The 144,179-nt window shown below is 39.8% G+C and overlaps 1 protein-coding gene across 3 annotated transcripts; it reads right to left on the reverse strand.

Moving 5' to 3' along the window:
• Window positions 1-5,379: 5,379 nt before the first annotated feature.
• Window positions 5,380-106,291, reverse strand: LOC127943852 (uncharacterized). 3 transcript variants are annotated; one of them, XM_052539952.1, is made up of 3 exons: window positions 106,046-106,291; window positions 105,767-105,983; window positions 104,537-105,688 (listed from the first exon to the last, which is right to left on the reverse strand). In XM_052539952.1, the coding sequence occupies exons 1-3, from the start codon at window positions 106,187-106,189 to the stop codon at window positions 105,627-105,629; spliced, it is 423 nt and encodes a 140-aa protein (XP_052395912.1). In that variant the 5' UTR covers window positions 106,190-106,291; the 3' UTR covers window positions 104,537-105,626. The 3 variants fall into 3 exon arrangements, with proteins under 3 accessions (XP_052395910.1, XP_052395912.1, XP_052395911.1); XM_052539950.1 differs by adding an exon at window positions 5,380-5,486 and having other exon boundaries at window positions 105,299-106,288; XM_052539951.1 differs by having other exon boundaries at window positions 105,767-106,287.
• Window positions 106,292-144,179: the final 37,888 nt, after the last annotated feature.

The following is a 144,179-nucleotide window of genomic DNA, read 5'->3' on the forward strand; positions in this document are numbered from 1 at the left end:
TGTAAAGGCTTGTTAGTGTTATGATCGGAGGACCCAGGGAAACACAGGAGACGAGAGATCCAAGCGCAGTGTGGTTTAATGGGTAATCCCAATCAGAATCCAACAAGCAGGGGTCAAAACCAGAAATCAATCCAAAACAAACAAACACTAGGGATAGGAACAGGAACAGGAACAGGAATGGAACTAGAAACAGGAACTCGGAGGACGAGGAAACTCGGAAGGCGAAGAAACTGGGTGACGGAAAGAAAGGACTCCATCCAGACAAACAGAAAATAACGGTTAATATAGGCAGGGTAATGACTAATAAGTGAAGGCACCTGGTGCAATTAACAGGAGTACAATTACTGTGATGAAGGGACAAGGCTTTGTGGGAATTGTATTGCCTACGGTGAGGTGCCTAAGGGGAAGTGAGACCACTAGTGGACACCCAGGGAAACAAAGACCAGACAGCGTGACAGTTAGACACTGGGTCACAAGTAACTTTAATGTGGCAGAGTATGCTGGAAGAGACTTTTCCTAGCTATAGATTGGGTGATACCCCTCTGTTGACCCTGAGAGCTGCATATGGTCTAGAAATCCCTTATGTGGGGTCCACATTATTGGACTTTGAAGTGGCAGGCATCCAACTTACCTATCATCCCCCATTTTTTGGCATGAAGACAGAAATGACATACCCAAAATAAAAATATTTCTGCTCATGATTCTTTCTTACTAGATACATAATCAACATTTGTTCACAAATATGACACTTCAAAGTTTACTGTTCAGGAATCAGAATCACTCAGACTGTTATGATAATAGAGATATAAAAGCTCAAACATAAAAACAAAAATAAAAATATTAAAAACATATTTTTAAAATGTTTTTAGAGAAGGCTAATCTGACTGATTTATGGCACTTTTCATCTCTGTAAGATCTCGCATGTAAACATTCCTGTGCTCTCTATATGTGTGTTAGCTTTAAAAACTCACCGATTCATGATTCTATTGTTCTCACCAAACGAGCCTTTCACACCTCCGCCAGGTATGACACATTATCCGCATTATTCTTTTGCTTTTATTCCACCTTTATTAGCATTTTGTTGTGGTATTTCAAGCTTTACAGTCCATTAAGCTGCTATCTCACTTCAGTCTCAGTATGCATTTAGCCCTTATTTATCAAAAGTCTTACTATAAAAATACAACAAAACATTTTCTTACGACCTTACTTGAATTATTGTGACAGAAATGCATTATGAAGAAGAAATGCACCTGCTATTAGTAGCATTAGAGCTAACGTTAGCATCAAGGCACATCAGATATTTTATGAAATTTATTAGTACACTTTTACTCAAAACTCACTTTACACCCCGATTGAGTGTTTGTAATAACATCCTTTTGCGATCACGGGTGGAATTTGGTCGTTTACTGTTAGAAAAATATGCTATTTATAGCCTTTTACATCGCTGCACAAGTTAGCATTTCAGATGTACATTTTTGATTTTTTTTTTTATATATAAAAATGCCCCAGATCTCAAGAAATTCTCATACCAAGCTTTAACATCATAATCGCGGGTTTATTATTCTGATATTTTGTGTGTACAGAGGTGTATCAGTGTTGTTATGGGCAGATAACAACCAGGAATTATACAGAAAGCATGTGACAGGATGTGGCGGTGTCCGGTTATGACACTCTTAAGATTGACAAGGTGAAGGACCAATCAGAGTCTGTCTGACACACAGCATGAGCACTGAGGAGCAAACACACAGAGACAGTGCTGGGAGAGGCTGTTTATCATCAGATAGTGTAAATCAGTGGAAAATTAGTAGCAAAAAGGGTTACTATTTGTGGTTCCTGCGGAAATGCAGCGAATTCATGGATATTTATAATTTGATTCCAACTTCAATTAATGAACTAGTACTTTTTGCAATGAAGCGTGGTATCTTGGTCCATTAGAACTAGGCATGGACACTTCCTTTGGTGTTCGGTGTTGCCGCCTCTCATAGTCTGCATGCCAAAATAATTTCTAGATCCACCACTGATGCCTTCTAGGAAAGCAGTTAGCTGTTGAAGTATTATTTATAGAAAGGGGAAGGTTAGATATTGTTTTGACATTATTTAGCATGCAGACTTGGTGCTGGTTTGGAGATGGTCTCTCTGTTTTTAAAATGTTTTAAAAAGAATGCGAGAGTTAGACGAATTGTTAATTTTGTTATGGTAGTATGTCATTTTAGCAGTGGAGACATTAGTTTATGTCATGATTATTTATTTAACGGTATAAACTCAATAAAATGTCAAATGTATGTTTTTAAATAATACCTTCTGCATTTCTCACAATGCAAATTTGTAAAACAATATAATAAAATTAATGTTTTTATTGATGATACACATTGTGGTGAGATTTCTTTGTTGCCATATGATTAAGCTCTGTCATTTTACAGCTAATCACTCCATTAACCAATAACCTGATTATAAGGAATTTTGTATACATTTTATTGAAATATAAATCCTTGCAAAAATGTGGTAGCTTTAAGTTTGTTTCACAGATTTAATTCCCAGAATTTTACTAAAAAGATATCACCATGTATTTCTAACAATGATTAAATAAAAGAGTTCACAGCTTACATTCTAAAGGTTCCCATTGCTTTTTATATTTCAGACCACATATATTTACTTTACATTTATTTATTTATTTAGCAGACGCTTTTATTCAAAGCGACTTACAAATGAGGACAGTGGAAGCAATCAAAAACAACAAAAGAGCAATGATATATAAGTGCTATAACAAGTCTCAGTTAGCTTAACACCGTACATGTAGCAAGGGATTTTAAGTAATATAATAAATAAAAAGAAAATAGAAAAGAAAAAGAATAGAGCAAGCTAGTATATATATTTATACACACACAATTGCATAACAAATGAAAAGAAAATAGAATACAAAAAGTTTAGAAAGGTAGTGTTTTTAAGAATAGAATTAGAATAGTGAGTGTTAAAGTTAGAGGGTCAAATAAAGATGGAAGAGATGTGTTTTAAGCCGATTCTTGAAGATGGCTAAGGACTCAGCTGCTCGGATTGAGTTTTATATATATACATATATAAAACAAAAGCCTTTAATTATTACCAGAGGTATGTTAACATTATTAAACTTTTTTTTTACATTGTTTTTGTAAACCAGTGGTTCTCTACCAGGGCACTAGTACCTACTAGGGGGCCTCAGCACACTTCCAAGAGTGCCTCATGATGGATGAAGAGGAACGTTAAGGTCGATGGCAATTGCCGTCTTCGTCAAGCCAAAGGCTTGCACCATACTTCTGTAATTTGATGGTACGATTGGCAGTCACGATAAAAGACCGGTCGCTGGGGATATGGAAATTTAGGCAGATGACCTCACTGCACATTTTATTATCATTTTCATCCTCCACAAGGACAGAGGCATAGATGGTGCCTTCACCGGCAAAGTTACATGTCTCGTTCTCTGGCAGGTGAATGTAACGGATCCGGGAGTCTGGTTTAAAAACCATCTTCACATCGGTGGAAATCTTCCCTGATATGGATTTTTCAGTTTTTGATGCTGTACCATCTATCCCTACTCCCACATTTATCACCATTTCTTCCAGCCTCATTTTATCCACTCCGTAGAAAATCCGAAGATGCTTCCCGGTTGCGTTGGCCACGTGGGTATTTGAGCGTGAAGTCTCACTTCCCATGTTTTTAAATTGAAGTTCGGAAGATCTGATTTTTTATAGAAAGAAACTATGTAATATTTACATATATGCAGAACACCAAAAGGTTGTTTTTATTCAAATCTTTTCAATCTTGGTACTTTTTTGTAATTCTGTGGCAGGACTAGAACTATCAATTATAGATATTTGTCTATATGAATTCTGGTCTGTGATTGGTTCAGAGGCAATCAATTGTTATATTGTCTTAACATCAGATCATCTTTTGGCAATATACATTTCTAAATACAGGCACCATTATAATTGACAAACCCAACCAACTAATCACCAAGTATAGAAGCAATTGTGTTATTTAAGTTAATCTTTGATGGTATTTTATAGGTGTAAAGATGTAAAAGTAAAGAGAAAATTTAAAGAAACTGTCCATTGTGCTGCTTTTACATACAGTATCAAATATCACTAGCTCTATAATTAAGAATATCAAATAAATGCTTACTGCAGAGATGAGAGACAATAGCTGTTGTATATTCAGTTCAGGAGCCAAATGTTTCCTATTAACCGTTGGTTCAACAGGTGACTGGCAGTCAGTGTGTGCAGTAATCCACAAAAAGCAGCTTCAAAACTTTATATAGCTAACGTAGGACTAAGAGTATCTGCTTGTAAATCATTACGCCCACAGCAAATGATGTATTTTTCACTGATCTGTTGTAACCTGACAAAGTGCACAAAGAAATAGCAAGAGCAGCATGATATAATTGCACAAAGAAATAGCACCAGCAGCATAATTCCAGTAAACAAAGAAATAGCAACAGCAGCATGATTTCATTGCACAATCATGTTACACAATAATGAAAAAGAAGAGTTCTTGACAAAGAGATTATTTGATGCTCAAACTAGAAAATTAAATTGCTAGTGAAACTCCAAGCATGGTCGAGTCAATGACCGCTTTCAGGCCAGGCACTCTCTGGTCCTTCCAGTGGCCGTTTGTTCAGATAAGAGGATGAAAAGGTTTTATCCTTTGCATAGTATCATGTCATTCATGGACATGTACATCTTACATCATTATTAAACTCTAATAGGCTACAACAACAGCAAAAAAAGACATTTCAAACAACGGTTTAGCAATTAAATAGTCTTTTATATTAATATGTTTATTTTCTGTATACAAAAAAAAAAGATTTGTACCAAAAGTGATTACAAATAAATATTTACTGCAGAGCTAAGAGAAAATAGCTGTTGCATATTCAGTTCAGGAGCCAAATGTTTCCTATTAACTGTTGGTTCAACAGGGGACTGGCAGTCAGTGTGTGCAGTAATCCGCTTCAAAACTTTATATAGCTAACATAGAACTAAGAGTACCTGCTGGAAAAGCCTTACGCCCACAGCAGATGACGTATTTTTTCTATGTGCACAGTTTGTGTTTTTACTTATTTCATGAGAGTGAAAATATGTGGCACACCCTTAAAAGTAAGACAACAACAGCATGATACCATTGCAAAAAGAAATAGCAATAGCAGCATGCAGTGTGCAGGGAGGCCCTATTCAAATTTTCTATTCAATTCAAGTTTATTTGTATAGCACTTGTTACGATACAAATCGTTACAAAGCAACTTTACAGAACATTGTAGTGCATATGAAAAATTTATACAAGACATAGTTAACCAGACGATGAACACTATTAACAGCAATTATAATGTGATTGCATAGTAAGTAGCAATAATTGTTAGTTCTGTTGTTGATTCAGGGTTAGCATCATCTGGGGTCCTCTGAGGGTCAGCATCATCTCTTCTCAGGTGTTCTGGATCCAGACTGGAGCTTGTGTAAATCCTAGTTACCACGGGATGAAGATCCAGCAGAAACAGAGAAACAAATAGAGACATCATTAATATAGCTGCTGATTCAACAAAGTAAAATTAATTAGTTTAACCCAAGCTAAAGAATAAGAATGCACATTTGATCAGATGCAACTGCAGTCGTAATTTAAGAGATACATTATTCGAATGATTGGAGAAATAGATGCGTTTTTAATCTAGATTTAAACAGAGAGAGTGTGTCTGAACCCCGAACATTATCAGGAAGGCTATTCCAGAGTTTGGGAGCCAAATGTGAAATAGATTCACCTCCTTTAATGGACTTTGCTATCCTAGGAACTACCAAAAGTCCAGCGTTTTGTGACCTTAGGGTGCGTGATGGATTGTAGCGTGGTATAAGTCTAGTTAGATACGCAGGAGCTAAACCATTTAGGGCCTTATAGGTAAGTAATGATAATTTGTAACTGATACAGAACTTAATAGGTAACCAGTGCAGAGACTGTAAAATTGGGGTAATATGATCATATTTTCTGCATTTTGGACTACCTGTAGCTTGTTTGTTGAAGAAGCAGGACAACCACCTAGAAGAGCATTACAATAGTCCAGTCTAGAGGTCATGAATGCACGAACTAGCTTTTCTGCATCAGAAACAGATAACATGTTTCGTAGCTTGGCTATGTTTCTAAGATGGAAGAATGCAGTTTTTGTAACATGGGAAATATGATTTTCAAAAGACAAGTTGCTGTCTAATATAACACCCAGATTTCTGACTGTAGAGGAAGTAACAGTACATCCGTCTAGTTACAAACTGTAGTCTACTATTCTGTGTAGTGTTTTTTGGTCAAATAATTAATATCGCTGTCTTATCTGAATTTAATAGAAGAAGATTATTGGTCATCCAATCTTTTACATTTTTAACATACTCTGTTATCTTAGATAATTTATAAGTTTCATCTGGTCTCGTTGAGATATATAGCTGAGTATCATCAGCATAACAGTGGAAGCTAATTCCATATTTTCTAATAATATTACCAAGGGGCAACATGTATATTGAAAATAGAAGGGGACCTAGGACGGATCCTTGTGGCACTCCATATTTTACTGGTGTTGGATTAGATGACTTCCCATTTAAATAAACACAATGGTAGCGATCGGACAGGTAGGATCTGAACCATCTTAGAGCCTGCCCTTGAATACCTGTATAGTTTTGTAATCGATCTATGAGTATGTCATGATCTATGGTGTCGTACGCAGCACTAAGATCAAGACTAAAAATGAGATGCAGCCTTGATCTGACGCAAGGAGCAGGTCATTTGTAATTTTAACAAGTGCAGTTTCTGTGCTATGGTGGGGCCTGAAACCTGACTAAAACTCTTCATACAGATCATTTTTGTGCAGGAAGGTGCTCAATTGAGCAGACGCAACTTTTTCTAAAATTTTAAACATAAATGGAAGATTTGAAATAGGCTTATAATTTGCCAGTTCACTAGGATCTAGTTTTGGTTTCTTAATAAGACACCTAATAACCGCCAGCTTAAATGATTTTGGGACATGACCTAAAAGATAACGAGTCAAGTCAAGTCACCTTTATTTTTTTATTGCGGTTTAAACAAAATACATTGCGCCAAAGCAACTGAACAACATTCATTAGCAAAACAGTGTATCAATAATGCAAAATGACAGTTAAAGGCAGTTAATCACTGAATTCAGTGATGTCATCTCTGTTCAGTTTAAATAGTGCCTGTGCATTTATTTGCAATCAAGTCAATGATATCGCTGTAGATGAAGTGACCCCAACTAAGCAAGCCAGAGGTGACAGCGGCAAGGAACCGAAACTCCATCGGTGACAGAATGGAGAAAAAAACCTTGGGAGAAACCAGGCTCAGTTGGGGTCAGTTCTCCTCTGACCAGACGAAACCAGTAGTTCAATTCCAGACTGCAGCAAAGTCAGATTGTGCAGAAGAATCATTTGTTTCCTGTGGTCTTGTCCTGGTGGTCCTCTGAGACAAGGTCTTTACAGGGGATCTGTATCTGGGGCTCTAGTTGTCCTGGTCTCCGCTGTCTTTCAGGGCAGTAGAGGTCCTTTCTAGGTGCTGATCCACCATCTGGTCTGGATAAGTACTGGATGCGGGTGACCGCAGTGACCCTCTGATCTGGACACAGACTGGATCTGGTGGCCACGGTGACCTCGGAACAAGAGAGGAACAGACAAATATTAGCGTAGATGCCATTCTTCTAATGATGTAGCAAGTACCTGCCTCTCCTCCAGGTCACAAATCTGCTTCTTCACGGCTTCGAGCTGCAATGCAATCAAAGGTAGACATTCATCGGTCATTAAAGCAAGTAACTGTGAGTAAAGTAATGGTAATGTGTGTGAATAGAGTATTAGCAATGCAAGCGCGGTTAGCAGCAACCATGCTGCTGATGCTAAAGGGCTATAAGCTAATAGTGGACCCGGGAGATCAAAATAAAACTAGTGATAACGAGGTGCTCTGATTGTTTCTTTTTTTTTTTTTAAATACAACAGAGGATATATTCACACGTTATATAAACAGAAATGATGGTGTATAACATGTATTTTTGACGTGACACCAAATACCTCACTGAGTGTTCAATTAAATAATTTTTGGTTTTACATTATTTTACTACAAATTATACACCATCAACAGACCTGAACATTAGTTGTATTTTGATAATAACATCAATGTTACTGACACATAAATTGACTAACAAATTCATTAATTATTTAGCATTATTCTGGTATGTGCCATTTTGAGGTTTTACTTTTGATATATTGGTTATGTTAATAATTTCACTTAACACTCAACCCAACACCCAACACTGATATGGTTCTCATAGTTGTCCAGTTGGCCAAGTCATGTCAACCATAACATGTGCGAATACATTAGCTAAGGAGATGAGATGCATCGTGTTGGTCAAGAGAAGGTTGTGTAAGTGTATGAACAATGCTGGTGCATTTTGAAACATTTTAAATTGGGCAGTCACTAACAATTATTTTGTTAAATGAGTAATCTACAGATTATATTTTATATGCAATAAAGGTAGACTTAAATGAACATTGCTTAAACTGTAATTCTTTAAAAATAGACTTAAAATATCTATAATGATGAGGAAATAATAATTGGTTTAAATAAAACATAAAAAGTGAGCAATCATATGGTTTAATTGAACATTAATGTTAAAATAAATAAAGGAATGTACATCTAAACAATTTATGTACATTATGTGTTATTAAAATGCCTACAGACGGCGCAAGCAGCCCAGAGATTGCCACAGGTTGCATATTTAGATCTGTATGGATGCAATATTCTTTGTTGGTGTTACAATATTTTTTATAAATGTTTTCAATATTGCACTTTTCATCCACAGATGAACTTTATAATTAACCCAGACTCTTAGCATATGCAGAGATGAGTTTGTTGACTGATGCAAGATAAGTACTCCACATAACAGTGAAGCACAGTGCACATTATTGGAAACAGATAATGGTACCACTCAGAATAAAATAAGGCAAGCTTTGTAAAATGTTTATGCACAAACTATGCTGATATCGTGAGACACTTTCACTTAGACAAGAAATATCCACACATTGTAATATTGAGAAGCACAAGATCTCATCTGAGGATTCCCTGAATTGACTTTTTTTGTGAACTGAAAATGAACAGTACCAATGTGTTAAAGGAGTAGGGATCTTTATGTTGTTCAAATTTGATTTATTTTATTAATTTTTTAACATAATGTATGGAGAATCTTTTCCATGTCCCTTAAAAATATTACTTTTGGCCTGTAGGATAAACACAAAAGTATTCACAAAAAGTTTGGAATCTTCTGAAACCATTAACATTTAGAATACAACTCATATTTTTCTATTTCATGGTGTCTCTTTTCCAGTCCATCTATTTATGTTTCGTCTTGTTGTCTATTTTTGTAATTGTCATTATTTCAAGCGACTGTTTGTACTGCTTGCTCATTTTCAGAAATAAAATTACCAAGAGTAATGATGTATCGGCATTGCTTTTTGTTGTTGCAAAGAGTTGTTTATAATGTCTTAAATTCATTACATCTCTTGATACTGTTGCACCACTTAATACTAAAAAGTTAACTACAAAAAAGAAAATTCCTTGGAAGACAAATCAGACTATGAAACTTAAAAGAGACTGTAGAAGTGCTGAACGAAGATGGCGTAAAACTAAATTAGAAGTTCACTTAAATAAATTCATTGAAAATCTTAAGACTTATAATAAAGAAATTCATATAACGCGCCAAGCTTATTTTGCAAACCTTATAAATGCAAACATTAATAACCCTGATTATTATTTAACACAATAGACTCACTAATAAATCATAAAATTGATAGCTCTGAGTTACTAAACGGGAAATGTGAAGAGTTCGCTGGCTACTTCAGAGATAAAAATATAAATATTAGATCAGAAATCTGTTCAATACATAATAATAAGTCAGTTATGTTCCCTTCATTATGAAGTGTAGAGAATATTATCAAAATGGAAAGTTTTACTTTGGTTGATGTTGAGACACTAAGAAAGGTTGTAACTGACTTGAGACCATCTACTTGCTCCTTTGATCCTATTCCTACCTTTCTTTTTAAAAGTATATTTGATTCTATATCTATTGATATCCTTGAGATAGTCAATCACTCCCTGCAGCTTGGCATTTTCCCTTCTGACCTTAAATCTGCCCTAGTAAAACCTGTGCACAAAAAAGGGAGTTTAGATATTTTAACTCCTAGTAGTTATAGACCCATTTCAAATCTTACATTTTTAAGTAAAATACTAGAGAAAATTGTTTTTAATCAGTTGAGTACATTTTTAAATGTTTAGAAAATATCATAGTACAGAGACCGCACTTATTAAAGTAGTAAATGATATAAACATAAACCTTGACAGAAATTGGCCTTCAGTTCTGGTGCTTCTTGACTTGAGTGCAGCATTTGACACAATAGATCACCAGATTCTTTTAAATAGATTAAGTGACTTTGTTGGTCTATCTGGAACAGTTTTAAATTGGTTTTTATCATATCTTAGTGAAAGAACATTTGTAGTATCCATTAACAATACCTTGTCTGAACATTATAAAGTACCATGTGGGGTTCCTCAGGGATCAGTTTTAGGACCACTACCTTTTAATCTATATATGTTACCTCTTGGTCAACTCATCAGGAGGCATGGTATCTCTTTTCTTAGTTATGCAGATGACACACAGTTGTATGTAGCTGTGTCTCCAGATAACCCTGTACAAATTGATTCCCTAGTAAATTGCATTACAGACATGATTGGATGTCACAAAACTTCTTACAACTTAACCAAGATAAAACAGAAGTTTTGCTTATAAAAACGCAGAGAGAGAAATTGATCCCTAAACTAAATGTACTCGAATTAAACCCAAGCCAAGTGGCAAAAAACTTAGGAGTTGTCTTTGATTCTGATTTTAATTTTAAAGCTCATGTACGCAATATTACTAAAACAGCATTTTATCATCTCAAGAACATTACTAAAGTAAGATCATTTCTCTCTCAGAGCAATACATTGACTATTGTAATGCCCTTTTTACAGGTCTACCAAAGAATACAATTAACCAATTACAATTAATCCAAAACACAGCTGCTCGAACATTGACAAAAGTAAAAAAAAAAAAAAAAATCATATTACACCAGTATTAAAGTCATTACACTGGTTACCTATTAGATTTCGAATTGATTTTAAAAATCTTTTATTAGTTTATAAGGCATTGCACGGACTTGCTCCCGACTATCTTTCAAATATTACAGTATATGAACCGAGAAGGACTCTAAGATCTTCAGATTCTTTTCTTTTAAATGTATCTTATAGTAGAACTAAAAAATTTGGTAATGCTGCTTTTAGCTGTTATGCTCACCTCTGGAACAACCTTCCAGAGAACATAAGATGTGCTGAAAACATTAATAGCGTTAAATCTAAATTAAAAACATATCTTTTTAGTCAGGCCTTCCTATAAAATCTTATGAAACCTTTTTATATTGTGCTTTGCTTTGTTGTAATGATGTATTTTTATTTATTTTTATTCATATTTTGATTTTTATAAATTCAATTTTTATCATGTATCTTAATGGGTCTATTTTACTTTTTAATTGTTCTTTTAATTTTATTAATTGCTGTTTCTATTGTTTCCTTGTCAAGCACTTTGAATTGCATTAACTTGTTTAGAAAAGTGCTATATAAATAAAATTTGCTTGCTTGCTGATTACTAAGCAACTCATTTGAAGTTTTAGGTTGTCACAATACTGGCTACATTTTTATCCAACATTTAATTTGAAGACTTAAAAAAAAGGCATGAGTCTGCTGAAGCTGTCAAACAAGGCATATATTGGGAGCCTTAGAATCAGTGCACATGTTTGCCTCCGGATAAATCCTCTTCTCTCCGTTTACTTGGTAATGTAGAAATGCCAGTGTAGGCACTGAATCAAACCCAAGTGGAGGAATTATATCTGTGTCTGTGACAAACATCAACAGATCATCAAATGTCACTTTTGACTTCTCCTTCTAGAGTCAGCACCGCATCTCCACCTAAAATTAAAGAAAAATAAAAAAGTGAGGGGGCTGAGGTGGTTGGGTAATTAAGAAACTGCTTGAAATAAAGCAGGACTGGCCATTTCTCCCCTATTGGAAAGTATGTCTGAGTGAGATGGTTGCTGCATCCCAGTTCTCCTTCTTAAACTACACCTTAACACTAACAGTATGTGCTTTTAGGTGAAGAATTTTAAAATCTGTAGCAAAACCAAATACAAGCTTTAGGACATGCTGCAACAGCAATCGTCTTGAGGACATTCTGTTTAGTCACATGCACCCTGTAACCATAAATCTTGTAACAGTTAACATACTTCACATTTAATTCAGTATAATCTAATATATAGTTTAATATAATTGAACAGCTTGCAGACAACACACAATCCCTTCAGTTTGAACTTGAATAGTCAGTGCACAATACCTGTCTGGGCGAGTATACACACGCAAACTTGAGGAAAAATCTCTGATGTGTTAACATTATATTCGATCCATGCATATGGTGATGATATGCTGCCTCCAGTCATTAATGTTAAACAAACAATAAAAGATAAAAGTTAATCACTGCTTTTGAGTGACCAATTTGTTGCTTAAATTGGTTAATTTGTAATAAATAAACTAAATATTAAGGAGTGATTTTTACATTTCATGGTTCCATTAGTTTTTAATTTACAGAACTGAACAGGCATTATTTTCTTATAATTGTTCTACTATTTGTAGAACAACTTTGTTTTAATAAACTGAAATGAACAAAAGCTACATTACACACCCTCCTTTGTAACTGTGACTATGTCAGACAAACAATTCTGCTCTTACACTACACCATTTTCTCCCACAGTTAAAAATACATTGTCAGCGTGTTGCTAGTTTCCTCTTTGTTCCACAGACAAGACAGAGCAGGGCCCTGTTTTAGAAACAAGTTTACTAAATAAGCCAGGCTTATCTGACTTATTGCCAGTTGATTTGGTTCAAAATAAGCCAGACTAAAATAAGCCTGGCTTATTTGGTAAACTTGTTTCATGAAAGGTTACTACTGGAATGAAACAAGGTCTCAGGGTTGTTGTTTTTTTTTTTTTTTTAAACAAATACAGTTTTGTGTCTCTTTAATGTGTTGTGACAGATCACTGTATTGTCTTACTCAATGACATGAACCGATCGTCTTAAAGCACAGAAAAAACGTTAGAATCTATTTTATTTCAACCACGGACAGATGTGTACACAGTGTTTCAGGTTTAAGCATGCGGATGGTCGACGACTGACCAAGGTGGAGCCAGAGGGATGAGGGAGCCCGGTGGAGCAGGTGGGATGCCAGGCCACAGTGGAGACGAGGGAGCTAAGAACCGAAGCGGAGCCGCTGGGTCAAAGGACTGAGGAGGAGTCCATGGCTCAGAGGCTGGAGGCGGAGACAGGGAATTCACACGCCAAGGCGGGTGAGCTGCGGGACTGACTGGCACCAGCAGAGATGAGGTCGAGGAACTGGCTGGTCTAGGAGGAGATGAGAGAGGAAGGATGGGAGGAAACACAGGTGGATCAGGGCTTGACAGAGCCAGCAGAGAGAAAGGAGATATGGAGCTGGATTGAGCCAGCGGAAGTGGAGCAGGGGAACTGGCAGCACGTATGCATAATCTTTTCCTGACTGGGATTTATAAAGGGATTTTTGTGCAGGTTCTGGTGTAAAACTTTTGTGCGTATGGACACTTTTACGTACGCACTACGCAAGGACCCAGAGATTCCTTGACACGTCTGTGTGTGGTGCTCTTGATGTCTTGACCCCAGCCTCAGTGCAATCCTTGTGAAGTTCACTCAGATTCTTGAATCAAGTTTGCCTGACAATCCTCATAATGCTGCGGTTAGGGTGAGTGCTTTACTGTCAGGAGCTGGTGCCACCTTCTGTAGAATTTAATGACACTACTACAGTGGTTCTCGAAGTCAGAAAAGTCATAACCGTTATGCTCACATATTAAGCTCCTTCGTGATCTGAGACACCACACCAATGTTGACATGGACCTACAAATTCTTACAAAGCTGTGTGTGATGGCAGCTCAAATCATTCAAGTTTCAAGAAGTCCCCTGAAGGAGGAGTTCAGGTGCATTATTGATGACCATGAAGATGGCAGAATGATAAAAGACAATTAAATCACCGCTGCTGAGATGACACACTAGCTATCTGCCTGAGATCATAGCTGTCTTACACGGTCCAAGACGTGTCCCTGTTGAGAGAGCAGAAACGGGACCTGAACTATAAATTCCCCCGGATCTCGCTGGAGGGCGCTCTCTCTCTCTCTCTTTCTGCTCTCACTCTCTCTCTTCTGCTCTCTCTCTCTCTTCTGCTCTCTCTCTCTCTCTCTCTTTCTCTGCTCTCTCTCTCTCTTCCTCTTTCTCTCTTTCTGCTCTCACTCTCTCTCTTCTGCTCTCTCTCTCTCTCTCTCTTTCTCTGCTCTCTCTCTCTCTTCCTCTTTCTCTCTTTCTGCTCTCTCTCTCTCTTCTGCTCTCTCTCTCTCTCTCTCTTTCTCTGCTCTCTCTCTCTCTTCCTCTTTCTCTCTTTCTGCTCTCACTCTCTCTCTTCTGCTCTCTCTCTCTCTCTCTCTGTTCTCTCTGCTCTCTCTCTCTCTCTCTCTCTCTCTCTCTTTCTGCATTAAGTACACCAAAATTATAATTATAGTTAAATAAAATAAAATAAAACATAATAATATAAGATTAATAAATAAAGTAAAAAAAATGATTATAATGCCGAAATCATGTACATAAAACACACAAAAACTAAAATAAACTAACACTGAACTTGGAATTTAACATTATATACATGTGTGTAGGTCTGATGGGGTGTTAGGCTGTGAGTGTGTGTGTGTGTGTGTGTGATTGGGTGTGTTAGGCTGTGAGTGTGTGTGTGTGTGTGTGTGATTGGGTGTGTTGGGCTGTGAGTGTGTGTGTGTGTGTGTGATTGGGTGTGTTGGGCTGTGAGTGTGTGTGTGTGTGTGTGACTGGGTGTGTTAGGCTGTGAGTGTGTGTGTGTGTGTGTGTGATTGGGTGTGTTAGGCTGTGAGTGTGTGTGTGTGTGTGTGTGTGATTGGGTGTGTCAGGCTGTGAGTGTGTGTGTGTTCATTGGGTGTTTGCTGCTCTGCTCGTCCCTCAGGATGTGGAGAGATGCTACAAATCTTGCTGCTAAATTGGAGCATTTGGCTTCTTCGCCAAGGATGAATCTTAGTTTTTGGGTTGGATTACAGGTGTTAAATTGGGGAAATATCTTATTCATTTTGGGGTAATATTGGTCTCTGATGTGTTGGTATTTGGGGCATTCTGTGAGGAAGTGCAGCTCGGTCTCCGGCACTCCCAGAATGCAGTGCGAGCAGAGTCTGTCCTCCCGGGAGAGCCAGGTCTGTCTCGATGGCCAGGCTGTGCTCGCTGAGTCTGTACATCGTCAGGGTTTTCCTGAGCTTCACATCATTCACTGTGCTCAGGTAGCTTGCAACAGTGTCCTCTCGATTTAGTGCCGTATAACATTCCAGTTTGTGTTGGTTTTGAGTGGTGTTTGTCCAATGGGTGATGTACTTGTCTTGTTCTGTGTTGATAATGTGTGTGAGTGTGTGTGTGTGTGCTGAGGCGAGCTGATCTCTGCAGGAGAGAGCTCAGTCAGTCTCAGCACCAGCTGGCACAGGGGACTCCTCGTTACGCTCAGCTCTTGCTGTTTGAGGGCTTTATAATGGTACGTGTTGGGGTCGCTTGTTTTCAGGTGTTTCCAGAATTTGATGGCTCGTTTTTGGATGTTTAGGAGGAGAGGGTATTGGCCTAATTCTGCCCTGCATCCGTTGTTTGGTGTTTTTCTTTGGACTTTGAGTATTCTTTTACAGAAATCTAATTGTAGAGTTTCAATCGGATGTTTTTCCCAATTTAAAAAATCTAATTTTATAGAAGGACCCCACACTTCACTGCCATATAAAACAATTGGTTCAATTATTGATTTGAAAAGTTTGAGCCAAATTTGGATTGGGATGTCAATTTTGATTGATCGTTTTATGGCATAGAAAGCCCTCTGAGCTTTCTCTTTGAGTTCATTCACAGCCAAAGTAAAGTTACCAGTTGGAGTTATTTTCAGGCCGAGGTAGGTGTATGCTTTTGTGCTCTCAATGGTTCTGTGTGAGAGTGTGAATGTGTGTGTTGGTCCCTGAGATCTGGAGCGTTTCTGGAACATCATGACTCTAGTCTTCTGGAGGTTGACAGTCAGGGCCCAGGACTGACAGTAATCCTCCAGCAGGTCCAGGCCGTCCTGAAGCCCCTCTTTAGTGGGCGACAGGAGGACCAGGTCGTCTGCGTAGAGTAGACACTTGATCTCCGTGTCGTGGAGAGTGAGACCTTGAAAGGGAGCATGTTCTAACATATTGGCCAATTGGTTGATGTAAATGTTGAAGAGGGTGGGGCTTAAACTGCATCCCTGTCTCACTCCGCGCCCCTGGGGGAAAAATTTGGTTCTTTGGTTTCCAATTTTGACAGCGCATTGGCTGGCTGTGTACATCGATTTGATCAAATCATAGAATTTCCCCCCTACTCCACTGTCGATAAGCTTTAGGTATAATCCTTCATGCCAAATTGAATCAAATGCTTTCTTGAAATCAACGAAACAAGCAAAAATGTGTTCTTTGTTTTGATGTACATATTTGTCAATTAGTGTTTGTAATGTAAAAATGTGATCGGAAGTGCGACATTTTGGAAGAAATCCAATTTGGGATTTACTCAAGGCATTGTGCTTCATAAGGAAGTGTAAAAGTCTGGTGTTTAAGATGCTGCAGAGAACCTTCCCCAGGTTACTGTTCACACAGATGCCTCGGTAGTTGTTGGGGTCTAGTTTGTCTCCGCTCTTGTGGATGGGGCTGATGAGGCCCTTGTTCCAGATCTCAGGGAAGAACCCTACACACAGAACATCATTGAACAGTTTGAGCATGGCCAGTCTGAAGCTTTGGTCTGTGTGTTTCAGCATCTCGTTCAGGATGCTGTCTACACCACAGGCTTTCTTGGACTCAAGGACTCCTAATTTTTCTTCCAATTCTTTCATTGTTATGGGGAAATCTAAAGGGTTTTGGTTTGTTTTAATTGATCTTTCCAAATTGTCTAGTTTATTAATTATTTCATTTTGATTAGAATTTTGAATTTCAGTTGGGGTGTATAATTCCTGGAAGTGGTTTTTCCACTTCTCCCCATCTTGGATTGCCAGAACTTCTTGATTTGGTTTGTATAGCAATTTCCATTTATCCCAAAATTTTAAAAGAGTTTATAGATTTTTCAATTTCTTCAAACTGGCTTTGCAAAAACTGTGCTTTTTTCCGCCGGAGTGTGGCTTTATACTGTTTTAATGCCTCACAGTAAAGAAGTCGGAGGTCCGGATTATCTGGTTGTCTGTGTTTTTGATTTGATAAGTTTCTGAGGTTTTTTCTCAGAGCCTTACAGTCCAAATCAAACCATTTGTCAGTATCTAAATATTTTTTCTTTGGTTTAACGATTGCCAAATGACTTTTTTGTGCTGTTTTGTAGAATATATTGTTTAGGTCTTGTACTTCCTGATTGATGCCGAATTGGATTTTAGGGTATTCCTGTATTTGGAATGAATGTATGAGGGATTGTATTTCTGAAGATTCGACGGCAGTGCTGTAATTACTGGCACTGGTTTCTGTCCATTTGAAGGACATTATTTTGCTCATTTGATATGGGGTCCTAATTGGTTGGGGTGATGTTTCAGATTGCTTTATATAGAGGATGATTTGGCTGTGGTCTGAGAAAGGTTTCAGGGGTTTGACTGTGAATGCCCTCAGAGAGGAAAGGTCTAGATCTGTGATGGTGTAGTCTACAGTGCTGTTCCCCAGAGCTGAGCTGTAGGTGTATCGGCCAAGCGAGTCCCCTCGCAGTCTCCCGTTGACGATGTACAGAGCCAGTCCTCCGCAGAGCTGCAGCAGCTGCCGTCCGTGAGCGTTCACCGTTTCATCACAGTTTTGTCTGCTGGGGTGAGAAAGGTATAAGTGGTTATTGCCTGTGATGAATCTGCTACCGTGCGATTCGATGAAATCTAATTCTGCTCCTGTTCTGGCGTTTAGATCGCCCATAAGCAGCACATTTCCCTGGGCCTGGAAATGGCTGATTTCTCTCTCTATGTTCTGGAAAGTTTCCTCTTGGAAATACGGAGACTCGAGGGGTGGAATGTAAACTGCACAAAGGAAAACAGGCTTAGATGCTGATATCATTCCTTTTTGTATTTTTAGCCACAAGTGATGTTGTTCTTTTTTTATTAGTTCTATGGGCAGTTCAGATTTAATCCATATTATCATCCCTCCCGAGTCTCTCCCTTGTGTGACTGATGAGAGTTTGACGGATGGTAATATTATCTCTCTGTATCCTGAGGGACAGCTAGTGAACGCATCTCCTCTACACCAGGTTTCCTGTAAGATGATGACATCTAGGTCTTGTAGTTCTTTCATAAAATCAGAATGTCTACTTTTTAGGCCAAAGACTGAGGAGTTTAGACCTTGAATATTCCAAGTGATTTCATCGTAAACTTTTAAATTAATGTGTATGGTTTGTTTGTTATTTTGAGGAAAGAGAAATTATGCAACATTACTACAGATTAAAATTAGAAGAATGAAAGATGGGATACAGGGTTTTGGTAGGAACTCAAAACATCAACAATTCCATATTAAATGTACATTAATACCACAGAATATATAATTGTTTTTTTTTTTTTTTTACCACTGTCCACTGTGTGTTAGTAGGTGCGAGCAGATGATACTCAGCATGTGTTGGATGTTGTGGAGTTCAGCGTTAGGGTGGTGTGCTCCTCCGCTGACAGCTTGGGCGTAGCTCAGTCTGCCTGGCTGGGTCGGGCTCTGCTGTGGACGGGCTTCAGCTGCTGGAGCTGTGGGGCTGTTGTTGAGCGGTCTCTGTCTGTAGGGGTCCTGACTGTGTGCTGGAGCTCCGGGCGGTGGACCTCTGGGTGGTGGAGCTCTGGGTGGTGCTCCGGTGGGGGCTCTAGATGAGCTGTGGACTGGGATGTAGTTTGCTGGAGTGTGTCTTGTTGGATTGGCTGGGTTTGGGCTGGTTCTGCTCCACCTGGGGCTGGTCTGGTTGGTCCTGTATAGAGTGACATCTTTGAGTCTCTTTGCGAGGATATGTACCAGGTTCTTATATAGGTGGACATGGTCATATAGACATTCAGTGTCCAGGTCTGGATGGTGGGCCAAGTATATGTATCTCTCTCTCTCTCTCTCTTTCTGCTCTCTCTCTCACTCTCTCTCTCTCTGGTTTCCGTTTCCGGTTTCCGTTCTGAGAGTGTGAGACGGAGCTGAGCGCGCCGCGTTTTGCGGAGAGCATTGTTTGTTTCCCCCTTTTGCTTTTTCTTTACTTTACCCACCTAATTATTTTTGTCTTTCCCCTTGGTAATAATTTCTGGATAAGGACGAGTGTTTTGTCACGTACGCGCGGCTCAACGCCGCCAGTATGGCGAGCACTAATGTACCAACACCTGCTACCCTCTCACTCCGTAATGGGTGCAGGTGTGTACCGGACCCCGCGGTGTCTGTAGAAGACATGCTGCTAGTCTTTGGTGAAAAGATTGGTTTTGAGAACATCGTTTCGGCCTCAAGGATGAATAAAGCCGTAGTCGTATTTTTAAAATCAGAGGCACTGGTCAATGTTTTGACTGTGAGTGGCGTGTGGGTGAAAGAAACTTATGTTCCGGTAACCCCGCTTTCCGCACCAGCAACTAAAGTCACTATCTCGAATATCCCACCGTTTATATGCAATGATGCCATTCTAAAAGAATTACAGAGGTTCGGCAAGATCGCAAGTCCTGTTAAAGCGGTTCCTCTGCGATGTAAAAATGCCGCGCTAAAGCACGTCCTTTCCTTTAGGCGGCAGGTCTTTATGTTTCTAAACTCCCCTGAGCGGACTTTAGATGTCTCTTTCCGCGTCCCTTATGAAGCGAGTTCGTTTATGGTTTATGCCAGTACTTAAAAAATTGGAGGCCCATCGCAATTTTATGTTTTGAATACAAAGTTCTGTCAAAATGTTTGGCGAACAGACTAAACAATGTAATGCACGCAATCATTCACAAAGACCAGTCTTACTGTGTAAAAGAGAGATGTATTTTAGATAATCTACATTTAGTACGGGACATTTTTGATTTTGCTTTTAATAACAACATTAACCTTGTTTTTTTTATCATTAGATCAAGAAAAGGCCTTTGATCGTGTTGATCATGTTTTTCTTTTTGAAACCTTTAGGGCTTTTGGTTTTGGAGACAAGTTTATTTCTATGATTAGACTGCTGTACAATGACGCTACATGCATGATAAAAATTGCTGGTGGCCTCAGTGTCCCTGTTAAAGTTAACAGAGGTATTAGACAGGGTTGCCCCCTGTCTGGTCAACTTTACAGCATAGTCATAGAGCCTCTGCTGTGCAAGTTTAGAAGGAAGCTAACAGGTTTAAGAGTTAATGAACTAGAGGTTCAAAAACCTATTAAGCTTTCAGCATATGCTGATGATGTAACCGTTTTAATCAGAAATCAAAATGATGTCCTTCTCCTAGAAGAGGCTTTGCTGTGTTATGGCAAAGCCTCCTCAGCCAAGGTAAATTGGGGGAAAAGCAGTGCTCTATGGTGTGGTCAGCTTGGTCAAGGTCCTTTACTTCCAGGTGGTTTGCAGTGGGGTAAAACGGGTTTTAAATACCTAGGGGTGTTTTTAGGCACAGGAGACTATAGGAGACAGAACTGGGTGGGGCTAGTGGAGAAAGTGTGTGCGAGGTTGTCTCACTGGAAGTGGTTGCTACCCCAGCTGTCCTACAGGGGGAGAGTTCTAATCTGCAATAATCTGGTGGCCTCATCTCTCTGGCACAAAATGATGATCGTAGAGCCTCCTGAAGATCTGGTGAGGGAAATTCAACAGAAGCTGGTAGACTTTTTCTGGTCGGGACAGCACTGGCTGAAGGCACCTGTACTCTACCTGCCTATTCGGGAAGGAGGACAAGGACTTGTTGACATTAATTCTAGAATTAAAGCCTTCAGACTTCAGACTGTTCAGAGACTTTTATACGGGGAGGATGTATCCTGGGCTGAAGTAGCCTGTGCCCTTCTGAGGAGAGCTGGTAACATGGGATTAGACCGTCACCTATTTCTCATGGACACCAACAAGTTGAATCTGACTGGAATAACACCTTTCTACAGGACATGCTTAAGAGCCTGGTCGCCCTTCAAGATTTCAAGAGATTTTAATAGCACACAGAGACTTTGGCTAAAGGGAAGAACCACTGCTTTTTAACTCTACTATGGACCTAGATATCCTTAGGTCAGAATCCCTCATCAAAGTCTTGTGGTCTGCTAAGATCACTAAAGTTGGACATTTGATCACTGAGAGAGGATGGATATCTGCGGAAACCTTAGCACTAAAACTGGGCATGAGGTCAGTTAGAGTGGCAGGAAAACTGTTAACTCAAATCCGTGAGTCTTTACCATTGGATTTTAGACTCTCCTTGGAAACACCTGATGTGGACAGTCCTCCTTTCCCAGAGATGACTCTCTCGTTTGATACTGGAGAATGGCAGGAAACGGAGGGCAAATTGCTGTCTTTTAAACCCCCTGAACTGAGCTGTTTTGGTGACGCAGGAAAGAAGGCTCTTTATGGGTTGTGTGTCAAGGTGACACATTTTCACACTCTTGAAAACGTGAAGGAGTCTAAGTGGCAAGAGTTTTTTGGATTGGGCGTCTCCCCTAAAGGCTGCTGGAGGACCCTGTACAAACCCCCTATTGAGAAAAGGTCTGGAGACCTTCAATGGAGGATAGTGCATGGTATAATAGCTACAAACAGACACAGAGCACACCTAGATCCACTAGTAGGGGAAGAGTGTTCTTTTTGTGGGCTGCAAGAAACAATTTTTCACTTGTTTCTTAATTGTTCGAGACTCCAACCGCTGTTTTATCTATTAGAAGATTACTGTCAGTCTTTGGGGGAAGTTTTTACGCCTGTATGTTTTATCTATTGTCCCAAGTACAAAAGGAGCAACAAGCCAGTTCACGTTTTAACAAATTTTTTGTTTGGCCAGGCAAAAATGGCAATTTGGGTATCGCGCAAAAGGAAACTACTTGGCACAGGATCAACTGATGTTATCTCTATTTTTAGGGGATTATTGAAATCTCGTATCAATATTGAGTATGCCTATTACAAGCTTGTTGATGATATGGAAACTTTCAGTCTCAAATGGTGCATAAATCAGTGTGTCTGTGAAATTGACCCTGATGGCTGTTTACAAACTAATGTTTAAAGTGATGGGTGGTTTTATTTTTTTAAACCTTTTCTTAATAGATGTGTATATTTTTAAAATTCTTTTGTTTTTGTTTTCCTTTTTTTTTTCTTTTTTTTCTATTCTTACCCTCTTTTTTAACTGCTGGTTTCTGATTAAGTTTTGATGTTTTGTCTAATACTGTTGATAAATAAAGAGATTATAAAGTCGAAAAGTCTCTCTGCTCTCTCTCTCTCTTTCTGAATTAAGTACACCAAAATTATAATAATAGTTAAATAAAATAAAATAAAACATAATAATATAAGATTAATAAATAAAGTAAAAAAAGGATTATAATGCCGAAATCATGTACATAAAACACACAAAAACTAAAATAAACTAACACTGAACTTGGAATTTAACATTATATACATGTGTGTGTGTGTGTGTGTGTGTGTGTGATTGGGTGTGTCAGGCTGTGAGTGTGTGTGTGTGTGTGTGTGTGTGTGTTAGGCTGTGAGTGTGTGTGTGTGATTGGGTGTGTTAGGCTGTGAGTGTGTGTGTGTGTGATTGGGTGTGTTAGGCTGTGTGTGTGTGTGTGTGTGTGTGTGTGTGATTGGGTGTGTTAGGCTGTGTGTGTGTGTGTGTGTGTGATTGGGTGTGTTAGGCTGTGAGTGTGTGTGTGTGTGTGTGTCAGGCTGTGAGTGTGTGTGTGTGTGTGATTGGGTGTGTCAGGCTGTGAGTGTGTGTGTGTGTGTGTGTGTGATTGGGTGTGATTGGGTGTGTCAGGCTGTGAGTGTGTGTGTGTGTGTGTGTGTGTGTGTGTGTTAGGCTGTGAGTGTGTGTGTGTGATTGGGTGTGTTAGGCTGTGAGTGTGTGTGTGTGTGTGTGTGTGTGTGTGTGATTGGGTGTGTTAGGCTGTGAGTGTGTGTGTGTCTGTGTGTGTGTGTGTGTGTGTGTGATTGGGTGTGTCAGGCTGTGAGTGTGTGTGTGTGTGTGTGTGTTAGGCTGTGAGTGTGTGTGTGTGTGTGTGTGTGTGTTAGGCTGTGAGTGTGTGTGTGTGTGTGTGTGTGTGTGTGATTGGGTGTGTCAGGCTGTGAGTGTGTGTGTGTGATTGGGTGTGTGTTAGGCTGTGAGTGTGTGTGTGTGTGTGTGTGTGTGATTGGGTGTGTTAGGCTGTGAGTATCTGTCTGTGTGTGTGTGTGTGTGTGTGTGTGTGTGTGTGTGTGTGTGTGTGTGTGTGTGTGTGTGTGATTGGGTGTGTCAGGCTGTGAGTGTGTGTGTGTGTGTGTGTGTGTGTGATTGGGTGTGTGTTAGGCTGTGTGTGTGTGTGTGTGATTGGGTGTGTTAGGCTGTGAGTGTGTGTGTGTCTGTGTGTGTGTGATTGGGTGTGTCAGGCTGTGAGTGTGTGTGTGTGATTGGGTGTGTGTTAGGCTGTGAGTGTGTGTGTGTGTGTGTGTGATTGGGTGTGTTAGGCTGTGAGTGTGTGTGTGTCTGTGTGTGTGTGTGTGTGTGTGTGTGATTGGGTGTGTCAGGCTGTGAGTGTGTGTGTGTGTTAGGCTGTGAGTGTGTGTGTGTGTGTGTGTGTGTGTGTGTTAGGCTGTGAGTGTGTGTGTGTGTGTGTGTGATTGGGTGTGTTAGGCTGTGAGTGTGTGTGTGTGATTGGGCGTGTGTTAGGCTGTGAGTGTGTGTGTGTGTGTGTGTGTGTGTGTGTGATTGGGTGTGTTAGGCTGTGAGTGTGTGTGTGTGATTGGGTGTGTCAGGCTGTGAGTGTGTGTGTGTGTGTGTGTGTGTGTTAGGCTGTGAGTGTGTGTGTGTGTGTGTGTGTGATTGGGTGTGTTAGGCTGTGAGTGTGTGTGTGTGTGTGTGTGTGTGTGTGTGTGTTAGGCTGTGAGTGTGTGTGTGTGTGTGTGTGTGTGTGATTGGGTGTGTTAGGCTGTGAGTGTGTGTGTGTGTGTGTGTGTGATTGGGTGTGTCAGGCTGTGAGTGTGTGTGTGTGTGTGTGTGTGTGTGTGTGTGTGTGTGTGTGTGTGTGTTAGGCTGTGAGTGTGTGTGTGTGATTGGGTGTGTTAGGCTGTGAGTGTGTGTGTGTGATTGGGTGTGTTAGGCTGTGAGTGTGTGTGTGTGTGTGTGTGTGTGTGTGTGTGTGTGATTGGGTGTGTCAGGCTGTGTGTGTGTGTGTGTGTGTGTGTGTTAGGCTGTGAGTGTGTGTGTGATTGGGTGTGTTAGGCTGTGAGTGTGTGTGTGTGTGTGTGTGTGTGTGTGTGTGTGTGTGTGATTGGGTGTGTCAGGCTGTGTGTGTGTGTGTGTGTGTGTGTGTGTTAGGCTGTGAGTGTGTGTGTGTTCATTGGGTGTTTGCTGCTCTGCTCGTCCCTCAGGATGTGGAGAGATGCTACAAATCTTGCTGCTAAATTGGAGCATTTGGCTTCTTCGCCAAGGATGAATCTTAGTTTTTGGGTTGGATTACAGGTGTTAAATTGGGGAAATATCTTATTCATTTTGGGGTAATATTGGTCTCTGATGTGTTGGTATTTGGGGCATTCTGTGAGGAAGTGCAGCTCGGTCTCCGGCACTCCCAGAATGCAGTGCGAGCAGAGTCTGTCCTCCCGGGAGAGCCAGGTCTGTCTCGATGGCCAGGCTGTGCTCGCTGAGTCTGTACATCGTCAGGGTTTTCCTGAGCTTCACATCATTCACTGTGCTCAGGTAGCTTGCAACAGTGTATTCTCGATTTAGTGCCGTATAACATTCCAGTTTGTGTTGGTTTTGAGTGGTGTTTGTCCAATGGGTGATGTACTTGTCTTGTTCTGTGTTGATAATGTGTGTGAGTGTGTGTGTGTGCTGAGGCGAGCTGATCTCTGCAGGAGAGAGCTCAGTCAGTCTCAGCACCAGCTGGCACAGGGGACTCCTCGTTACACTCAGCTCTTGCTGTTTGAGGGCTTTATAATGGTACGTGTTGGGGTCGCTTGTTTTCAGGTGTTTCCAGAATTTGATGGCTCGTTTTTGGATGTTTAGCTCTCTCACTCTCTCTCTCTCTGCTCTCACTCTTTTTGATGCTAGCTGTGATCACTGTGCTGTGTCTCTCTTTGATGGGTCATGCTGGCTCCTGTGTGTTGAGCTGTAGTGAAACGGCTGTTAGATCTGGAGTCTTTAACACAGTGCTGTTAGCCACATGTGTCTGGAGAGCATTGTGTCTTGAACATCAGTGTTTCAGTGTTTGTTTGTAGGGCACTCACCGTAAGGGATATAAGTGTCTTATTTGTTTTTGTAGGCCATTCTACCATTATCCTCTTCTCCTGTTTTGGGGTAGATATGGAATGATTATATATTGTTCTATTTTGGTTTCTTTATTTTGATGCACAGGGAAGTTATTCCCGAAATGGGAAGTTAGAGTTGTTTGTCCATTTGCTCACCCCTGATAACTGGTTTTAGTTTCTTTTAATTCCTTTATTTCTTATGTGATATTGTTTGTACTCTAGCAAACTGGCACCGCACTAAAAGATTGATCAAAATCAGCTAAGAGAATAAAAGTGTTGGGTGTGGAGCGGGTCAGACGGTGACAGGCGTGGGTGTGTGCTAAAAGACACTTTCACACAGGACTAGGGATCTTCTTTTCAGTTAGTTCTAGTTAGTTCAGTTATGTCTGTTATTAACATATAGGTTGTTTATTAGTCCTTATAAAGCACTTATTCTTTATGACTATATTCTCTATAAAATCTGTTAAGTGTTATCGCTGTACAATCGTGATTTTATGCAAACATGTTTTACGTGGATATTGGAACAGGATTTGATTTTGTGTCGAATGAGAGACCCAACGTTGCTTTCAGTTCAGTTTGAGCCTAAATGAATTCATTTTGGTTATGGTTTATATTGCTATAAGTTCTGAAAGGCATATTTTTCATACTTTGTTCTTTTCTAAATACTGTTAATTGAAAGGATTAGTTGTGGAGTGAGGGGAACTAAAATAGCATAGCTACGTTTAGAGTTTATTAAGATGTCTGTAAACATTGTGTGTCAAAATGTGACTTATTATGTGCAACTTGTTTTTTTTTTCTCTAAAAAACATTTTTTTTTATATAAGTAGCATATTTTAACCATGCAGCAAACCTTTTTAAATATTTTAATAAATTACTGAAAATAAATAAATTACATTTTAAACTGTTTAACTGATTGTATTAATCAGTCAAAATTAGTTTAATATAGACAAATTATTATTAGGCTGAGCTACATTACTCAAGTATTTTCCAAGCAATTAACAGCATGTTTTTATCATGTGTGAAATTACTGATTAACACGGTGGATAAAAGGAGCTTGTTCTGTCCATTTTACACCAACAATATTCAAAAAAATCATGCAAAATGCAGAACCACCAAAGAGGGAGAGAGAGTGAGAGAGAGATGACAGGATGAGACAAAACAATTTAGCACACACACACACACACACACACCTGCTCCAACCCCGTCTACAGAAGTCATGCGGTTTACCATGCTTACTGCCTGCAATGCATTGTAATGTAACATTATTGAAAAACTGGGTTTCTTTCTGTACAAAAAATACTAAACTTTGACAAAAAATATTTTATATTTGTTATAATTGTGATTTTATAATATTTAGATATGAATCCAACTGAATCCAACTTGTGAAAAGATATCTTTCAGGTAGTCAAATAGCATATAGTGGAACTTCTATAGCCATCTAGTGGTTAAAGTGATTTTATTTTTAAACTGCATTTTCCAAAAAAATGGGTATAAATGTTACATTAAATCATTTAAAATTATCCATGTTATCCCCATGAATGAAAGTTAGAAATCTGGGTCTTTTATAAAGGGAATTTTACATCAAATGCTGTTTTTTTGTAAAAAGCCTATTTAAATAAATATTTATTTATTTATTTATAGAAATTTAAAAGATATCATAAATCCTCCAAAAACTGCACAAATGTTGAGTAAAAACATTAACAAACAGAGTAAAAATTGTTACAAAATTAAATGTTATTGTCTGGGGTCTCTGGAGACCCCAAAAAAACACAATTGTGGACAGGAAACGAAGACCATCAGAGGGTTAATCGCAATATTATCAATCTCATAATCACATTAAGAGGGTGCATGTAAACACATTCATAAAGACAGTCACTTGTTTGATTCCTGAATAAATGAGCTGTTCCATGACATGATTGAATTAATAATTCTGTGATAAAATTAGTAACTTGCTGCCACCTGTTGGCAGTTGCTTTTATTTTTTGATTATCATTTCAGTAATTTAATGTTTTTATATTCAAAATGTTTTATTTAAAACAATCTCAACATTAATATATGAATTTGACATTTTTGTGTTATTTTCCACGAATGTAATGCAAATAAATGTTTTATTAATAAGAACTTATTCCTGTCAGCTTGCCTTCAGTGCATCCTGGTGCCATGTACTCCCCAGGTAAGCCATGCACATTCAGATCAGACCAGAACACCTTCTTCCACTGCTCTGTGGTCCAGTTCTGATGCCCACTCTAGATGCTTTCGGGAATGGACAATTTGGACTCATTCACTTTATTTGGTCTCATCCAGGATCGAGACCAGTCTGCTTACTGACAGGACGTTAAAGGGATTGTTCTCCCAAAATGTTTTATTTGATCTTGGTTGATATAATACAATCACAATAGTGTATTGACTGATTTGTTGAACTTCCAACCTTTAAAGGATGTAATAATTATGACAAAATAAAGCACTGACAAATAAGTCTGGTGTAAACATTAATATACAAATCACGCAGACTAAAGTAGATTGCAGAAATATAAAAACAAACCTGTTGCTTTAGCACACTACTTTAGGTAATTAAGTCACTCTAATAAATATGTGTAAAGATGTGGACTGCACTTTTGAAACACTATCTGTTAAATTTAGACCAGTGGTTCTCAGACTTTTTTGGTCCCGCCAAATAGCCTAATTACACTAAATATTATGAAAGATTTATGCTTGTTTAATTAAAAAAAAAACATCGGGATAAAAAACAAAACAATGTGGCGCTGGACGGGAAAATGTGAACGGAGCTGGACTGAAGCTAGCAAACACACTTGGTCGATTATAGGGCCGTAGTGCTATCAGCGCGTTTTCAAGGGCTTTTTTAAAAATCATAATATTTCTCCCTTTGAAAATCCTCCATTATATCTGGATCCTGAGCCTGTACTGTGTTCTTTAACTATGGCTGTTCAAATATTTTAGACTCGATTGCACCTTTGAAGGTGAAACTTGTAGAAACTAAGGTAGAGCCCTGTCTAACTGGAAGAAGAGCAGAGCGTAAATAGACATTTTCAGGGACTCTTTGCTTTCCTAAGAAAAACAGTTAAGGCAGCAAAGGTAAAGTATAGTATTGTTTAATACCATCAATTCTTTTATTTACCCATCCAATAGAATCGAGCCTGAGATTTCAGCGGAAGCTTGTGAGAATTTTATGAGGGTTTTTTTGTGTCAAAGATCAAAAAGATTTGATCTCAAATACCTCTCTTAAATACCTGATCCCTCTGCTCCTTCTTGATTGTACTGCAGCCATTCATTAAAAATACTAAATTGGATCGTAGGGTTATGTAAACTAAAGCCCTATTTCAAAGGTGCTGGAGAAAGCTATCCTTATTCAACTGCAGTCTTTTTTGAATAAGAACTCATATTATATGAAGTTTTCCAGTCAGTGTTTAGGGAGCATCATCGTAGAGTCTGCAATTCTGAAAGTTCTCAGTGATGTTCTGTTAGCAGTGGAGTCTGGTGATACTGCACTTTTGGTGTTAATTGACCTTAGTGCATCTTTTGACACCACAGACCATGAAATCCTTATTGCTTGACTTGAACAGGTGGTATGGATTTGTGAGGGAACTCTTTACAACCTCTCCTTGCATGCTTAAAGAAGGAATATAATTTTTTTTCTCTAAGAAGGAATATAATTGGAATATAAAGGATTTGAAAACATGGTTGGCTGTGAATTTTCTGCACTTAAAATGTAAGTAAATCTGAAACTATTGTTTTTGCACCCTCACATGCATCTGGGTCTTCTCATATTGATATAGGCCCTTTATCTATCTATGGTAAATCCATAGTAAAAAATGTTGGTGTAACTTTTGCTGAGGCCTTGTATTGTTTTCAGCTAAGAACACTGGCTAAAATTAGCCGTCTTTATCTTTTTGTGATTTTGGAAGAGTGATTCATGCCTTTGTGTCTTCTCGTCTGGACTACTGTAATTCCCTGTATGTAAGGATTAGTCAGTCCACCCTGTCACGACTACAGATTGTCCGAAGCTCCACTGCAGGGTTGTTAACAGGTTCGAGGAAACAGGACCATATCACTTCCATTTTGTCATCTTTACATTGGTTGTGTTATAGAACTGATTTTAAAATCTTGATTTTGTTTTTACATTTTTAAACGGCCTTGCTCCATCTTATATTTCCGATTTGTTGCAACCGTACACTCCATCAAGATCTCTTAGGTCTTTTGACCAGAAACTTTTGTAGGTCGAGACACAAACAGTGGGGGGACCTTGCTTTGTTTTTAATTTATGTTTTTACAATCTGTACAGCACCTTGGTCAACTTGTTGGTTTTAATCATGCTATTTCTGAAGTAATAATAAATAAATGTAAATATGCAGTTTCATTTGTTTTGTTTTTGATGTTTTTGTTACACTATAATAACTAATTGTTCATACTGAATTAATAATAATGCAACATTATCATCATCATAATCATCTAAAACTCATTTATCCATAATCTGGTTTTATAATAATCAGAAGAAGGCTTATTAATATTGTTAAGAAATATTGGTAAAACCAATTATGTGTCTATCTGGGAGGGCCGGGCGAATTGAGACGGGGAAGTCGTGGCCTAATCAATCAATCAATCAGTCACCTTTATTTATATAGTGCTTTAAACAAAATACATTGCGTCAAAGCACTGAACAACATTCATTTGGAAAACAGTGTCTCAATAATGCAAAATGATAGTTAAAGGCAGTTCATCATTGAGTTCAGTGATGTCATCTCTGTTCAGTTTAAATAGTGTCTGTTTTTACTTGCAATCAAGTCAATGATATCGCTGTAGATGAAGTGAGCCCAACTAAGCAAGCCAGAGGCGACAGCGGCAAGGAACCGAAACTCCATCGGTGACAGAATGGAGAAAAAAACCTTGGGAGAAACCAGGCTCAGTTCTCCTCTGACCAGACGAAACCAGTAGTTCAATTCCAGGCTGCAGCAAAGTCAGATTGTGCAGAAGAATCATCTGTTTCCTGTGGTCTTGTCCCGGTGGTCCTCTGAGACAAGGTCTTTACAGGGGATCTGTATCTGGGCTCTAGTTGTCCTGGTCTCCGCTGTCTTTCAGGGCAGTAGAGGTCCTTTCTAGGTGCTGATCCACCATCTGATCTGGATACGTACTGGATCCGGGTGACTGCAGTGACCCTCTGATCTGGACACAGACTGGATCTGGTGGCCACGGTGACCTCGGAACAAGAGAGAAACAGACAAATATTAGCGTAGATGCCATTCTTCTAATGATGTAGAAAGTACGGTGTTATGTGAAGTGTTTCCGGTTCCGGTTTACCTAATTAATGCAGCCTAAAAATCCTTTAACGGATTTGGATATTAAAAGCATATTAGTATGTTATGTGAATGCCAGGTTAAAGAGATGGGTCTTTAATCTAGATTTAAACTGCAAGAGTGTGTCTGCCTCCCGAACAATGTTAGGTAGGTTATTCCAGAGTTTAGGCGCCAAATAGGAAAAGGATCTGCCGCCCGCAGTTGATTTTGATATTCTAGGTATTATCAAATTGCCTGAGTTTTGAGAACGTAGCGGACGTAGAGGATTATAATGTAAAAGGAGCTCATTCAAATACTGAGGTGCTAAACCATTCAGGGCTTTATAAGTAATAAGCAATATTTTAAAATCTATACGATGTTTGATAGGGAGCCAGTGCAGTGTGGACAGGACCGGGCTAATATGGTCATACTTCCTGGTTCTAGTAAGAACTCTTGCTGCTGCATTTTGGACTAGCTGTAGTTTGTTTACTAAGCATGCAGAACAACCACCCAATAAAGCATTACAATAGTCTAACCTTGAAGTCATAAATGCATGGATTAACATTTCTGCATTTGATATTGAGAGCATAGGCCGTAATTTAGATATATTTTTGAGATGGAAAAATGCAGTTTTACAAATGCTAGAAACGTGGGTTTCTAAGGAAAGATTGCGATCAAATAGCACACCTAGGTTCCTAACTGATGACGAAGAATTGACAGAGCAACCATCAAGTCTTAGACAGTGTTCTAGGTTATTATAAGCAGAGTTTTTAGGCCCTATGATTAACACCTCTGTTTTTTCTGAATTTAGCAGTAAGAAATTACTCGTCATCCAATTTTTTATATCGACTATGCATTCCATTAGTTTTTCAAATTGGCGTGTTTCACCGGGCTGCGAGGAAATATAGAGCTGCGTATCATCAGCATAACAGTGAAAGCTAACACCATGTTTCCTGATGATATCTCCCAAGGGTAACATATAAAGCGTGAAGAGTAGCGGCCCTAGTACTGAGCCTTGAGGTACTCCATACTGCACTTGTGATCGATATGATACATCTTCATTCACTGCTACGAACTGATGGCGGTCATATAAGTACGATTTAAACCATGCTAATGCACTTCCACTGATGCCAACAAAGTGTTCAAGTGGCCTAATGGTTAGAGAGTCAGACTCCCAATCGAAGGGTTGTGGGTTCTAGTCCCGGGCCGGATGGAATTGTGGGTGGGGGGAGTGCATGTACAGCTCTCTCTCCACCTTCAATACCACGACTTAGGTGCCCTTGAGCAAGGCATCGAACCCCCAACTGCTCCCCGGGCGCCGCAGCATAAATGATGAACACTGCTCTGGGTGTGTGTGTTTGTGTGTGTGTGTGCACTTTGGATGGGTTAAATGCAGTGCATTGAACACTAACATATTTTCATCTTAGGTTGGACATTTCCTAGTTGGAAATTTATGGAAGACTGTTTCCACGACAGTTGAGTAAAAAATATTATTAAGTCACAATAATAAGAAATTTATGATAATGATTTATAATGAGTTATACTTTCTTGTAATAATGAGAACATTTCTCGTAATAATGATTTATTTTCCCGTACTCTCTGTTAAAGCCTTTTGAATATCTGCTTAAGGCTCCCAAAAAAGGGCCAACCTTGTATAGTCACCATGTTATTGTTATTTTTTAATTTTTTTTAATTTTTTGTAGTAAATCCATGTCTACATTTCATAAGTCCTTTGTGTCATTGATTATTTCATATTATGCTGTTGAGCAATCAGAAGGAGTGGCTACTTTGTGACAAGGTATTTAAGGAGGGGTATTTTCACTTGAATGGAAATGGAAGTGAATGGAAGAACCTGAACGAATGTGAACAGAAGTGACTGGTGACGTGTCTGTGCTGTGTGAAGTCTTGAAGATATGAAAATGTGTGTCTGCTGAACGATGGGAGAAGTCCTGTGCTCCAGAGAAAGTGCAAGCAGTGACCAGTTTGTGTGGCTTATGCTTTCCTGGGGTCAGATGCCATGATGTTGTGATTGAGAGTGCAGCTGGGTCATGCAAACTCTCTCTTTCAGCTGCCTGCAGAGGTGCGTGCCTGAGATGATGCCTCACCGAATGTTCTCCTGGCTTGTGCTGTGAACGAAGCTCTGGCAACTCACCTGCTGCTTCATCTGAGGAAGACAGCGGCACTGGGCACAAACTGGATGCACACAAGTCAGACAGACAGACACGCCACCCACACATACATGCAAGTAACATGCCTTCAATCGTGACTGAGACTAAGCACATGCCAATGTTTGGGAAATCACCAGTGAACAGATGTCTTAACTGTGATAAATGTAGCTGAGAGTTAAGTTTTTTTGTGTTAGGGTATGTGATTCTTGATGGGTTTTCTTAAATCAAATTGAATCTCAATTTATTCTGTTAGTTCAGGGGCTACCAAAATTACACATTATTACAAAAAAGTAACATTATTATGATAAACTAATTCATTATTACAAGAAAGTTTATTATAACATAATTATGAGAACGTTTCTCATGATGTATAATTTTCCCCCACAACATCCATACTTTCTTTTATGGTCATATATATTTATATATTTCAGTCATATATATTTATGCATCAAATAGTTGTTCATAAATGTACAGTATGTATTAAACACAGAAAAAAAAGAAGTGAAAGAGTACTGTAGGTCGTTTTGATACCAAGAATGAACCATCTAGAAGATATTAAACCAGAGATACTTTCATACACCTGAATATTAGCATTTAGAGCTTAACTAATACAAATAAGCAGCGGTAACTAATGTAATAGGGAAACATACAAACAACACATGCTTATAACAGATACATTTGTAACTGATTGATTATAGTCTAAAATAAAGAAAACATCCTTTATATGTGTGTATTGTGTTGTGTAGGGTTTTAAAAATTAAATTTAGGAAAATTAAATATAAACTCTTAATAATCCTGATTGATCTGTCCGCTGCTTTTGACACGGTTAATCACCAGATCCTCCTATCAACCCTACTGCCAAAGAGCATCTCAGGAACCACACTTCAATGGTTTGAGTCTTACCTATCAGATAGGTCCTTCAAAGTATCTTGGAGAGGTGAGGTGTCCAAGTCACAACATCTAACTACTGGGGTGCCTCAGGGCTCAGTTCTTGGACCACTTCTCTTCTCTGTCTACATGACATCATTAGGTTCTGTCATTCGGAAACATGGCTTTTCATACCACTGCTATGCTGATGACACTCAACTCTACCTCTCATTCCATCCTGATGATCCGACGGTAGCTATTCGCATCTCACCTTGTCTAACAGACATTTCTTGCTGGATGATGGACCATCACCTTCAACTCAACCTTGCCAAGACAGAACTGCTTGTGATTCCAGCAAACCCATCGTTTCATCACAATTTCACCATCAAGTTAGGCACATCAACCATAACTCCTTCAAAAACAGCTAGAAGCCTTGGAGTTATGATTGGTGATCAGCTGACTTTCTCAGACCACATTGCTAAAACTGTCTGATCCTGCAGATTTGCTTTATTCAACATCAAGAAGATCAAGCCCTTTCTTTCGGATCATGCTGCACAACTCCTTGTTCAAGCTCTTGTTCTGTCCAGGCTGGACTATTGCAATGCACTCTTGGCAGGTCTTCCAGCCAATTCTATCAAACCTTTACAATTAATTCAGAATGCGACAGCAAGATTAATTTTTAATAATACACGTCACACCTTTGTTTATCAATTTGCACTGGCTACCAAAATTCAAGGCATTGATGTTTGCCTACAAAACTACCACTGGCTCTGCACCCCTTTACCTAAATTTATTACTTCAGAGTTATGTTCCCTCTAGAAGCTTGCCTTCTGCAAGTGAACATCGTTTGATTGTGCCATCCCAAAGAAGCACAAAGTCACTTTTACGGACTTTTAAATTAAATGTTCCCTCCTGGTGGAATGAACTCCCCAACTCAATCCGAGCAGCTGAGTCCTTAGCCATCTTCATGTGTGTGTGTGTATATATATATATATATATATATATATATATATAAAATATGTGTGTGTGTGTGTGTAAAGACCTCTAACACTAGCTTGCTCTATTCTTTTTTTTATTCTATCTGTTCTCTTTTTATTTATTATAATATTTAAAATCCCATGCTACGTGTACTGTGTTAACCTAACTGTATGGAGCCAAAAGAGTCTCAATAAAGATAAATGCACACACTACATTCACATATGCACACACATGATTCATAAATACACACACAGGATACACAAATGTGCACAAAATTTACAAATGCACACACAAAATTTAAAAATGCACACAAAATTCAGAAATACACAGACAATTCAGAAATGCAAACAACATTTACAAATGCACTCAAGATTCACAAATGCACAGAACAAGATTCAGAAATGTATTTCTGATGCACACATACATATATCTTGATTTACAAACTGCTTGTGGTCTGTGAACTTCACTGCATTTGTGTGTGAATTTTGAGAATCCCCTGACTTGGCTCAACACACAAATGCATGGAATGATCAGCAACCAATCAGATGTCTCCCTTCTTTTAGCCAATCACAAGAACGCACTTCATGTGGTTGTTTACTTATAAGCCAATCACATGAACGCTTTCACACAGCGCGATATGCCTGTGGTGCGCATATTATAGCCTACTTATTTATGAAATTGTATGAAAATACAGATGTTTAGATTACAATTCAGGTTTATTTTTTATTATTTTTTTTACAAAATATAAATTTAAAAATGTCTCAATACATATAGCCCAGACTGTGACTGCAGAAAAAAAGTTAACCATGGATTCATAAATTTGCAATAGGCAATTATTTCCTTTTATTGAAATATTTTAATGAAAGTAAAAAAAAATTACACCTTTTTTAATATTTTAAATATATCTAAATATTCTTTTGGATGCAATATAGAAGTCACTTTAATTATAATATTCGGTCCCTACATGAAGAGAGAGTCAGTGGTGCGCTGAGAGAGGAAAGTGAGTCTCCTGCTGCGCAAAGTGAGTCGCTGGCTGAGTGAGGAAAGGGAATCATTTGCTCAACTTCGCTGCGTGAGGAAAGTGAATCGTTCGCTGAGGAAAGTGAGTCGCTCGCTGCGTGACTCGTGAGGAAAGTGAGTCGTTCACTGCGTGAGGAAAGTAAGTCGTTCGCTGCGGAAAGTGAGTCTCCTGCTGCGCAAAGTGGGTGTCCGGATGCGCAAAGTGAGTCGCCGGCTGCGTGAGGTAAGTGAGTCGTTGGCTAAGGAAAGTGAGTCGTTCGCTGATTGGCTTATAAGTAAACAATCCCCCACGTGGGGTGCATTGTTGTGATTGGCTCAAACAAGGGAGATATCTGATTGGTCGCAGATCATTCCCTGTTTAAAAAAAGGCATTTGTGTGTTGAGCCACTGAATTTTGTGTGCATTTCTGAATTTTGTAAGCATGTGTGAATCTTCTGTGCTTTTTACATTTTGTGTGTGCATTTGTGAATTTTGTGTGCATTTTTGTATCCTGTGTGTGTATTTATGAATTATGTGTGTGCATGTATGAATCCTATATGTGCATATGTGAATGTAATGTGTGCATTTATCTTTATTGAGACTCTTTTGGCTCCATATAACTGAGACTTGTTATAGCACTTATATATCATTGCTCTTTTTGTTGTTTTTGATTGCTTCCACTGTCCTCATTTGTAAGTCGCTTTGAATAAGAGCATCTGCTAAATGAATAAATGTAAGTGTAAATGTAGTGAAATTGTGGAGACAGACCGCTGGTCTAGTCAGGCCATTGGTGTCTGGCACGGGGGGACCTTTATTTCTCTTTGGATTGTGTCTGAAGTTCGATGGGGAGACCAGAGAGAGCTGATCTGTCTAGCCTTTTCTTGACAGTGGAACAACCACTTAACTTTGGCACCCATATATATGTCGACGGTGGGGCCAGGTTTGTAATTTATATGCAAATGAAAAAAAGGCTAAAAGGGTCTCTTAAGACATAAAGTGTATCCACATGGATGTAGTGTCCGTGACGTCACCCGTAGACTCTTGAAGGGTGTTTTTGAAGCTTAAAGTGTGCAGAGCCGGCGTCATATGACAATCAAAAATGGGCAAAAGGGCAGGAGCTACTTGCTGAAGCCACGCCCACCTAGCAGGACGGCAGTGTCAGCAGCAGCAACCCACCTGTCACTCAAGTGACCACGCCCTTAATTATGCAAAGCTTTTAGTCTTAATATAACTTAAACGGACGAGTTATAAAAACAATCACCGCCCTCACAGTTGTCATGAAGGGAAAAATTAGCTATATAGACCAAAATCATTTTTTTGCACCAGGTGAAAACATGTTTTTTACTGCTGTAAAGTTGGGCATTTTTGATTCTATGGGACTGACTCCCTTTTGCAGCCAGCCTCCAGTGGCCAGGCGATGATTTGCGGTTTTAGTCACTTCCTTATTGGCCAATTCCCTATTGGAAAGAGAGCGGGAGGTTGGCGCTTAGTAACCACCCATCACTGATCCCAAGCAGACTACAGACTACATCTACCTTAATTCCTGTTATTTCTGACAATAAAGCCCTTGAAGGTGACAAGCTCATTATTACTGCTTCAGAAGTGGGACATTTCTGATAGTTTCTAAAATGCTTTTGTTAGAAAGTTGTTTTGTATTTAACATTTTTGACACAGAAAGTAACATTCAGACATTTTTTTCTATATGTATTGTATAAGAGTGTTCCCTACTTTTGTTGAGAGAACTACCTTTTACAGACCTCCATTCATGTATAACAGACAGATGTACCTAGCAATGAAATATAATAATCGTTTATTTACCACATTGAAAAGTATTTTTTTTACAGTGACTCACTTTTTCTGTTAGTTGTTTCATCGCTTCTTTTGAGTCCCAACTGCACAGATGTTGACCTACAGATGTCATCCTGCTTTCCAGTTTACATGTATTTATTTTTTAGCTATTTTTCAATCTACTGTTACATTTCACAAAATTTTAACAAATCTTTCAAAAGCAGTATTCAAAATGTGGCATAAAAGTGTAATGATGATTAGGCAGCAAATGCTATTATGAGACATTGTGTTCATGTTTCTCCTGGAAAACTCGTTCTTCTGATACCCTGTGAAAGACAATTTCACCAGAAAACATCATCCACGAGATCTTTGCGTCTTCTGTCAGCCCATTTTCCTTCAGTACCTGCTCTACCTGAAGGACAGAAACAAACTTTTAATACTCAGTAATACACTTGGACAGTTCATAATTATTATTATATATTCAATTTACACACCTTCACCAAAATCTCTTTCTTCACTGCAGGGTCATTCACATTTTGACTTGATTTCACCTCCAGTCTCACTCTCATCTGTCTCTTTTTCTCTACACACACACACACACACACACACACAAATGATGAATGAGTCACTCAGTTCAGTATTTCAGTGAAAGTGACAAACAACAGTCAAAAAATGCCATTTATCATTTCTTCCTTCAAAATGTCTCCTTAGCAAAAATAGTAACAACGTAAAAAAATAGACCTATATTGTAAGATTAAGTTTTTAAAATACATGTAAAAGATCCCATTCATTTTGTTACTTTCGATAAGAACAACTCTTTTAAATTGTGTTCATATTATCAGGAAACAACTCACCATAGCAGATAAAAGCTAATGGATCAGTACACCCCCAGTCGTTCCATTTCCCATTAGGCTGTGTGTACACACAGTGCTGGTTACCATCATAATAGTTTGGTTGATTAGTAAGCCACGGTGCGAACAGGGAGTTGCTCCCATCCGAAAAGACAAACGGAAGTTGCCCATTTTTTAGATGGAGTCCAATCCAAATGTTATTTGTAAAACCCTTGGGAAGAGTTTTCAACAGCTCATCGAGGTCTGTCTGGTCATTAACGGTGGCGAGATCAGTGTGATGCTGTCTGCAGTATGCCTGAGCTTCGGTCCACTTCATGTTTTTAGGAATAAAGTAAAACACATAAGAGTTCACACCGGAGCTCAGAGCTGTGGAGAGAGACATTAACATCTTCATGTCATTTATATTGGGGAAATGTTCATTTCAGAACAATTCTGACTGTTTTCCCCTCAAGATTATGAGGAAAGAATTGAAGGGAATTCACAGAATTGTGAAATATGAACTCTGAATTGAGATATAAACTCAAAACTCAGAACAGAACAGCTGTGTTCAACCAAGTCTCTCCCTTTCTCACACAGAACAACCTCCTCCACAGCAACCAGTCTGGAAGTGGACATGATAAACTGAGAAAACCGCACAATTTACCATTTAAATTACACAAAAAGAGTAAACCAAAGATGCCTAGCTGTACACACATCACAGGAATTAAGTTTTGCATTAGTTTAATTGAATAGTAATAATAATAATTGAATAATTAAATACTGCCATTGTTCATTCATGAGAAACTTTGTCAGCAGCTTGAACCTGCCACTGTTGATGCATTAGTACACTATGAAAAATATGTAGAAAAATGGAAAAGGTGCTAGTACTTTTCCAGGACATTATCCATTATCTGTAACATTGTAACCCCAAAACACAAAATACAATGCATAATAAAAAATGCAGGTTAAAAAAACCAGTAAAATATTCCTTCATATTAACATTTTTTACAGACTTTTCTTAGAGTATAGCACACTTACCACTAATAAACTGCTTTAAAGAATGTGTAGTTTTACTTGTTTACTAGCTAATAAAGCAACTTAAATTGTTATAGTTCAGAAATATTATTAATAATTGATTGAATTTAAAAAATGTAATTTATTTAATATTATATTATGCAACCTAGTATGAGAGGCTTTTTTGGTACCCCCCGAACAAAATCAAGGCTTTGTAAAATAGCATAATAGGACCCCTTTAAATATTTTGTTTACTTGAAAATCTTGTGTCCAGTAACTGACATCAGAGAACTGAGAACATGCAAATATGTCATTAAATTATAGAGATTTTACCTTACAAACTCACCTGATAACAGTATTAAGATCAAATCAGTCCTCATGATGAAATGCCAACAAATGATCACACAGATACACAAACACTGCTACTTCACTTTTCAGAGGCAAGAAAGTTTTGTGTGGGATCTGTCCACTTTGTAAAGTTTGTGTTGCTCCATTTAGATACACAATAAATGACATGTATAATTTACATTGCAAATAACATTCTGGGTATGCAAAGCATTCATAGCTTGTTTGGATGGACAGCCTGTAAATGTGTTTTCTTGTGGTAGAAGGCAAACGGACAATCATCACAGCTAAAACAATATACGGTAACACTTTAGAATACTGTTTCTTACTCACTGCATAACTAATAAGGAATTATTGAAGAATTAACAGGTGATTATTCATTAACACTATTGTTAGCTTCTAAGGAAGATGTGTTAACTAATCAGTATGTAATATAATTTTATGATTCTGTTAAGTAACAGTTAGCTAATCAATAACTAATGAATTCCCTTGGTATCTACTGTAGAACTACTGTTAATTATCTACTAGTTATGGTTCAAGAAAAATAACTATGAAGTAACTACTAATGAACAGTTTTACACAATTACATTGAATTGTGACCCTTTCATATAAAAGTTATTAGCAGAAGTAGTAGTAGTATGAAAATGCAATATTAATAAATGCAATACATTTTATAGAGGTTTTGCCTATGTAGTGAATTGTTTTGTGAGTGTGTTTTGTAAGAAATAAGCTTCCAATAGGAACCCCACCACGACTCCAGTGACTTGCGATAATTACCTTAGTTATATTTTATATACAGTACTCTATGTGTGCATCATCAGCATATACCACATTATCATTAATTCAGTTTATTTATGTAAGGCAAAGCCTGAGGAAAAGTGAAATACAGGTAACCTTTATTAGGACTTATTTCACACCTGAATCATTAGGCCTTCTCTAAAGTGAAATTATAGTCAACCCTTTAGTAATTAATAAATAATTATCAGATAATTCATATTTTATTCCATTTTAACATGTGTACTGCCCACATTTAAACTAATTTATCAAATATTTTATAATCAAAACTTAAACATTTAGAAGCATTTCCATTAATAGGCTAATAAGTGGGCTGTAACAAAGTTGCTAATGTAGTAGTACTTTGTACTTGTCCTTTTACTCAAGTAATTTTGAAAATGAATAGGCCTACTTATAATTTTACTGGAGTAATATTTTATAGGGGTATCTGTATTTTTACTCAAGTACTTGATTTATGGGCCACAGCCTGATTATTATAGTGATTATTTGTGTAAAACTGTTCATTAGTAGTTACTTCATAGTTATTTTCTTGAACCCTAACTAGTAGATAATTAATAGTAGTTCTACAGTACATTTGACAGAATTCATTAGTTATTGATTAGCTAACTGTAACTTAACACAATCATAAAATTATATTACATACTGATTAGTTAGAAGCTAACAATAGTGTTAATGAATAATCACCTGTTAGTTCTTCAATAATTCCTTATTAGTTATGCAGTAAGTAAGAAACAGTATTCTAAAGTGTTAAACATTAAATGAAGCTTCGCTACAGTGAAGCTATCCCACTTGGTAATGTAGCAAGCTAACCTAAAGCAACATATCAAAGGTAGTTTGTTTTTTTATTTTATTTCATTTTTATAATGAACCAACTTCATTCCAAGTCAATGATATCTCAGTGATGAACCAGTGATGCACCAGTGTTTGGGTATGAGTATTGCAGGACAAACTATAGGGGTGTTTTCACAACTGTAGCTTTGTTCTGAAACCAGGGGTTAAATCGCTACAATGTTGCAATTTCATATTGGTTCGGCTCTCATTCACAAGGCAATATTTCCAAATGGACCAAGCTTTGTTAATACAAGTCAGATCAGTTAATAATTGGGTCAGATCGCTTACACACTTATAGTGAACCACTCCAGAGTTAATTTGCAATCGGGCCGAGACCACCTCATTTAGGTAGTCTCAGAGTGACTGTTTTGGTACGGATCCGAGCGGGATTGCCAAATTCACATATTCCTAAATGAACCGAATCAAGGGAGAAAACACACCAGGTTCTAAAACAAACGCTTAGGTGTGGAAACTGCAAGCAGTGTCTATTGTTCTCACCAAACGAGTCTTTCACACCTCCGCCAGGTATGACACATTATCCCCATTATTCTTTTATCATTATTTTTCATTATTATCATTATTCAAAACATTTTCTTACGACCTTACGTGAATTATTCTGTCAGAAATGCATTATGAAGAAGAAATGCACCTGCTATTAGTAGCATTAGAGCTAACGTTAGCATCAAGCTACATTAGACAATTTATTAAATTATTAGTACACTTACTCAAAACTCACTTTGTAATAACTTCCTTTAGCAATCAGGGGTGGAATTTGGTCGTTTACTGTTGTGTGGCATGATTTCCCGAGTTAAGTGGTTGTGCTGGGCATTTTAATGTCATCAATTGTGCGGGCTATAAAAGCCATTGTCGAATGCACCTAGGCAGAGCATCATTTCCCGGATGTGGTGTGGTTTCTGCTGTCGCGATTGAACGTGACTCTGGGTTGGTGTGGTAAAAGAGAGCGGCTGTGTTTATGGTCGCTTCCGCGGTTGCCGTTTTGTCACAGTTTCTCTAATCGGCTGATGGCTATGAGTCATAGCTGTCTTCCTCCAGGTATGCATTTAACTTTATTAAATCGGCTTATCAGCCATGGAAGTGGTGCGAGTCACAATTTGTGTTTTTCAGTTGATGTGTTGTGTAGGGGTGACGGCAAATAGGCCGAGTAATTATACCAACAGCCAGTGGCGGCTCCAGACAATTTTGATTGGGGGGGCAATGGGGGGTCCTCGTCATTTCAAGGGGGGTCTCATTAAAACCAACAAAAAATACAGTGGACACCTAATAACTACATATTACTGCATCAAAAGTACAATTTTGGTCAAAAAACATCAAAAACTATGACTTTATTCAGCATTGTCTTCTCTTCCGTGTTTGTAGTGTGAGATTTCAAAACACTGAAGTGTAGTGATATCCGGTTCACCAACGAATCATTCGATGTAACCAGATCTTCTTGAACCAGTTCACCAAATCAAACTGAATTATGGTTCACGTCTCCAATAAGCATTAATCCACAAATTACTTGAGCGGTTAACTTTTTTAACGTGGCTGACAGTCCCTCTGAACAGGGCCGTGTAGAGACCTTTGGAGGGGCAGGTGCTCAAAGTATAAAAGGGGCACATGGAGCAAGGCTTTAAATGGCGCTGTTCAAAATATCAATACAGCAATATATTGTGATGCATTCCTTGCTGATTTGCGTATAGATATGTATGATTATGTATTGATACAGCAGCAAATGCTGTGATGCAGTTTTGAAAAAGAAACAATAGAGAAGACAATTTTAAGTTTAAAATAATAATAGCTCTGGGATTAGAAACTGAAATGTCTTAAATTGTCCCAACCTGATGGCTTTTTCTTCTCTGTTCTACAGAATAATTAAGAACAGCGGTTATAGTAAAAACTATAGAAAACACCTGTGCCTCTACATTTTCCTCTTCTCACCAGCCTCTTTCTCCCGGCTTGCTGTTACCTGCTCTCTTTCTGTCACTTGTGCCTCTACATTTCCCTCTTTTTCTTCCTCTATCTCCATCTCCTCATCTGATCTATTACTTTCCACTCTCTGTCCATCTAGGAACAAGACTCAATTTACTATTTCAGCATTAATATATTATTTTAACCTTTACTACTACTCTTGCACCTAATCAATAAGTCCAGCTTAAATATTGATACAAAACATAAAAAAACTGATACACTGGAATACAGTGATTAATATTATTATTACTGTTGTAGTTGTTGTTGCCTAAAATTGAACACCTTTGCAATGTAAACAAATGACAGACTACATTTGTTATTCATCTCCTTCACACTGCACTTTGATGTCAGGTATATTATGCATTTTTTATTGACATTATTATTTTTACATTTATTTCCAGAGAGATATTATTGAGTTTACAGGCTAAAGTGGTCTTGCTGTTGTAAACACTGTTGCTATTGTAGAAAAAATATTTGCATCACATTTAAAATATATTTATATGTTTTTATTTTTATAATGATAATTCAGAGAATGAAAAAATCTTACCAGTCATGAAAAGCCTTAACAGTGTTGTGATAATTATTTTTAAGGCACTATATGTGTTAAAAAATAAATAAGTACTGTAATATAATAAAAGTTTAGTCAAATAACATAAAAAAGACCAGACCCCTCGGTGCCTGTGAAACTTTTCTCCCTCAAACAGCACGCTAGTGTTACTTCTACACTACAGGCTACACACAGCAACATATCTGCATGTTTTCACATCACATCGTTCTTGTAAAATAATAATAATAAGTAAATAAACATCAAAATCACTTCACTGAGAATGAAACACCACTGACCAGCTGCCGCTGTGTTTAAAGTATCATTTAGCAATTAAAAATGCGCGTGAGGAATCGTCCTGGTCAGATGAGGTTGTTGTTGTCAGGAGAAAGGTCATCATGTTGGTCATTTTATTTACGGCTAAATTATTATCAGTAAATTATACTAATATTATGATTGGTCGTGGGCAGGCATTCCCTAAAGGAATGTTATTACAAAAATAAATTCGAGGAAATTTTGCTTTGACAAAAGAGCACTTAAGGGGCAAAGGAGCAGGTGCTCAAGTGAACCGGTTCTTTCGGACAATTCGATCAAATAAAACCAGTTGGGAAAAAAAAAAACGGTTCACCGGTTCTACCCGCGCTCATAACATTAGCACAGAATCAGTTCAGAATCAATCATCAAAAGAATCAGTTCAGTTCAGACGCCCTGTGTGTCTTTTTTAATATTTATCCTGGATATATATATATATATATATATATATATATATATATATATATATATTTTTTTTTTTTTTTTTTTTTACATTCATCTGTAGATAGTGGTGGTGGTTTCTTCACCGTGTGCTGTGCAGAAGAACCCCAGCGCAGTGTGCTGTACTGGGGTTCTATAATTGGTATGTGAGCGTGCTGTGCAGATTGTGAGATCCCTTATTATTGGAATATTCCCTGTAGTTGGGCCGCAGCTCTAGGACAGTTGAAGTGACTCATGTAAGTCAGCATTGAAGTTGATGTGTGAAGTTGTCTAATTTCAATTCAAGTTTATTTGTATAGCGCTTTTTACAAAACAAATCGTTACAAAGCAACTTTACAGAAAATTATGTTTCTACAATATTTAGTAGTAGCTAGTAGTTTGTGCACATTTGACAGGATTTAAGAAAAAAATAAAAATAATAATAATAATACAAGACGTAGTCAGCTAGACGATGAACTATCAATATTATTAATTAAGTTATTATATGATTCAGTCACACATTTAGCAATAATTGTTAGTTCTGTTTGTTGATTCAGGGTTAGTATCATCTGAGGTACTCTGAGGGTCAGCATCATCTCTTCTCAGGTGTTCTGGATCCAGACTGGAGCTTGTGTAAATCCTAGTTACCACGGGATGTAAATCCCGTGGCGAAACATAGAAACAAAATACAGACATCATTAGCATAGCTGCTGATCCAACAAAGTAAAATTAGTTTAACCCAAGCTAATGAATAAAAAAGCACCTTTGATCAGATGCAACTACACTCACAATTTAAAAGATACATTATTCGAATGCTTGGCGAAAGAGATGTGTTTTTAATCTAGATTTAAACAGAGAGAGTGTGTCTGAACCCCGAACATTATCAGGAAGGCTATTCCAGAGTTTGGGAGCCAAATGTGAGAAAGCTCTACCTCCTTTAGAGGACTTCGCTATCCTAGGAACGACCAAAAGTCCAGCGTTTTGTGACCTTAGGGTGCGTGATGGGTTGTAACGTGGTAGAAGGCTAGTTAGGTACCCTGGAGCTAAACCATGTAGGGCCTTATAGGCAAGTAATGATAATTGGTAACTGATACGGAACTTAATAGGTAGCCAGTGCAGAGACTGTAAAATTGGGGTAATATGATCATATTTTCTTGACCTGGTAAGGACTCTAGCTGCTGCATTTTGGACGACCTGTAGCTTGTTTATTGACGAAGCAGGACAACCACCTAGAAGTGCATTACAATAGTCCAGTCTAGAGGTCATGAATGCATGAACTAGCTTTTCTGCATCAGAAACAGATAACATGTTTCGTAGCTTGGCAATGTTTCTAAGATGGAAGAATGCAGTTTTTGTAACATGGGAAATATGATTTTCAAAAGACAAATTGCTGTCTAATATAACACCCAGATTTCTGACTGTAGAGGAAGTAACAGTACATCCGTCTAGTTGCAGATTGTAATCTACAAGATTCTGTGTAGTGTTTTTTGGTCCAATAATTAGTATCTCTGTCTTATCCAAATTTAATTGGAGAAAATTATTTGTCATCCAATCTTTTACATTTTTAACACACTCTGTTAGCTTAGATAATTGGGAAGTTTCATCTGGTCTCGTTGAGATATATAGCTGAGTATCATCAGCATAACAGTGGAAGCTAATTCCGTATTTTCTAATAATATTACCAAGGGGCAACATGTATATTGAAAATAGAAGGGGACCTAGGACGGATCCTTGTGGCACTCCATATTTTACTGATGATAAATGAGATGACTCCCCATTTAAGTAAACAAAATGGTAGCGATCAGACAGGTAGGATCTAAACCATCTTAGAGCCTGCCCTTGAATACCTGTATAGTTTTGTAATCGATCTATGAGTATGTCATGATCTATGGTGTCGAACGCAGCACTAAGATCAAGTAAGACTAGAAATGAGATGCAGCCTTGGTCTGACGCAAGGAGCAGGTCATTTGTAATTTTAACAAGTGCAGTTTCTGTGCTATGGTGGGGCCTAAAACCTGACTGAAATTCTTCATACAGATCATTTTTATGTAGGAAGGTGCTCAATTGAGCAGACACAACTTTTTCTAAAATTTTAGACATAAATGGAAGATTTGAAATAGGCCTATAATTTGCCAGGACACTAGGATCTAGTTTTGGTTTCTTAATAAGAGGCTTGATAACCGCCAGCTTGAATGGTTTTGGGACGTGTCCTAAAGATAACGACGAGTTTATGATATTGAGAAGCGGTTCTTCGGCTACAGGTAACAGCTCTTTCAGTAATTTAGTGGGTACAGGATCTAATAAACATGTTGTTGGTTTAGATACAGTGATAAGTTTATTTAGCTCTTCCTGTCCTATGGTTGTAAAGCACTGCAGTTTATCTTTGGGTGCGATGGATGAAGCTGAAGTGTTAGATGCTGTAGAATCTACATTCGCTATTGTATTTCTAATGTTATCTATTTTATCAGTGAAAAAATTCATAAAGTCATTACTATTTAACGTTGGTGGAATATTTGAATCAGGTGGCGTCTGGTAATTTGTTAACTTAGCCACTGTGCTAAATAAAAACCTTGGATTGTTTTGGTTATTTTCAATGAGTTTGTGTATATGCTCTGCCCTATCAGTTTTTAGAGCCTGTCTATAGCTGGACATACTGTTTTTCCATGCAATCCTAAAAACTTCTAAGTTAGTTTTTCTCCATTTGCGTTCAAGACTACGAGTTACTTTCTTGAGGGATTGAGTATTACTGTTATACCATGGTACAGTACGTTTTTCTCTAACTTTTTTCAATTTGATTGGGGCAACAGCTTCTAATGTATTAGAGAAAATAGTGCCCATGTTGTCAGTAATTTCGTCTAATTCATGTGTATTTTTGGGAACAAATAGCAGTTGAGATAGATCAGGCAGGTTATTTGCGACTCTTTCTTTGGTGGCTGGAACAATAGTTCTGCCCAGACGGTATCGCTGCGACATATAGTTAATATCAGTTATACGCAGCATGCACGATACAAGGAAATGGTCTGTAATATCATCACTTTGAGGTACAATATCTATAGCAGTAAGATCGATTCCATGCGATACAATTAAATCAAGTGTATGATTAAAACAATGAGTGGCCCCGGTGACATTTTGCTTGACTCCAAAGGAGTTTATTAGGTCAGTAAACGCAAGTCCTAATGTATCATTTGCATTATCAACGTGAATATTAAAATCTCCCATGATTAGCTCCTTATCAACTGTAACTAGAAGGTCTTAGAGGAAATCTGCAAATTCTTTTAGGAATTCTGTATACGGCCCTGGTGGTCTATACACAGTAGCCAGAGCAAGAGATACATTAGATTTCTTTTGCATGTCTGACAGAGTAACATTTAGCAGAAGTATTTCAAAAGAGTTAAACCTGTATCCTGTTTTCTGGGTAACATTGAGAATATCACTATATATTGTTGACCAGTCTGACGGGGCTCATGCTTATAACAGTAGTTTGGTGGAGTAGACTCATTTAGACCAAAATAATCATTTGGTTTTAGCCAGGTTTCAGTCAAGCAGAGTAAATCAAAACTATTATCTGTGATCATTTCATTTACAATAACTGCTTTTGGTGTGAGTGAGCTAATATTTATGAGCCCAAACTTAAAAAATTGTTTTTGTTCATTTACTTTACATTTTTCTGGTTTAATTACGATAAGATTTTTTCTAGATCCTACATTATATTTATATTTTGACCTCACTATTCGGGGAACAGACACAGTCTTAATAGGTTTTACAGCGCAAGTACTTTTATCATTTAAGCGGGTGGAACAAAACTCATCATAATAGTTATTTGAGAATTGTCTTACTAGTCACATGGAGCGAAGTGTCCTGGAGATGTTGTCAGAGAGAAGCTCCGCTCCAATTTTGCTGGGGTGTAATCCATCAGCGCGAAACAGTCTAGGACGCTCCCAGAAAAGATTCCAGTTATTAACAAATAGCAGTTTCTGTTCTTTACACCATGACAACAACCATTCATTTAAAGCAAAAAGTCTACTGAACCTTTCGTGTCCTCGTCGATACGTGAGCAGTGGTCCTGACACGACGATCGTCGCCGCGGGCGTCGTGCTGCGAACCGTCTCGATCAGGCTGCTGAAGTCCCTCTTCATCGTCTCCGTCTGCCGCAGCGTGGTGTCGTTAACCCCGGCGTTAAGCACGACCGCTCTGGGGCTCTCGTCGTCCTTCAGGATCGCGGGTATCTGCGCAGAAACATCGAGAACACGAGCACCAGGCAAACAATGAGTGTGCACTTTACCTTCGGCTAACGTAGCACTTACGTGTCAGACGATGGAGTCTCCGATGATCACAGCGTCGCGTCCTGTCTCGCGGAGGGGAGCGAAGCGGTTCTGGATGGAGATCTCGAAGGCAGGAGGGGGAGAAGTCGTCGCACGGGACCCAGCTCGCGTCCTCCGCTGTGGATGCACCCAGGGTCCGTGGTGTCCTGGCGTCGCAGTGAAGGACATCTGGGAAGATCGCGTCCTGGGTGCACCGGGCCTGCGCAGAGAAACACACGGAGTAGACGTGGTGGGACTGTTAACAGCACGCTGTATACTTACCCCGGACTTGTGAGCGTCAGCCCGGGATGATTCCAGCGCGGCTCTCCGCTCTCTCAGCTGGGCCTGCCTCTGTTCCGGGTCGCGAATCTGCTTCCCCACGGCCTCGAGCTCGAGCTGCACAGAGTGGAGACATTCATCCGCCATTAAAGCAAGTAACAGTGAGTACAGCAGTGGTAATGTGTGTGAATAGAGTATTAGCAATGTAAGCGCAGTTAGCAGCAACCACGCTTGCTGATGCTAACTGGCTAAAAGCTAATAGTAGACCCGGGAGATCAAAATAAAACTAGTGATAGCGAGGCGCTCTGATTGTTTTTGTTGTAGAATACAATAGAGGATATATTCACGCGTTATATAAACGGAAACGATGATGTATAAAATTGATTTTTAAGTTAAAAATAGTCAATGAAAAGAAGATAGTGACGGAGCTCAAACGCAGTACAGCCGTCAACAACGAACAGGAAGTGACGTCTCCCAATACTGTAATGACGTCTCCCAATACTTTTATTTTAATAACATATGCTTTTATGTTATTAAAATAAAACTTTTGAACTTGACTGATACCTGTGTCTCCACGTTTTGCTTGCCTCTGGGTAGGGAACCTGTGTAAAGCCTTTTAGTTGGATTCTTTGGGTGAAATTCCCAAGGTGGCGTAGTCAGGCATTATTCCTTAATTTGGTCATCTCAAATCTATCTGCTAAACTTACCTGGGCCACATTGGGCCTCTGTTACAGTTGTAAAAATATGCTATTTATAGCCTTTTACATCGCTGCACAAGTTAGCATTTTAGATGAACATTTCAATATTCTCTATAAGAATGCCCAGATCTCAAGAAAAGGTCATACCAAGCTTTACTATCGAAATCGCGGGTTCATTATTGGGATATTTCATGGTACAGAGGTGTATCAGTGTTGTTGTGGTCAGATTTCAACGTGGAAGTGTACAGGAAGCGTGACATGAAGTGACGTTGTCCGGTTATGAGATTCCAAGATTGACAAGGTGAAGGACCAATCAGAGTCTGTCTCAGTCACAGCGCGAGCACACAGTACTGCATCTCACCGGAGGGGTAGGGTTTAATCACCCCTGGGCGCCGCCATTGGCTAGCGGACTCCCACCTGCTGTTAGCATTCCATTGACTCCCATTCATTTTGGCGTCACTTTGACAGCGAATAACTTTAAACCTGAGGCGTTTAAAGACTCCATTTGTCCATTTATTATTTCTAAAGAAACAAGAAAATTTATAAAAGGCTCCATTACCTTGTATCTTACGTTATGGCCCCATAGAAGCAGTATTTATAAAATAGGCTAACGATTGCGTCATAACCTGTGACTCTCTGTCGCACAGTAGAGAAATTACCGTATGGACAGGAGGAGAAGCTCACAGACAATCTTTTACTGTCTATGAGGCATTCGGGGGGACGATTAATACTAAATACTAGGGGTGTAACGGTTCACAAAATTCACGGTTCGGTTCGATACGATTCACTGGTGTCTCGGTTCGGTTCGGTACGGTTCGGTACGTTTTAGATACAGCAAAAAGAAAAAATTGGCAGATACATTTCCTTGATTTAAAAAAATATATTTATTAAAACTAACAAAGTATTTTTTTTTTACATTGAACAATGATGGAGCTATTCTTTACCCATCTTCTATGGTGTTTTCTTAGTAGCATACTGTATAAAACAAAAACAGCTCCTTATAAAAAAAAAAATGAAAATTTTATATTATTGTTGTAGTAGTTATGAACAAATACAAAGATGTAACTTTTTATATGGAACTCTATAACTCTTTGAGTGTGTTTTTACTCAATTAGTTCTCTATAGGGCTTTTGTTTTTTGGCACAAAGCAGGAATTACGGTCTGGCTGAAATGAGCTCGTGAAGGAATATTGTAACGGGGCTCAATTACATTAAGCATATTCTTAAAACCTGCGTTTTCCACTACAGAGCGCGCTCGCTCACTCAGTACGCGCGGCGCTGGACCCTGGGCTCAGCGTTGCCCTTCAGATACAACGCAATTTGGGCTGCACTATGCCAAGAGCAAAGTAGGTGGAGTTTTCAAAACTGCCCGTGAATACGTTCTATTTATAACAGTTGTTCTATCTAATAACATGCAGGCCTGTTAATTGTATCGTACTGCTCAGGAAATTCCGATACAGTACAGTACTAGTCCATTTTGATTTCCGTGCTTGCTCGGATGCCCCGATCGATTGGTAAAGTGCACCCAAACACCAGACCTGTTGGTTATTGGAGGATCTTATATTTCTGGTCTGTTAAACGCATTGGCCATTTTGCAACGAGCCTTCAGCGCGTACTGAGTGAGCGAGCGCCTGACTGAGTAGCCTAACATAAACATATAAGGTGGTGTTTTTTTTCCTCTTCGGGGGTGTCAGGGGCGTTGCCTGTTACGTCGTTTGGGTTATTGAGCTACCTTGTTGAACGCATATCATTATATTTCACAATTTTTTATTTATTTTGCAAATATAATTAATTAGTCCAACGAACCGTTCGGTACATAATGCGTACCGCGTACCGAACCGAAAGCCTCGTACCGAACGGTTCAATACGAATACGCGTATCGTTACACCCCTACTAAATACTATGCAAAATAACAAAATAATTAATCTGAATACTTACCAAAATGTGCTCCTGTTCACGCTCGCCGGTGTCCTGACATTTTATCCTACCCGTCAGATTTTCCTTCCCGGGTTTACTGCTCATGCGCACATCAATATTGTGTCCTTTTTTAAGTATCTGCATTACTGTAAGGGAAGTATTAAGGTTGGGGTAAGTGTAGACTTTAATAAAAATGCAATCTAATTGCTAGAAAATAATATTTATTGTTGGTTTCCTGTAACTGTATCCCTTCTAGCTACAACCGCTGTCACAGACACGCCAGGCTCCAACCCCACCCAATCACAGCGCACGCCATCACCAGAGTATTGATCACACTCACCTGCCCCTCATCAACCTGCAATCTCCCCAGCACTTAACAGACATGCACACACACACAGTCACTGTCAAGTCTCGTTCCCACTAGGTCAAACCTACTTGCTAACTCTAAGGACTAACCGTATTACATACTTACCTCTCTCCACCGATCTCCTGTGACCTCCTGTTCCCATCGTGTGTGTGTGTGTCATCATCCTCCATCGTCTCAAGCTTCCACCTCTCGGATCATCTCTCCTCCCAAGACATCAGAACAGTCTCTGCACTCCTTCACCTTCAGTTTGACTCATCATTGTTCTCCTTCACCTCTGCTTGTGTCAAATACACATCATTCCCTGTCATTCTCTGTCTCCAGTCCCTATGTACTGTAACAACTGCGAATATAACACATAATTACTGTATTTGCAGTACTGTAAGGGTAGGTCTAAGGTTGTAGTAGGTGTAGATGTTAATAATCAATAACTTTACAGTAGCATTTTTTCCTTGTTGAATTGTATTACCCACTGTTTTAATGGGAGGTATGAAAATCTGACAGCGTAGGACAAATCGACAGAACACCGTCTCTGCAAGATTCGGTGGGTGATTCAGATTTATCTTGTCACAGCTATTAGAAGACTTACAATTGACTTACAATTGTCAGATTCTCGACCCCCAGGAAACACGTGCTTCTAATTGACTTCACTTGTCTCTGTTGAATCCAATGGGGTCGCCGTGTCCATTTTTTTTACTGTATATGGCAGAATCACACAGATAGCTGGGAGAGGCTATTTATCATCAGATCGCGTAAATCAGTGGAAAATGAATAGAAATTATGATTCTGTCTGAACAAAGTATATATCCATATATCTCCGCAGATATGCATCTTTGGTCTATAAATCCTTATTAACGCTGTTCAGTGAGTCAATGTGAACACAAATAAACCGCTGCTGACGTGACTGAATATGAGTGAGTGCTGAATTTCTATTCTAGAAATGACTCAAACATATTCGTTATTTTGCACTCCTGACATAAATGACTAAATAACTGTCACTGCAACAATGTTTTATCAAAACATTGGTAAAATATTAAAGCTAGAGTCTTTAAACTTTCAATTGATGCACAGTTTGTCCAGATGAAGTAAGAGAGTGATGTTTAATGTGCTGTGAAAGTGAAACAATAATAAACTGGGGCCGTCGGCGATGCTTGAACACAAAGAGGTTAAAGCAATCAATCACACGGACGGACCATCACACAGAGAACACACGATCATGCAGGATACACATACACACTTCACAAGATGGATTCGACTAAGTTTGCAAGGTTTGTGAAATTAAATGACCATTAAATTATACAGTATAAATACTTATTTGCTTAATGCTGACGGCAAACGAGAAAGTATTGTAATGTTTGCATTTCTATTACTAATAGTAATATTATAATATAAAAGCAATCGTTATAATACTTTGTGTATGCATTAATTCCTTTGTTTAACTGTTCTATCTGATTATTATACAGGCTTCTATCTGTATTAGACAGAACTGTTAACAACGACGAACAAGAGAGAGAGAGAGTGTGAGCACTGTGTGCGCTCATGCGCTGCCGCTTTCAGCACTGTCAAAATAAAATAAAACATCATTCAAGCAGAAAAATTTATCAGCCGATGCCGATATTTGAAAAATGCCAAATATTGGCCGATATATTAGTCTTAGCGATATATCGGTGGACCACTAATTAGAACGTTTTCATAAATATTCCCAGGGTCATTACTTTGATGCACATCCCACAAACACACAGGGTGCTCCACAATTTCTTAATTGTTCATCCTTGTTTCATCTCCCCTGCTTTAATTATGTATTGGTTCTTACACAAGGCCCCAGTTTATATTGTGAGCTTCACATGAGATGTCAAATTATGTAGGGGGTTTTGGTCACGAGTGTAAGGGGCCAGATGATCACCCTCTAATAACCTCGAGGCACTAGCTAAGAACTTTCACCTTAAAGAGAATGAAAAATGTTCAGAAATGAAAATCGGCATCAATTACTCACCCTCACGTTGTTTCAAACACATAAGAATTTTGTTCATCTTTCACAACACAAATGATGAGATACTTAATGATTTTTTATTATTTTTTGTCATAAAGTGACATACAACATCCAACCCTAATTAGAAAAACATATACTGACAATCCACAGTAATGTTAAAGAGGTGGGGTTAATCAATGCTTCTGAGTTGTATTTATATTGCGTAAGGAATAATTTAAGATGGCCCACTGAATTATTAGAAAATAATGCCACCCTAGGTGGTGATTCACACTGTGGCCGATACACCTCAGGTGTGCCTTATTTTCTAAAAATTCAAAGGACCAGTGTCAAATTTTTACCACATCTCAAGAAATTGTTCAGATGTTATATTTCAAGACATTCATCAGGTTCTTTCTTAAAACGTTGTGTGAGGGAGAGAGAGTGAGAGAAATAGAGTGTGTGCTTTCCGTACAAAATAAATAGTAATTTTGTGGCAAAAATATGGTAATAATCTGTAGGTTTTGTTTAATTGTTTACTATATTTATTTGCTTACTGTTGTTGTGGTTTCTGGTTGTAGCTGTAAGCTGTAAGGACCTTTTAAAAGCATCTAACACTAAGTGCTTTGGGACGCTGGACTGCTGGAGCAATGAGAAAGTCCCTGTAGTCTGAAACATGCAGATTGAGGAGCCTTGAAGAGAAGGTTCTGAAGATTGTGCAGAGGACTGGAACACATGAATGCGTGAGCTATGAAAGTAAGGTTTGCTTGAGCGTTATTGCTGTTATGGTCTCAGAACTCAGCACTCCTTGTACTAACTTCTTTTCTGGTCTCCGAGAACTTTGCCTTCTCTCAGAACCATTGCAACAATCTGATTTGGGATACTTTTCAATCTTACTAAACAGAAGGGATTTGCAGATTGTTATTTAAATAACAGTTGCTACACTAATGTTAGTAATAAGGCTTTCCTCTATTGCTCAGTGTGTGTTCACGGTGTGTAAACTGTGTGTGTGTGCACTTGGATGGGTTAAATGCAGAGCAACAATTTCAAGAATGGGTTACCATACCTGGCAAATGTCACGACTTTCACTTGGAAAAGCCTTCTTCAAAAATTGCCCTTGAGAATTTATTTTTATTTTTATTGTACCCCCATCTGTTTTGATGAAATCTACTCCTATGAGTACTATAGATAGATATATTGACAGATAGATCAATATTTCTGTTCAGCAAGCAGATGCGAAACATGGCCCAATAAAAATGCTTGACGTTGCTTCCTGTAGTTTGACATTCATTCATCTTCATTAGTGTTATTTTCGCTCCATAATCATTTTCTTTGAATCTTTTTCAGAATTTGTGTTCCCTCATTAGGGATGTGGTAAAACAAGCACCTGCACAGCTTTATACAATTTCACTCCTCTGGGTGAAATTATATATTTGAACATTAAGCAGACTATGGGTTGTCTGAGGCAATCATGGTATAGATATGATATACTAGAATATGATAGCAGAATATGTATAGATTATGAAACTGCTTATGAAAGCCATCAAACTGCAGTACATCTCAAGAAGTTGAGTAAAGATGAAGTGGGAGTCAAGCCAGTGATTCTTCATTTCAGCTCTCAATAGTGTAAAACCTGAACCAACCTTATTTTATAAAGCAGGATAATCTGGTCTACTGAGGCTTGTGCCACTAAAGCCCATATCCCATACCCGTATCAGATTCCAAGAAGGCCACACGTGTGGGTTTTGTGTTAGTTTATTAGTCTTTTAAATCGTTTTTGAAGTCGTTTTGAAGATTACTAAAATTACTAGTGTTGTGTTTATGCCACTTCTATAAATTTATTGGAGTCTGGAAACATCCCGTGTTTGAAAAATGTGGACTTTTATACAGCTATGTCTACTTTGATATGGAGAATGCAATTGGTTGGCGGCGGGCCTTTTGCTTTTGAACGGGAGGGACGCGCACCTGCACCTGCGCCTGCGCCATTTCTATGGGTGTCGCGTAATGAAGCCACTACGGAGCGGATCGGGGAGCCGTTCATGGTTGTGTGGATGAAAAGTCGTCTGTTGGTCACGAGGGTCACACACCTGGGCTGTGTCTGTGGGTATCAAGTGTTGAGACTGCTGGAGAACGAACCAGAGATTTGTCTGTGTCGCTGAGAGGCTTTGAATTTTTCTCTTTATGGCCCGTTTGGATTGGTGATCCACCACAAAGGTTGTTTTGCCTTTTGGTCAGAGGAATACTGACCCATTATGCTACATCTATTTGTAGCAGCAACAGTCCGAGCTGCGGCATGGCGTCGAAGAGAAAGTGGTTTGTGCTTTTGCTACTGCTTTCAGGTAACATTCATCCCAACCCAGGCCCAGAGTTGGCTCAGCTTCAAACACCAGAGGAACTAAAATCAAGCAATGGTATACGATTTTTCCATCTTAATGTGAGAATTTTGGTAAATAAGTTGGACGCAGTTCGAATCTGGGCAGATTTGACCGATGCCGATATCATAATTCTCACAGAGACTTGAAAAAATCAATTACAGATGATATGGGGTATATTAATGGTTATAATATTTTTAGAGCAGACGTAGCAAAAAAGGAGGAGGGGTTGCAATTTATACTAAAGTCAGTATTTTAAAATGTTTTGAACTTTTAGCTATTAATTTTTTTTTTTTTACCTAATGGGTCTGACATGATGGTGGTCAGTTGTTCAAGTGTGGCAATTTCACTGCTTACAGATATGTAGCACAGTTGGTCTAACTTTGATTTAGTTTTAATGGGAGATTTAAACTGGACTGGTTGTCTCAGTCATCAGATTCATTTAAGGACATATGTAACTCCTTGTGTTTGGAACAATTGATAACTTCACCAACTTGTCTAAGTGGAAAGAGTATGAGCAAATCATCTTTGATTGATATTATTTTAACTAATGCAATAGGAGTTTTTTGTAATGACCTTAGCGATCATTGTGCAATATCTTGTGTGAGAAATTTTAAGTTGCATAAGAGTTCACCCAGATTTCTATTTAAACGACAGTTCAAACACTTTAATGAACAAGCTTTTTTGCATGATGTGTATAATAGTGACTTACAGTTAGTCTCGTCTATACCTGATGTGGTTGATGCTTGGGATTATTTTAAATCTAACTTTCATAAAATTTGTGATAAACATGCTCCTTTACATAGATATCAGGTGAGTGGAAAAAAACAATCCTTGGTTCACAGAATCGGTTTCTAATCTTATTAAACAAAGAAATTTAGCCTGGTCCAAAGCAAAGAAAACAAATAGTGATGAGGACTGGTCCAATTATAGATTTCTACGAAATAAGTGCACAAAATTGATAAAAAGTTCTAAAAGTCAATATTATCTTAATCTAATTGATAATAACATGAACAACCCTTCTAAATTTTGGAAATTAACAAAATCTCTTGTAGGGACAAATAAATCTACTGACTTTCCAAAATTTTTATAAGTGGACCGGAGATTAATTACAAACAAGGCTGATATTATTGATATTTTTAATAATCATTTTGTTTCAGCTAGCTTGATAACAAGTACCAAAAATTCATTGATCACTGATGAACAGGAAACTGATGAGACGACAAATTATAATGAATCAGATTTATATTCTTTTACCCCTATATTGCCCACCGAAGTTGTAACGGTGGTTACACTAACTATTGGAAATTAATTAAAAAATTTATCTCAAAACTAATCTTCACTAATTCGGGCGCCAGGCAGACTTAAAAATCCACCATTTACACACACATAGATATCAGTGTAATGAAACACACACAAAAGAAAAATTCAATTTCATCAAATTGTAATGTGCAATATCAAGATGAAGAAACATTTTTACAGGGAGTCAAATGCATATACACAAATCACTGTGGTGCAACAATTACCAGAAATGATTAGTCCATGGGGAAAAAAAAAAGAGTTTGTTACTCAAAAATAAAAAATAAAAAGTGACAAAAGTTCAATAATTTAAATAATCAAACAGACAATCAAAATATTCAAAAACAGTTCAGAATCAAATATTTAAATGTTTCCCCAAAAAGAAAACTAAATAAATAAAACTTTGAAGGCAAAGGAGAATATGTGTGTGTGTGTGAGTGTGTGAGTGTGTGTGTGTGTGTGTTCTTGAATTATATGTGAATAATGATGCGGGAGATTTTGGAAGTTTTAAAGTGCGTCGTTGGTAATGAATACCCGAGTTGAGTCTCAGCAGTTCAGTTTATGAATCAACACTCTCTTCTATGGACATCGGTGAGACAATACGCCAGGATAGCGATTAATCCTCTTTGTCCGCCGAAATCGAAGACCCAAGGCAGAATGCCAGCGAGTGGACTTACTCACGCTCTGCAGTCGTCGTCAGAAACGCAAGAGCTCAGCAAACGATCACGGAAGCGCTAGGAACCAGCAACTTTCTGTCGTACGTGTCAGGTAACGCTCTACTGTCGGCGTCAGACACAGGATCAAGTTCAGCAGGTAAACCATTCCGCTTTCAGTGCTGTAGTACCTTTTGCAAAAACTGGCGTCTACATGATAATTTAAACAGCCCGCAACTCGGCAGCCTGCCTGCCTGCCCTCTCACTGCAACTCAACACGTCACCATCTCTTTTTTTTTCGCTTCTCCTTACACTTCCTCTTTTATTCCTCCATTTCCGCTCATAATCCTTCACACCTTTCTCCTGATTAGCTCTTACAACAAACAGTGCGGTTTATTCCAAAACCGTCACACTCCCCCTCCCCTGGAAAAACAACCCATGGTTGAAGATTTAAGAGTTAAAATCCCTGAAACTCCTCTTCTTCATCAGAGGTGTCTTGGAATATTTTTAGGAGCTTTTCCTTGCTTTGGGACTCTAATTCTTCAGCTGTCGGGTAACACCGTTTCATATTGCAAACATGAATTGTGCGGACATCCTCCCCAGTAGTCTCCAGTGCCACACGATAATTGAGTGGACCCAGCGGTTTTATTATACGGCAAGGACCTCTCCATTTGCTGGCTAGTTTAGCAGTAAATTTAGCTTTTGCACTAGACTGTGGAAAGTTCCTGATCCACACACGGTCTTGTTCTTTAAATGTTACTTCTCGTCGATGCTTGTTGTAATTTCGTGTTTGTCTAACATGAGCTTTTTTGCGGTTTTCCATAGCTTTTGATTTAAGCTGAGTTAAACAATGAGCAACATCATAGGCTGCCATGTCAGGAGTAAGATTTCTACCTTGGAAGAGTTTGTCCTTTGGACCCTGTAGCTTTCTTCCCAATTGCAGTTCAGCAGGGGTCATTCCTATGGTCTCTTGTACAGCTGAATTGATGGCAAATCTGAACTCTGGTAAATATTGATCCCACTTGTTGTGATTTTCATCCAGGTATGCAGCGATCATGTACTTAATGGTGCGATTTGCTCTCTCAGTCATGTTGGTCTAAGGATGGTACGCAGTAGTCAGTTTAGGTGTTACATTCCATTTTTAGCAGAGCTCCTTGAAAACAGATGACACAAATTGTGTACCTCTATCAGACAACAAGAAATTAGGCACACCCCACCTGGTCAGAATTTCCTTCTTGAAAATTTCAGCAACCGTCTTTGCCATGGCATTTCTCATGGGGAACATCTCAACCCAACGAGTAAAGTAATCAATGAACACTAAGAGATATTCATTTCGGTTGGAACTACACGGTAAGGGCCCCATTATGTCCACACCCAGCATTTCGTTAGGGTGAGTGACAGAGGGATGTTGCATTTTGCCAGCAGGTTTTTGGTTGTCACTCTTGAGTTGTTGACATTTTATGCACCTCTTTACCCACTGCTTAACATCATTCCACATTCCTGGCCAAAAAGCCACTTCTTGAATTCTCTTATAGGTCTTAAATATTCCTCCATGACCACTCAAGGGGCTGGCATGATAATGCTGAAGGATCTGTGGAATTAGGCTAGCTGGAACACACACCTGATAATGCAGCTGGTTGTCAGCCAGGTGAGCTTTACGATAAAGCTTGTCTTCCAGAACCTCATATTGTTCTTTCAAGTGGAGATCACCTTGTGCCATGGTTTGCAATATTTTCCGCCATCACCCACTTCAATGCAGAGTGGTCAGTAACAACAGTAAACAACTTGTGTTCAAGATAATGCTGCCACTTCTCCAGAGCCCAAACCACTGCCAAACATTCTTTTTCCATTGCGGAGTAATTTATTTCAGCTTTATTCAAAGCTCTGCTAGCATAAGCTATGACTTCCTCCTTCCCCTGGTCCCTCTGTGTCAACACAGCGCCTAGACCCATTTCACTAGCATCTGTGTAGACAATGAACGGGTGTTGTAAATTTGGGTGTCCCAAGATGGGAGGGGTCATCAAGCTTATTTTCAACTGTTCAAAAGCATGCTGACAACATGGCGTCCACTGGAAGGCTTTGCCTTTCTTCTTCAGGTCATTAAGGGGTTCAGCGATCTGGGAGAAGTGTGGAACAAACCGATGGTACCATCCAGCTAAACCAAGGAATCGCTGGACCTCCTTAAGGTTTCTTGGGATTGGATAAGAGCGAATAGCTCCAACTTTGTTGGGATCAGCATATATACCTTGAATACCCACGACATGGCCCAGGAATGTTAATTCCTGCAGACAGAATTTGCTTTTTTTAAGGTTAATAGTCAGACCAGCATTTTGCAGCTTGTTGAGAACGCTCTGGATATCAAGGAAGTGCTGTTCAATAGTAGGAGAACAGATGATAATATCATCTATATACACAAAGTTCCCCTAAAACAGTTTCCATTAATCTTTGGAAGGTGGCTGAAGCATTTTTCAAACCAAAGGGCATAACATTAAACTGAAATAATCCAAATGGGGTAATGAATGCTGTTTTTGCTGTACTTTCAAGATTCATGGTCACCTGCCAGTATCCGCTATTCAAATCAATAGTGGAGAAAATAGAAGCTCCAGAGAGAGATTCCAAGATCTCTGTGATGTTTGGTAGTGGGTATGCATCACTTTCTGTAATAGCATTTACCTTACGGTAGTCTACACAAAACCGGAGTCTCCCATCTTTTTTTTACATTTACATTTAATCATTTAGCAGAAGCTTTTATCCAAAGCGACTTACAAATGAGAACAATAGAAGCAGTCAGGTCAACAAGAGAACAACAACAGAATACAAGTGCCATGACAAGTCTCAGTTAGTCTAGTATAGAACGCATAGCCAGGTATATATAAAATTATTATTTACTTTTTTTATTAAATGAAAAAGACAAGAAAAGGAAAAGTACTGGTGTTAGTAGGTTAAGTGCAGGCAAAAAAGATGAGTCTTTAGATGTTTCTTGAAAATGAGTAAAGACTCAGCTGTACGAATTGAGATTGGGAGGTCATTCCACCAGCTGGGCACAGTCCAGGAAAAGGTCCGTGAGAGTGATTTTGAATTTCTTTGGGATGACACCACAAGGCGTTGTTCACTTGCAGAGCGCAAACTTCTGGAGGGCACATAGGATTTAACCAGTGAGTTTAGGTAAGTTGGTGCCGTGCCAGTGGTCGTCTTGTAGGCAAGCATCAGTACCTTGAATTTGATGCGAGCAGCTACTGGTAGCCAGTGCAACCTGAAGAGGAGAGGAGTAACATGAGCTTTTTTTGGCTCATTGAAGACAACCCTCGCTGCTGCATTCTGGATCATTTGCAGAGGCTTGACAGTACATGCAGGAAGGCCCGCCAGGAGATCATTACAATAGTCCAGTCTGGAGAGAACAAGAGCTTGGACAAGAAGTTGGGTTGCTTGCTCTGACAGGAAGGGTCTAATCTTCCTAATGTTGTATAAGGCAAACCTGCAGGACCGGGTCGTTGTAGCAATGTGGTCAGTGAAGCTTAATTGATGATCTATCACAACTCCTAGGTGTCTGGCTGTCCTCGAAGGAGTTATGGTTGACGAGCCCAGCTGTATAGAGAAGTTGTGATGAATCAATGGGTTAGCTGGAATCACCAGTAGTTCAGTCTTTGTAAGGTTAAGCTGAAGGTGATTGTCATTCATCCAGCTAGAAATGTCACTCAGACAGGCTGAAATGCGAGCAGCTACCGTCGGGTCATCAGGCTGGAATGAGAAGTAGAGTTGGGTGTCATCAGCATAGCAGTGATAAGAAAAGCCATGCTTCTGAATGACAGATCCTAATGATGTCATGTAGATTGAGAAGAGAAGTGGTCCAAGTACTGAGCCTTGAGGAACCTCAGTAGCAAGGTGGTGTGACTTTGAAACATCACCCCTCCAAGACACACTAAAGGATCTGTCAGAGAGGTAGGACTTAACCCACAGGAGAGCAGTTCCAGAGATTCCCATCTTTCTGAGGGTGGACAGGAGAATCTGGTGATTAACAGTGTCAAAAGCAGCAGACAGGTCCGGTAAGAGGAGTTCCGAGGATTTTGAAGCTGCTCTTGCTAGTCGCAGGGCTTCAGTAGCCGAGAGCAGGGCAGTCTCAGTTGAGTGGCCACTTTTGAAGCCAGATTGGTTGCTGTCCAGGAGGTTGTTCTGTCCAAGGAACATAGAAAGCTGGTTGAACACAGCCCGCTCAATTGTCTTTGCAATGAATGGAAGAAGGGATACCGGTCTGTAGTTTTCAAGAAGCGCTGGATTTAGAGATGGTTTCTTGAGCAGTGGGCTTACCCGAGCCTGCTTAAATGCTAAGGGAAATGTTCCAGATTTAAGAGAGGAGTTTATAATGTGAGTAAGTGAAGGTATGACTGAAGAAGAGATCGCTTGAAGGAGGTGAGTGGGGATAGGATCAAGTGGACAAGTAGTAGGATGATTGGACAGGAGAATTTTGGAGACGTCCATCTCTGAGAGTGGGGAGAAGGAGGATAAAGAGTGTGCATCGGTCATTGTGAAGTTTTCCTCAGTCTGCGGTGTGGAGAATTGGTCACTGATGGATCTTGTCTTATTTGTGAAGAAAGCTGCAAAGTCGTCCGCTGTAAGAATCGATGGAGGAGGTGGAGGCGGCAGATTAAGAAGAGAAGAGAAAGTCTTGAAGAGTGTCCGAGCATCACAGCAGCTGTTAATTTTGTTGTGGTAGTAGGATGTTTTAGCTGTGAAGACATTTGCAGAGAAGGAAGAGAGGAGAGATTGATACACACTGAGGTCCGTAGAGTTTTTTGATTTCTGCCATTTCCTCTCAGCAGCCCTGAGTTTAGAGCGATGTTCACAGAGAACCTCGGATAGCCAGGGGGCAGATGGGGCAGTGCGTGCTGGTCTAGACAACAGTGGGCAAAAGTTGTCCAAGCAAGATGTTAAAGTGGAGCAAAGAGTGTCCGTAGCACTGTTCGTGTCCAGAGCAGAAAACTGAGAGAATGGTGGAAGAGAGGATGAAACCACAGCAGATAGGCGAGATGGAGAGAGTGAGCGTAGGTTCCGTCGAAAGGTGACCTGCGTTGGAGTGTGTGCCACTTCAGGAGTGAGTGCAAGGTTAGCAGTAATGAGGAAGTGATCAGAGGTGTGCAGTGAAGCAACTGAAGAGGTGTCCACAGAGCAACAGCGTGTGTAGATGAGGTCCAGTGGGTTGCCTGATTTGTGAGTCGCTGTAGTGGACACTAGCTTGAGATCAAATGAGGTGAACAGAGTTTTGAAGTCAGCAGCCTGGGGTTTATCTAAGTGGATGTTGAAGTCACCAAGCAGTACCAGAGGAGTACCATCTTCAGGAAAGTTTGATAGCAGCACATCCAACTCCTCCAAGAAGTTTCCCAGTTGACCTGGAGGATGATAAATGACCACAAAGTGGATTTTAACAGGGTGGGTTACAGTAATGGCATGTGATTCAAATGAACCAGTACCTGTAGGTGATGGCTGAAGTTCAAATTTCCATTCTTTGGATATAAGGAGACCCGTACCTCCACCCCTCCCAGTGGTACGAGGAGTGTGGGAACAAGTGAAATTAGTAGAGGGGGCTGCAGGGGTGGCAGTATCTTCAGGTTTGGTCCAAGTCTCAGTCAATGCCATGAGGTTGAGACCTGAATGAGTAGCAATAGAAGAAATGAAGTCTGCTTTGTTAACTGCAGACTGGCAGTTCCAGAGACCAACTGGAATAGAGAGCATAGTAGTAGAGGTCAGAGGGACATGGCGTAGGTTTGTCAGACAGGCCTTCCTGCGACGTACATAGCATGCTCTCCGAGTGTTAGTAGTGATAGTAGAGATCTGAAAGCACATAGTGACTACAAGTGTAAGATATTTGAGAGGCTATACAAAAAGTAAATAAAGAGAAAAGCAATACTCAAGTGCCCTGTCAGTGTCCTTGCTCGGTGGAGTCGCGCAGGTAGAGTCGATTGTCTTTACACTCGTCGGTCTTCACACGAGGAGGGTTCACACGAGGGTTGCCGCGACCGCTGCCGCGGTGAAACCTAGTGCTTTGTATTAGCCTGATTACCTGTGATTGAAGTCAGCTGGCCACGCCTCGCTATTTAGCAGATCGAAACCAGGCAGTCCCGCGATAGGCAAACGCAAAACCAAGCGCCACTTTCAGCACGTATTAACCAGGGTAAGACACAATTTAAACCCTAAAACTTTCCTAGCAATGATGATCACACACTAGTCTGATGAGAAAACAAGACAAAACACTCACAAGCTGCTGTCCTTCTATGTTGCTCGACTGTTTCTTCTGACAAGTGCCTTCCAAACAGCTAATTAAGTACTTTCACTGGCTTTGGCCATGCCTCGCTATTTAGCTGATCGAAACCAGGCAGTCCCGCGATAGGCAAACGCAAAACCAAGCGCCACTTTCAGCACGTATTAACCAGGGTAAGACACACAATTTAAACCCTAAAACTTTCCTAGCAATGATGATCACACACTAGTCTGATGATAAAACAAGACAAAACACTCACAAGCTGCTGTCCTTCTATGTTGCTCGACTGTTTCTTCTGACAAGTGCCTTCCAAACAGCTAATTAAGTACTTTCACTGGCTTTGGCCATGCCTCGCTATTTAGCAGATCGAAACCAGGCAGTCCCGCGATAGGCAAACACAAAACCAAGCGCCACTTTCAGCAAGTATTAACCAGGGTAAGACACACAATTGGATCTTTTTTAGGGACTAGAACAACAGGCGATGCCCAACCTGAATGGGAAGGTTCCACAATGCCAGCACTTAACATCTCTTCCAATTGTTGTTCCACAACAGCTTCTTTGGTCGGAGACATACGATATGGTCGTTGCTTTATGGGTGCTTGCTGAGTGAGGTAAATATGATGTTGAAGGACATCAGTACGACCTGGTTTGAGTGCACACACTTGTGGATTGGCTTCCAGAACTTTCCGTAGCTGGTATTTTCCATCAGCTGGTAAGTGGGCTTCATTCACAGCATTGTCAAAAAAGTTTTGGATGTCCTTGTCATCTGTGCTGAATGTAAATCTGGGTTGAGGGGGAGGAACTGAACTCAAGATAGAAATACTCTGGTTGGTATTCCCTTGGTGCTTTCCTTTCCTGGGTCTATTCACAGGTACACTTGCACTACCTGGTTGAAATGGATAATCCACATCAGGAGTAGATTTGAAAGTATACATTTTATCAATTACATTTATCTGTAAGCCACTAAAGGAAATAAAATCCAGGCCAAGAACTACTACATATGCCAGAGCTTTGGGTGCTAGAACTGCAGCCGGTATGGTAAACATTTGGTCATGGAAGTTAATTTCGACATTCAGCCATCCAAGAGGAACCTCAGCTTCCCTGTGCCAAATACAAAGGCCCCAGTGTCCAAGGTTGGAGATCGTTAGGTGATTGAGCGAAGTTCTTCCAAAGGGTCTCATGGATGAGGGTATAGCTTGCACCAGTGTCCACAATAGCGTTCCCCTTCCACGAGCCAACACTGACAGGAACAATTAACTGTTGTGGTACACTGACAGGATTTTTAGGAATGGAAGATGTACTTCCAGATGTGATAGTCGAAATGGGTTTATCTGGGAGCATTTGGGAATTCTCAGTGGATATAGAAGTAATTGAATTGTTGGTTGGTGGGCCAGGCTGCTTGGGTGAGTGGAAATTCCGTTTGTTGCTATGTGACTGATGACCTGCAACCGGTAGTTGTTGAGCTGGAGAAGTGAAATAAGGACAAGTACCTGGTGCATGAAATCCTTTACACCGCCAACATTGTATGGTAGGTTGGGGAGAAGTAACCCCTCTACGTTGTGCTACAACAGATTTGGAACCAGCTTTACCATCAAATTGCTTCTGTTGTTCATGGTCTTTCTCCAACTGGTGACCCAGTCGAACCAACTCTTCCACGGTGGTTACACGGCTACGAAGGTGACTGGCAAGGTAAGGTTTTATATTTTTAAGAATCATCTTAACAATGTCTGCTTCAGTTAAACTTGGTTTCCACCTTTTACAGAGAGCTCTGTACGTGAAGGCAAAATCCCTAATGGACTCTTTTTCTCCTTGAATCCTGTGGCGGACACGTTCAGCCAACTCATCTTCATAGTCCTCAGCTAGAAAAGCAACAAGAAAAGCAGACTGAAACTCACTCCATGTGGTGATAGATGATCTTGCTACTTCCCAGCAGTCACGGGCAGTGCCATATAAAACGGTCCTGAAGGTGGCCAAGATGTCAGTGTCCACTAGAGGATGTACAGCAAGGACGTCTTGACAACGTGTAATGTATAACAAAGGATCTGGGTCATCAGCTGACCTTCCAAAGGTAGGAAATGTTAGCTTGATGTGGTCACTTTTAACAAAAGTAGTTGGGACTGCTGGAGAAATTACAGTTGACTGAGGTAAGGGGTTATGAAAAGAAATATCTGTTCCCCTCAGGTCAGCGATTCTTTTTCCTTGACTTTCCAACTTCGCTTTCATTTTAATTTGCAGTTCTTTCATGTTGGTGGAAAATTTGTCGGTGAGTAAAGTCAATTGACCACTTTCTTTCAGCAGTTGACCATAATCACGCTGAAAGCACTGTTGAACTGCTTTAATGTCCTGCTGCATCTCAGACCACAACTGTTTCACCATAAAGCGCACTTTTGACACTAAAGTATTCTCCATCTTTTGGAGTTCCTTAGTCATCATAAATTTCATAGCTTTAATTGTCTGGTCTGACTCGGTTTCAGCTTGCTGCTTGTTTGTAGATAAAGTTGTGGAAAGTTGTTGCTTGATTTCCTCAATCTTCCCAGCAAGTTAGGTGATCTGATATTCATGACTGGACGAATTGGATTATAGTTCCTTGGTGAGTGCAATTACAGCTTGTTTGGTCATGAAATCATTCAACTGATCCCAGTTACCTTGTGCTTGTGTGGTGAGATGACCAACCTCTCTTCCAGGTGTTGGGAGAGTACCAGGCAGGTCATACTGTACTCCTGAAGATGAAGGAGAAGGTGATGAAGCAATGGCTGAGGTTGATTTTCCATGTGGTGGAGTGCATAATTGCATGGGCACTGGATTTTTCTGTTCCTGTGGGAAGCTTTGAGCTGGAGTACTACCACCTAATGGTGGAGATGCAAACTGCACACGGGCTCCTGGCTGCACCATATGTCTAAACTGGGTGGGCGTATGACAAAACGTAGGAATATAGGATTCCTGCGGGGCTTGATTCTGCACAGGTGGCCAATTAGGAGTGGCCACATCCGGAACTTCCATCTCATCAAAAGTGGAGTGTGAAGGCTGTTCTGCCATGATTATGTAAAAGGAAATGGGTTATCAAAAATAAAAAAATTTGGGATCCTATATTGTGTATATCAGTGTATGTATTCGATGTATATTGCCTTTCAATTGCCCAAATGTAATTCACATTTCATCAATGCAAAGCAGTAAAGCAATTGTCCCATAGACCTAATCAAAACAAAAGTGAACAACAAATTATAAGATAATTAGTCCCAAATAACACATTACAGCATTTGATATTCAATGCGGTTCCATAAATGTGGAGCAACCACAAAAAAGAAAAAGAAAAAAAATTAAGAGGATTTTCACACTTCAATTCCAAACTCTCCCTTTAAATTACTTTTCAAAAAAAAAAAAAAACATTATTCAAGTACCAAGTTCAAAGTCAAATTTACATTCAAAATTATTCACACTCTGAGGGGGTCTTGTCCCTGTGTGGGCGCCACTTATGTAACGGTGGTTACACTAACTATTGGAAATTAATAAAAAAATTAATCTCAAAACTAATCTTCACTAATTCGGGCGCCAGGCAGACTTAAAAATCCACCATTTACGCACACATAGATATCAGTGTAATGAAACACACAAAAGTAAAAATTCAGTTTCATCAAATTGTAATGTGCAATATCAAGATGAAGAAACATTTTTACAGGGAGTCAAATGCATATACACAAATCACTCCTGTGGTGCAACAAGTACCAGAAATGATTAGTCCATGAAAAAAAAAAAAAAAAAAGAGTTTGTTACTCAAAAATAAAAAATAAAAAGTGACAAAAGTTCAATAATTTCAATAATCAAACAGACAATCAAAATATTCAAAAACAGTTCAGAATCAAATATTTAAATATATCCCCAAAAAGAAAACTAAATAAATAAAACTTTGAAGGCAAAGGAGAATATGTGAGTGTGTGAGTGTGTGTGTGTGTGTTGAATTATATGTGAATAATGATGCAGGAGATTTTGGAAGTTTTAAAGTGCGTCGTTGGTAATGAATACCCGAGTTGAGTCTCAGCAGTTCAGTTTATGAATCAACACTCTCTTCTATGGACATCGGTGAGACAATACGCCAGGATAGCGATTAATCCTCTTTGTCCGCCGAAATCGAAGACCCAAGGCAGAATGCCAGCGAGTGGACTTACTCACGCTCTGCAGTCGTCGTCAGAAACGCAAGAGCTCAGCAAATGATCACGGAAGCGCTAGGAACCAGCAACTTTCTGTCGTACGTGTCAGGTAACGCTCTACTGTCGGCGTCAGACACAGGATCAAGTTCAGCAGGTAAACCATTCCGCTTTCAGTGCTGTAGTACCTTTTGCAAAAACTGGCGTGTACATGATAATTTAAACAGCCCGCAACTCGGCAGCCTGCCTGCCTGCCCTCTCACTGCAACTCAACACGTCACCATCTCTTTTTTTTTCGCTTCTCCTTACACTTCCTCTTTTATTCCTCCATTTCCGCTCATAATCCTTCACACCTTTCTCCTGATTAGCTCTTACAACAAACAGTGCGGTTTATTCCAAAACCATCACAAAGTTAATCAATTTCTTTCAAATTTAGTCTGTAAGAAATCAGGTGGATTTAATAAAATTGAACCAGTTTTTTTTTTTTTTAAGTTTCTGCAGATATTATTGCTGAACCTATTGCATCAATTTTTTTTTTTGAGTCTATCCACTAATGTAATTCCAGCATCTTTGAAATCAGCTATGGTTATGCCATTATTAAAGATCCTTCTGATTTGAATAATTATCACCCTATTTCTAAATTACCGGTTTTAGCAAACTTTTTTGAATTTATCAAGTTCAAGTTCAGTTTATTTATAAAGCACAAATAAAAAAACAGCCACAGGCCGACCAAAGTGCTGTACAAGTTAGGAAAAATAAAAGATTAAGTACTCTAAAGTCAGCAAGACAGTTTAAAACAGAACACTAATAAAGTACACAAATAGTAGCAAAACAATTTATGATAGAAACACTGGACCCACTTTATATTAAGTGGCCTTAACTACTATGTACTTACATTTTAATTAATAATTTAGTACAATGTACTTATTCTGTACATACATGTTTTTACATTGTACTTGTATTTAAAAAAAAAAATGTAATTACATCTGTATTTAATTTCTGTAATAATATTTATAATTACACTGTTGACCCATACTTTACACCTTAACCCACGCTTAAACTTACCCATACCTCCAACCCTCTCCCTAACCTTACCCCTATCCCACCTCAATAGCAGGAAGTGTTTTACAACACAATATGAACACAATAAGTACATTGTACTTATTTTTTTTATGTAAGTACATAGTAGTTAAGGCCACCTAATATAAAGTGGGACCGAAACACTCTTATAGTAAATGATCAAATTAAAGAATACCTTGCTAGTCTAAATATTTTAAATGCATTTCATTCAGGATTTAGAGCGGGCCATAGTACGATAATAGCAACTACACTTGTAACTTATGATTTAATCACCTCTCTCGATGAGAGACAGCATTGTGCGGCTTTGTTTGTTGATTTGACAAAAGCCTTTGACTTAGTGGATCATGGCTTACTGTTGCAGAGGCTTAAAAGTATAGGCCTCTGTAACTCGGCCTTGAGTTGGTTTCAAAATTATTTATTTGATCGTACGCAATGTGTTGCTATAGATAAATATGTTTCGTCCATGTTAACAGTTGAGAAGGGTGTCCCGCAAGGTTCTTTACTGGCACCACTTCTTTTTGCTATTTTTATAAATAAATTAGGGCAGGTAATAAAATCCACAGAGTTACATTTTTATGCTGATGATACAATAATTTATTCAGCTGCAGCCTCTCTTTCACAAATTTATTTAGAATGGGAATAAAACTAAGTACATTGTTTTCTCACGTAGTCGTTCCATGACCACTGCCCCGTCTATTCTTACTGTTGATGACGTGCATATAGAGAGAGTAACAACATACAAATATCTGGGAATATGGATAGACGAGAAGTTGTCATTTGATGTTCATATGGATTACTTAGTAAAAATATTAAAACCAAGATTGGGCTTTCTCTTTCGGCAAAAAAAAAATTCCTTTGGAGCTAGAACTTTTTTTTTTTTACCCATTTTAGATTATGGTGATATTATTTATATGCATACTTCTATATATTTATTAAAAAGATTAGATTGTATTTATCATGCTGCGTTGCGTTTTATAACAAATGCTTGTTCACGTACACTTCATTGTTTGTTATATAATCGTGTAGGCTGGACGTCCTTACATCAAAGAAGGAAATCACATATATTAGTATTTACAGTAAAGGCATTGTTGGGTATGCTGCTAATTTATATTACTAGGCTGTTATGCCTGTATAAAAAGAACTATAACACTAGATCATCGATTGGCATTAAATTAGAAGTACCTAGGATACACTCAAAACATGGAAAATCAGCTTTCTCCTACTCTGCTCCTTGGCTGTGGAATGAATTTCATATTATTGCTCAACTAGAAAGAATTCCTTCTTTGAATGTGTTTAAAAATATATTGTGATGTAATATGAATGAAGTGTGTGGCTGTTTTAAGTAATTTGGTGACATTTGATTAATGTTTTTGTAATTACCTTGTCTGTTTAGAATTAGTTTATGTGTTTTGTAATTATGTGAAACTTTAATACGGCCATTTTGGCCAGGACTCCCTGGAAGGAGAGATTTCTTTTAATCTCAGTGGGACCTTCCTGGAAAAATAAAGGTTAAATAAAATAAAAAAGCCGCGTTTCCACCAAAATTACCTGGATCAATTGTACCAGGAACTTTTTCCCCCCCTAGACCTGTTGATTTCTACGTTCCCACCATGGTCTAAAGTACCTTGATGATTAGGCATATAGTCTGGCGATGTAGGTCTGTGCACATTTCTCAATACAAAGTTCATTAATTTCGGTCTTGCATCCTCTGTAGTTCAGACTTTGCGAGTTTGACTTGGGAGTGTGATCTCCTGCGGACAGGACAACACAAGTCTGGTAATTCTGCAAACAGCAGCGTACTTGATAACATCAGTCAGCTCACCTTGGCATTTACAATAATAAGAAATATGATATTAAACACAAATTCCTCCTTTCATTTTCATTTCATTTTAACATAAGAATAGATTAATTGAATAAAGACCAAAGATTACCTGTTAGATTTGCCCAAAACGAATTATATGTTATGTTTAACCACTTAAGAGACATCAGAGTCAGTGGCACACATCAGAAGGACTATCCGAGGTGAGGCTGTTCTCGTCGTTAACATGAGCACTGAGCTCCCGCTGATCATCTCCGAAATCACACAGTTTTAAATAGGCGCTTTCTTTATAAATAAATAAAAAATATATTATAAAAAAATGTAAACAACTACATTGCATGACACAATAACAGGATGTCACAGTGTCTGGTCTGTGTTTCCCTGGGTGTCCACTAGTGGTCTCCCTTCCCCATAGAGTCACCCCACTACAGGCACTACATTTCCCACAAGCCTTTGTCCCTTCATCACTGTTAATTGCACACCTATTTATTGCACTCAGCTGTCCCCACTTTCATCGTTTTCACCTTTCCATATATACCCGGTTTGTTTCTATCTATTTCATGGAGTCCTTGTTTTCTGTCACCCTGCTTTCTCGTGTTCCCTAGTGTTTCTTGTTTTGGACTGCTTTTCGGTATTGACCTTTTGCCTGTTTTGGATGTTGACTTTTGGATTCCCCTATTAAACACTGCAATTGGACCTGGGCCTTTTCAAAAAGTACCACCTCGCCAGCAGGGACTTTCTGAGGAGCATTTTTTTTACCCGGACCTTTATTTAGTTCCTGGTTCCTGCAGTGGAAATACACAGAGTACCAGGCCAAAGTCCCTAGTTCCTGGGTAAAGTTCCTGTGGTGGAAACACGGCTTAACTGATCCATAGCAAAGGGCCATTGGCCACCTGGACCTTGGAAACAGAGAGAAATAAAGAGCTACAATTCATATTAAAGAGCAAGACTGAACAAATACAGCAGGGGAAGAACTATTCCTTTATTCTATGCCTTCAATTGCTTCATTTTTTTAATCAAATTGTCTCAGGCCCTGGTCAGAGCACGAGGAACACTATGCTGTATTGACAAGCCGCAGACAGATTATCTGATATGAATGGTTTTCCAGACCAGTCAGAGGCTAACCAAACAATAGTGAACTTGTAAGAGAAACAAATCCAATATTAATTGTGCACAGCTTCACAGCAAAGCATTCATGAGGAAACCTATGTTTGTAATTGTAGAAAAAAGTATGTGTTGACTACTGGCCTCTGAATGCAGTATTAATGGGGGTAAAAAAAGGTATGTGAAATGAAAACCTCCATGAAAATTTGAATGATGTTGCTGTGCATATTATCATTCAAAAGTTTTGGATCAGTAAGGTTTTTAATGTGTCTGCAAGAAGTCTCATCTGCTCTCCAAGGCTGTTCTCCAAATGTTTGTTTCTGTGTAAAGTGTGCTCATCCCATAGGCGTAATGGTTTTTATACTGTACAAACTGTATATTCTATGGCCCCACACCCAGGGGTGAAAATTCATCTAAATGTTCTCACGAGCAAGGGGACACCAATAAAACCAATAAAACAGGCAAAATTGTACTTAAGGATATGTGTACAGAGAGGAAAGCCTTACTATTGCATGGAGACCGTTCCATTATCCTTCTTCACAAAGTTTCTTTCTGGTTCAATGAAAAAGATTGACTAAATTGACCAAAACATTCTTCAAAACATTTTTTTGTTGCAATGTTTTTGAAGTTGTTTACATAATCAAGCTACCAAAATACAATGGAATTTGAACTTAACTTTTATTTATTTATATAGCACATTTAATAGCAATGTTGTTGCTTCACAGTTATAATTAAAACATGCATATATAAAAACATTTGCCATGCCTAGCAAAATGAAGGCATACACACTCTTACACACAACTTTATAGTGAGATCGGTATAGACGTGAAAGAGAGGGGAAAAACTACAAAATATTAATTTATTACGTCAATGACTGATTTGTTCAAAAAGTGGATTCATTCAGTTAGGAAACACCTCCTCAGTGTGTTTCTCAAAGACGCAGTTAGTGCTGTTACTGCTGTAGCTTAGTTTTCAACTTCTTTCATTGGTGAAATAGAGCTAAAACAGGCCATATGGAGTAGAGATCGACCGATATGGGTTTTTCTATAGCCGATGCCGATGCGGATGTTTAGAGTTCAGGGTCAGCCGATGGCCAATATGTGCTGCTGATTTTTAGGGCCGATATCTTTAAGTTTTCCCCTTCATTTGCATGCTAAAATGTCACACTAATAATAAGTGGATGCACAACATTTCTAAACTTATCATCATTTATTGAGCAAAGACAGAAGTCAATCAGAAAGTCAATCATTTAAAAAATGTTTTAGAGCATTTATCAAGCAGAATTTTTCAAGTTTGTTGGAACATAAATGTAAACTTAAATATACATTTAAATAAAATGTTAAAAAGAAAAATCAATTATACGAAAAATAAAATATATAAAAAAGTAAGAATAATAGTAGTGCTGCAAACACAATAGCAACCAGCAACATTTGTGTTTGGTATAAATGACACAGAACATCTAAAGTGCATTCTAATTTCAAACTAAATAAATGTACTAATAAAGTACAGTCAACCAAACATATAATGGGTAACACTGGTCAGTTTAGACCGTAGTATACTGGTCCACTCTGCTGTTCCAAGGACGTTTTTGCTCATGTGAAGAGGATGATCTTTTCTGTTTAGTTTACATTAAAAAAATTGAAAAAAATATTATAGTTTAACATTCAGATACATTGCGCATGTGGAAACATTTGGATATGTGCAAAATGAGACCTGAGCAATAACCTCCAAATACATCTAGTCAAACCCGCACTCGCTCGTCCTCGTATCCACGCAAGCATGCACGAGTCTCAATCTAATGCTCTGTAAATGCAGGATTTTTTAAAACAAATACCTGTGTCATACCCATGTCATTATACAAAGTTGTGTCCTGATATGTCACAAAAACATGCCCACACACTCTCTCACACACACACAGCATCTGCTAAAATTGTTCACTCGGGTGCCATTCACACTGGCAGTGATGCTAGCCTGTAGATCGCTGTGCTCTTGGCTCCATTAAAGATGGTTTGTTTAACTTTTAGCAATTTGATGACAATTGCAGTCACCATATATATATTTTTGTGTGTGTGTCCAATGAAAAGGAGCTGAGCACTAAAAGCAGAATGTGAATGCTGAGGAGAGCAGGTGCTGAGTCAGAGCGTGGAATGCCAGTGGAATGAGGAAGAAGCGTGAGAGCGAGTGTGTGTGAGTTAAGACTGATCTGGGAAAGGAGGGGCGGAGATTCTCCAGGGATTGCATGCGGACATCAAATGTTTACCTGTAACAAAGACAGAGGGGGAGGAGAGAAGAAATGGCTGTGGTTTACAGGAGTGGGCGGAGAAACAGAGCTTTCAGCATGAGCTTCGCACGCAACTTAACAATACTACCTTTATGAAGACCGCACACACACACACACAGTCCTGCAGGAAGACTTCCAGGGTTTGATGTCAGTGGAATTTCAGTGGTAGTATTCTCTTATCACAATCCACAGCTCACAGAGTCAAATCAGTGCAGAAGTGAATGGACGGGGGTTCTTATACACAGTAATAAAATAAACTAAAACTATTGAATTATGAAGAAGAATTTTTGTATCATATTAATTATTTTTTTATTTTTTTATTTAAATTAAAAAATATATATTATTAAATTATATATGACTTTTATATACACAAACACACATATACACAAAATAGATAGATACTGTAGATTTTTGCCCAAAATATGGGCAAATCACTGGAATATATATTGTTAAATAATAATATTAACAATATGTTTATTTTCAACTTTTATATACCAAAATATATTTCTACATTTTTTCCATATATTTTTTTGAATCTTACAGTAGCCTGCATTTCAGTTTTATTCATTACTTATATTTTTTCAAATATTTTCACATGTGACAGTATTTTCTGGGATTTAATTATATGGAACACAAAATATATGCTTAAATTATTATTTATTGAAGGGGGGGTGAAATGCTATTTCATGCATACTGAGTGTTTTACACTGTTAAAGAGTTGGATTCCCATGCTAAACATGGACAAAGTTTCAAAAATTAAGTTGTACGTTTGAAGGAGTATTTCCAGTTTGTCACAAGTTTCGGAAAGTTTTTTTCGAGTATGTGTCTGTGTGACGTTAGATGGATCGGAATTTCCTTGTATGGGTCTTAAGGGCACTTCTCCCAGCGCGTGCACGTAGAGCAGAGCAGAGACAGTAGGCGTTTCTCAATGTCAAGGATACTTCCTTGGTAGGACTGATCCTTCCAAGTCACTTCCTTCAGAGGCTAGGTGAGAGTCCTCTTTAGCATACGGAGAACATGTAAATGGAACAGGCTAGCAAGTGCACGTAATTGCCTCATTACGTCAGTGAAAAGGTCCGTTTGAATAACGCTGTGAATGGTATCATTAAATTACTTTGGACAACTTAACTAGTTATTTATAAAAGAAATGCTGATGACGCAACCAATTGTTAAATGACAGGTCCGGTTCAGTTAACCATTTGTATTTGTATAATTTACAATATCAATACAGTAGTAATTTGTACTGGCATTTAAACGTCAAACTTTACTTATATTTACTACAGTTATAACAAATGTTTGGTAACGTAAATAAAAACCGTTAATGCTCCGACTACGTTATCCCATACACACTACCTGTGTATGGGATATTTTTCGAACAAAGGACTCAGTCCTTGGTTGAAATTCCGAGGATCCTCGACATTGAAACAGTCCTTCGATGACGTAGCATCCTCGAAATACTGGCTTCCGAGGATCCTTCCTTGACATTGAGAAACACCTATTCACTGACCAGAGCGAGAGAGCGAAATCTCACAAAAGAAGTGTGTTTTTGGTTGCCAGGGCAAGACAACCCTGCACAGATTACCAAAAAAAAGCTGTGCAAGTGTTTGTGTTTGTTCCCTGCATTTCGAAGATGCTTGTTTTACAAACAAGGCCCAGTTTGACGCCGGATTTGCACATCGTTTATTTCTTAAGAACAATGCAGTCCCAAACGAAAAAGGGTCACGATCGTGTGTTGGAACCACCGGTGAGTAAAACTGCTTCAAATATCTCTGTGTTGTTAACTTAGCTATCGGCGCGTAAGCACATGAAGTAAACAAAATGCGATGTTGGCATCAAACTGCACTTCCCACATGTACACCTTTAAAGAAAAATAAAAAAGACGACATAAAGTGGAACTTAGTCATTTTCCAAAACCGCTAAGAAAATATATACAGTTTCAGTACATACCACATAGAGACGTCCTGCTGTAGTCTTTGATGCTGCTGCTCTTGTTCAATTTCAGCCTCTGGATCTGATTCTGGATCAAAAATATACGCTGAATCTGACTGTTAGCCATGGTTTGTGTAGTAGCCTTTTCCAATGGACCTTTTGCTACTACTGTGTGGTTGATCTGGATATAGCTTGACGCGTGCAGTTGTAAAGATAAGTAGAAGTTGATTCAGTCAGTTCAATGACCATTTATTGTTAATGATGTAGAATGTTACATAATCTTGAAGTAAACAAAACAAACAGTTAAATTAAAGTAGTCTCTTAATATGGTATCAAACGGCTTGTCACGTCATGGCACCATAGAGCACACCACCACACGGTCAAAAGACTGTTTGCCCTCTCAGCCACCCCTCGATACTGTGGCTTCCTGTCTTTAAGGCCATTCCCCTTGGGCTGCACATTCAGCCTCCCCACCGTCCTTTAGGTGGCAGTAGACAGGCCTGTTGCCATACATATATAAACACTCACACATTCATCCACAACACACACATATACACTACTATTCACAAGAAAAAAACATGAAATTAACTCAAAGCTCAATTTTGCTCCTACATACCGGCCCCTAATTGTGTTTGTAGAGGCAAAAACAATTACTCTTTTAAATGATAAAGGAGCCATTTCTATTTGCAATTTAAATTGTCCACACACAAAAAAAACATTTTCCAACATTTTCCAAAACATTTTTCAAATTCAAAATGATTAAATTAAATTAAATTAAATTTCTTCTTGCTCTTGACCATTTTTGTCGTTCTTGTAGAAGTAAGGTACTCCAGGGGTGTATTCCAGAAAGCAGGGTTAACTTACCGTGAACTAAACCCTGAACTCTAGGTTGATTAACCCCAAACCTTGCTTACTCAAGGTATATGGTTCCAAAAACGCTACTGGGAGTAAGTTCATTCAACTCAGAGTATGTTCCTGGTTAAGACTCAAGACATTCTCAACAGAGTGACGAATCAACGAGTCTAGAATAGAAAAGGACGCTAAGAAAAAGCGCACCAAGCTGTTTCTTTCTTCTTCTTTTGTTCATTAGTTGTTTACATTCTTAGTGCATATCGCCAACTAATTGATGGATGTGCAATCATTTTTATTTTTATTTCCATTTAATCTTTAATCCTTGAGAATGTAAATTATATTGTTTTATGCTAATTATACATTAAGTCATATCAGATATGTATTTTGATTTAGAATTTAGACATTATAGAAAATACCACTCCATGTGTGAGATATTACATGTAATAAAATATATAAATATATATAAGTTAAACATGACCTTGTCATTGTGTTTTATAATTTATGCATACGTCTTAATACATAATTTATAGATAACTCTTATATATGCCAATAAAAGAAATAATCATATTAGAATAATATATTACCTTATTTATGACTTATATTAGCGCTTCCTCATTAACATATCATATATATATATATATATATATATATATATATATATATATATATATATAAAATAGGCTATATTACATATTGTAATATTATATAATGTTTTGTAATATTATATAATGTTCTGTCACGCCCACTGAAGGCTCGCTGAAGTGATCTAACCCTGGAACATAACCTGCTCTGGAGCAGGTTAAGTTCAGAGAGTGAGTTGCTATGACTACTAACATACCCTGAAAGTTACCTCCGTTTTTGGAACCGAAATTTGAGGTTATCCACTTACTTACTCTTAAACATACCCGGGTATGTCACATAACCTGCTTTCTGGAATACCCCCCAGAAGCCATCTCTTCCAAAACAGCTCGGCCATGTACTGGACCTGTCTCCAACGTCTTCTGTGGTATAGATCCAACTTTGAAAATACTCCAGGGGGCAGAACTGGGTTAGTTCTGATCAACAGAATATGATTCTGGTTTTAGGGCCTCTAGATCTCTAGATCTTGTGGGTCACCAGATACTTTTGTAATGGGACGGCTGTTAAGAATTGCCTCAACCTCAAAGAAAACAGTGTGTAGCCCTTCATCGTCTAAGGTTTGTTGTTTTAAGACTGAGCATAAGACATGCCTTACCATTCTAATAAGGCGTTCCCAGAACCAACCATGGTGAGAGGCTGTAGGGGGGTTAAAGCTCCACTGAACTCCTTCCTTCATCAGAGTTTGGTGGATCTTCCTTTGATCTAAAGTTCCGAATGCTTCTCTTAGTTCTCTTTCTGCACCCACAAGGTTAGTGCCATTATCTGATCTTAGGTGTTTTACCTGCCCTCTTCGACACAGAAACCTTCTAATTGCATTGATGCATGAGTCTGTACTTAAAGAACATGCTACCTCTAGATGTACTGCCCGGCTGGTCATGCAGGTAAAGATGACGCCATATCTTTTCATTGTGCTTCTTCCCCTTCTTACCTCAAAAGGACTGAAGTAGTCAAGGCCAACGTTGGAGAATGGTGGTAAGTCTGTGACCAGTCTTTCACTTGGCAGGTCAGCCATCTTTTGTTCGCCTGCTTTACCTCTGTGCCTTTTACAAGTCACACAGTGAGAAAGAACCTTTCTTGCAGCAGAGTTACCATTTATTATCCAGTATGTTTTTCGTACCTGAGAAAGCATGTGGTTCCTTCCCCCATGTCCAGTTTGTAAAGTAGCGCATCAGAGTGGACACGTGGTGCTTTTTGGCCAAAATGGCATGGTGCTTTCTTTTCTCAGGCATTGCTGTTCTTCTGAGACGACCACCCACTCTGAGGATTCCATCGTCCAGCACTGGATCCAATCTGTATAATCTACTGCCCTTTTTCACATTGGAAGCGCCCTCTTGCAGCATGTCGATTTCCTCATGGAAGCTTTGTCTCTGTACATAAAAGATAATAGCCTTTTCTGCCATTATCAGATCATCAACTGTTATTATTTATTTTATGTAGTCTTTGACATACCCTTTTGTCGATCTGGTTACCCTTTGAGTTTGATTACCATCTTTCTTTGAGTCATTTCCTTTCTGCACAAGGAGTTTTAGTACCTCTTTAATATTTAAGATCCATGCAACCGCTACTTTTCAACTTCAGCCAGTCTGAAAAGTGATTGAGCAACTTGTCTGTGGGTCTTTCCTCACATGTTTGCATGATTACATTCACTGTTGCAGATTTCCTCACCTCTGGATCATCTTCACAAAGTTCATATTTGTTCACAGATTCATTTGGCCAGTCCTCTTCTGGTGACCAAAGGAACTCTGGTCCAGAGATCCATCTTGTGTTCTTCATGAACCTCTCTACGCTCACACCTTTAGAGCAATCATCGGCAGGGTTTCTCTTTGTGTCAATATATCTCCACTGAAAGACTTGTGTGGCCTCTCTAATCCTAGATGTTCTATTCGCCACATAGGTGTGAAAACGAGTGTGGTCATTTGAAATGTACTTTAAGACAGATGTGCTGTCAGACCAAAACACTGACCTATCTGTAGGTGTAGGTAGCAATTCTTCCTTTAACATTTTATCCACTTTAACTGACAAAGCTGCAGCTGCTAACTCCAGCCTTGGGATGGTTTGCCGTTTTAATGGAGCTACTCTTGCCTTGCCAATCAAGAATGCTACATAGACCTTTCCTTCTGCATTTGTCATTCTGAGATAGCTGACTGTTCCATAGCCTAGCTCGCTGGCATCAGAGTGGTGAAGTGGTGAATCTGGTTATGTACTGACTCACCAAAACTACTTGGCTTAAAGCAGCGTGGAACTTCAAAGTCTGTGAGTTGTGAGAGACTGCCGGTCCATTTGGTCCACTGGTCAGAAAATGTGTTGGGAATGGTCATGTCCCATCCAAGGTTCTTTCGGCACAACTCCTGCAACAACAGTTTAGCTGGCAAGGTAAACGGAGACAAAAAACACAATGGGTCATATATAGAGCTTACCATTGATAGGATGCCCCTTCTGGTAAGTGCACGCTCAATGATGGTGATGTTGAACTTGAAGGAGTCTCTTTGGACACACCATTGACGTCCTAAAGCTCGTTCCATGGGCAACTGGTCTTTGCTCAAGTCCAAGTCTTTTATCACTTTAGCTCTGTCTTTTTGTGGAACAGCACCAATGACAGTTCTACTGTTGCTTATCCACTTTGATAAATGGAAGCCTCCTCTATGACAGACTTCAGTGAGGTTGTGATTAGTTATATTGCTTCTAATTCTGTGGGCATCGATTTCAAACAATCATCTACATAAAAGTGCTTCATGATTGTGTTTGTTACCTCAGGAGGGAAATTGCATACATTGTCCTGTGCAGTCTTTCTGAGAGCAAAGTTGGCTATGCTCGGTGAAGAGACTGCACCAAACAAATGAACAGTCATGCGATATTCTACTGGAGCAACATCCACATTTCCTTCTGGCCACCATAAGAAGCGCAGGAAGTCTGTGTCACTTTCAGTCACCTTTACTTGGTGGAACATGGCTTGTATGTCCGCCATCAGTGCTACTGGTTCTTCACGGAAACGGGTCAACACCCCAATCAGCGTGTTTGTCAAATTTGGGCCTTGGAGAAGTTCAGAGTTAAGGGATGTTCCTGAAAGGTTGCACCACAATCAAACACTACTCGAATGGTATTCTTTTTTGGGTGATATACCCCATGATGAGGGATATACCAAACTTTTCCATCAGTCCTATTCACTTGTGCTAAAGGAACAGTTTCAGCGTAGCCGTTGTGAATGACATCACTGAGGAATTCTGTGTACTCCCTTTGATAGTTTGGATCTCTTTTGAACTTCCTTTTCAGATTCAACAAGCGTTGTTCTGCAACAATGCGATTGTTGGGCATTGTGATATCTGCTTTGAAAGGTAAGTTAATGCAGTAGTGATCCTCCTTTACTTTTACGGATTCATTGACAATGTTCATGAACATCTTGTCATTCACTGACATTTCATTTGTTTCTTCATAGGCTTTCTCATTGAAGTCTGTATTGTATTGACTCACCAGTAGTTTTTGCAGGTCGCCCAAGGAGATCCGGTTTGCAGTCACTGTGGTAATTTCCACACCTTTGCTGCTACCTCCCAATGGACTGTTGATTACCCAACCTAACAATGTTCTTACGGCATAAGGTCCATCTTCTTGTTAGTTGATTACTTGCCAAGGTTCCATAACATTTGCTGCATTCATTCCTATGAGCAAGTCAATGTCACAGTCTATGTGAGGTAACTGGATTTCACTAAGGTAAGGCCATTGCTTTAAATCTTCTTGTGTTGGGATGTTTTCTTTTGTTACAGGCATAGAATTTTGTGTGTAGACATCAGGTAAAGGAATGAATGTCTTGCCATTAAGTTCACTTACTTCTAAACCGGATACTAACACACTTTTTATGGGTTTCTCATGTGCCATTGTTCTCACCAGTACGGTCGTTTGTTTCCCCTCTAGACACAATTTCTGCACCAGTTTCTTCGTACAGAATGTTGCTGAACTGCCAGGATCAAGAAGAGCATACGTTTGAATGATTTTGTTGCTCTTGACAGACTTAACTTGCACAGGAAGTATTGACAGTGCACATTTACTGTTCCCGGCCTCTGCTGGTCCACAAGCATTTGATGAAACTTTGCTGATGTGTTTCTGTGGCTGCTCTGCTGACCTTGAAGCATGCCCTTTAACCTCAAAGCTGATGTGAAGCACATTGGGATGTGCTTGATTGCAGATGTTACATGTAAGACGGTTTTTGCAGTCTTTGCTCATGTGCCCTTTACACAAACAACCAAAGCAGATTCCTTTTTTCCTTAAAAAGTTTAACTTTTCCCTGTGTGTTTTCTTCTTGAAGTGAGAGCAGTTCTCCAGACAATGAGCACCATCACAGCAGAGGCATGGCATTTTCACATCACACAGTGTTGTTACATTAGTTGCATAGTTAGACTTAGGCCTACAAAGGGTCTTACTTACACTCTGCCTTTTATTCCTGCTTGGAGCTGGTTCTTGTATGTTTCCAAATATTGGATTGGAACATATCTTGGCCTGTTCCTCAATGAACTGTACAAGGTCTGAAAATGTAATCCTGCTGTTGTTATCCTCCAGTTTATTTTGAGCTTTAGTCTGCGATCTATACCGCAGCTTGTAGGGTAATTTCATAACAATGGCTTTCAAGGTAGAGGCTACCTTCAGTTCCTCCATGGCCAATTGAGAACCTTTTCAATATAGGCAGTTGAAATTTTATACTCATTTCCAAACTCTTCAAGCAACAAGCGCTTTGCCCTGGGATATCCCTGATCCCCATCCATATGCTGGCAACTTCTTACTAGGTCTCTAGCTTGCCCTCTACTAAATTGCTCAAGTTAAAACAACCTATCATGTCCACTGTCTGTTTTCATCTCAATGTTGTGTTCAAAAGATGTCATAAATGACCTGAACTGTAAAATGTCCCCATCAAATATGATAACACTTTTAGGTGGCAATAATGACAATTGCTGCTGTTTGAGAAGCATAGATGTAATTTCATTTTGTCTATTTAAGACAGCAATGAGACTATTGGAAGCTACACTACTTCTCTCTAACGGTCTGCGCTGCTCAAGCTCCCCTTTTGATAATGTAGGACTTGCTGTATCTGCATGTGATTGAACTGCCAGCTGTCTATACTCCGTACTAAGCTCTGCTCTGTCAGATTGATCATGGGATTTCTCAATATCACCAGCACCACCTCTGGCTATACTATCTGACTGCAGAGATCGTGCCTGCCCTTCTGCTACCCCTATATCATCCTGGGTCTCCTGATATAACCAGTGTCCTCTCTGGTCACCATTAGAACTTTCTTGTGGATATGGTGGTTGATACAACGGCAGATGCTGTACTCTCTCCTTTGGACGCACACTCCTATGTTCATGCACATTGGTTGTTGGAGCCCCTGTTTGCAGAGTTTCCATGTTGGTGAGTTCCAAGTTCTTCTCCTGAAAGTATGTGTTCATGCCATCAACTGGGGTGGAATAAAATTGTTCTTCTACGCTTTCCAACACTGCAAGCTTTGCATTTGCAGCAGACAACTCAGCTGTGAAGTTCAGTGTCTCTTTTTGCCTTCTTATTTCCTCTCTTTCTTTAGCTAAGCACTCTTCCTTTTCTTCCAAAGCATGCCTTTCTTTCAAAACAGCTGCTTTAGCTACAAGTGCTGCCTTCTCAGCCTGTGCTACCAGGCGAGCTGATGCTGAGCTTGCACGTGAACTTTTACATGAAACCTGACTTACTTGAATCCACTTATCAGCCTTTATCTTAAACTCGTTGATGTTCTTTAACTTTGGCTCAAACCACTGTTCTGTGTCTACAACACACTCATCCTTTGACAATAACTGTTGGTATTGTTTGTGCAGGTCTTTAAAGTCTTCTAACATTTCAGTGTATTTCTGAACATTCTCCTTTACTTTTTCAAGATTGACTGGATCACACTTAAGTTCAGTTGTTTTGTTCATTTTATGAGTCAGCACAGCACACTTATTCTTTCTAGCCATTCTTGCTTCTTTCTTCTTCTTTTCAAACAATTCTTCCTTTTCTTCCTCAACAGGTGCAACATAAATGTCAGTGACATCCATACTGGTTGAGGCTCTTTGCTACATGTTACAAACTCAAAAGTCCTTTTTCCTTCCAAAAATTTAACTCAATATTCCTCAAAATAAATTGTTATGAATACACAGAGCAAGACTGCTTTAAAAGTTAATTGTTTTACATAGCGATTCATTCGGATTCGCTTGGATTCACTTTTGGCTTTATAAAATCCAAAATGGCACTTGCACTTCCTTCTTTGGTAATCCTTTGTTCAAAGTATCCAATATTCCTTTAATCCAAGTATAATCCATCCAGAGCAGTCTTTTGACTAACTTGTAGTAGCATTTTCCAATGGACCTTTTGTTACTACTGTTGGTTGATCTGGATATAGCTTGACGCGTGCAGTTGTAAAGATAAGTAGAAGTTGATTCAGTCGGTTCAATGACCATTTATTGTTAATGATGTAGAATGTTACATAATCTTGAAGTAAAGAAAAAAAACAGTTAAATTAAAGTAGTCTCTTCATATGGTATCAAACGGCTTGTCACGTCATGGCACCATAGAGCACACCACCACACGGTCAAAAGACTGTTTGCCCTCTCAGCCACCCCTCGATACTGTGGCTTCCTGTCTTTAAGGCCATTCCCCTTGGGCTGCACATTCAGCCTCCCCACCGTCCTTTAGGTGGCAGTAGACAGGCCTGTTGCCATACACAGTGGTGTCAAAAGTATTGGCATTCATTACTCAAGTAGAAGTATAGATACTAGGGTTTAAAAAGACTTTTGTAGAAGTTGAAGTATCAACTCAAGCTTTTTACTCAAGTGAAAGTGTAAAAGTACTGGTTTAAAAAACTACTTAAAGTATAAAAGTAAAAGTAATGTAAGGGAAAAAATGCCATTAAGAACAAAAGCTTAGGCCGCACCACAGGGGCCTATAGTACACTACCCCACCTCCTCAAAAAAAAAAAATTTCTAAAGGCCATAATGAATATAATATTATATTAAAATGTTCTTGTTGAAAAATTTGGGATGCACTAGGCTACCTGTTTCAGCCGCATATATGCCCATTTAAAATGAACGCACTTTAGTACAATGCAAATACATTAAAGAACTAAAGATATGATGACTAGTTGCCTATAAGTATTGTTATGGTGCAAAAAGTCAAACTTCAGAGGCATGTCATCAATAACTTTTAATGGAATGTAAATGTACATCCAAGCTTAGCTGCAGGAATCTGCAAGGGCAATGGACAAGAACATTGGTGCAGGCTTAGTAACAATTACCCTTGTATGGTTGTCTATTTACAATAAACATTATAGTGCTGTCAAAATGAATGATTAATCCAAGTGAATAATCAAAAACTAAAAATGAAAAATAACTCATAATCCTGATACCTTCTTGATTGATAGCTTCCTGTATTTGCTACATACGTCTGCTATGTCCAGCGTTCGGGGGGGACATAGCAATCGCAAATGATAATTTATTAAAACGTCTCGCTACAGCAACTACCTACAGTAGCTTAATTTGTGGAGGAAGAAGAGAAAACACCCATTTGGTAAATGAGCCAGTGAGAAATAATAACTTTTAAGTAGGGTCCAGTGCCTTTTCGATACTTTTAAAAGGTACCGGCGCCTAAACTGTGCCTGAACCGATACTTAAAAAAAAAGAACTTCAAAAAAAAACTATGGATAACATTAAAGAACATTACAAATATTTAAAATAAGTCCATAGCTCTCAGCTTGGATGCTCTCATTGTAGTGTATTTTTGTCTGCCATGCATCTGAGGAATCACGCAGTCTCGGGGTTTTGTTTCCAGAAGATAGACTTTATTTCAGAGAGAAACAAAGCCGAGATCCTCTGTGAGAAGATCTCCCGAAATGTTATTTCGTTTCTCCTTATATACACTATATGGGGCGGTTTCACATGGTAAAACTTTTCCTTTAGATTACACTTTACCTAAGTCCCTAGGGAGGGGAGGTCGAGGTCCTTAATGTATGTCTAACCATATGTTATTCATTAGCCCTGTACATTCCTGCACGTAAGCTTATTCCTTTCTATCCATTTCCCATAGGATTATAATGGAAAAACAACTAGCAACAAAAATGGCTAGATTCACATTGATTATTCTTGATTGATTAAAATCTTACTAAATCTAATTCCACATTCTCCCCTTTGAGACTTAATAAGTCTCACATTTGATTATTCTTATCCAGAGTGCTACTCCATAATCCAGTCATATTAGTTACACTACCTAGGGACTAAATAAGTCACATTGTATTATCACCAGTGACTAGATTATGAAATTCCACTCTGAGGGATTACTGGACCAAACATCTCTCTCCTAATTTGACAAGGAGTGAGTAAAAGATCCAGTCTCCCTAACCCCTCTTTAATAGTAGACATTGTTAAAAACATGAATGTGCAAATGGTTCAGCATTTACCTGGTTATCACAGTTTTGTATAAAAGGCATAAAAATACATACACATACAAATACAAATCACATCACACATTGAATATCACAAGATTATAAGAGTTGATCTTCATCTTAGATACCTTATGTATAAATTTCCCATTATTTTGATATCTTTGAATTTAATTTGCTTAACTGTGGCTTTGACTAGTGACCTCAATATAGGAAGTATACAGTAAAATAGTAAATATCCTGTCGTTAATGCCATTCCTAAAAACTTTCCCTATTTAGTTATAAACTATGCTCCACATGCTCCTAACTGTAAATCAAACCAGTCTTACATTTTATTATCTTTTCCAACATTTTCTTTATCTATCATTCTTAGCCTTTTCAATTTGATCAGTTCTTCATTAAATGCTCCCTTCTATAAATACAGCATTTTCCCCAAACATAACACATACTTTTCCTTCTTCAATTCACAAATCTTGAGCTTCTCTATTTTGCTCCTTTCATTCTATTTGTTGCATCAAATTGCTCTATTTTCCCTTCAAATCTTCCTACATCCATATTTCCCTTCTCATAACCTTCAAATTCTTCATTTACCATTACTTAAAATTCTCTTTCCACCTTTTCTTTTCTATTTGTTGGCTCATATCTGCTCCCAAGTATTTTGATCTCAGTAGCAGTCCCATCACTCTCTCATTCCTTCTTCACCAGGGAGACTCTTTGCGAGTCGTTGCAATGGTCTTTCCCTCGTTGGCAAGGGTGGGTAGTTACTAGCACGCCCTTCATCCCTCACTTCATGCTGTGTGGAGTTGTTGAAGCTGGTTGGAGTATTTTAAGGTTAGAGATGTGGACTCAGGTGTCACTCTGTAACCGTTTTTCTGATTTATGCAAGGCTCTCGAGATCATTTCTGCACCCTCACTGGTTCTCTTTGACGGAGCGAAGCATTCCTTGGCCTTACTAGAACTGCAGTCATCTGTAAATGGAAAACTTAAGAATTTTTTGTTAGTGTTATCAAGCATGCTAATTTGTTCATCTTGCCAGTCGTCCTTCTTGGTGTGACCTGTGGAAATGTAATGTGGGTTGAGGGCTGTCTTGGCCCCTTTTTGAGTTTTCACAATTCCTGTGCTGTCTTTACTATTTTTTAATTCCTTTCAATTTTATTCTCAACAATTTGCTTATTTAGTTATCTTTTTATTTTGTAAACTGAGTTCCACTATATCACTGGATAATTTATCTAGGCCTATGTTGCTCAGTAGCATAGGTCTTTTGCCCTGGAAAACACTCAACCCACTGTATTTATTTTAACAGTCAGAAAGACAATATTTCATCCTTTTGACACAATCAGCTCATGATATGCTGAAAAGGAAGTTAAATGTGGGGTGGACAGAGCAAGCGTGCTTTGCTCTGCCTTCCCATGTTATACGCTGCGCATGTGTGGCACTGTTTTTATTTCTGCCACAACAAAGACCTTGGTACTGACCAGGAATTTAACCAAATTCATCCATGGTCATTATTTTTCTGGGCATAAGTTTGCCCTGTGGGCCCACATTCATATTTGTATACAGCTGTTTGGGCAAATTGATTGAATTGCCTCAGTGTCTCGTCAGACACTCTCTTTCATGCCATACAACACCATCATTCATACTTTTTCACACACTTTCACTCCCCTTTTTTGACCAAAAACTTTTCTTTTCTTTCTTTCCTTCCTTTTTCCAAAATCTCATAGATGAATTTGTTTAGAATATTAGGCCTAGGCATTGGGCATTTGAGAGAGCCAATTATCATTTCTCAAATGTCATGTGTTTGTCTAATTTAAAGTTTAGTCAAATACTTTTTTGTTATTGCTCATGAGCAACTCTGAGAAGAGGATTGGAGATCTCTGTATATCTTGGATCCATGGTCATCAACATTTCCATCTTGTTATCCCCAGTGATGACAGTATATGTGATTTCATGATTTTGGATCTCTGGAATAATTTTTTATTCAATATTATTTTATTCAGTTTTACCTTAGAAAATTACCTTAAAACAAAATGGAGTGACCAATATTTCTATTTTTTCAACCATATATATTTTTCCTATTGTTCATCAGGATACCCTTTTTTATTTATTTATTTATTCTCTTCTTTCCCAAAGCGCTCAGCATTGTTGTCAAGTATTCAGTTATGCACTTTCCCCTAGTTGTTTAATGAAACGGTCTTACTATGCCAAATCCAGCTCCATGTTTATCTGATTGGTGAGTTAAGTACTCACTTCTGTCTGTCAAAGTTATTATTTTTTCTTTAAGACATAAGGCTGGACTGGAACCTATTGAAAAGCAGATTGAGAGAGTTAGTTAAAACACAGAATTTAAAGAAATGCTGTGAGACCAGTGAATAATCAAGATTAAAACATAGTAAATAAAATAATTAAATAAAATAATTTAAATTTGAAGCAGTCTCTATATTGTTCATTGAATATGCAGCACCTGTGCACAGAAGGGATGGAAGTCCTTCTGGTTAGATCATCAGCCTGGGCTGTTGTACTGGGTCATCAGTCTGTGATGGCACTCAAAGACCTGATGTTGTGGCGTACGGTCTCCGTTGTTTTTCTTCTTCTTCTCCGTCTGGCTTCTGGCTGCTTTCTGCCAGAGTTTTGCATTTCATAATGTTCTTTTCAACCTCAGGAAAAGTCTCAAGTGAAAGATTCACCTTTTCCTGCTTTAATTCAGTCTTCTCCTTGCTGAAGTGTGTTCTTCTCTTTCAAGAGGGGAGGGGAACATCCATCAGCCCCTCCCTCTTCTTCTCTCTGCAGCTGTGTTTGCTGCTTTGCCATTCCTCGACAGACTCCATTTCATTGCTTTCCTTTGTCAAGGCACTGTTCCAGAAATCATCTGAAAGTTTAACACTCAGAGACTGCATTAATCAAATGTACCTATGTAACTTCTGACCAAATTGTTTCTGAGCAATCAGCTCTTTTTCTAATTTTCACTTTTCAACCTCTTCTTTCAGTGGTCCCTTAATAAAAACAAAATCATCTGGTTGAAAACAGCAGTTCTCTTATTCTTTGTTAGTAAAGCAAGTTCTTCATTGCAGGAAAATGGCAAGCATTTTTCTTCTTTGCAAAATGCAGAAATCAGCTACCTTTATTATCTAAGTATACTGCAATAAAATAAAATAAACCTTTTTTTATAACAGTCAGACATGCATATGGTAAAATAAAGACTTCAATCATCATTTTTTTTCTATATTTGCATACATGATTCAGAATAATCTAGTATTTGTGAATGAATGTTTCCTAACCAACATATTTTTGTAAATAAAATAATTAAATTTAATTCTCTAAGCAACTAGTTTCCTTCCTATTGTAAAATGCCTACAGCTTTTGAATAAAAATGTCTATTAACTTGGTCACCCAATCTTGCTTTCATTCCACATTGCACAAGTTATTTCTTTTATTTTTTACATTTACACAAGCCCAATCTCTGAAACTCTGTAATGGATTAACTTTCATACTGTGTCCCAGGGATAACAAGATACAAATTCTAGATGTTTTCACGTATTAAAAAAAAGTTTTAAGCACGTGCATCTTTTAAATTAATCTATTCAGACAAGTTATTAAATAATAAATGCATATCTTATTTTAATTAATTTATTATTATTTCTATATTCCACCATATCTGCCATTTCTATATTAGTCCATTTCTTGGAACATTTGTATTTATTTTTCTCTAAAACAACCTTCATACAGTTGACTTTATTGTTTTAGGGCTCCTGCATTCCTTTCTCAACACCAGCCACCCCCGTCTCTGTAACTTGATCACTCCCAAGTGATGGTCCAGGAGGGGAGACCCATGTAATACAACTTTAATGTGGAAACTTCCTCCCTTGCTCTCACTCCCACTGCACTGAGCTCACAAAATTGTCTCCCCTTTCACCCAGACATCCTAAATGCAAAAATCTATTATAGATATTGGTTCAAACTTTATTGATGCTATTTTCCTAACCTCATTCACACTTTCTGCACTCTTTATTGAGCCAGAGTGCTTATTCTTGCATACTTTTTCCCTTTATCTAAGGGATAATCAGTCATTAATTGTCCGTTTATTATCAAGGCTCATCATACATTCATCCCTCTCAAGTGGATACTAGCTGCGTCCAACTCCACCCAGCCACCCTGAAGTGACGGTCCAAGAATGGTGCGCAACCTTTACCCACCCAACACAGAATTTATTTGTTCACACATTCATTCGTCCGGACACAAATACATCCACACAACAAAACACAGCTCTACCTAGAGCTCCTTAAGGGCCCACCTATTCTGACCTTCGAAAATTTCACTTATACATTCTCAAAGCGGTATCCGTGGGACTTTTCCTCGCGATTCCTTAATCTGCTTATCCGTTTATCACTGTCCTACCTGGCACAGCTATCCAATAAACACAGACACACAGCATGCCATGTCTTTCTGCCTACACCATATTTGTCTTAAATCGAGGTTGCCTTCCAAGGCCTTCCTATTAATAACCCAAATATGTGCATGCAGTTATTTCTTCTGGAGTAAAATCCCTTTTTCAATTTAGATATCATATTATTTTTCTAAATTTGGAAGAGCAGATTTTAAGTGTCCTTACCACTCAGAGCTGACCAGTCAACAACACACACTAATTATATAAGCAAAAATGCTTACCTTATTCTATGGTGGCCACCACTGTGTGTGTGTTGCTCATCAGTCAGCTTAAAAGCAGTCGTCCACTCTGCTCCTTTCCAGTCCCATCTGGGGTGCCAAATGTAGTGTATTTTTGTCTGCCATGCATCTGAGGAATCACGCAGTCTCGGGGTTTTGTTTCCAGAAGATAGACTTTATTTCAGAGAGAAACAAAGCCGAGATCCTCTGTGAGAAGATCTCCCGAAATGTTATTTCGTTTCTCCTTATATACACTATATGGGGCGGTTTCACATGGTAAAACTTTTCCTTTAGATTACACTTTACCTAAGTCCCTAGGGAGGGGAGGTCGAGGTCCTTAATGTATGTCTAACCATATGTTATTCATTAGCCCTGTACATTCCTGCACGTAAGCTTATTCCTTTCTATCCATTTCCCATAGGATTATAATGGAAAAACAACTAGCAACAAAAATGGCTAGATTCACATTGATTATTCTTGATTGATTAAAATCTTACTAATAAAAATCTTCCACATCATTTCCCAAATTGTGCTTCCCTTAATCTAAGGCTAATAAATATATTTCACAATCTAGGTCATTATTTAATACAAAAGCACACATAATGTTTCTACTGTATATCTGTCACTCACTCTGATATTTAGTTAAGATGAGTGCTGTCTCTCACTGTCTTTAATCAGTTCTGTGAATTACTGTATGCTCATTCTTTATAAAGTAGCAACAATGTCGTTTTTAAAATACAGTACTGTGCAAAAGTCTTATGGAAAAGAAAAAATTGTATTTTCACCCCCAAAAAAAAGGGTTTTAAGCCAGTTATTTATATCTTTTGCTGTATTGTGTCCGTAGGAAATATCAGTTTGCCATTAATTTTAATAATAATCTAGTGCGATTTTGAATGAACAAGCAGTCTGACAACGGCTAAATGAATGTTTGGAAATGTAAACTGATATTTTCTACTGACGCACTACAGCAAAATATACAAATAGCCCAACACCATTCTTTTAAGTGAAAATACTAACGTGCCTAAGACTTTTTCACAGTAGCTAGTGTATGTATAAAGTACGTATGAATAAGTGTAATTAAAGTATGTGTTCGTTCATATGTGTTAAGGGCTAGATTGTCGCTGGAGGAAACGGCTGTGGTGTGATGAGCTGTGACAAGAGAAAACTTTACAGTTGATGAAAAAGGGACTGCTTCTTCATGACCTTTTGTAAACTGTATTTATGACAAAGAACTGCACAGATACGGATATTCTAACAATCTATCGATAAACACACACCTTGTGTCCTCTGTCTCTGTTTGAGCTTGCGCTGCTCCGCCGCGGTCCGCGGATTGAAGAGCGCGCTGAAAGACGGAGAAGAGACCGTCATATGAAATTTAAGCGGACTGACTCTGAGGCGATCGTATACCGGTTCCATACCCAACCCTACTTTTAAGAAATACATTTTTTGATGAACCCAAAACTGGCTATGTCCTTGCTGGAGTGTGATGTCATGTGGATGGATTTGTGTCATGTGCAGGTGCGATGGATCGCGTATAGACCAATAGGGTGTCGGAATGGTATCTGTTTATACTTCTCATCCAACCACAATCAAATTCACTCCATCCGGGTGGCGCGATTTATCTGGAAAGGTTTTTTTTTTTTTTTTTTTTTTTTTTAGAATATTGACAAGCCGGAATGAAAACAAGCCGAAATGAAATAGCAGTAACGAAGCTATTTTTAAAATGTAAGGAGTAGAAAGTACAGATACTTGTGTGAAAATGTAAGGAGTAAAAGTAAAAAGTCGGCTGAAAAATAATTACTCAAGTAAAGTATAGATACCCCAAATACTTTACCCCGAAGTATTTGTACTTCGTTACTTGACACCTCTGGCCATACATATATAAACACTCACACATTCATCCACAGCACACACATACACTACTATTCACAAGAAAGAAACATGAAATTAACTCAAAGCTCAATTTGGCTCCTACAGTTTGTTTTGGATGATGTTTTTTTCCTCACGGTAATGTCACAGCTTCCAAACGCTCTCAACGCAAAAGCCTACTCGCGCTCGTGATTCTTTAGCTCCGCTCACACGTCACGCCTCCAGGCACTCGTGTTTTTCCGAAAAAAAAATCGGCACAGACTATCTTTCTCTTATAAATATAATAAAACTAAAGACTTTTTGGAGATATGAAGGATGCAGTACTACTCTATAGGTCCTCACGATTAACAGGAGATTGAGTGAAAATGAGCATTTCACCCCCCTTTAAATAATAATTCTCTAAATATTGTCACGGGAGGAGCACAAGACAGACACAGTGGGCGTGGCGTCAAGCCTCGTAGAGGCTTTTATTAACAGAAATCATAAAATAACAGGGAATAAAAGTGGCCAAAGGGGGAAAGTGTCCAAAATAACAGGGAATCTGGTGTCCTCGTCGTGCTGCGGGGTTTGTGTAGGTCGGGCAGTGTTCATCGAGGAAGGGTCCAGGCAAGGGGCGGAGTCCGGCGGCCGCACGCGCTCCCCTCCTCGGTCCTGGGCGCGAGGGGCGGCGGCTTCTCCTAGCGGCCGCGTCTCTCTCGTTGGCCGCGGCGCTGGTAGGGGATGGACGGCCCGGCATCCTGGCCCGTCGGCCGTGTATTCGGGTGCGGTTCCCATCCGGATCGCGGGTCCGGCAGCTCACGTCTTGGTGGCGCGGGAGTCCCTCAACGCACCCTTCCTGGACCCACGAGGACACCAGTGTGCATGCACGGGGAAGAGACCGGTCTCTTGAGGAGAGGCGCGTTGGGCTTTTAAACAGCGGCGGTAATGAGGCTCCACTTCCTTCAGGTGTGCCCCATCACACGCCGCCAGCCCTGACTCGTCCAGCGCCCCTCCTCTCACACACCCACTCCAGTCGGGAGCCTGGTGAAGGGCGGCGATTTAGGACGGGGTGCCGGTGATAATCAGGGAGGAGGCAGCTGACTCGTCACATTCCCCCTCCCAAGCGACATCCCCGTCACCAGGGCGCCGCCCACACGGGAGTGCTACCATCCTCAACCAGGCTCCAAACGGTCGGAGTGGGCGGGGCTTCCTCTCCGGGCGGTCCTCCCTCTCGCAGCGCACCAGAACAGGGACAGAGAAACCAGGTTTTAGTGACAGCCTCAACCAACCACAGGGTAAAATGACAATAACAGAAGTCACTTACCCCTTTTGTGGCTGGGAGGCTGTCCCCAGTTTTCCTCCGTCCCAGTCTGGGTTCTCACGAACGTTTGCAAGCGAGAGGGAGTGACGTCACCAGACGTTTCCCAACTGCGCTGTCTAGGCTCCGCCTTGCCCGCATTCTCCACCAGTATCACGGGAGGAGCACAAGACAGACACAGTGGGCGTGGCGTCAGGCCTCGGAGAGGCTTTTATTAACATAAATCATAAAATAACAGGGAATAAAAGTGGCCAAAGGGGGAAAGTGTCCAAAATAACAGGGAATCTGGTGTCCTCGTCGTGCTGCGGGGTTTGTGTAGGTCGGGCAGTGTTCATCGAGGAAGGGTCCAGGCAAGGGGCGGAGTCCGGCGGCCGCACGCGCTCCCCTCCTCGGTCCTGGGCGCGAGGGGCGGCGGCTTCTCCTAGCGGCCGCGTCTCTCTCATTGGCCACGGCGCTGGTAGGGGATGGACGGCCCGGCATCCTGGCCCGTCGGCCGTGTATTCGGGTGCGGTTCCCATCCGGATCGCGGGTCCGGCAGCTCACGTCTTGGTGGCGCGGGAGTCCCACGAGGACACCAGTGTGCATGAACGGGGAAGAGACCGGTCTCCTGAGGAGAGGCGCGTTGGGCTTTTAAACAGCGGCGGTAATGAGGCTCCACTTCCTTCAGGTGTGCCCCATCACACGCCGCCAGCCCTGACTCGTCCAGCGCCCCTCCTCTCACACACCCACTCCAGTCGGGAGCCTGGTAAAGGGCAGCGATTTAGGACGGGGTGCCGGTGATAATCAGGGAGGAGGCAGCTGACTCGTCACAATATATAAAGTAAAAATGAAAGTCGTGACATTTGCCAAGTATGGTAACCCATACTCTGAATTGATGCTATGCATTTAACCCATCCAAGTGCACACACAGCAGTGAGAAGTGAATACACCATGAACACACACACACACACACACAGCAGTGAACACACACACACACACACACACAGCAGTGAGAAGTGAACACACCATGAACACACACTCGGAGCAGTGAACACACACAAACACACACAGCAGTGAGAAGTGAACACACACTCGGAGCAGTGAACACACACACACACAGCAGTGAGAAGTGAGCACACCATGAACACACACTCGGAGTAGTGAACACACACACACACACACACAGCAGTGAACACACACACAGCAATGAGAAGTAAACACACCATGAACACACACCTGGAGCAGTGGGCATCTATATCTAGTGCCAAGAGAATGAATGAATGAATGGCAAAAATATATATTTTTAGAGAGATATTTTTGTATACTTTGAAATATTAAAAAATATATTTGATTTTTTTTTTTTTATAATTTTTTTATTTACCCAAACTATTTATAAATGATTTCATTGGAAAAGAAAAGTTTTTGTGAGAGTTAAGATGACATTTACACTGATACAAAAGTGTTTCACCAGAATATTCTCCAGTCAATCGGTCTACATTTGGTTATCTGATGTGATCTACTCCACACTATATGCAAATATCACTCCATTAATCTACATGATGATGTTAAGGCTAATGCCATATGGCAAATATTTCCGTGGTACATACTCTTCACCTCACGGGTCAGTTCTGATCTGATCTTCATTGTTTTCTGTGTTGTGGTTGAGAGGAGTGAAGTTGTAGCCAGATGCATCAACACTCGTCTGAGTCGCATCTTGTGCTCTTGTCAAAACCACGTCCTGAGCAGACGGCTATGCATCTCGTATGGATCTTAGAAAGTGATCACACTTGATCTATGATCAGATAACTATCAGTTCAAAGAAACGAAAGGCATGAACAGATGTTGACACTGAACTGACTAATAAGTACTTCTGTTCTTCCATAGAAGCTGAGGGGAATGCAGCACTATAAATAAAGCGTGTGTGCTGACAGGGAGTGTGTGTGTGTGGGTGTGTGACTGTGACTGTGACTGTGTACACACATGTGCGTGCATGAGCCGGGCCGGGTCGGGCTCTCCTCCTCTCGGTGAGTTGCGCGTCTGCAGTTGTAGCTCGCCACAATGGCAGTCATTGTTCTGGAGACAGGGCCCTGCGTGCTCACACCCTCCCCGACCTGAGCAGCAGACAGGAGTATCTCAGATAGTCACGCACAGCACCTCTGCACAGCCAGACACTCCTCCACATCTCAGTGAAGGTGTGAACTCATGAGTGTAGCACCATCATGGCCAATATCCATGAAATCATACAGCGAAAACTTCACTAATAGGAAATGTTATTATATATATTATATATTGTAATTTATCTTTGTTTAATTCTCATCAATATGTTTGGTTGCATTTATATTACTACTACTAATACTGCTGCTACTATTATGATTATCACTACTATTACTACTACTACTACTACTGCTATTATTACTATTATTCATATTTTACTACTACTACTATTAATGCTATTATTATTATTATTACTACTATTACTACTGCTACTACTACTGCTGTTGCTATTATTACTATTACTATTATTGTTATTACTACTACTGCTGCTATTATTATTATTGTCATTATTATTATTACTATTAATATCACTACTACTACTACTTTTATTAGTATTACTATTATTATAACTACTACTACTACTACTACTAGTACTACTGCTGCTGCTATTATTACTACTACTACTAGTAATACTATTATTATTACTATTGCTACTACTACTACTACTACTACTATTACGATTGCTACTACTTCCACTACTGCTATTATTTTTATTACATTACTACTACTACTACTACTACTAATGCTATTATTATTACTACTACTGCTGCTAGTTTTACTACTACTACTAGTACTACTATTATTATTACTACTAATGCTATTATTACTATTACTACTACTACTACTGCTACTACTACTACTACTACTACTACTACTACTACTGCTATTACTACTACTACTACTACTACTACTACTACTACTATTACTACTACTAATGCTATTATTAATATTACTACTACTACTCCTACTACTACTAATGCTATTATTATTACTACTATTGCTGCTATACTACTACTATTATTATTATTACTATTATTACTACTATAATAATAATAATTATTACTATTGCTACTACTACTAATGCTATTACTACTACTAGTACTAATGCTATTACTATTACTATTACTACTACTGCTGCTACTATTATTATTATCACTACTATTACTACTACTACTGCTGCTATTATTATTATTACTACTACTGCTACTACTACTATTGCTACTACTACTACTACTACTACTACTACTACTACTATTACTTTTTACTACCACCACTGTTATTATTATTGTTATTATTGTTATTATTACTATTACTATTACTACTACTACTACTACTTTTATTAGTATTAATATTATTATAACTACTACTACTACTACTATTATTATTACTACTAATGCAATTATTGTTATTACTACTAATGCTATTATTGTTATTACTACTACTGCTGCTATTATTATTATTACTACTACTGCTTCTACTACTACTACTACTACTATTTTTTACTACCACCACTGCTATTTGTATTATTATTATTATTATTATTACTACTACTACTACTACTATTATTATTACTATTGCTATTACTACTAATGCTATTATTATTATGACTACTGTTGCTATTATTATTATTATTAGTAGTAGTAGTAGTAGTAGTAGAGGTATTACTATTGCTACTACTACCACTACTGCTATTATTTTAATTACAATTATTACTACTACTACTATCTTTACTACTACTGCTGCTACTACTACTACTACTGCTGCTGCTGCTATTATTACTACTACTAGTACTACTATTATTATTACTATTGCTACTAATACTACTACTACTATTACGATTGCTACTCCTTCCACTACTGCTATTATTTTTATTACATTACTACTACTACTACTACTAATGCTATTATTATTACTACTACTGCTGGTGCTATTTTTACTACTACTACTACTAGCACTACTATTATAATTAATATTGCTACTACTACTGATATTACTACTACTACTACTACTATTATTATTACTACTAATTCTATTATTACTATTACTACTACTACTACTGCTACTACTACTATTACTACTAATGCTATTATTATTACTACTATTGCTGCTATACTACTACTACTACTACTACTATTACTTTTGCTACTACTACTACTGCTATTCTTTTATTACTATTACTTCAACTATTAATTGTTATTAATATTACTATTGCTACTACTACTACTAATGCTATTACTACTACTACTACTAATGCTATTATTAATAATATTACTACTACTGCTGCTAACCCTACTACTACTACTACTGCTATTATTATTATTATTATTACTGTTATATTACTACTACTATTACTACTAATGCTATTGATATTATATTACTACTACTACTACTAATGCTATTATTATTATTATTACTACTACTACTACTGCTATTATTACTATTACTACTATTAATATTACTACTAATGCTATTATTACAATATTTCACAACTGCTAAAACACTAAACCTCATTCTATGAACCCAATGCTCAGTGGCCTAAACCCATTTGTCGAATCAGTCACTTTGTAGGCAAAACCTTAAACAAGTTCAGGTAGTTAAGACACTGTTTGCAAATCTCATCCACTCTTTTTGCAAAACTCTAAACACATTCTTACTCACTAAGACACATTTTGCACTGTGTTGCAAAATGGTAAATACATGTGGCAAAAGTTAAACACAACTACAACACGTTTACACACAACAACTCAAAATTGTTCACACTTGTTTCTAATGATGTGATCAAATCAGTTGTCTAGAATACCAGATCTCCTCCGGTCTAAATGGATGAATATGGTGTGATATTGATTAAGGTACTGTACATCAAACTGGCATTAGGTGGGAAGAAAGAGTTGTATTCTGTTCAGCAGGTTGGAAAGCATGAACATAGAGTTGAGGTTTAGCCAGTAGTATGTAACTGGCTTTTCAGTGGCCTTAAGCACAATGAACATTCTCATTCTCCCAGCTAGTCCTGGCATGATGCATTTTACACAGATGTGTAAAGTGTGCTTAAAACTTTATATACTCTCAGTTAGTAATTAGAGCATCCCAGTGTGGGCAGTGTGGTTTCTGGCTAAATTATTTTGTCTGGACTTGGACTTATCTGATGTATGGATGATTCAAACACAATTTTTTTTTTTTCTGTGAGTATATGCCCACATATCTAACACAGCTCAACATTATGACACAGTTCTCTTTTAGACTTCCATTTAATTACGTTATATGGTATTTGTGTCACGCTGTCAGTCTCTGTTTTCCTGGGTGTCCACTAGTGCGCTCACTTCTGGAGGGGGAGGTCGCTCCGGAGTGTGTAGTCGAGAATAGGTCCGGCAGCGATCTCCACTGTGGTCTCCCGTTGACCCGGGGGTTCGGATGGGAGCCGCCATTTCCCCATTATGGACAGAGAGGGGAGAGGAGACGCAAATTGGCTGAGCCAGCGCCGCTGTGCAAGATGGCCACCAGTCCAGTGTCGCTGCACAAAATGGCCGCCAACCCAGTGCCGCTGCGCAGCATGGCCGCCAACCCAGCACCACGAGGCAAGATGGAAGCCAGCCCCACACCACAGCACAAGATGGCCGCCAGCTCAGCGCCACGAGGCAAGATGGCCATCAGTCCAGCTCCACAGCACAAGATGGCTGCCAACCCAGTGCCAAGAGGCAAGATGGATGCCAGCACAGCGCCACAGCACAAAGTGGCCACCAGTCCAGTGCCACAGTGCAAGATGGCCGCCAGCTCAGCGCCACAGCACAAGATGGCTGCCAATCCAGCGCCAGGAGGCAAGATGAATGCCAGCATAGCGCCACAGCACAAAGTGGCCACCAGTCCAGTGCCACAGTGCAAGATGGCCGCCAGCTCAGCGCCAACGCCCAAGATGGCAGCAGAGACATTTTTGGATTATTTCTCCATGCTGTCAAATATCCTAGAGGTTCCCACAACTGTTCACGTCATGTCGGCTGAGCCAGCACCACAGTATATGATGGCCACCAACCCAGCGCCGCTGCGCAACATGGCCGTCAGCCCAGAGCCACTGCAGAGGATGGCAGTTACAGTGGGTTTTCCTGAGTTGCGTCAGGTGCCCGTTGACTTTCCAGAGTTGAGTCAGGTTCCGGTTGACCCTCCAGAGTCGAGTCAGGTTTTCATGGACCCTCCAGAGTCAGGGTTAGTCACCATTGACCTTCCAGAGTCAGGGTTAGTTACCGTTGACCTTCCAGAGTCAGGGCTAGTTCCTGTCGATCTTCCAGTGTCGAGTCAAATTCCAGTTGACTGTCCAGCGTCGAGTCAGGCTCCTGTTGACCATTCAGAGTCGAGTCATGTTCCAGTTGATTCCCCAGAATCAAGTCAGATTCCTGTTGACCTTCCAGAGTCAAGTCAGGTGCCCATTGACTTTCCAGAGATGAGTCAGGTTCCGGTTGACCCTCCAGAGTCGAGTCATGTGCTCATGGACCCTCCAAAGTCGAGTCAGGTGCTCATGGACCCTCAAGAGTCAGGGTTAGTCACCGTCGATCTTCCAGAGTCAGGGTTAGTCACCGTTGACCTTCTAGAGTCAGGGCTAGTTCCTGTTGACCTTCCAGAGTCGAGTCACGTTCCACTTGATTCCCCAGAATCAAGTCAGGTTCCAGATGACCCTCCAGAGTCGAGTCAGGTGTTCCTTGACCCTCCAGAGTCAGGGTTAGTCACCGTCGACCCTCCAGATTCAGGGTTAGTCGCCATCGACCCTCCAGAGTCAGGGTTAGTCACCGTTGACCCTCCAGAGTCTGGGCTAGTTCCTGTGGACTTTCCAGAGTCTAGTTCAATTCAATTCAAGTTTATTTGTATAGCGCTTTTTACAAAATAAATCGTTACAAAGCAACTTTACAGAAAATTATGTTTCTACAATATTTAGTAGTAGCTAATAGTTTGTGCCAGGATTTTAGAAAAAAAAAAAATAATAATAATAATATAAGACGTAGTCAGCTAGACGATGAACTATCAATATTATTAATTAAGTTATTATATGATTTAGTGACACATTTAGCAATAATTGTTAGTTCTGTTTGTTGATTCAAGGTAGCATCATCTGGGGTCCTCTAAGGGTCAGCATCATCTCTTCTCAGGTGTTCTGGATCCAGACTGGAGCTTGTGTATATCCTAGTTACCACGGGATGTAAATCCCGTGGCGAAACATAAAAACAAAATACAGACATCATTAGCATAGCTGCTGATCCAACAAAGTAAAATTAGTTTAACCCAAGTTAATGAATAAAAATGCACCTTTGAACAGATGCAACTACACTCACAGTTAAAAAGATACATTATTCGAATGCTTGGCGAAAGAGATGTGTTTTTAATCTAGATTTAAACAGAGAGAGTGTGTCTGAACCCCGAACATTATCAGGAAGGCTATTCCAGAGTTTGGGAGCCAAATGTGAGAAAGCTCTACCTCCTTTAGTGGATTTTGCTATCCTAGGAACGACCAAAAGTCCAGCGTTTTGTGACCTTAGGGTGCGTGATGGGTTGTAACGTGGTAGAAGGCTAGTTAGGTACGCTGGAGCTAAACCATTTAGGGCCTTATAGGTAAGTAATGATAATTTGTAACTGATACGGAACTTAATAGGTAGCCAGTGCAGAGACTGTAAAATTGGGGTAATATGATCATATTTTCTTGACCTGGTAAGGACTCTAGCTGCTGCATTTTGGACGACCTGTAGCTTGTTTAATGACGAAGCAGGACAACCACCTAGAAGTGCATTACAATAGTCCAGTCTAGAGGTCATGAATGCATGAACTAGCTTTTCTGCATCAGAAACAGATAACATGTTTCGTAGCTTGGCAATGTTTCTAAGATGGAAGAATGCAGTTTTTGTAACATTGGAAATATGATTTTCAAAAGACAAATTGCTGTCTAATATAACACCCAGATTTCTGACTGTAGAGGAAGTAACAGTACATCCGTCTAGTTGCAGATTGTAATCTACAAGATTCTGTGTAGTGTTTTTTGGTCCAATAATTAGTATCTCTGTCTTATCCGAATTTAATTGGAGAAAATTGTGTGTCATCCAATCTTTTACATTTTTAACACACTCTGTTAGCTTAGATAATTGGGAAGTTTCATCTGGTCTCGTTGAGATATATAGCTGAGTATCATCAGCATAACAGTGGAAGCTAATTCCGTATTTTCTAATAATATTACCAAGGGGCAACATATATACTGAAAATAGAAGGGGACCTAGGACGGATCCTTGTGGCACTCCATATTTTACTGATGATAAATGAGATGACTCCCCATTTAAGTAAACAAAATGGTAGCGATCGGACAGGTAGGATCTAAACCATCTTAGAGCCTGCCCTTGAATACCTGTATAGTTTTGTAATCGATCTATGAGTATGTCATGATCTATGGTGTCGAACGCAGCACTAAGATCAAGTAAGACTAGAAATGAGATGCAGCCTTGGTCTGACGCAAGGAGCAGGTCATTTGTAATTTTAACAAGTGCAGTTTCTGTGCTATGGTGGGGCCTGAAACCTGACTGAAATTCTTCATACAGATCATTTTTATGCAGGAAGGTGCTCAATTGAGCAGACACAACTTTCTCTAAAATTTTAGACATAAATGGAAGATTTGAAATAGGCCTATAATTTGCCAGTACACTAGGATCTAGTTTTGGTTTCTTAATAAGAGGCTTGATAACCGCCAGCTTTAATGGTTTTGGGACGTGTCCTAAAGTTAACGACGAGTTTATGATATTGAGAAGCGGTTCTTCGGCTACAGGTAACAGCTCTTTCAGTAATTTAGAGGGTACAGGATCTAATAAACATGTTGTTGGTTTAGATACAGTGATAAGTTTATTTAGCTCTTCCTGTCCTATGGTTGTAAAGCACTGCAGTTTATCTTTGGGTGCGATGGATGAAACTGAAGTGTTAGACGCTGTAGAATCTACATTCGCTATTGTATTTCTAATGCTATCTATTTTATCAGTGAAGAAATTCATAAAGTCATTACTATTTAACGTTGGTGGAATATTTGAATCAGGTGGCGTCTGGTAATTTGTTAACTTAGCCACTGTGCTAAATAAAAACCTTGGATTGTTTTGGTTATTTTCAATGAGTTTGTGTATATGCTCTGCCCTAGCAGTTTTTAGAGCCTGTCTATAGCTGGACATACTGTTTTTCCATGCAATTCTAAAAACTTCTAAGTTAGTTTTTCTCCATTTGCGTTCAAGACTACGAGTTAATTTCTTGAGAGAGTGAGTATTACTGTTATACCATGGTACAGTACGTTTTTCTCTAACTTTTTTCAATTTGATTGGGGCAACAGCTTCTAATGTATTAGAGAAAATAGTGCCCATGTTGTCAATAATTTTGTCTAATTCGTGTGTATTTTTGGGTATAATTAGCAGTTGAGATAGATCAGGCAGGTTATTTGCGAATCTTTCTTTGGTGGCTGGAACAATAGTTCTGCCCAGACGGTAACGCTGCGACATATAGTTAATATCAGTTATACGCAGCATGCACGATACAAGGAAATGGTCTGTAATATCATCACTTTGAGGTACGATATCTATAGCAGTAAGATCGAGTCCATGCGATAAATCTAGTGTATGATTAAAACGATGAGTGGGCCCGGTGACATTTTGCTTGACTCCAAAGGAGTTTATTAGGTCAGTAAACGCAAGTCCTAATGTATCATTTGCATTATCAACGTGAATATTAAAATCTCCCATGATTAGCGCCTTATCAACTGTAACTAGAAGGTCTGAGAGGAAATCTGCAAATTCTTTTAGGAATTCTGTATACGGCCCTGGTGGTCTATACACAGTAGCCAGAGCAAGAGATACATTAGATTTCTTTTGCATGTCTGACAGAGTAACATTTAGCAGAAGTATTTCAAAAGAGTTAAACCTGTATCCTGTTTTTTGGGTAACATTGAGAATATCACTATATATTGTTGCAACACCCCCGCCACGACCAGTCTGACGGGGCTCATGCTTATAACAGTAGTTTGGTGGAGTAGACTCATTTAGACCAAAATAATCATTTGGTTTTAGCCAGGTTTCAGTCAAGCAGAGTAAATCAAAACTATTATCGGTGATCATTTCATTTACAATAACTGCTTTTGGTGCGAGTGATCTAATATTTATGAGCCCAAACTTTAAAAATTGTTTTTGTTCATTTACTTTACATTTTTCTGGTTTAATAACGATAAGATTTTTTCTAGATCCTACATTATATTTATATTTTGACCTCACTATTCGGGGAACAGACACAGTCTTAATAGGTTTTACAGCGCAAGTACTTTTAGCATTTAAGCGGTTGGAGCAAAACTCATCATAATGCTTATTTGAGAATTGTCTTACTAGTCACATGGAGCGAAGTGTCCTGGAGATGCTGTCAGAGAGAAGCTCCGCTCCAATTTTGCTGGGGTGTAATCCATCAGCGCGAAACAGTCTAGGACGCTCCCAGAAAAGATTCCAGTTATTAACAAATAGCAGTTTCTGTTCTTTACACCATGACAACAACCATTCATTTAAAGCAAAAAGTCTACTGAACCTTTCGTGTCCTCGTCGATACGTGGGCAGTGGTCCTGACACGACGATCGTCGCCGCGGGCGTCGTGCTGCGAACCGTCTCGATCAGGCTCCTGAAGTCCCTCTTCAGCGTCTCCGTCTGCCGCAGCGTGGTGTCGTTAACTCCGGCGTGAAGCACGACCGCTCTGGGGCTCTCGCCGTCCTTCAGGATCGCGGGTATCTGCGCAGAAACATCGAGAACACGAGCACAAGGCAAACAATGAGTGTGCACTTTACCTTCGGCTAACGTAGCACTTACGTGTCGGACGATGGAGTCTCCGATGATCACAGCGTCGCGTCCTGTCTCGCGGAGGGGAGCGAAGCGGTTCTGGATGGAGATCTCGAAGGCAGGAGGGGGAGAAGTAGTCGCCCGGGACCCAGCTCGCGTCCTCCGCTGTGGATGCACCCAGGGTCCGTGGTGTCCCGGCGTCGCAGTGAAGGACATCTGGGAAGATCGCGTCCTGGGTGCACCGGGCCTGCGCAGAGAAACACACGGAGTAGACGTGGTGGGACTGTTAACAGTACGCTGTATACTTACCCCGGACTTGTGAGCGTCAGCCCGGGATGATTCCAGCGCGGCTCTCCGCTCTCTCAGCTGGGCCTGCTTCTGTTCCAGGTCGCGAATCTGCTTCCCCACGGCCTCGAGCTCGAGCTGCACAGAGTGGAGACATTCATCCGCCATTAAAGCAAGTAACAGTGAGTACAGCAGTGGTAATGTGTGAGAATAGAGTATTAGCAATGTAAGCGCAGTTAGCAGCAACCACGCTTGCTGATGCTAAAAGCTAATAGCGGACCCGGGAGATCAAAATAAAACTAGTGATAGCGAGGCGCTCTGATTGTTTTTGTTGTAGAATACAATAGAGGATATATTCACGCGTTATATAAACGGAAACAATGATGTATAAAATTGATTTTTAAGTTAAAAATAGTAAATGAAAAGAATATAGTGACGGAGCTCAAACGTAGTACAGCCGTCAACAACAGACAGGAAGTGACGTCACTGTGATGAATTTACAATCAGGTGTCAGGTGCCCATTGTCAGGTGCCCATTGACTTTCCAGAGTTGAGCCAGGTTCCAGTTGAACCTCCAGAGTCTAGTCAGGTGCTCGTGGACCCTCCAGAGTCAAGGTTAGTCACCGTTGACCTTCCGGAGTCAGGGTTAGTCACCATTGACCTTCCAGAGTCAGGGTTAGTCACCTTTGACCTTCCAGAGTCAGGATTAGCTACTAGGGCTTTCCAGAGACAAGGCTAGTCACCGTTGACCTTTCAGAGTCAAGTCAAGTCACTGGTGATCTTCAAGGACAGAGTCAAGTCACCGGTGATCTTCAAGGACTGAGTCAAGTCACTGGGGATCTTCATGAACAACCTTCCAGAGTTGAGTCAGGTGCCCATTGACTTTCCAGAGTTGAGTCAGGTTCCGATTGGCCCTCCAGTGTCGAGTCTGGTGCTTGTGGACCCTCCAAAGTCGAGTCAGGTGCTCATGGACCCTCAAGAGTCAGGGTTAGTCACCGTCGATCTTCCAGAGGCAGGGTTAGTCACCGTTGACCTTCCAGAGTCAGGGCTAGTTCCTGTTGACCTTCCAGAGTCAAATCACGCTCCAGTTGATTCCCCTGAATCAAGTCAGGTTCCGGATCACCCTCCAGAGTCGAGTCAGGTGTTCGTGGACCCTCCAGAGTCAGGGTTAGTCACTGTCGACCCTCCAGAGTCAGGGTTAGTCGCCGTCGACCCTCCAGAGTCAGGTTTAGTCACCGTTGACCCTCCAGAGTCAGGGCTAGTTCCTGTGGACTTTCCAGAGTCGAGTCAGGTGCCCATTGACTTTCCAGAGTTGAGTCAGGTTCCGGTTGAACCTCCAGAGTCCAATCAGGTGCTCGTGGACCCTCCAGAGTCAGGGCTAGTCACCATTGACCTTTCAGAGTCAAGTCAAGTCACTGGTGATTTTCAAGGACTGAGTCAAGTCACTGGTGATTTTCAAGGACTGAGTCAAGTCACTGGTGATCTTCAAGGACTGAGTCAAATCACCGGGGATCTTCAAGGACTGAGTCAAGTCACCGGGGATCTTCATGAACAAATGCAAGTCACAAATAATCTTCATGAGCAGAGTCAAGTCAGCACCGATCTTCTGTAATCCAGTAGAAACACCATAGGATTACCAGAGTTTCGTCCTCCCATTGGTCTGGCCACACAGATGTTGTGGTGGTCTTCTGCTCCGCCCTGGGGGACTCCAGCTTCGACCACAAGGACGTGGTGGTCTTCTGCTCCGCCCTGGGGAACTCCGGCCTCGACCACAAGGATGTGGTGGTCTGCTGCTCCGCCCTGGGGGACTCCGGCATCGACCACAAGGACGTGGTGGTCTTCTGCTCCGCCCTGGGAGGCTTCCGCCCTGACCACACGGTTGTGGTGGTCTTCTGCTCCGCCCTGGGAGGCCCTCCGTCCCTCCCCCTGATCCTCCGCCGGTCCACCACCCTCCTGGACTCCTTGTTTTGTGTTACACTTCTCTTGTCTCTGTCTCCCCATTTTACCTGGTTGTTTTGTCTCTGTTTCCCAGTTCTACCTGGTTCTCTTGTCTCTGTGTATCATGTTTTCTGGCCCTCCGTCCCTCCCCCTAGTCCTCTGCCGCTCCACCTCCCTCCTAGTTTCTTTATCTGTTGGTTTTCCCTTGGTTTCAGGTGGAGCATCTGGCAGCTGCTCCATGGAGGAGAGGGTAATGTCACGCTGTCAATCTCTGTTTTCCTGGGTGTCCACTAGTGAGCTCACTTCTCCTTAGGCACTTCACCATAGGCACTATAATTCCTCTAGTCTGGTCCCGTCTTCACAGTATTTGCACTCCAATTATTTGCACCAGGTGCAAGCAATCTATTGTCATTAGTCTCCTTACAAATACCTGTCTTTCCCTGTTGTTTGTAGGAAGTCCTTACCCTTCGTGTTACCAATGTTCTCTTCTTTGGGTTATCAGGAGAAAATACCTCATAACGCGTATATGCGTGAATCGACTCCAGAGGGTTATTGTACAGACTGACCTCACCCTAGGATGGAAGATGGAAACCTTAGTAATGAAGTTATGTTTTTGTGTTTTGATAGCTTGTATAAACTTTATACTACATATAGAAAATGGCATAATTTACACTGTTTTCTAGTCTCTCTGCTTGCACTGTTGTAATGTTTTTTTTAATATATATTTATTTCAATACAGCTTGACATTAGCATGCTACTATGCTAACGACTTACTCTTATAAAGACAAATACGTACACTGTGAACGATTGAGCCATTACAGTTATTTTTTTCTCCTTTTTTCTCATTCTGTTTGTGTGCTGCCTAATTAAGATCTGGGCTCTTGCATCTTTGCTTTCTTCCAAAAAGAACTACACCGTAGCAGTAAAAGTGCTTGCTGTGAAAATAATAGACATTAAAAGGATACTGAAGTGTAAACTGAATGTAATGTTTTCAGACACTAATCACAGTCTGCTGCTGCATCAAGAAATGCTACTTGAATCTCTGTTACTTTGCCATATATTTCGCTTGCAAAACTTTAACCATGAGTATCCTCAAATGGGGTTGAATCAAAAAGTTGATGGGACGCAGTGTTTAACATGCCTCTGTCCCAACTTTTTTGGGGTGTGTTGCAGCCATTAAAATCACAATTTGTTTATATTTACAATATAAAATTAAGTTAGAAATCTTAAATCTCAGTAAAATAAAGGTTAAAGAGAATCAGCAGATAACAGATTCTTCTGGAATTGGGGTTGTCTACTGTGCATTAGTTCAATAACCTGTTCAAGATACCACCGTCTAAAAGTGACAATATAGACAACACTATGATAGTCCTATTAATACAATCAACATTTATTTATTCAGCGATATATGTTTATTGAGAGCGCTGCAGGTTTCAGGGCTGTTGAATGGCATGTAAAGTGCATCACTGTCCTTCACAGAAAAGCAGAAGGAAGCTTGAGAGCGCAGGTGACTGAGGAATGTGAGACAGGAATGCCGTTGATTTACCACAGAGGGGGTTTGACTGAACACAATGTCTTTGTGTTTCGGCTCAGGGCTCTAGTCACTGTGACTGACTCCAGCTGTTTCTGTTAAAGCGGCTGCTCTAGTGCATGCGAGGGTTTGTGCATCAAACTACTCATGGACTGATATATTGCATTTCATATTTTTTGGGGGATTAATAGCATTTTCTGATAAACCTTATCTTAACAGAAGCTGTCATTTAGTCTCGTCATTGAATGCACAAATTCAACATCACTTATTTTTAAGCAGGTGTTAATAGTAGTGATTTTCACAACTGACTGATCCTTATTCCCAGATCTGCTCCTCAGCTGAGTGTAGAGGTGGGAAATGAAAGATGGAAGAACATTAACAAAACCATGGTTCACACTTTTGTGTGGTGTGATGAGTGCAGATCTTTATCTGACTCACACTTGGCTGCTCACACGCAATGCAGTCATACACACACTCCAAAATCAACTCAGACAGACGCTGTCGAGACTCTACTGCTGCATTCAACACAGGGAAACACACAATACAGTCTAAAACAAGTCTGGTGTTATTGCACATAAGAACAAATGAAGCATTCATGCTCAGAAGCGGTTTCGTTAGCTGGTAATTAAGCTCTACTAAATAAATAAAGGTGCCACTTTATTTATACTAACCTTAGTAATAATAATAAGGCAAGGCAAGTTTATTCACATAGCAAATTTTATATACCAAGTGTTTATATATCACAAGATATAAAAATAAGCAAATACAATAAAAGTAAGAAGTAAACAATGAAAATGAATTAGGATTAAATAAGATTCAGCATTAGGGAAAAAAACAGGATTGATAATAATTATTGTTTGTTATTTACTGTATTAACACTTTGGCTGCTATTGAGGTGCATAAGATTAATTAAGAATAGCTTAATTACCAATGTAATCACAGAGAAATAATTACAGATGTGATTTCACCAGTTATGTTTGAATAAAAGCACAAGGTAAGACACGAATAAGTGCATCGTGTCGAATTGTCGTGGTTTGAATGCACACTGAACTGACTCCAGTTCCCACAGTGCAGCGCGGCGGCTGGGTGTCACGTGACGTCTGCGCGTCTCCTCGCTGTGGGCTCGTCTCTCAATCACACTGATCCGTGTGAGGATGTGAGGATGTGCTGCTGATATCAGGCTCGGGACGCGTGTGGATGCTCGGGGCTCGGAGAATCAAAGACCAGAGGAGCTACATGCGACTCAGAAACATGTGGATTACTTTCCAGGAGAAGGACTCACAGGACAAACAGAAACAACCTTACTTCTCACGCACTGGATTCATGTAACGTCGCAGTGACCGCGGAGCTGACGTGAATGTTACTTCATTACAGCTGAACGTGAGTACACACACACATACATACATACACACACACACACACACACACACACACATACACAAACACACACATACATACATGCATACATGCATACATACATACATACATACATACATACATACACACACACACACACGCACACACACACACACACACACACACACACACACACATACATACATACATGCATACATACACACATACACACACACACACACACACACACACATACTTATATATACGCGATTAATCGCATCCAAAATAGGATTTTGTTTACTGTACACACATACACACACATGTATATCTATATATTTCTTACTAGCACTCTCTAGTTGATCTAAGTATGTGAGTTAAACTGCAGTATATAAACTGATAATGTGTGAGATGTGGAAGATGTTGACTGTATTTGGATGTGATTATATTCTCGTTTAGATGTGTGTGATCTGTTGAGATCATTCTCAGTAGTTGTGATCCAGTTCTGTGTATTGGTGTGGATGTTTAGAGATGTGTAGGTTAAACTGGTGTGTGTGTGTGTGTGTGCTGTTCAGATGTTGAGTCCCCCGGCGTCCCCCGTCCTGTCCGCTCCCAGCAGCGCTGCAGGTGTTTACACACATCTGTGGTGAACCACAAGAGAGATGTGCCCGAGTGTGTGTGTGTGTGAGTGTGTGTGTGTGTGTGTGTGTGTGTGTGTGTGTGTGTGTCCAGATGAGAGGTCAGTGAAGCGCCCCCCGTCCTGATTCCTGTGGTTAGTATCTAGCAGCTGCTGGGTGTGTGTGTGTGTGTGTGTGTGTGTGCAGCTGCTGGGTGTGTGATGGTCTGGTCTGGACACGTCTGTTCTCCATCACTGCACATCTCTTCTGATCAATCAGGTGTGTGTGGTTAAAGCACCTCATGAAACAGGCTTCTGAGGCAGCGTAATGGTTTAATGATCTACAGCACAATATAGAGCGCTTTGGTGATGACTAGGTGGATATTTCATTACTGCAATATTAATTTCTCACTAGAAATGACATCATAAGTGGAAAACCTCGATCAAAAACGACATTTACACACAAACTGACCACCGACCGCAACTTTCAGACGCCATCTTTATTTTTGGGCTTGGAACGCACAGGATTGTGGGATATCAAAGACAGTGAAGGACACATCTCTGCTGCATTCAGAAATCATCCAGATGAAGGCGTCTCAGGAGACAGGAAGTGAAGCTGACATTGATCTGGGAGCTGTCTTCATGACTTCCTGCCGTCTGAAGAGAGTGTGTGTGTGTGTGTGTGTGTGTGTGCGCATCAGGTCAGGGCTGTCCACACACAGCTGCTCTGAGAGGATCACACACACCAGCAGACTACACACCTCCACAGCTCCATCTGCTGCTCAGCACTGGGACACACACACACACACACATCAGCTCTGGTGTGTGTGTGAGATCCAGTCCCGGTGTGTGTCTCCTCCTGCTGGACGGGGAGAGCAGCTTCAGTTTAGACCTGATGATGACTGAACTATTTAAATCACTTCCAGCTCAACACTTACTGATGCATTATTCAGATAGTTAACATGAGTTGTGCTCTGACTGAACATGAACCACTCTGTTTTCATCAACTAACATTAATAAAGATGAATAGACAAGTTTATTAATACAGCACACTTCATACACGATGGTGATTCAAAGTGCTTTACATCAAACAAAGTCAAATAATCATCAAGAAATAATAAAACAAAAATAAAAACAAGCAATTGTAAAACTTGAAATGATTTAAAAATGCACTTATTTAAAATTAATTATAAACAGTTAAAAATGAAAATGATTTTAGATAAAACAAACAGTGAATATGTAAAATATAGTGCAGTCAGTTCTGACATTGCACAGTGCTCATTCAATAAATGCACAGCTAAACAGATGAGTTTTGAGTCTAGATTTAAATGTGACTAGTGTTTTAGCACATCTGATCTCTTCTGGAAGCTGATTCCAGCTGTGGGCAGCATAGTAACTAAAGGAGGACTCCCCTTGTTTTGTGTGAGACCTTGGTATTTCTAACTGACTCGATCCTAATGATCTGAGTGGTCTGTTAGGCTTATATTCAGTGAACATATCTGCAATATATTTCGGTCCTGGGTCATTTAGTGACTTATATACGAGTAAAAGTACTTTAAAATCAATCCTAAATGTAACTGGAAGCCCGTGTAAGGACCTGAGGACTGGTGTGATATGCTCAGATTTTCTGGTTCTAGTCAGAATCCTGGCAGCAGCGTTCTGGATGAGCTGCAGCTGTCTAATGCTCTTTTTGGGAAGGCCGGTGAGGAGCCCATTAATAAATACACTACTAGCTTATTACTAGTGTACTGTCTGTTTATTAGTCCTCCTGAAGCACATATGAATGTCTTATTCTGCATGAGTAAAGTGTTATTGAGTTGTTTCCACAGTGGAACACACTTCTGTTGGTTCTCAGCAGTCTGAGTGAATGTGTCTGATGAACACGCTCTAGATCATGTTTCTGAGACAGACTGTGTGTGTGTGTGTCCCAGCGCTGAGCAGCAGATGGAGCTGTGACTCCACACACACACACACACACACACACACACACACACACACACACACACACACACACAGAATCTCTCACACAGCCAGGGCTTCAGACCTCATCCAGGAACAAAAGGATTGACCAGAATAAATGTAGACACAACCTGCACACTGCACACAGCAACAAAACGTAAATCAGTGCAGATAGTTTGATGCAGTTTTCAGTCAGTATGTGAGGATGACTGCTGCATGCTTAAGATCAGTGGAGATCTCTGTCCTGCAGAGTTGAGCTCCAACACACCTGTGAGATCTTGATTAGCTGGTCCAGGTGTGTTTCATTGCGTTTGGAGCTAAACTCTGCAGGACAGTGGCCCTCCAGAACCGAGATTGGTGAACCCTGCTTCAGCTCTTTAAATCACTCAGCAGTTCTTAAACAAAGACGAGCAGGAGACAGACCTGCGCTGGTCAAATACACTCCGTTCATGTGGATTAGTTTTACCGTGCTTTAAGATGATGTAGGATCTGTGGAGGGACAGAAACCTCTGAGGTTTTGTTCAAAGAGAGCAGAGTAAGCAAGGTCTTCATGGAGTCGAGTGTGAGGAAATGATGAGAGGATGGACTTCATCTTCATCCAGGTATCTTTACAGCACTGACACAATGGTACAGTTTGAGCTCTGAAAACAGGTCATCTGTCTTCCATCTACCGCTTCAAACCTGCTTTAATACTGTAGATGCTAAATTCCCATCGCTCTAGTCTTGCTATCCTAAAATGACAACAGCAAAGTGAAGCCGCAGGAGAAGCACTTTGAGACGGCTGGATATATGCACAAGCGTAAAGTCCTGAGCGTATCTCTCGTACTGCAGCAGAGGACGGTCAGATGAGACACGGACGGGGTCAAACTCTCGGAAACTACTCTGTCTGCAGTGTCACTGATGGTGAATGAGTAAATGCAGACTGATTGACTGGACCTGCTGCTGTTTGGTAATATTAATCCAAGAACTATATTACCATAAGAAGAAGAAAAGCTGTCACCTCTCTGTGCATGGCTGACTTCAGTAGCCCTCTACAGGCAAGCATGCTGGGAATGTCACTCGTGTTGTTGAAGGTTTTTATTAAATGCAGTTGAATGAAGCAGTATTTGAAAGATTGTTGTCCGATACAGTGCAGTACAATTTTTGCCTGATGGATATTTGTAGAGTTTTCTCTGGATTTAAATAAATTTAGCATTAACAGTGCATATGACAAACCAGACCACAAGCCTATCTCAGTTCATTCATGTATAGTCAGTGTATCCCGGTCTGTCCTAACTCCAGCAAGCAGACACAAATCCTTCCTTCTGTGTTTTTGGTTCTGTTCTCCCAGAGGACGACTGTTTGTTTCTGTCATGAACACATGTGATCCCTCTGTTGGGCTGTGCTGGAGACATCTGCTGCACACTTCTGATGTCTCTAATGAAGCGTGTTTGTGTCTCAGCCAGGATCTCTTGAGCTGGTTCTGGTTCTGTGTCTTGTCAAACGTTCAGCTCTTCCTCCCAGCGTGATGCTGGATCTGTTTCCTGCTCTCTGGAGCTTCTGGTCTTCTCCAGGTGTTGTGTGTCTGCGGTGAGTCAGGTGTTACAGTGCGTGTGTGTTCTCCACGCTTCTCTCCGCACCACCGTAGAGGCCTTGAGAACGCTTGTGTCATTGTTGTGAACGGAAAGGGTCTTTTCTTCTGATGCTTGCACTTCTGAATATGATATGTGCACATGGAAAGCATGGACAAAAAACTGTGTTGAATTCCCCCGTCTGTACCAATCTGTCAAAAATGGATGCAGCTCGGTTTCTGTTTGACAGTGGCATCAACCAACAACTCTGGACTTTCCCTGGAACCGGAGTTTCCACGATGTTTTAACCTAATTACATGATGCTATTGTTTAGTGTTTGTGTCGGAGTCACGAGAAGAAGAGACAGCAGCAGAGCTCATATCTGAGACACTTACAGTAAGCACAGTAAACATCACCGTTAGAAGCTTTCAGAATAATCCTGTCTCTGTCTCTGAGCTTGAAAATGAGTGCGCTGTCACTGTGGAAGAGGAAATGTGTATTCAGTTACAAAGTCTGAACATTTGACATCTTGCATTACAACTAATGTGCACACAACAACATCAGTAAGCTGATATGGAGCACACCTGTAAATCAAGACATTTTCAAGCTTCTCACCCTTCTTTCTCAAGAGACTGTGGGTGGCCCTGCTTCCTATGTCATTCTTTAACGCTGTTTTCTTGTTATAGATGATGATGATGATGATTTATAGTACCATAGGTCTTCATCCCTGCTCCTGGAGCCCCACTGTCCTGCCGAGTTCAGCTCAAGCCCCATTCACACACCTGAATCAGCTGATCAAGGTGTGCCCCAGGTGTTCCCCAGGTGTGCCCCGGGTGTGCCCCGGGTGTGCCCCGGTGTGTCCCAGGTGTTCCCCGGGTGTGCCCCAGGTGTGCCCCAGGTGTTCCCCAGGTGTGCCCCGGTGTGTCCCAGGTGTTCCCCGGGTGTGTCCCAGGTGTTCCCCAGGTGTGCCCCAGGTGTGCTGAAGCAGGTTGGAAGTAAACTCTGCAGGACAGTGGGTCCCCAGGAGCAGGGATGAAGACCTATGATTTATACACTTTGAGTTCAATATTAAAAGGTGCATTGATGCATGGGAAACCAGCTAGCCTGTGTGTTGAGTAACGTGTGTGTGTGTGTGTGTGTGAGAGAGAGCTCAGTGCTACAGGAAGTTCAGTGCCCCGCTGCGGGGTTCTTCCTGTGGTCCACCCGAGGGATCAGTGCCAGATAACACAGGGTTTGTGTTGGAGCATCCGCAGAATCTCAAGCCCCTTCACATCTCTTCAAGAGATGTTTTTATCCAGGTAAACTGAAGTGGCTTTTTCTTGGACTTCATTAATGTGCTCTACAATTTAACATGGCTCTGGAGAAGTGGTTGATTTATTACTCAGTTAGACCGCACATAATGCAGCTGGAAATAGACTTAGGGTCAAACGTATAAAAACTAATGCAAATGTATAAAAACTAAACTGGAATCAGATTAATAACATCCTCTCCCAAGAAACTCAATTTATCAGTGAGGTTGGCCTCTGATTAAAATAAATTAAAACGAGAACGGATAAGTACAACTTGGTCACAATTTAACTAAAATAAGGGAACAAATGAATGAAACATGGACGCAAATTAATGAGTCATGGGAACAAATTGTTAATTTGTGGCAACAACATATGTAGACTATTCTTCCCGTCAGCCTTTACTCCCTAATGGTTAATTAGGAGAATCAGAAGGATTGGGCCGCCAGAGCCACTCAAGAGCACATGTCTGGTTTATTTTCGATGAGAGATAGTGTTAACTGTTGTTCATACACCTAAACACAAAAAGATGTCATGCTTGTGGTACGTCATTTGAATTTGACTCTTAATTTGTATTTACAGTATTTTTCTTTTGAGCAGTTGGCGTATTCATATGTTTGAGTTGTTATTTATCTTTATGTGGTTGTTTTTGAGAGTTATGGGTAATATGGGCTCATCCTGATTTATCCCAGTTCTTTTGGGAGGAGGTGGAGTGTGTGTGTTACCCCTGAGCTGAGAACGGGCTCCTCTCCAGCCCTGACTCCCACTCATGACGTTAAGATACAACAGACCAACATTTCTGCATGTTGTGTTTCTATCAAGTGATCTCTGTGACTCTCACATGACGTCTTCAAGGTAAAACCTGAGCTGTGCTGATTTAATTTGGATCCAAACTTCCGTAGAAGTGAACAACAACGAGCAGGAAATACTTCAGACATAGTGATTTATGCCTGAAAACTAGACTAGAGCACATTCTAGTCTAAATGCTTGAGTTTTGTGCACCAGTCAGAAATGAGTAAAGCCATGCTGTTCTGAAGTTTAGGATTTTTGGAGAGTATGTATGAAATCCTTTCTGTGTACAAAACAAATATCCCGAGTGTTGGGAACAAGCCCGGTGCTGCAGTGAGGTGGGGCGAGGGGGTAATTGCTATATTAAGAAGGAATTCCAAATAAAGTGAATCTCTTCATAGGCAGATTGAGCAGGCTGTGTCTTGTTCAACACACAGAGCACAGAGACGGTGTAAGTGAGACCAGGATGAAGGGTCTGCTGGGCCAGGATCCAGTTCAGGCTGGTTGAGCTCCAGGCCAGGAATGGGTTAGACTTGGCACTGATGCTGGGCAGAGGTACTCAGATGTGTTCTTGTGTGTAGTCCTAACAGTTGATGGGTATTTAGCTCTCTACTGTGTGCTGTATGTGAGTTAAACTAGTGTATTCCTCATCCACCTGCCCTCCCACTGCAGTAAACTCCATGACCACATCACCTTGCTGCCTCCTCTCTCCTGCAAGAACTAAAAATAGCACTGGTTTCAGCCGTACAAAGTCTTTGATATTTCTTAAAATCTTACTACTGGTGAAGTCCTAAGCCCTATTATGACTTTAATTGTTGTGTAGTGTTCTGTAATTGCCAGACTAGACTATTTTAGTACAAATTAAGAGCTTACTGACGATTTTTTATAATTCTTGACAAAATTATAATATATTAAGTGTTGTTGTTGTTGTTTTTTTGCCTAGTTAGTTTTTCCTACGTTCCTATGGGCCAATGACGCTACGATGAAGCATAGTTAGATGAAGTTAGTTGCATTATTTTAATGTGCTTTCGCGTTACAATAATGCACTCTCGTTGCTGCTTCTGAACCGCTTACATATAACTTACTGTATACGGATGCAGATGGAGTACGTGACCCTTGGGCAATAAATATATTGGGCAAAACATTCAACACCTGAGGCACCGCTACAGTATGCTAGAGATAAAGCTCTCATTGGTTTTCTTTTGGAAATATGTTTAAAATTTATACTGAATGCATTTATGACTGTAAAGCATGTCTGTGTGTGTCAAAATCGTGATTAAAATCGAAATCGCAAAATTGATCAAAAAATCGTTATAGGTTTTTTTTTGTCCATATCGCACAGCCCTAATAGTGTGTCTTTTTAAACTGGACATTTAAAGAATCAAATAATAAATAGGATTATATATAATCAAATATGCTTGATATAAGTATTTTAAATGCATTTTACACAATAAGAATCCATTTTGTAAACAAAATTCACTTTATTTACAGCAGACAGTAATGAGACTGGTAACGTGAGCAGCGTGTTTGTAAGATCACAGAACTCGCTCCTCTGTGAAAAGATCACCATCTGAATCCATGAGTTTTATCACTGAGGTGATATGTTAATTTATTTTTACATATGTTCACATGAAAAGCAATTACTGTCCAGAATCGGGCTTAAGTAATACAAAATAATTTTTGCATCATGAGTCAAGTAATTGCGAAACTCATGTGAGCTTTGAGGTCTTGTCATGGTATAGTTCAGAGATGGGCGTCTCCAGTCCTGGAGGGACAACTGTCCTGCAGAGTTTAACCATATCCCTAATTGAACACACCTGCCATTTTCTAACAATCATGAAGACTGAAAACAGATGTGCATGATTGAGGATTAGCTTAACTCTGCAGGACAGTGGCCCTCCAGGACTGAAATGAAGTTAAATCAGGGGTGTCCAGACCTGTTCCTGGAAGGCCACTGTCCTAAAGAGTTTAGCTTCAACTCTAACACACCTGAACCCGCAAATCAAGATCTTATTAGGCATGCTAGAAACTTCCAGCCAGGTTGCTGAGGCAAGTTGTAGCTAAACTCTGCAGGACACCTGCCCTCCAGGATTGGACTTGCCCTATCTCTGGTCTCGCATTAGTGTGGTGCTCCAGCATATTAAGTCATGGCGAGCGTGTAGGCGAAGACATTTCTCAGTCCTGTTCTCTCTGCATCATTTTCCTCTCTTGTCTTTTCACTGAGTTGGTCAATAAAAGTGGTAAAAAGGACAGAAATAAAATGAAGTTAAAACAGGGGTGTCCAGTCCTGTTCCTGGAAGGCCACTGTCCTAAAGAATGTAGGTCCCACCCTAATTAACCACACCTGGACCAGCTGATCCAGGTCTTACTAGGCATACTAACTAGAAACGTCCAGGCAGCTGTGCTTAGGTGAGTTTGAGCTAAACTCTGCAGGACAGTGGATTCAGGGAGCAGGACAAGTTCCAAGTGGGGCTCAGTCAGGTCTGTTTGACTACGAAGACATGCAAAATGTTCACTGCTGTGGAGGCTTTAGGAATCTACTGTCTTAGGCTACCAGCTTCAGTGGCCGAATCTTCGAAGCTGGTATTCCAATAAATAATACTTTTGAAATATTTCTAAAGTTCATTGAATGTCGATTGAGATGTTTGACCATTTCTCCACAACAGATCTGTTATTTACCCAAAAGTATATGACTTTGTTTTTCACTCTGCCAGACTCAGTTTCTAGAAAGGTTTGTAATGTGTCCCTTCTGTTTCTGCCCCTGCCACAGTGGGTCCACCCTGACTTTGTATTGCGCTTCCTGAAGAAAGGAGAAGCCCTGATGTGCTTGTCACCCGAGCTGATGGCCGGGGCGGCGAGAGGGAGCTCAAATGTCTTCACTCAGTCCCTCATCAGACACTCAAAGGAACTCTGTTTCAGCCTGATGACGAGCCGATTGGATATAATGTTGAGCGGCGGACTCAGGAGATGGGGAGGGATTGGGAAACACTACAGTAGGATTTGCAGGGAAGGATTGTCTTTCTCCAGATGTAGGAAATGAGCGTCGGAGGGTTCCTGGTGCCAGGCGACTCTCTTCTCTTGTTACAACACGGGACCAAATTCAAACCATGTGTCCTCGCACCCAGTTAGCTGCTTTTGCCCACCTCGAGCATTATCAGTCTGAATGGATCTGTTTCACTGGCCCTCTCCAGTGCAGTGTTCTCGTTCTTCCAGCCCCAGACGAGCCTCTCCGTGGGAATCCTGGATTAATAGGCTGGAAATTTCGCATGTCCGGTCTCCGAAGGTGTCTGTTATCCTCCGAGGACCCCGTGCAAGCTTCAAGCTCATATTATGGGGTGAGTACAGTAGCCCGACTCCAGGGGTCAAAGGTCACTTCCTTTTCAGATATCTGCTTAAAGATGTGTTAAATATGTGAAAGGACTGGATGTGTTTTTTAGAATATCTTTTTGTTTAAATATGCAGAACTAATGTGCCATTTGGTTGGGAGGGGGAAATATTTGCTGCGTGCTGCAATGCTGATCTGTCATCACTTGAAATGTGTATTTATGTATTCTTTGAGAGAGAAAGGGAGGGAAGAAGCTGGGGGATGTAACACAAAAGTGTCTCTTAAGTGTTGTTACAAAGTCCTTAGTGACCATTTCACCTTAACGGGGAAGTCATGGCCTAATGGTTAGAGGGTTGGACTCCCAATCGAAGGGTTGTGGGTTCTAGTCTCGGGCCGGACGGAATTGTGGGTGGGGGGAGTGCATGTACAGTTCTCTCTCCACCTTCAATACCACGACTTAGGTGCCCTTGAGCAAGGCATCGAACCCCCCAACTGCTCCCCGGGCGCCGCAGCATAAATGATGCCGACTGCTCCGGGTGTGTGCTCACAGTGTGTGTGTGTGTGTGTTCACTGCTCTGTGTGTGTGCATTTCGGATGGGTTAAATGCAGAGCACAAATTCTGAGTATGGGTCACCATATTTGGCTGAATGTCACTTCACTTGATAAATTTAAGGGACCAAAACAGCTCCCTTAAGTCAACTTAAACTCAAAATAAGATGGCTGCTTTAGTGTTAATTGAAGAGGAGGAAATACCAAGGCGTGTTTTTAATGATCGTAATAATCCCTCGGAGACGATGAATGGTTGATGAAAAGATGAAAAGTATTATTATTATTATTATAACCACTTACGAAAACAATAATTGCCTTTTCATCTTCTGTCCAGTTTGGTTTACCTTTTTTTGTTTTCTGTTATGTTTGTACTCTCCATAGCAAAAATATATTAATAAAAGTGTGATGTTAGCAAGTGTTTGGCTTTGTGCTTCGTTATGTTCTGTTTACTGTTAGAGGTAGTAACTATAGCAACCGCGGCGATCTTTGCCGTATGTTGTCAGAAACTACTGTGAAACTCTTAGTATAAACACTTAGGTAAGGGTGACAGTTAAGAGGTTTCTTGCAGCGCTCTTAATGAAATCCCTCGTTAGTATAAACACTTAGGTAAGGGTGACAGTTAAGAGGTTTCTTGCAACGCTCTTAATGAAATCCCTCATTAGTATAAACACTTAGGTAAGGGTGACAGTTAAGAGCTTTCTTGCAACGCTCTTAATGAAATCCCTCATTAGTATAAACACTTAGGTAAGGGTGACAGTTAAGAGGTTTCTTGCAACGCTCTTAATGAAATCCCTCATTAGTATAAACACTTAGGTAAGGGTGACAGTTAAGAGCTTTCTTGCAACGCTCTTAATGAAATCCCTCATTGGTATAAACACTTAGGTAAGGGTGACAGTTAAGAGGTTTCTTACAATGCTCTTAATGAAATCCCTCGTTAGTAATAACACTTAGGTAAGGGTGACAGTTAAGAGGTTTCTTGCAACGCTCTTAATGAAATCCCTCGTTAGTATAAACACTTAGGTAAGGGTGACAGTTAAGAGGTTTCTTGCAACGCTCTTAATGAAATCCCTCATTAGTATAAACACTTAGGTAAGGGTGACAGTTAAGAGGTTTCTTGCAACGCTCCACTTAGGTAAGGGTGACAGTTAAGAGCTTTCTTACAACGCTCTTAATGAAATCCCTCATTAGTATAAACACTTAGGTAAGGGTGACAGTTAAGAGGTTTCTTACAACGCTCTTAATGAAATCCCTCATTAGTATAAACACTTAGGTAAGGGTGACAGTTAAGAGCTTTCTTGCAACGCTCTTAATGAAATCCCTCATTGGTATAAACACTTAGGTAAGGGTGACAGTTAAGAGGTTTCTTACAACGCTCTTAATGAAATCCCTCATTAGTATAAACACTTAGGTAAGGGTGACAGTTAAGAGCTTTCTTGCAACGCTCTTAATGAAATCCCTCATTGGTATAAACACTTAGGTAAGGGTGACAGTTAAGAGGTTTCTTACAATGCTCTTAATGAAATCCCTCGTTAGTAATAACTAGGGCTGTAGTACTCGAGTCCGGTCTTGGACTCGAGTCCGGACTCGAGACATTTTTCTGTCGTCTCGGACTTGTCTCGGACTCGTTGAATTTGCACTCGGACTTGTCTCGGACTTGGCCATTGGACTCGCCAAGTCTTCTAGTTGGTCTCGACCGAGTCCAGCAAAAAAATAAAATAAAAAATTTCTCCTTCAAAACAAAACCACATTTGCATGATGTCGCGACTGAAAACATGTGGAAAACGCTAGGCGCGCCGCTCTCCTTATTTCCAAAGCACTCTGTAATCAGCGCTTGCGCTCCAGTGGCGTCTGCTGTTGCTGGGCAACCATGACCCGCTCTCCATGATGACGCAGAAGTTTCAGCAAAGAATAAATGGAATTCCAGCACTTAAAATCACTTGCAGTAGCTCTGCTAATAGATTCATTTACAAAATGGCTATCCTTGTACAACTATGATCATCTGTTTCTCCATCTTGCCTTAGCTTTCAGTATTGTTCCGGGAAAGGATGTGCATGACCAGCGGTGCACTTACTGCGACCTGAAAAGTTTAGATGTTTCTAATTTAATTTTCTACCTGTTAGATTGTGTTTTATTTACGTCTACACCTAGATAGCCTTTTTTCATCAATAAACGCGTATTAATGTATAGCCTTATGCAACAATTACATATGTAAATTTTACATGACATTACATATTTACATTTTCATGTAACAGCCAGTATTTGTATCTGTAACAATCACAATTTTTTTCCTATCTGCATTCGGATACAACATCGTACAGTTATTTGATAAGACTGTTATGACTTTTTATATATTTTTTCGTAGTTATCACTGAACAAGTATGTCGTGTTAAACTGAAATAATTATTAATTTCTAAAATAATATTTATCATGCAAGCAGAGAGATGTCATGACAAACGTTTAGTGATCATTTGAACACGACTGAATCCATTCAATGCACACATTCTCATTACGCATAACGCTTTGAGCGAGTCTTAATGTTAATGAACTTCACTAAACAGATGTGTGTGTTCCGCGCAAACCAGCAAAAGGTAAATATGCAAACATGTAGGACAAGTACACAATGTATCCGTATCGAAGCTGATTATTAGCCTACTCCTGAGAGAGAACTGATTTGGTTTTTGAGAGACTGAGACGTGCAACGCGTCTGTTTGATTGGTGAGCGCGCTGTGCTTATTCCATTCATTCGTATCATATGGTAGCCTAAGCTTTCAATATTTGCCTTTTAAATATATACAAATAATATAACGTGTAGCTATGATGTATTATTATAGGTAAAATTACTCTTGCAACGCTCTGATTTCTGAGAGATGCACAGAGAGGCGACAACAATGCGGTGTTTGATTTGCTCTCTTTTCACTCAAAGTTTACATTCATTCACTTCTTGCGCTGATCCCCTGGCTCACCTGTTATCTAGCAAACACCAGACTGTGTCAGCTTCAGCCGAGTATTCAGGCAGAATTATTCCTTGTGCGTTATTCGTTTTTTAAGTCATTATCCTTGCCATTCCGAATAAGGTATTCGGCTTCAGGCACAACCCTAATTATTACATTACATATTTTATTTTTACATGCAACATAGATAAGGTCATATAGTAACAGCTCCACGCAATATTGTAATTCTAAAATTCACGTGGTACTTGCAAACACTTTGTATGCATTATGGTTAATGCATGCTGGAGTAGTCGATTGTTTCCGATAGAGCTCGACTAGTCTATGCAAGCACTAGCACAGTATGACAAAAATGTCGCTGTATTTATGTGCGCATGTCCAGTAGAGCCAAACGTATCCATTCTAGCCTTGCTGCACGCATTTGTCATATCCCGAGCTTTGCGTGTGTCTGTGCACTGTGCCAATTAGGCATAGTCATATACATTTTTGACCACAGATATAATGTCAACAAAAAATAAAGTACATAAAAATTATTTGACCTTACAGTTCCAAACTTTGTTTGTTTATCCAAGTTTAGCTCCCAGGGTCGGACTGGGGGTAAAACCACTCATTAGCAAGGCCCCAAAGGAAGAGAGGGCCCTTGAAAAGTATGAATCTGAAATATATATTTTTTACCTGGATATTTTCATGGGTGGGGGCCTTGGGGGCCCATCAGGACTGCCTATGCATAGGGCCCAGGATCTTGTTTAACGCCCCTGTTAGCTTTAACCCTAATTATACACACTTGAACCTAATCAAGCTCTTACTAGACACACTAATCTTCCAGGTGTTTTAAGGCCAGTTGGAGCTAAACTTTTCAGGACATTGGCCTTCCAGGATGTAGTTTGGAGACCCCTGTCCTACAGAGTTGTTACTTTGCACATGCTTTTGATCATTACAAATAATAATGTAAAATGATTTTCTTAGAATAGGAGATATGCTTTCTCTCGCATCACAAACATTATCAGTAGTTAAGTATGTGGTCTTGAAGAGGACCCTTTTTTCTTTCATTTGGACTCGGTCTTGGACTTGGACTCGAAACTTTTGGACTTGGACTTGACTTGGACTCGAATCTCTTTGGACTCGGTCTTGACTCGGTCTCGACTAGTCCTGGACTTGGACTTGACTTGGACTCGACAAAGCCGGACTTGACTACAGCTCTAGTAATAACACTTAGGTAAGGGTGACAGTTAAGAGGTTTCTTGCAACGCTCTTAATGAAATCCCTCGTTAGTATAAACACTTAGGTAAGGGTGACAGTTAAGAGCTTTCTTGCAACGCTCTTAATGAAATCCCTCGTTAGTATAAACACTTAGGTAAGGGTGACAGTTAAGAGGTTTCTTGCAACGCTCTTAATGAAATCCCTCATTAGTATAAACAATTAGGTAAGAGTGACAGTTAAGAGCTTTCTTGCAACGCTCTTAATGAAATCCCTCGTTAGTATAAACACTTAGGTAAGGGTGACAGTTAAGAGCTTTCTTACAACGCTCTTAATGAAATCCCTCGTTAGTATAAACACTTAGGTAAGGGTGACAGTTAAGAGCTTTCTTGCAACGCTCTTAATGAAATCCCTCGTTAGTATAAACACTTAGGTAAGGGTGACAGTTAAGAGCTTTCTTGCAACGCTCTTAATGAAATCCCTCGTTAGTATAAACACTTAGGTAAGGGTGACAGTTAAGAGGTTTCTTGCAGCGCTCTTAATGAAATCCCTCGTTAGTAAAACACTTAAGTAAGGGTGACAGTTAAGAGGTTTCTTACAACGCTCTTAATGAAATCCCTTACCTCAGGGATTTTTCTCCCTCAGGGAAACCCTCACTTCAGGAGTTTCATGCAACCGGGCACTGGCCTTGATAGCAGAGCCACACTATCTGGACAGTGGTCCTCAAATCTGGCCCTGCAATCACTGTACCGTGGTATCACCATAGTATTTTTGGTGGCTTGATTGCACATTGCAACAGCTCAGTGAAGAATTCAGTCAGAAAAGTTCATTTGCAGTATCTTGTCATTGGAAATGAGAAAGTGTTTATGTAAAGTAGCAATAAACATGTGGGGTAAGATGACCCTCCCGGCGTAAAGCAATGGTGATGAATGACTACGCTATTTTTAATCTCTCATTCTCTTCATTTTTAAGATTGAGTCTGGAAGCAGTTTTGATTGAGCTAACATTTGCAGTGGTCAGGTAAGAGTTTCACTGATGCTAGTACAGCTATTGGTCATTTAGAGACTCAGTTTATACATGATCACCACATCTGACCACTGAAACTCTTCAGGATCCAGCACAAGAGAGCACTACACACCAGCAGACGTCTCCTTCCCCAAAAACACATCAACTCACACTTGTGCTAACATCTGGTGCCAAAAGAAACAGAACATATTAAAGAAGATTGGACACAGTTTAAGTAGATTTGATTTATTTATTTATCCAAAGAAACTTACAGATGAGGACAACAGAAGCAATCAACCGTAGTATTAAAATAACTAAAAACAGCTCCAAAACTGAAAGTATTAAAGAACAAGAGGTATATGTGTAATTTAATTTCCATTTAGTTTGTTGAAGTTTGAAAATAACTCAAATGATATCAAACAAACGTAATAAAAGATCTATACAGACACAACAGTAAAGCGTAGTTCATCAGTAATCGTGATAACTCTCAAACACACATGATAAAAAATAATGGTGAAAAAAGAAATGGTTACTAAATCTGAAAATAAGGAAATAATATAAAATAATAATAATAAGTAAATCATTTGCTAAATGGCTCAACTAGGCTGTTGTGTTGAAGTACATTTAATAAAGCACAAAAGCTATTATTACTGTAAAAAAAGATATATTGTAAAAATGTTAAATAACATCAAAAAAAGAAAACTTTCAAGATTCTATAAAATGTCATTAAAAATGTTGATTCTTTGTGAAATTCACTAGCAATCTCTGAGAGAGAACTGTTTTAAAGGGATGGTTTTCTCAGTGTGCATGTGAGAACTATTGATAAAGACAGAGGACATACATGTGCTGTTCACACCGAATGATTGAACGGCTTCTGAAGACTCTGAATATCACACCATTCACACGTGGTCCTGCAGATCTGGGATCAGTGATCAGCACAAGTGTGTGCCGTCTCCATACAGAAGACTCTCTGAGGACTATGGAGCCAAAAGAGTCTCAATAAAGATAAATGCACACACTACATTCACATATGCACACACAGGATTCATAAATACACACACAGGATACACAAATGCGCACAAAATTTACAAATGCACACACAAAATTTAAAAAGCACAGAAGATTCACAAATGCATACAAAATTCAGAAATGCACACACAATTCAGAAATCCAAACAACATTTACAAATGCACTCAAGATTCACAAATGCACAGGACAAGATTCAGAAATGTATTTCTGATGCACACACACATATATCTTGATTTACAAACTGCTTGCGGTCTGTGAACTTCACTGCATTTGTGTGTTGTGTGATACAAGTGTCAGTATTCACTCTCTGACACCCAGAGCCTTCCAGCCGTGCCACTGCAGACCCCAACACCAGCAACACTGCACAAGCAGAAACACATTTGTGGTTTGGCTGTGGATGTTTGGGCCTCCAGGTGTGTGCTGGTCTCTGTCGGGGCTCATGGGATAGCTGTGTGACGGCTGGTGCGGCGAGGACGTGACTGCACACACACACACACACACACACACACACACACACACACACACACACACACACACACACACACACACACATCAAGAGTCTGCCAGTGGATGTCAGATGAGTCCTCTGTGTTCTGCTGCCCGCAGGCTGCTGGGAAACTGCACAGTGACTGATTGTCTGAGCTGTCAGTCTCAGGAAGGAAAACTGGAGCTGTGGTGAACCCACGAACACAATAAAGGTAATAAAGGTGGAAGACAGGGCTGTGGATCCCGCTGTGGGCTCGTTTCCCTGTTCTGCCCTACACACGGCCCATTGTCTGTCCTGAGCCCTCGTCCACACACAGCAGAGCAGAGCGGCGGTGGATGGGTACCAGTCCTGCTCACTCTCACAAGAAAATAAAGAGTTCAGTATCTCAGTATTCAGAATCTTCCAGTTGGAGCTCGATTAGTTTGATCATGGGACAGACCTGACACTATCAGCATCACCCTGCAGGAGGCTCAGAAACAGAAGAGCTGTGCTGAAAGAGCTCCGTTATTAATACAACATTACGGTAATATTAGGACTTAATGGACATGAACATATCTGCAGGGCTCTGAATGAACTCTTTTTATGGACGCTTTCTTCATGAAACAATGTGCAGAAACACACAGCTAAACACTTAAACTTCACAGCGTTTTAGTATAATGGTCATCTCATTATATTAGTATGTATCAGTCCCAATCATAGTTATTAATATTCTGGATTGTAGTTTGTCCTGCTCACGCTGTGTGCTGAAGAGATACCACCGTAATACTACACTGAAGCGACTTGAAATCAAATGCATCTTATATCAGGTAAATAATATATCCATGATATACATCTACACCGGCTGAAATGATCTGAAATCACTTGTACTCTACCTGATCGAAACATCCAGTCTCTGCATGTGTCAGCTTGAGTCTTGGTAAAGTTTTACATCAAGATGCTCCTCTGTCGTTCGTGGATTATGAAAAGTGAAACATAAATCTATAGGGGTGGTTGGATTTATTCACACACTTTAAAATATTCATTAGAAGCTTCTTTCTTTTCAGATTCTTACAGCTTTATCATAATAGGCTGCATGTAACTAACCGGGAGAAAACCACATCATGTGAGTGTTCACATACAGTCAGAATAGCATGATCATAACCGCACGTGAATATTCAACTGTGAGATTGGTAGTGGAATCAGGCTCCTCCAATCAAAGCATCCATTCGGGTCACCCCTACAAAATATATTGCTAGAAAGTTGACTGGAAGTAAAAAGTGTGGTAGGAAAAGGTGCAGAAGCAGCAGGGATGAGCACAGTCTTGGGAAGATTGTCAGGAAAAGCAGAAAGCTTCACGAGGAGTTTCAAGAGTCTCAGACGTCTTCAGGAAAAGGGCTACAGCTTTACTGAACTAAGTACAAAACTAAACTTGTTATGGCCTCAAGTTTGATAGTACTCACTTTAGAGACGTTTCAGTAAGTTGTGCTGCACGCTCTCTTATAACGTAATGTTAATTCATGTTCATTGTGTGCTCTTGTAGTAAAGAGAAAGATCAGATGGGTTACTGAGGCGTTAAAGCAACCATCCATGGAGCCCCATATATATTTTATATTACATTTAATTATTTTAATGAAAAGTTCAGCTTATTGCAGAGATATCAATTTAATCTATAATGCATTTACAATTGCAAATAGCACATAACTAAGTGTCTGAAAACATTATATTCAGTTCACACTTGAGCATATTCTTTTAAATGATATTAATAAGTAATAAGCCTCCCACAATCATCACTTGGACGTCTGCAGTTACGCAGCAGCGCGTCTTTTAACTGGCACCAGGAGGCACGAGCACATCATCTTTGCATTGGCTCCCAGTTCCTTCTAGGATTCAGTTTAACGTTTTATTGGTTGTTTTTAAGGCACTTAATGGGCTCGCCCCGACCTATATCACTGACCTTGTACAGCCATACTCGGTTCAAAGGTCACTGAGATCCTCAAACACAGGGCACGGCTTAAACAGAGAGGTGACAGAGCCACGTTTGGGATATTAGATCTGCCCCCTCCATCACTGCATTCAATCCAGGTTAAAAACTTGGCTTTCCTTGTTCCCTAACCTGGTACCTCTGTTTGTTTTCTGTATTTCTGTGTTGTGTGACCTGATATTGAAGGCTTATTTTATTAATGTTTTATATAATTATGATTATTGAATCTGTGTTTATATTTTTATTGTCTTTTTAGCTATTCATATGGTCAGTTTTGCGCTGTGTGTAAATGTGCTTTATAAATTGAAATTACTTACTTAAAAGTAATAAGTAATTTGTTTATAGGATGGCGGTGGTCACTGATTTCATGACAATCAAGTTTCCATCCCAGAAAACATTTTACGATTGATGGCAAAGGAAATTTCCAGTGTGACCCACAAATCACTTTGATTTGTATAGAAATAAATACTGAGAGGTAGAGCCTCAGTGGACGGACACACACACACACACACACACAAGCTCTCTAAGCACTAGGCCATGACCTCCATATCTGTTGTCCCCACAGCGAGGCAGGGTGAGCTGTCATGCTGCAGTGCATTGGTCAAGAGTCGAGGCATTCATTTGTCATGTGCGTAGTTAACACTGGGGAAAACTGGGCATTGAAATGCTTGTGACAAGGCTCAGACACACAGTGACAATAACAAGACATAAGACATAGACGTACATGGAGAGCACTGAGGTTCTTGAGTGACTACAGTGCCCATAGACCGAAAGACATGGACAGAGCATTATATGCCCATAAGTGGAAGTAACAGGTACAATAAAGGTAATCAGTGTTTAGAGTTATGGTGTACATAAGAAGTCCTGAGGTAAAATTATGATTACTGGGGTAGAACGGTGTCTAAAATGTCATTTGTAGAGTGAAGTAGAGCTACATGGAGGAAAATTAAAGTGGCAGTGCAGATGCAATAAATAAACTTAAGAGCAGAACACATTCAGATGTATTCCTGAGTAGAGCAATATCCAAAAGTCATTGTAGAGTGTCACAGAGTAACATGAAGGAATATTAAAAAAGTGGCAATGAAGGTAGGGGTGGTCCGATCCGATCAGGATGGGGTGTTGATCCGAGCACGGCCGGGGTGTGTTGTGAGGGTTCAGTAACCAGCACACATCTACAGTAGCTGTGTATCAGTGCTCACCAGATGAGGGTGTCTCATTCACACACTCTGCATTCCTGCTCCGTGAGTGGACTACTCTTTTCTTCCTGTTCTGGCACAGTTCCCAAACCAACAGCTTGGTGCTTTCCGTGATCAGCTCTTTTTAGCTCTATTGATATGTTTGGCATTAGGCAACATTCATCATCAGATGGCAGTGATATTCCATACATGCTCTATTTGAACAGGAAGTATTGTGGATTGATCGACTGTCATAACTATAGTGTGGATCCCATTCCAGAGCGTCATCTTGTTGTCTTGATATGTGAGCTGTAATGGAAGGAATGGATGCTTCATTAATGAGACTGCTCAGATAACACCGCAAACACACACGCTGTTGCTGTTTTCTGCGGTTATGAGGTATGTCTCCAAGTCAACCGCTCATTTAACACCCAGAAGTCTAATATTGAATCTGCTCTGAAATGTTTTTTCAGGATTTTGTTTAGCCTAAAGTAAGTGTATAGGAATGAGTGGAAATCTGTGGAAGTAAAGCTCGGAAGTCTTCCCGTGTCACGGATCTGTGTGAAATACTGACAGCTGGTAGATTCAGGGCAGATCCACTTTTCTCAGGACCAGAACAATTTGAAAGCCTTTTTGAAAGTCTGCCATTTCGAAAGCGCCTCCTGCTGGCTGAGGATGAATCTGCATTTTCTATAAGCCTGTCTGTTATCTTTATTCAGACCAGTGTAAAAAATAAACCCATGTTTTTAGGCAGCAAACACTTATTGTACATGTGAACTAGAAAAGAAAAGTTCACGACAAACTTTGAAGTTGGCTAGAGAAGGTTTTGCCGCAGTGTGCCCGAAGCGTGAAGGGAAAACAACGAACGATTCCTGACACCAGCACAACATCATGTCTATCAGCCGTCGGCGAAGGACAATAGCATCGAATACTGGCCCAACCCTAATAGATAGATAGAGAGAGAGAGATTGTCAGATGATGGATAGATAGAGATTGTTAGATGAGAGATAGCATGAATTAACACATAGCTAGAATGTTTTAACATGTTTCTACTATGATTAGCCTGTTGCTAGCATGTCATTAACATGATTGTAGCAAGTTGTAAGCATTTTTCTGTAGGGATGCATCAATCTGATACTCTGGATCGGTATCGGCTCTGATACTGCCATTTTCTGTAGATCGGGTATCGGACAATCGAGACCGATCCAAATCCGATCCTATGTGTATTATTCTGTGTTATTGTTGAGCTCCACGAAAGGCACAAAACATTATAAAGCACCAAACATTTTGTGCACACATTTCAAGTGTTCTGAAGCGGTTCCGTAGTTCAGTGTGAGGTACAGTCATTAAATTCAAGTTCACAGAAACTCTTCTCTCCACTGCGGCAGACTGTGTTCAGACTGTGTTCAGACTGTGTGGCGTTCGGTTACTACAGTCAAACCATCAAACTCTCCTCAAGAGCGCACAGTAACTGAGCTTTAAAACTGTTCAAAGAAAAGCCTCATTAAACTACCACACAGATTTAATACACTACCTATCAATATCTCTTCCTTCTATACTAGTAATGTCTGGTTCCTGAACCAATCATTTGAGTTGAACCAGTTCACCAAATCAGACTGAATCGTTTGAACCAGTTCGTCATTCTGCACATGGGATGCGTATAAGTGCTCTGTGCCACTCTGTATGGGCACCTTCAGTATTATAATACTGAATCAAAGATTATTAATAGTCTTCCTTGTTCTGTCCTATCTATGATATGTTGCTGCCTTTATTACTGTGCTATACATTTAAAAGAAACGTCTTTTAGATTTCTATATAATTGTACAGTACAGACCAAGAGTTTGGACACACCTTCTCATTCAAAGAGTTTTCTTTATTTTCATGACTATGAAAATTGTAGATTCACACTGAAGGCATCAAAACTATGAATTAACACATGTGGAATTATATATGGAATTATATACATAACACAAAAGTGAGAAACAACTGAAAATATGTCATATTGTAGGTTCTTCAAAGTAGCCACCTTTTGCTTTGATTACTGCTTTGCACACTTTCTCTTGATGAGCTTCAAGAGGTAGTCACCTGAAATGGTCTTCAACAGTCTTGAAGGAGTTCCCCGAGAGATGCTTAGCACTTGTTGGCCCTTTTGCCTTCTGTCTGCGGTCCAGCTCACCCCTAAACCATCTGGATTGGGTTCAGGTCCGGTGACTGTGGAGGCCAGGTCATCTGGTGCAGCACCCCATCACTCTCCTTCTTGCTCAAATAGCCCTTGATGCCTTCAGTGTGACTCTACAATCTTCATAGTCATGAAAATAAAGATAACGGGGTGGTCACGTGACCCAGAGCGAGATGGCTGCTTGAGTACTCGGCTCCGCTCTAATATTCAACTAATTAGCGTTTTTTCCTCCGAATCTTTCGTTTTAAACAATTTTACAGACCTTCAGTCATGTCTGACCCCACTTCGGACAAAGATTTTCCGATTTTCGGATCAACACGCTCGCAGAAAGCAAAAGAAAAAGACAAAAAGAAGACCACTCATTCCTCGCCGCTAGCAGAAGCTAATGCTAATGCAACGGAAGTTGAATCGGACATGGCGCTGGTACTTTCTGAAATAAGAGCCAATGGTTCACGTCTTGAGGGAATAACTAATAGGCTGGAGGGAATAGCTGGATCCGTCTCCTCTCTACAGAATTCGTTTGCGGCTCTTACTGAGAGGATTGACGGCATTGAGACCCGTTTAACAGAAGCTGAAGGGAGAATTTCAACTGCAGAAGACTCAGTGGCAGTGTCCGAGAGTCAACTTGCTAATTTACATACCAAAGTGGAACAGCTTCAGTCAAAAGTGGACGATTTAGAGAACAGAGGTCGACGAAAAAATTTGAGAATAGTTGGCCTACCAGAAAGAGCGGAAGGTTCCGGTCCACTCGTATCATTTCTCCGTTCCTCTATTCCCAAATGGCTAGATCTGCCTGCAGACTCTCTCACACTGGATATTGAACGGGCCCATAGATCTCCTACTTTTGCGCCCAGTAATCCGAATTCACCCCCAAGAAGTGTTCTGGTTCGCTTTTTGCGATTTACAGAAAAGGAAACTATTCTGAGGGCAGCGTTGAAGAAGAAGATTATTCATGACGGCGCAGAGCTTCGGTTTTACTCAGATCTTTCTTCGAGTGTCCTGCAGAAACGACGCGAGTTCAACTCAGTGGTCAAGATCATGGTCTCCCGTGGCATATATCGCGGATTCGCCTACCCTGCTCGGCTAAGATGCTTACACTCGGGACAGATCCGCTTGTTTGATGATCCGAACTCGGCTCAAGTTTTTCTCGACTCTATGGACAGATAATTTTTTTTCTTTTCATCTTCAGCTGTAATAAACGCTATATTTTTCGGAGGATTTTTTTTTTTCTTCTTCTTCTGAACCCGCCAGACTTGTAAGTGATTAAGGGTAGTTTTTATTTATTTTTATTTATTTTTTATATACTTTATTGTTATTATTTATTTAAATTTTTTAAGGTTACTTTTGTTGCAACTTTTTGCTGCTTGCAATATTCGCTACCTTGTGTTTTTTTTTTTTTTTTTTTTTTTTTTTTAAAGGGGATCTAGATGTTGTAGGCTCAATTTTCCCTTTCCTGTACCCCCTTTATTTATTTATTAGGGCCCGAGCACCGAGGTGCGAGGACCCTCTTGTATCTGCTTTGTTTTTTATTCTTCTTCTTCTTCTTCTTCTTCTTCTTCTCCCGAATGAATCGCATTTTTGAGGGCTTTAACATGCTCAAAAAGTCATGAAACTTTGCACACTCGTCAAACCTGGTGAAAATTTTCGTCTGATATAGGATTCAGAAGAGGGTGTGGCAAAATGGCTCGACAGCGCCACCTATACCAAGAAAATCAACAGCCTTCCAGCTATGTTTCACGTACATGCACGAAAATTGGCACACATATGTAACACACCAATACCTACAAAAAAGACTCTTGGAGCGAAATTCTAAACCCAACAGGAAGTCGGTTATTTTTAATATTATGAGCATATTTTGTGTAATTTTGGTCATTTCCATGTGTTGTATTTTAACGAACTCCTCCTAGAGAGTTCTTCAAATCAACACCAAATTTGGTACGCCTAATCTAAAGGCCTTTGCGATGTTAAATTGCGAAGATCCTGACTTTTCGTTGAAGGGCGTGTCCGTGGCGGCCTGGCGAATTTCGATGATTCGCCATGAAAAATGAAGTTGCTATAACTCACACATACAATGACCAATCTGCCCCAAACTTCACATGTTTGATGAGACTCCGAACCTGAACAGATTGACATGCCCATATTAAGTTATAGTCATAGCGCCACCTATTGGCAACAGGAAGTGACATATTTTACGCTGCGACGAACTACTCCTAGAAATTTTATGACATCAATGTCTTTTTTGTGGTCAGTCTAATCTAAAGGCCTGTGCGATGTTCAGTTGTGAAGATCTTGAGTTTTCGTTAAAAGGCTTGTTCATGGCGCCGCGACGAAGTTCGATGTCTCGCCATGCGAATAAAAGATGTTATAACTCAGGCATAAGATGTCCGATCTACCCCAAACTTCACATGTGTGATAAGAGTCCTGGCCTGAACAGATCTTCAGGCCAATATTCCACCGGGTGTGGCAGAATGGCTCTATAGCGCCACCTATACACTTTCAACGGAGTGCGCCTCGAGCTATGTTTCACGTACATGTACAAAAATTGGTACACACATGTAACACTCCAATACCTACAAAAAAGTCTCTTGGTACGAAATCCGGATCCCAACAGGAAGTCGGTTATTTTGAATTTTCCCTTCAAAATTGCTGTTGTTTTTGCCATTTTCAGGGGTTGTACTTTAACGAACTCCTCCTAGAGATTTATTCAGATCAACACCAAACTTGGTCAGTGTAATCTAAAGCCCTTTGCGATAATAAATTGCGAAGGACTTGAGGTTTCGTTAAAGGGCGGGTCCATGGCGGCCTGACAAATTTCGATGTTTCGCCATGAAAAAGGAAGTTGCTGTAACTCAGACATACAATGTCCAATCTGCCCCAAACTTCACATGTTGGATAAGACTCTTGACCTGAACAGATCTACATGCCAATATTCAGTTATAGTCATAGCGCCACCTATTGGCAACAGGAAGTTACATATTTTACACTGCGACAAACTACTCCTAGAAATTTTATGACATCAATGTCTTTTTTGTGGTCAGTCTAATCTAAAGACCTGTGTGATGTTTAGTTGTGAAGATCTTGAGTTTTTGTTAAAAGGTGTGTCCATGGCGCCGTGATGAAGTTCAATGTCTCGCCATGGGAATAAAAGATGTTATAACTCAGGCATAAAATGTCCGATCTTGCCCAAACTTCACTTGTGTGATAAGGGTCCTGGCCTGGACAGATCTGAAGGCCAATATTCCATCGAGTGTGGCAAAATGGCTCAATAGCGCCACCTATACACTTTCAACGGAGTGCGTATACACTTTAAACGGAGTGCGCCTTGAGCTATGTTTCACGTACATGTACAAAAATCGGTACACATATGTAACACACCAATATCTACGAAAAAGTCTCTTGGTACGAAGTCCGAATCCCAACAGGAAGTCAGTTATTTGGAATATTCTCTGCAAAATTAGTGTTGTTTTGGCCATTTTCAGGGGTTGTACTTTAACGAACTCCTCCTAGATATTTATTCAGATCAACACCAAACTTGGTCAGTGTAATCTAAAGCCTTTTGCGATGTTAAATTGCGAAGATCTTGAGGTTTCGTTAAAGGGCGTGTCCATGGCGGCCTGAGAAATTTTGATGTTTCGCCATGAAAAAGGAAGTTGCTTTAACTCAGACATACAATGTCCAATCGGCCCCAAACTTCACATGTTAGATAAGACTTCTGCCCTTAACAGATCTACATGCCCATATTCAGTTATACTCATAGCGCCACCTGCTGGCAACAGGAAGTTACATGTTTTATGCTGCGACAAACTACTCCTAGAATTTTTTTTAGATTCATGTATTTTTTTGTGGTCAGTCTATGAGTTTAAATGCATGTTTCTCACCGTTCACCTATTTACTAAAGCCACTCGCTGCCGGTGAGCCCGTGTGCGAGGGCCCGTTCATCGCTGCTTGCAGCTTTAATTATTATTGTTATTATTTAATCATTGGGTTCAGTAATTTTAATTACGTATTGGATTTTATTCATATAGGAGCGATTCTTGAGAGGGCTTTTTTCCTCAGTGGCATTATTACGATGATATCTTTATTTATGTTCCTTATCTCATTTTGTGACTTAGTGATGTTCTTTGTGCCCTATCGTTTGGGGATGGGGCCTGGGGGGGTGGATTTTTTTGGGGTAACTCAGTGTTCAATTTGTGGTACTGTTCTGTTCAAACTTGGTGTCTTTTATATACAGGATCTACTTTTATCATTATCAGCTCATCAGCATCTTAATTTTTTTGTTTTTTTGTTTGCATGTATGATATTCTCAAGATAGTAACTTGGAATGTGAAGGGTATCGGGCACGTTATAAAGAGGAAGAAAATTTTGACATTTCTCAAAAAGGAACATGTGTCCATTGCTTTGTTACAAGAAACCCACTTATCGGACACTGAACATTGTAAACTCAAAAGAGACTGGGTGGGTCAGATATATTACTCCTCTTATACGTCAAATAGTAGGGGGGTGGCAATTTTAATTCACAAGAACATTTCATTCAATCTGGATTATGTAGAGTCTGACTCTGAGGGGAGATTTGTACTAATCTCGGGCTATATTTTCGGAGTGCATCTCACTATTGGAAATGTATATGCCCCAAATATTGATTGCCCCAATTTTATATCTGAGACCGTTTTGCATTTTAACCAGTTTTGTGGAAACCTGGGATTCTTAGGTGGTGATTTTAATTGTATAATTGATAATAATTTGGATAAATCCACTCCGCAGACCACGACAGGTCACAAATCCTCCCGTACTTTACGAAATGTTTGTAAAGATTTAGGCCTAGCAGATATTTGGAGGGAGCTACACCCGAAAGACAGAAATTACACATTCTATTCTCACCCCCATAACTCTTATTCCAGGTTGGACTATTTCTTTGCACCATCTGAATGTATTCACCAAGTGAAATCCTGTTATATTGGCCCTATTGCTTTGTCCGACCACAGCCCTGTATATTTAGACTTGGATATCAATTTATCCATTCCTAAATCCAATTATTGGAAGTTTAATACTTCACATTTGAATAATGACAGCTTCTGTACGTTGCTTAAACAGAAAATAGTTCAGTACTGGCAGGAAAACCATAACTCTCAAGTTTCTTCTGCGACAAAGTGGGATGCCGCTAAAGCGGTGTTACGAGGCCACATTATTTCCTATTCTTCTTTAGTGAGCAAACTCAAGACCAAAAAAAGGAAAGAATTAGAGACAGAGGTGATTCACCTAGAAAATCAACACAAACAAACACCAAATCAAACCAATTGGATTCAGCTAAACAGAGCAAAAGCAAAATTAAATTTAGATCACACAGAGCATATCAAGAAATTGCTGTTTTTTAGTAAGCAAAAATATTACGAATTCGGAAATAAACCTAGTAGTTTACTTGCATATCAACTTAAAAAAACACAACAAGAAAGAGTTATAAAGGCAATCAGGACTCCAGAGGGCAAGGTCTCTTTTGATCCTCAGACAATTAACAATACTTTTTCAGATTTTTACAGGACTTTATACAAAGCTGAAGGCTGTTGTTTAATGAAAGATATATCAGATTATCTGTGTAATTTTTCTCTTCCTGTTGTTTCTGAAACAAACAGAGCTATTTTAAATGCCCCTTTCACTAAGGAGGAAATCTGGCAAGCTATTCAGTCCATGCCATCAGGCAAAGCCCCAGGCCCAGATGGGTTCCCGCTTGAATTCTACAAGCAATTTTGGCAAGATATTAGCCCAATTCTAATGCCTGCAATTAATCACCTTTCAGAGCTAAACTTAATGCCTGAGTCTTGGTCCTCTGCCATCATCAGCCTCATTTTAAAAAAAGATAAAGACCCTTTGGATTGCTCCTCTTACCGCCCAATCAGTTTATTGAATGTAGATTACAAAATCATAGCTAAAGCATTGTCTCGACGCCTCGAATCCGTCCTTCCTTCTATCATTTCCCCTGATCAGACCGGGTTCGTAAAATCTAGATATGGTTCTGACAATATCCGTAGATTACTGAATATTCTAGATTATGTACATACGACCAAGGATCCCACATTAATTGTTTCGCTTGATGCCGAAAAGGCATTCGATAGGGTGGAGTGGCCTTTTCTTTTTGCCTTATTGGAGAAGATAAATTTAGGACACTATTTTATTAATTTGGTTAAACTCTTTTATTCCCAGCCTATGGCGTCGGTTAATACGAACCGTCTAGTGTCTGGCAGATTTCCGGTTGGTAGAGGCTGCCGCCAAGGTTGTCCACTTTCACCTCTTTTATTTTCTTTGGTAATTGAACCTCTGGCTGCAGCAATGAGGGCCAATACTAATATACAGGGTATCAGAGTAGACTCAGAAGAGCATCGTATTTCTCTTTACGCCGATGATGTGTTATTATATTTTAAATATACAGAGACTTCCATTGACACAATTCTATCGATTATTAGTGAATACAGTACTTTTTCTGGGTATAAAATTAATCTGAATAAATCTCAGGCTTTATACCTGTATGCTCCCCCCGAGGCTGCTTTGGGCTCTCCGTTTCGCTCTGCTCCCTCAGGTTTTCAATATTTAGGAATAAACATTACACCCAATTTGAGTGATTTATTCAAAGCTAATTACACCCCATTAGTTACCAAAATTTGTCAGGACCTGTCCGATTGGTCAAACCTCCCTATTTCTTTTTTGGGCAAGATTAACGTCATAAAGATGAACATTTTACCTAGGTTAAACTTTTTATTTCAAAATCTGCCCTGTTATTTAACGGCTGTTTTCTTTAAAAATGTAAATTCCATTATATCAAAATTTATATGGAATAAAAAAAAGCCCAGACTCAAATTTTCTATTTTACTGAAACCCAGAGAATTAGGAGGTGTTGCACTCCCTAATTTCCAGCTTTATTTTTGGTCTGCCCAGATTAAAAATATGATCAATTGGTTTCTAAACAGAATGGACTCACAGTGGGTAGGGATTGAGGCTTTGCGATGTTTTCCAAATTTGTTGTGTACCCTACCATTTATTTACAATATACATAAAATTGAATCAGTATCTAATATTTTTACGGTATCAAACACTCTCCTAGCATGGAAAGATATTTTAAAGTATTTGAACATTCCAAACATCCCATCTTTAAAATCTCCAATTTCATTCAACCCTGATCTACCCCCTGCTATCCAGAACATTGGTCTTCGTTCTTGGAGATTGAGGGGAATTTTGGAGCTAGGTCAGCTTTTTGATAAGGGCCATCTCAAATCTTTTCAACTGTTAAAACAAGAATTTAATTTACCTAATAAGGATTTCTACAAATTTTTGCAACTACGACATTTTCTGGAATCACTTCTAAAGGACGAGAGAATACGCTTAGATCTCTTTGACATAGAAAAACAACTGTACTCTTCAGTTTCTCTTAAAAATAGGATTTCTGCTTTTTATGCCATGTTTTCTAATGTCGGTTCCTCCTCCTTAGATCCTCTGAAACTAGTATGGGAAAAAGATTTTGGAACTAATCTCAGTGACGATGACTGGGTTTCGGCCTGTACTGGCATCTACTTTAGAGGCGCATCAATATCAAACCATGAGCAAAGCTTCAAGTTCATTTACAGGACTTATTTAACACCGGTTCGCCTCCACAAGATCTTTCCTAATGCTTCCCAACTGTGTTTCAAATGTAAGTCTAATATTGGTACGGTCATGCATGTGTTCTGGGACTGTGATATGATCAAGACTTACTGGAAAGAGATACATAAAGCTGTTCAGAAGATTATTGGTAAATCTTTTGCTTTATCCCCAAGTATCTATCTCTTGAACTGTAAAGCTGAATTACATCTCAACCATGATCAAGAATGTGTGTTACATTTCTGTGCCTTTTTGGCGAGAAAATGTATACTTTTGTTGTGGTCCACTCGTCATGTCCCTTCCATCAATATGTGGTTGAGTCAAGTTGCCACATATCTACCTTTAGAAAAACTAACCTGTGATTTACACCGGAAGTCTAACGACTTTTGGCGTGTTTGGTCCCCTCTCTGGAATTTCCTTGAGAAAGTATGTTGATTGTCTTTATTTCTTGATTTTTGTTTGGACTGGTGCTATTGCCCTTCATTCAACCCTTGAACTATCATTGTATAACTGTATGATGGACTGTATGATGGATGACTGTGTATACTGCTATGGGACACCTGTACCACGGTTTTGTTACTGTAAAACTATAAACACATAATTAAAAAAAATAAATAAAAAAAAAATAAATAAAAAAATAAATAAATAAAAAAAAAGAAAAAAAAGAAAATAAAGATAACTCTTTGAATGAGAAGGTGTGTCCAAAATTTTGGTCTGTACTGTGTATACTTGATTTTCAATCATGTATTTTACAAAAATACAAAGAGCAATGTGTAACATTTTACATAAGTAACATTTTGTAAATAAAATATTTCACTAGATTTAATAAAATGATTGTGCAGCCTTGATTTTTCTGGAGTATCTTTTGCTGCTGAATTATCCACTAACCTAGTTTATAATAGTATTTTTGTCATAGATTGTGATTATATAGTTTTTCATTTGTTATTTTTGATTCAAATGAAGTTGTGTATATGTCGTAGATTGTGATTAACACAGAAGAGTAATGATCAGGTCAACACAGAAGTATAGAAAGTCTACACTGAATTAAAAACAACTGGTGAAGAGCTGAAGAAATGGTATCATTGCATCCCTATGTTTCTAGCATGTTTAGCATGTTGCTAGTGTGATTAGCATGTGTCTGAGTTGTAAATGTTAACTATTGGATCAACAAGATGATAATGCATTATTAAAATCTAAACAATTAAGAGAGTTACAGGTTATTTAGACAGTATAAGTTAATTATACAACGATTGATGATTATTGTTTAAATTAATATAATAATTGATACTTTTGACCTTTTTTTTTGTGGAAACCTGTATCTAAACTGTAAATCATCCTTCTCACAGTCATTACAGGCTGTAGCCCCTATTGTATCTGTACGTTTTCCTTCTTCTTCTTCTTCTTCTTCTCCTCCTCCAATGGGAGTCTATGTCTGATTTAAGTGCAGCTGATTGCGAATTAATTTTGATGTTAAATATGTATATACGGCTGCAGCAACAGCACATTGAATTTGATGCTTTTCTGAATTATTAATAAAAAAAGAGTTAAATATAATCTAAGATAAATCCAAGAACTTCGGCTACAACCACCAAACTCAAATATTGGCCAAGTCGCTTTAACTTCCATTAAAAGTCTGACTTTAATTCATCCTAACTCAGTCTGTCTGCTACGTACAAGCTCACATTTGTCTAACATCAGCTTAAGCTCTTTCTCCAAACTGCTTCATACAGCTCAAATCACTTTAGGGCTTACAAGCTTTGGTCAACTTTCCAGCAAGGCTTTGTCAGGGAAACATTGAGAAACAGTCTTGATATTTGTCTGAGGACAGCTGTGTGTGGCTCTTGGTTCATTGCGGTCTTGACGGTGTGATCGATTGATGGTTGTGTCTCAGGAGTGTGTTCTTGGCGTGCGACGCTCCAGTGCTCCTGAAAGCGAGAGTGGCGAGGCATCTAGGAACGGGAAGATGCGGTCGAGTGTGTCTGTTCCAGAAGCAGCTTCTGGTTCCTCTTGCCAACAATGGGTCATGATCGTGGTGCACAGGGGCCTCCAGCTCGCCGACCACCGTCCACGTCTGCCTCCACATCCACACACACACCTTAGCGAAAGTCACCGCTTCTTCAGGTGGAACCGGATTGTTCTGTGGTTTGGCTTGCTTTCTGTTGACGCAGTCAGACATTTGGCCATCGTGATGAGCATGTGTCACAGTTTTATCATCATCTGATCACCTGATGTGTTCTGACAACATTGTTGATGTCACTAGAACGCAGCGTAAAGGCCTTTCACACCAAGATGATCAGAACACTAGTTCATTCCCCACATGAATATTTACATCACTCTTAATGTCAAACGTGGAACTGAGGCTGGACACGATGTTTTTTGGTGTACAGTGCTGATTTTTTTGTTATAACTCACCAAATGTGACTCTGTCATAGTTTTTGCTGGCGTGGGACATTGCTTGAGGTGATTATGTGTTCTGGTACGAGGCCAGCGGCTCAGCCTTCTTCACAGGTGTGGTCCAGTGATGTCTACAGATCTGCTGTTGCACTGAAGTTCTCTCTTGTACTAGAGTAAACACGAGTGTGCTATGTCCTGTTTTTACTGTCGTACCACGTCACTATTCAAACTCTCTGAAGGGAGATCACAGAGGTACAGAAACATAGCAAACAGTCATGCTTTACAGCGACAAGCCCAGCAAGGAAGTTAAGCATCCTCTTCTTTAACAAGCCATGTGTACAGACATGACGCCTAATGATATGTGGACATCAGCGCAGACGCTTGAAATGTCAGACAGTCAACACATTCAGCTTTCTCATCCGTATCGAATATCAAGCATGTTAGATCAACTCACCACACCTGAAGGTGCTGCCAGTTTTTAAACGCTCTCGTTGGCAGCTCTCTTCACTCCTGTCGGTCTGCATATGATTTCCCAGAAAACCTCCATGTCACTCAGCGTGGCTAATTGATGTCAAGCAGCGATCTTTTCCACAGGCGCCTCCATAATGATGGTGTACGTGCAGATGAGTGTTTGATAACAGATATGATTCAACAAAGTACCAAGTCAGCCTCCGATTCTTCTGCATAAGGATCAAGTAAAACATGAATGAGGGTGTTTCTGACAGACAGTTAGGGTATAGCGCTGTGAAGTGAATGTGGGTAGCGGCTCAGATCATCTCTTCTGCTCTTATGGAAGAGTTTGACCACAAATTATTACATAAATGACGACTGTTTCCAAACAGATATGCACTAAAGCAGATAGTCGGCTGAAAGCACTGATTTGTCCCGCACCTCCTCCAATGTGAGGTAAAAAGTGACAGTGATGAGTGTTGCATTTTTCCCAAAGATAAACTTTCCTCAGCTCTTGGCACCGAGAAAAAAGCTTCAGTTCCTGGCGTGAAATAAACAGTCAGCGCCTCGTCACGCTGCTGACGTTTTAAAAACATGGCACCGCTCCCGTTGGAAACAATTGAAAATACTTTAGCCTCAGGAAAAATGCTTCGGTGGACATATGGCCTAAATTTGATTACATTACATTGTCGTCTTCTTTAAGATGCAATCTTGACATTAGCATTGTAGCTGCACACCTGGAGCTGATTATACTTCATAAAAATACTGGCGCATTACCTCATTTCACCTTGTTTATTTTAGCTGAACTGAGATGAC

This window comes from Carassius gibelio, chromosome A3, assembly GCF_023724105.1.
Source record: "Carassius gibelio isolate Cgi1373 ecotype wild population from Czech Republic chromosome A3, carGib1.2-hapl.c, whole genome shotgun sequence".
In the NCBI taxonomy this organism is placed as follows: domain Eukaryota; kingdom Metazoa; phylum Chordata; class Actinopteri; order Cypriniformes; family Cyprinidae; genus Carassius; species Carassius gibelio.

What these genes read in the sequence shown, in the direction of transcription:
- LOC127943852 (XM_052539950.1), bottom strand. Translation starts at nt 106,189, where the DNA reads ATGGCGGATGAATGTCTCCACTCTGTGCAGCTCGAGCTCGAGGCCGTG.